The sequence below is a fragment of the Ranitomeya variabilis genome, chromosome 2 (genome assembly GCF_051348905.1).
Source record: "Ranitomeya variabilis isolate aRanVar5 chromosome 2, aRanVar5.hap1, whole genome shotgun sequence".
Classification (NCBI taxonomy): domain Eukaryota; kingdom Metazoa; phylum Chordata; class Amphibia; order Anura; family Dendrobatidae; genus Ranitomeya; species Ranitomeya variabilis.
The window spans coordinates 1,082,196,028-1,082,340,206 of record NC_135233.1 but is presented as its reverse complement, the minus strand read 5'-3'; the positions used below and the strand labels follow the sequence as shown (position 1 = coordinate 1,082,340,206).

The window sequence follows — 144,179 nt, the reverse complement described above, 5'->3', positions numbered from 1 at the left end:
TCTTCTCCCGGTTCCACTTTACTCTCAATTTTCTCTCTGTGAAGAAGGACGTACTGGTGGCCGCATATGGCCCGTGACGTCGGGACTATATTCGGGCGTGTGTCTCCTGCGCCCAGAATCGGTCTTCACAGCAACGGCCTGCTGGGTTACTTTACCCCATGCCGGTGGCAGACAGGCTCTGGGAGATGGTCGGGATGGACTTTGTGGTGGGTTTGCCCAAGACTCGCGGCTGTACCATCATTTGGGTCATCACCGTTCATTTCTCGAAAATGGTGCATTTGGTGCCGCTACCACGGTACCTTCTGCACGGGCCTTGGTGGCGTTGTTCATTAAATATATTTTCCGCTTACATGGGATGCCTGATAAAGTTGTCAGTGACCGGGGTCCCCAGTTTGCGTCTCGGTTTTGGAGAAAGCTCTGCTGTTTACTCAGCATAGAGCTGAATCTCTCCTCTGCATATCATCCCGAGACGAATAGGTTGGTAGAGAGAACCAATCAGACTTTGGTGACATACTTACGACATTTTGTCTCTGCTAGGCAGGATGACTGGGCATCTTTGCTACCTTGGGCGGAATTTGCCTTGAACAACGCCGTAGCCGATTCCAGTGGTCAGACTCCTTTTCTCCTTAATTACGGCCAGAATCCGCGTGTCCCTGTGCCCATGCCCGTGTCATTCACCATTTCTAGGGTGGCAGACTGGGCAGTGGAGGCACGTGACATCTGGGACCGCACACAGGATGCCATCTAGGCCTCCAAGGAGAGAATGAGGGTCTCGGCTAAAACACACCGGTGCCCCGCTCTGACCTTTGCTCCTGGCGACTTAGTGTGGCTCTCTGCCCGTAACATCAGGCTGCGAGTTGAGTCCACTAAGTTTGCACCTTGCTACATTGGCCCGTTCAAGGTTCTGGAACAGGAGAACCCTGTGGTCTACCGTTTGGCTATTCCTCCACGCCTTGGTATCACCGATACCTTTCACGTTTCCCTCTTAAAGCCCGTTCATTTGTCCCGGTTTTCTGAGTCATCTGCCGGGAAATCAGGTTCATCCACGGATGAGTTTGAGGTGAATGCTATCGTGGGGTGCAAGGTGGTATGTGGCAAGAAATTTTATCTGGTGGATTGGAAGGGTCACGGTCCAGAGGATAGAATCTGGGAGCCTGTGGAGCACATTTGGGCTCCACTGCTCATTGCAGCTTTTGAGCATAGCGAGGCTCAAGGGGGTGGGGGGGCCCTAGGAGGGGGGGGTAATGTAAGGAGTTGAGTTTCCTCTGCTGCACAGGGGGAATCTCGATCTGTGTCTGCTGCAGTCTCCCATTCTCCATCGGCCGTAGTGGAGCCTGCTCAGCAGGTCCCAGCATCTCACTGAGTCTAATTCTGTGCAAAGGGTTATTGCTGCCTCTCCAGGCTCTGCTATTGTACCCTGCACTGATCTACGGTGAACAGGCTTTTCTGGGACTAAGTCCTGCTTTGCACACACTGAGCATGCCCAGGGTAAGATCTCTCAGTGGAGATCAAGGATCACATGTTCAGGTACTGCAGCCAAATCTATTGGTCTTTCTAGGAAGGTCCTGTAGGTACGCAGGCTCTGTTGCAGTCTCTCATTGGTTCTCTTTAGGAAGGTCCTGTACATGCTGCAGCTATTTAAGGCTCGCATGGCCGCACGGCCATGCGCTAGTACCTTCTAAAGTTACATGCTTTGCACCACTGTGGTCATATGCGTGAATGTGTTCAGGGACCCGGCTGAAATAAGCCCCTAGAATGCTGGCACCTCCAGCGAGGAGATTGTGTATGACAGTATTCAGGGACCCGGCTGAAATAAGCCCCTAGAATGCTGGCACCTCCGGCGAGGAGTGTTGTGTGCATGCATGACCACTGACTGCTCTCTTCTGGGTAGTTAGCCTGTGTCTCTGTGAGAGTTAACAGGGCACAGAGCTTTGCTTTCTCGGCCACTCTGTGAAGCTAACAGAGCTGGTTAATACCGCCATATTGTCCCGCCATTCACTTAGCGGCAGGATATTTCCTGCACGGTGGATCCCGGGTTGCGAGCGCACCAATCACTTCAATAAATATATTCAGTGCATTCCGCAAACCCTAACACACACCAATGATAGAAACAGCCACCCACACACCTGTCAGAAAATGGAGGGGTTGGCTGCTTAGTAGAAAAAATGCATACTAATGTGAGGCTTGAGTAGAATGCCATTCTCACAGGTATGTGTGATGCAAAGTGTGTGGATAACAGCCTATTGATCATACCCATGGTATTAGCAGGCGGGCTGTCCAGCACTATTCATATGCAACACACAGAAACACTAAGCCAACTTAAAGGGGCCTAGCTGCATCCTGCAAAAAAGGATAAACAGTGTTAGGGCTAGCGGAACGCACCAAATAATTAGAAGGATGGTATAAGGTGCGTTCGCAGCCCGGGGTCCACCGTGCAGAGATGGAACCTGCTGCTGAGTAATGACGGACTATATGGCAGTATAATGAGGATACACACACGGGTTAGCTTCACCCTGTATGAAAGAAGCGAACCCTGTTGCGTCACAGGGCCGCGGTACCGCACCTAGAGCGCAAGCAAAGAGTCACAGAACTCTATCCCAAGACTCAAGGAAAGAGTTTGTCTAGACCTCTTGCCCTCGACACCGCTACTGGGGTTTCAGAGATTAATAGAAATAACAATTTAATGCACAAGAGTGCGTGCAGTGCCGCTCTGGCGGATGCCACTAACCACCCAGACTTGGGCCAGGAAAGTGCTCAATCAGCGCACGGCGCCGCACTGGCGGTCACTGCTATCAGACACTGTATCGTGTGCTAGCTGTGCGGAATAGCACTGTCAGGCGCTAGGTAGCTTCCACCATTTGCGAACAGTCAACAACACTAGGGATGGGAATGATTCGGAGCTTTCATGCATCGACAGGCATACATCCACACACACATGTTAATAAGTTCATACTAGCACATGGCCGTGTGGCCATGCAAACTTTTTATAGCGGAAGTTCTCCAGGACCTTCCTAGTGGTCTAATAGGAGCTGCTACAGGGCCTGAGCATGTGACTCCCGATCTCCAATGAGAGGTCATCCCTTGGGCATGCTCAGAAGAAGAAAAGCAGGACTTAGTCCCAGGGATGCCTGCTCGCTGCTGATCAGTACTGGTTACAATGGTTGAGGCTGGAAGGACAGCAGTAACCAGCCGCACAGTATCAGCTTGAGCCAGACGCTGGGACCGACGTCTCTGCTGAGCAGGCTCCACTGCGGCTGGAGGACAATGGGAGACCGCAGTGGAGATGGTTCGAGACTCCCCCTGTGCAGCGGCGGGAACTCGACACCTAGCAAACAGTGCAATAAAAAATGAAAAAATTAGTGCATGTAATAAATACATTAAATGAGGTGTTGGTTACTGTTTTGGCCAAAATGAATAAGCTCGCAACCCAATGTCAAGGGTACTCATTAACTTGCGAGTCCTATCACTAATTTAAAAACAGCTAACATAGAGAACCTCAAAAAAACACATCATAAAAAGCAGACTCACCAAAACCTTGTCAAATGACAAATACACTAGCAGCGTGCAGCAGGCCCCCACTGATAAAGGCTGGAGCAGCACAGGTGCAAGCTACTGATGAGAACAACCACCCACTCACCTATATAATGGAGGGGTTGGCTGCCTAGTAGGAAAAATGCACACAGATAGGGCTTGCATAGAAAACTGCTGCTCCAGCCTTTATAAGTGGGGGCCAGCTGCATCCTGCTAGTGCATTTGTTGTTTGACAGGGTTTTGGTGAGTCTGCTTTTTATGATGTGTTTTTATCAGTCCAAGGTTGCCTACATTTTTTATATATTGTCTGGTGATGCTTTCACTTGGGCAGCACCATTATGGGAATGGGACTACTCCATGTTGCATTCCCTACAATATTTCCTGTCTGCCTTCCTGAAAACATTGGCTGAACTGGATCATACCCACTCCACTGCTGATACCATTCTGCAGACAGCTCTGTGGGACATTATTCCATCCAGTTTAGTATTCTATCTGCTGAGTTGACGGCCTATCCAGTCATGTCAAGGATGAACTTGCAGGTTGCCACTTGGTCCTTCACTTGACAAGTTGATTTCCCTTTATACTCTTGTGGAAGTATGTTTTTACAAGTGGTATAAGGAGAGAATTCTGGATTCTTGTATCTCATTGTCATGCTGCTGCAATGCAGGTAGGTGCAGACTATACTAGATGGCAGTAGAGAGGATGCAGGTCTGCACCTAAACAGAATAAACCCTTAAAAAATTCCATCAGACCAAAAAATTATTTTAAAATTATGATTTTATTTATATTCAATTGCAACAACAATAGTAATATCACCAAGATATATGGAAATCTTTATTTGTTAAAAAAATAATAATTAAAACAGAATATAAAACCAATATAAAAATACATAAAATATATATGTAGATAAATTTCTCTCCTCAAATAGAGGTTTTTCACGTATTTTTAAATATTAAATAATTTGTATAAACCCACGTGTGTGCAGGACAGGGCAAGTCCCAATCGATCAGCACATAAAATAATTATGCAGCATTTAATTATATTAAATTAATTATATTAAAATAATAATATGTGATAAAAATCAACTAAAATAATATAATGTGAAAAGTACATATATATATATATATATATATACACACATATGCACACAAAAATATACACACATATATATATATAAAAAAGCAAACCACCTTGGTGTATAGTAACCAAATATACAATTTATATTAAGGTGCAATGGTGCAAACAATATACATACACATATATATAAAAAAGCAAACCACCTTGGTGTATGGTAACCAAATATACAATTTATAATAAGGTGCAATAGTGCAAACAATAAATAAATATTTGGAACCTAATATATACCAAATTTAATCAATCAATAAGTGAACTTTTAAAAAATATCCATCACCACAATGTGATTATATCTATACCACAATGCTGCCAAATACCGAGACTAGTGCCAAGAATAAGTGCTGTAGTACTAACCAGTCAGGACTGCCACTGCCCCGCACACACCACTCCAACGCGCGTTTCGCTCGCCGCTTCGTCAGGGAGTTATGTTTTTACAAGTGGTATAAGGAGAGAATTCTGGATTCTTGTATCTCATTGTCATGCTGCTGCAATGCAGGTAGGTGCAGACTATACTAGATGGCAGTAGAGAGGATGCAGGTCTGCACCTAAACAGAGCTGACCTGCAGTGCAGCAGTGAGGCTACCACAGCTGGCAGCAGAATAGTCAAACAAGGCGGGTCAAATCCTAGACTGTAGCGCAGTACCAAAGGAATAAGCAAACACGCAGTCAGAGACAAGACAGGGGGTCAATAACGGTCAGGGTCAGATAAGCCAAAAGACAAAGGACACAAACAGGTCAGGATACAAGCCAAGTCAAAACCAGGGAGTCTTCACACTAAAGTGAAATACTGAGCCAAGATGGGAACAGGGGAAAACAGAGTCACGGGTCACGGGATCAAACAGCAAACGCAGCAGCACCAATCAGAGCAATCAGAGTCAGCTACAGCAGCACTAGGCAAAAACTATAACTGACATCGCCTGCAGAAAGCAGCAGTGATAAATAGCCAACCTGAACCCAGACAGAGGCTGAGAAAGGTTAACTCTTGACATGACCCGAGCAGGTAAAAAAGGGAAAACAGGACTCAAAACTCGGTCTGTATCATGACACTCATCTCCCAATAGAATTTTTAACATCCACTTGCAGACCATTGACTTTCACAGGGACTCTGTTAGTATTGTGATGAATGGGATCATTATTGCTCCAGCTGTAACAAATTGAAGACATAAAAGGGAATTTTCAGCCCTAGATAAATATGAGGGTGTTGCTCTATGATTAACATTCCTTCACCAAAAGTAAATTACTCGTTACTATGACAGTTTCGTACAGTTCCTTTGTGTTCTTGGGACAAGCCCTTATTGATTCTGGAGCAATGAGAATTTTATGGAATTCATTGTGGCCAAATTGTTGAAAATCCCTTTAATTTCCCTGCAACACCCCAGAATTTAACCTCCTTGAAGGGCTCAACAATTCCAGATGGTCATATTTAATTACAGACAGTGAAGGTAACTCTCCAGATTGGTGCACTACATGTGGAGAACATTTCTTTTTTGGTTTTGGCCACTCTCTAATGCACCATTGCTTCTGGGACTTCATTGGCTATGACTGCATGCTCTGGTCATTGACTTGTCATCTGACCAAATCGCCTAGTGGGTTCTATCTTGTCATAACTGCGTTAAGGTTGTGTCTCACACAACTTCTTAGCATCTCTGCACTGCATCCTCTAATGTCAGTACTTTGTAGATGCCTTCTACAGGCATGGGGTCAAAGAGAACCAAAGAGAAGATGTATCTGAGCCTGGGTGTGTCGTTTGGTTCCAAACTCATTTGGGAGGGGCCCTAACAAGGGGATACTGGTAGACACATGTCCCAGATCCATGCTTTGCTTCCCTCACCTGGTCTGTTATACTCTGTGGTGCTCCTAGTCAGGTTTTGCAGATGGCCTAGCATGCTCCCATGTGATCATCTTCCTGGGCCTATATAAGGCTCACCAAGACACCCAACTGTGTCTTGGTATTAAAAATTCAGTGTTGGTATAATTTGGTTGCTCTATACATCTTAACCTGCTCTGCTTCTTGCCTGCGGTCTCGACACCTTCTGCCTGCCTGTGGTTCTGTGCACTCTGTCCCCCTGCCTGTGGTCTTCTGTTTTCTGCCTGCCTATGGTTTTCTGAGCTCCACCTACCTGCCTGCAGTCTTTTTAATCTCTCCATCCTACTTGCCTGCAGTCTCCTGACATCTTTCATCTGCCTGTGGTTTCTTGCACTCTGCTTGCACTCTTGCATTCTGCTTACCTGCCTGCGGTTCCCTGTCCCTTGGTTGTCCATGTCCCGCGTGCCCCACTTATTTGCTGCATCGATGCCAACGCGGACCTTAGGATCCATCTCATCTAATGAGCCTAACACGTTGTTTATTCCAAAATTGTTAAAAGCAGCTTCATGAGTGTATATTCCATAAAAAGATTAGGAAAGAGGTCTACAAGAACTGGTAGTTATTACGCGTTTCAAACCTTTGAACTCCCTGGTCCTTAGTCATAACTATTGGAATAATCATTGATTTTATCGTTTCACGTGTGCTGGATTCCCTGTCACTATGGAGGTTAGCCAATTATACAACAATGCCTTATAGATGGAGTAATGACGAGAAATTGCAGTTTAGGAAGACTGTGGACACAAAGAGTCTTCTTTATAAATTTGAGGACATACGTTAATTAGCAATGTAGGTTAGTAGGATGACGTACGGAGCACAAAGATGATGAAGATTAAAATATGGAGCTACAACTGCTCATCTTACAAATATATTTAGCAATTTTCACTTTGTATGCCCTATTCTACAAGAAAGTTTCTTGCAGCAACATTAGCAATAGTTAATAGTTTGTAGATTATTTTTGACTAAACATCCTATGTCCATGAAGGTTTTCTGACTTCCCAGCTGTTGGGTTTTACTTTCGGATCCTTCTCTTGGCACAATATAGGCCTCCTGCATGAGTATTCTATGACCAGGGGTTACCTTGTTAAGTAAGCAGGTTTATGGTGGAGTCAGGTTAAAATGCCTGTGTGATCAATAGAAATTATCAGTACGCCTTATCATTGGTTGGCCGCACCGGTATGTCGTGCCTTCCCCTTAATGTCACTACTACCTATACTATGCAGTATGAGGATTCTCCCCATTAACCAGGACACCATTATTATAGGTTTATCCAACACACCCTATACCATGGGAATGCCCACGCTCCCTCTATTATTATCACTCTTTCACAATTAATAAACCATGCCATTTGCCCCTTTACTTTTAAATGCGATGTGTTTTCCTGCAATCATACCATAGCCTGCCTGTTAAGGACACATGCGCAATACACTATATACACAGCCTCCTTGAGCATCTCAGCTCCCATGGCAATGACCGCACACTTGTGGATGACCCAGACCTGTGGGCCACGTCACCACGAGTGACATCACGTCCGGTGGCCGTTACCGTGGTGTCGCACTTCCGGTGCAGCTGTGCGCGCAGACCTTTAAACCAGCATCCAGCCTCACTTTGGCTACTGCCTGATGGCCAGAGAGGCACGAGAGTGCTGAGTCAAGCACCAGCAACGTAGGTAACCACACTGGTCCACCACTGTGTCTTTTTTGAAGCTGAATCTTTCTGCCATTTCTAACATGTTGTCCTTCCATTTCAGCACCGCATATGCCTTGCGCAATGTCCCACCATTAAAAAAAGTCCTTTTCTCTTGCTCCATCCTCCTAAAGGTAAGCCTCCTTGCATACATTGTCTTACATTGGAGAACTATGTCATCCCTACTTTTTACATTTTATATCTTGTTCTGATATGCTGCATTTAAACAGTTTTATAATGCTATAATGCACAGGCTCATCATATGGCAGCTGGAGATTGCCTTTATTCCTACCATCAGGCCGATGCCCTGATTATAACATTGACCTGTTTCATATTATCCCACTTACTAGTTACCCAGGTCCAGGTTCTATTTTTATTGTTACTTTTAATATTACTTTTTCATGTTTTGTAATCTCTTAATTCGTTCACTTATGTTTTCCCAATATGTCTTCATAATCTGTACAGCAAGTGTCCTAACTGTATATACCACTTGGGTTATGACAACATATTGCTACATCATGCTTCATGTATGCCTTTTGTATTTTGTCTGCCTCTACTTATTCTATGCTTCTCTATTTGCAGCGACTTAGTGAAAAAGGCCCTGGTGAGGTCGAAACATCTAAACTTTGTCACTCAAACCCAGAGCTGTAATGTTGTCTCTACCTGCTCCCACAAATAAACTTTTTTGCACTTATGAAATAAAGGGTGTTTGGTGAATTTCTCTCACTTCTCTCAAATTTTGGAGTCATGTACCCGGTTACACCTGCACCTTGACAACTGATCCTCTGAATATAAAATGCAAACCAAGACCAGTCTTGGATTTGTCTGTTAAGCTCCATGTGAAAGACAATTTGTCTTTCGATGGTTTGCAATATTTCAGACATGAATCTGCTCTTTTCATATAATGATTTCTACCATTCCTAAAGGGGATTTTCCCATGCTTTAATATTGATTCTAATTGAGTCCTTAGAATTAGGCCAACTTCAGATGGGCATATTCCTCAGTCTGTATAGACAGCAATGACTGAATTGACCACGAGTCAAAACAAAGGAAAGTCAAAACCGCACCCTTTTATATATAGATTGAAAGTCTCAATGGACACAAGGGCACACGTCCAAAACCAGGGAGCCCATCTCGGACAGTACCAAGACCACAAAAAACAAAGAGACAGCGCCACACGCTGGCTGGTGCTGTCTCTTTGTTTTTTGTGAATTGACCTCTAGTCTCCAGACCTAAACTTAAAGCCTCATAGACACATATAAAGTTCAGGTTGGGAGACTCGAATAAGTCCATGCATTCCTGTCCATTGAACATGAAAGACGCCATCTGAAACATGACCTAGTATTAGCTGCCACAGCTAACACAGCCACATCAAAAGTGTTTGGTGCAAGGGTGGGAACTTAGACCTTTGCCTGCTCTTGACCACAGTCCCCCTTAGTACTCATGACTACAGTCTCGATTGTTATTGCAGGCCAAGTTATTTTTCCTTAGGTGGTCTAGTGCATCACTCTTGTTCACCTTTACATTATGAGGCAGCACATTGTTTTTTTATAAATTTTTGTGGTCCCATGGACTGATTCCAAACACTGCACCTGCACTAGAGGTGTAGCTAGGGGTTCAGCTCGGGAAGGGGGAAAGGCAAAACATCAGAGTGACCCCCTAACCAGGTAACCCTAATTAAAATTCAGAGGCACTCCATAATTGTGGGTATAAGGGAACCCCAGCAGATGACCTTGATGAAACTGAAAATCTCTTCACAAAGACCAACATGATATTACCGCTATACGATATGACAATATAGTCTTAGATATCAGTCCTAGAGGACATGTAAGAAATTACAGTACAGTAATTGATGCATTGATGGTGACTTACAGGTGATGTTCTTTCTGATGAAGTCACTCACTTTTCCCATCTTTTCCATCTTCCCATGAATGACATGACAATTTCTCTAGCTACAACTCATCTGCAGAGATTACATGTCCCTATTACTGCCCCTGCTGGGTGCCACAAAAACAGCGCTTCTCTTACTGCCTCACATAATAATTAGTGATGAGCGAATATACTCGTTACCCGAGATTTCTCGAGCATGCTCGTGGGTCCTCCGAGTATTTTTTAGTGCTTGGAGTTTTAGTTTTTCTTGCCACAGCTGAATGATTTACATCTAATAGTCAGAATAAGCACATGTGGGGGTTGCCTGGTTGCTAGGGATTCCCCACATGTACTTACTTAGAAAAACGAAAACTCAGAGCACTAAAAAATACTCGGAGGACCCCTGAGCGTGCTCAAGAAATCTCGGGTAACGAGTATATTTGCTCATCACTAATAATAATGCCACCACTATACCCCTTACACAGTAATAATGCCTATTTTGTGCTCTCCAGAGGGTAAAACTGACCCTTAGAAAATAATAATGGCCTGTGCAAGTGCCCTAGAATACAGTGCCCACATTTTGCCTTTAGAAAGTAATAACTTTGTCTGCCTTTGACAGTCACAATACTCTGAGTGCCCCTATAACAATATTGCTGCCCACTTAACATTTAATAATGTCCCAACTCCCCTAATGTACAGCTCCTATTGTACACAGTATGATGGGCCCACAGCTCCCTTATTCATAGCATGATGAGCCAACAGCTCCCCTATACATAGAATGAAGCCCAAACTGTTCCCCAAAAACACAATATAATGAACCCACAAATCCCAACACTCTATAATGGTCCACACTTTAGCTTACATACTTAATGGACCCAACACTGTATGATGGGACCCTCAATGATTCCCGCATTGTATGATGACCCACAAAGAAGCCACCATACTGTATTGTAGGGGTTTCACACGCTCAAGTGCGACGGCTGACACTTAGGAGGCACGTTCCATCAAAAGTTCAAAGGTTTATTGCTCCATAAACCACATAGCAAAAACAGAAAACAAATAGCCTTTAGCTTAGGCGAAGGAAATACCAGTGTCCAGTCCTTCAGGCTCAGTCCTGGAGCCTTAACACACTCTGGAGGCTAGCACCTCCACACATATTCACCTGTGTTAAGCATTAGCCTTTCTTTTATAGATCTAACCACACCCAGGAACCGATCACATGATTAGACATGTGGTTATGACATCACCACAGGTCCTGAAACACATATAGATAGCTATGGTTACATCACAGCGGCAATCCATCTATGTGACACATATCTCCCATCGATTAGACACCCTTTAGCCACGCTACATACCTCCCCCCTCTGCCTAAAGCCATGGGGCTTGGCACTTTCCCCCACTAGACAAGGGATTCTTGACAGGGCATCAGCATTACCGTGCAGATTCCCGGCCCTATGTTCCACATGGAAACAGAAGTCCTGCAGGGCTAAGAACCAACGGGTGACCCTAGCATTTCTACCCTTCGTTTCCCTCATCCATCTAAGTGGGGCATGGTCAGATATCAGTCTAAATTTACGTCCCAGCAGATAGTACCGTAATCTGTCCACCGCCCGCTTTATGGCCAAACACTCCTTCTCTACAACTGAGTAGTTCTTTTCAGACGAGGACAGCTTCCTACTCAGATAGAGAACAGGATGCTCCTCCCCACGTAGTTCTTGGGAAAGGACTGCTCCTACCCCAACATCTCAGGCATCTGTCTGAAGAATAAACTCTTTCCTGAAGTTTGGGGCCATCAGAATGGGTTGCTTACACAGAGCCTCTTTCATTTCTTGGAAAGCTAACTCTGTTTCTTCAGACCATTTAACCATTACTGATTTTGTCCCTTTTAGCAGATCTGTCAGAGGCACAGCCATCGTGGCGAAGTTTGGGATGAACCTCCTGTAATATCCCACGATTCCCAGGAAGGCTTTAACTTGCTTTTTGGAAACTGGTTTTGGCCATGTTTGAATTGCCTCCACTTTACTGATTTGGGGTTTTATTTCTCCATGACCCACTATATATCCAAGGTGCTTAGCTTCTTCTTTACCGAAGGCACACTTCTTTGGGTTTATTGTAAACCCCGCCTCTCTTATAGCATCAAACACCGCTTGGACCTTTTCCAGATGACTCTCCCAGTCCGGGCTAAAGATGACGATATCATCCAGGTATGCAGCAGCGTATGCATTATGGGGTGCAAGGATTCTATCCATAGCCCTCTGGAAGGTCGCCGGAGCTCCCTGTAGGCCAAACGGCATCCGGACATACTGGAAGCATCCATCTGGTGTAGAAAACGCCATCTTCTCCTTGGCATCCTGTGCCATGGGAATCTGCCAATACCCCTTCGTCAAATCCAAGGTGGTTATATACCTGGCGGGCCCAAGCCTTTCAATGAGCTCATCAACATGGGGCATGGGATATGCGTCGAACTTGGAGACCTCATTCAACTTCCTATAGTCATTGCAAAATCTCCACTCCCCATCAGGTTTTAGGACCAGGACAATTGGGCTCCACCAACCGCTCTTGGATTCCTCAATGACTCCAAGCTTCAACATGCGCTCCATTTCCTTGGAGATTACTTCTCGACGGGCCTCAGGAATTCGATAGGGCTTCACATTCAACGGCACATGTGGCTCTGTCAGGACCTCATGCTCTATGACCTTCGTGTACCCTGGCAACTCTGAAAACAGGTCCCTGTTCTTCTGGAGTAACTCCCGGCACTGCTGTTTCTGGGCCTTCGATAGCGTCTACGCTATAGTAACCCCTCCAACCTTACCTTCTGGGTTGCTTAGCAAAGACGGAGTTACTGCCGGCTCTCTATCTTGCCATGGCTTGATGAGGTTGACATGGTAGACTTGGATTGGTTTCCGTCTACCTGGTTGGTGAATTTTATAGTTTACCTCACCAAGCTTCTCTACGACCTCATATGGCCCTTGCCATTTGGCCAAGAACTTGCTCTCCACCGTCGGAACTAACACAAGAACTCGATCTCCCGGATTGAACTGCCTAACTCTTGCAGACCAGTTGTAGACCCTGGCCCGAGCTTCTTGTGCCTGGAGGAGGTGTTCTTTCATGATAGGCATCACCTTTGCAATCCTCTGCTGCATCAGGGCCACATGCTCAATGACGCTTCTGTGGGGCGTAACTTCGGCTTCCCAAGTTTCCTTGGCTATATCCAGGAGACCTCTCGGATGTCGGCCATATAGAAGCTCAAACGGTGAGAACCCTGTGGAGGCCTGTGGAATTTCATGAATGGAAAACATCAGATATGGTAAGAGACAGTCCCAGTCTCTACCGTCTTTCTCTATAGCTTTTCTCAGCATGCTCTTCAGTGTCTTGTTAAATCTCTCAACAAGACCATCTGACTGGGGATGGTACACCGAGGTCCTCAACTGGGAGATTTGCAGGACTTTGCATAACTCCCTCATCACCTTGCTCATGAAAGATGTCCCCTGGTCAGTCAGAATCTCCTTCGGCAGACCTGTTCGGGAAAACACATGGACCAACTCGTGGGCTATACTCTTCGAGGAAGAATTTCTCAGTGGAATTGCCTCAGGATAGCGTGTGGCATAGTCCAGGATGACTAATATATACTGATGGCCCCAGGCTGATTTAACTAAGGGACCGACCAAGTCCATGGCAATTCTCTCAAATGGCACCTCAATAATGGGCAATGGCACAAGGGGGCTCCTGAAATGAGGCGTGGGGGGCAGTTAGCTGACATGTAGGGCAAGACCTGCAATAGTTCACTATTTCCCTGTGACACCCAGGCCAATAGAACCTCTGCACAACCCGTTCCTGTGTTTTTCCCACCCCTAGGTGTCCACCCAAGATGTGTGAATGGGCCATATCTAATACCTTCCGTCTATATGGACCCGGCACTACCAACTGCTCTATCAACTCCTCCCTTATTTTCGTGACTCGGTACAACAACTCCCCATTCATCAGAAAATGGGGAAGTCTTGTGTCTGCCCCCGGCTCCTGTACAACCCCATTAATAACTGTGACATTATTAAAGGCTTCCCTCAGAGTTGGGTCCCTATGTTAGGCAGTCCCAAAATTTTCACCGGTTACCTCTAACTCCAGAATGTCAGATGCAGGGGACACTTCCTCCTCATCCTCAACCAGGACACAAAAAGGAAACCTGTCTGTCTCTGGGTGTGGCGATACCATTTTAGGGTTCATTGGTTCCCTACTCTTGCTAGCGACCTCAGAACCCTTACCCCACAAATCCCAAAACAAACAGAAATCCCGACCAATAATTATAGGGTGCAACAAGTCCCGAACGATGCCGACTTCATGGGACTCAGTGCCACACGCCGTTTCAATATCCACCCTGGCTATAGGGTAGTCCTTTGCATCACCACGTATGCACCGCACACCGACCTTCTTTCCCGGGAGCAGGTGGAGAGGGAAAGTGGCCCTCACCAGGGTCACTAAGCTCCGCGAGTCTAACAGCGCCGTTACTGCTCGACCGTTCACCTTTACAGAACACGCTTGATGCCCCTTGTTGAGTGGAGAGTTCACACTGCAGGCTGGATATGCATAGTATGAACTATGGAGTCCCATGCTGCAGTCCATCTGCTCAGTGATCTGGGAACAACGGGCAGCTATATGTCCTGGCCCATGGCACCTCCAGCAAATAATATCACCCGTAGGGACCTTGGGCACCACCTCCCCCACCCTTTGTGGCCTTGGATGCCCCACCCTTTTTGGGACTCAGCACCTTTCTGGGACCCCCAATACGGCATGGGCTGCCTCCCGAAGGAGCCTTCCATCCCTTGGTATCTCTCGACCAGTCCGATCAGTTCATCGGCATTCTGGGAATCACCCTGGGCAACCCAAGTCTGTTTGGACCTCGGGAGGGAATGCACAAACCGATCCATCATCACCCGTTCTACCATCTGTGCAGGCGTAGAGGACTCTGGCTTCAGCCATTTCTGGATGAGGTGCAACAGGTCAAACATTTGAGAGCGAGGCGGTTTGTCCCAGTGATAGGCCCAGCAGTGAATTCGCTGTGCCCTAACAGTCATTGTCACCCCCAAACATGCGAGAATCTCAGCTTTCAATTTGTGATACTCTTTGGCATCCTGCAAAGTCTAATCATAGTACGCCTAATGAGGTTCCCCCGTCAGGTAAGGTGCCAATACCTCTGCCCACTGCTCTGGCGGAAGTTTTTCCCTCTCAGCAACCCTCTCAAACACCGTTAGGAAGGCCTCAACATCATCCCCGGCAGTCATTTTCTGCAATGCGTGTCTTACTGTCTTCCGGACGTGGTGTCATCAGCCAGACCTGGGGTTGGGGCGCTCGTCTTGCCCTGGATGCGGCTGCCAGAAGCTGCATCTTCTGCCGTTGCTCCTGCTGGTTCTGTTGCATCTGCTGCCGTTGCTCCTGCTGACTCTGCCGTTGCTCCTGCCGGCTCTGTTGTATCTGCTGCATCAACAGCTTGTTGGTCTCTTGCTGTATCTGCTGCCGTTGCTCCTGCTGTGATTGCAACTGGACCAAGTGTTTCAGCAGGTCCTCCATTTTCCCCGGCAATGCTTGCTGGCTTACAACAGAATTGACCCAGGACATTCAATAACAGACTTACATCTCCGCTGGGAACGCTGCCCGCATTCTCCACCAATTGTAGGGGTTTCACACGCTCAAGTGCGACAGCTGACACTTAGGAGGCACGTTCCATAAAAAGTTCAAAGGTTTATTGCTCCATAAACCACATAGCAAAAAACAGAAAACAAATAGCCTTTAGCTTAGGCAAAGGAAAAACAAGTGTCCAATCCTTCAGGCTCAGTCCTGGAGCCTTAACACACTCTGGAGGCTAGCACCTCCACACATACTCACCTGTGTTAAGCATTAGCCTTTAATTTATAGATCTAACCACACCCAGGAACCCATCACATGATTAGACATGTGGTTATGGCATCACCACAGGTCCTGAAACACATATAGATAGCTATGGTTACATCACAGCGGCAAGCCATCTATGTGACACATATCTCCAGTAGATTAGACACCCTTTAGCCACGCTACAGTATGATGACTGACACATTTGCTCTCACACTAGATATTGGCTCCGACACTGTATGATGGCCGCTGAAGTAGTCTTAAAACTGTTTAATGGCCCTCAAATTTTCTTCCACATTGCATAAAGGCATTCCCACTTTGAAGCCCCCCTAGTAGCTCTTACAATATATAAGGGCTCCCCTTCCCACTATTTGAGGGGCCTCCATACTATATGATGCTCCCACAGTCACACCAGAGGCCTTAATTAAAATATAAATCATCATATTCTCACCTATGACAGGATGCTTTTGAGTCCACAAGAGTGTTCAGGAGTACGAATAGGATGTCAGAGTCCCAATGTGACACAACGTCATCACACCGGGACTCTGATATCCTGTGCATGCACTGATGCCACAGCCACTGCTACCCCTCTGTAGACTACAGGCATAAAGTGACCGACAAAATGGAGAGCGAGGCACGCCGACACAGTTAAGGGTTGCAGTAGCTTCAGTGGGCCCCTCTCAGCACAAGGCCCAGGGCAACTGCCTCCTCTGCCCCCCTGGTAGTTGTGCTACTGACCTGCACCACTATCCCTATTATCTTGGATGTCCAGTTATAAACATTCTATTAGCTTTTCAGATGTTTTATATTTTGCTGATGCTTTGTTGCAAAACTATTTTTTTACCATTTTTCTTTTTAGATGTTCTTATTTATTGTGGTCAGCTTTTGCATCACATTTCTAGATAGGTGGCCTTTTGATGTAGATGTGGTAGTGCAGTTATATCATCCTTATCATTTATGGGTGGTCCAATTATATAGTTTTCACACTTGATTTTGATATTGGCCTGATATGTTTTTGACTGCTTCTAATTAAGAGGTCATGATCATCAGAGGTTGGCTATATTACTTAGCTAGATGATTTGAATGGTGTCCGAGTGTGAAATCAGTTCAGTTATTCCTATTTGATTGCTTGATTATGCCCTAGTATTTTTGAACTTGGCCTGGTGCCTAACACCATGGATTTCATACCAGAATAATAATAATAATAATAATAATAATAATTTTATTTATATAGCGCCAACATATTCCGCAGCGCTTTACAACTTATAGAGGGGACTTATACAGACAACAGACATTACAGCATAACAGAAATCACAGTTCAAAACAGATACCAGGAGGAATGAGGGCCCTGCTGCTCGCAAGCTTACAATCTATGAGGAAAAGGGGAGACACAAGAGGTGGATGGTAACAATTGCTTTAGTTATTTGGACCAGCCATAGTGTAAGGCTCGGGTGTTCATGTAAAGCTGCATGAACCAGTTATCAGCCTAAGTATGTAACAGTACAGACACAGAGGCTATTAACTGCATAAAGTGTATGAGAACATGATGGAGGAACGTGATTATGTTGTTGTTTTTTATTAATAGGCCACACAGGGATAATTAGGTTAATGGGTTGAGGCGGTAGGCAGAAGTTCTACATCCCCACATCCTAACCTTGACCTACTCCTGATCTTTGCTCTTGCCAGGCCCTTTGGATTTTATGCTTCAAACTTGCAGTTTTTCTCTTCACTTCTGTGTCCTGACATGACATTAGGGTTTGGCCGCGAGTCATTTACAACTACAAGGGTGCACACTCCAAACCATACACTATGTGAACAATCGGACACTGATGGCTTATACTATGGAAAAACTGTCAAAACTAGGTTTATGGAAAAAAAATCTGTAATTTATCACTTGCGTAATACTCACTTTGCCTTCCTTGATGCTATACTAAGACAATGGGCCATCCCACGTTTTTCCTTATACATTATTTTGAACTGCATTAAGCCTACTTAATTATTTGGGCCTACTAACTGTGTCTGCCCCTCATTACAGATGTCCTCCATTGAACAAAGCAATGCCACCTGTTTAGTCCTGTTACCAATTTTGAACTGCATTTAGCCTACTTAATTATTTGGGCCTATATCTGTGTTTCCTCCTCATCCTGCCCATTGCCCAGCTACTGCTAGATGAGTCTGCTGGTACATTGACCCAGACCACTACATTCCCCTTGAACTCTACACAGCTAGAATCTGACCCTGCTGAAAGTCAGGTTCCCCTTCCCGCATACTATACCATACAAATACATATTTGCATTGTGTATTACTTTGCTTCATGAGCTTATATGATACTTTTCATAATTCAGGATTTACATGTTCACTTTGTGAACTCCGGAGATCCTATTATTAGCAAGGCACTATAATTAATAGCTACAATGCTGACTTTCAATTTTTGTGGGTGGAGGGTTGTAAAATACAAGTCGTATCCATTCATCAAGATTAACAAGACAAGTGATTGCCACATGCTTGATTTCACTTTATAAACAGTTGGGATATGTAAATGTTAGATTTTGTTCTCACTACTGCAATCATGGAAGCATGAATGGAATAGAATGGCAATCTGAACAGCGACTTAATGGGGGTGTCCACTTTAAACAATATCTTTTTTGTGCTGCTTGGTTCCTACCCATCATGTATTATGCAGTACAAGAACATGGCAGTCAATTTTTAATTCACTGCACAGAGGAAGTTAACTATTAGACCACTTTTTTCAAATAGTGGACTTTCCTTTTAGTGTATGGACAAACTAAGTAAAAAATGATCTTGGTAGCTGCTCTCAACCAAAAAATAATAGTACTGTACAAAAGCCTCTCTCTAGTCGGTATTTTCTGTGTAAAAGTAGGTTTTATGAACGAGGCACAATTTTACAGAGGTCTCTGTAATAAAATGATGAACCAAATGTCCTAAAAAACTTTGTCCCAAGACATGTAGGGTTAAGTAAGAAATAAGGCGATATGTGCAGCTGTTCTTCATCCTGTCAAGAAGATGGTGGTCATGAAGTGAAGGGCTCTTATGGTGACAGGAGGGGGTTTGAGCATTTTTTACACACCTTCCATACCAGAAGGACTATGTCAATCCTATCGTATAGTAAATTAGTGGTCTGTCTTTGTATTTTGGTTAAAAGATGGGAGTGTCAAATCAAAGACACACCTTGGGTTTATGAAAATGGGTTTTCTAAACTGGACAACCCTTTAAAAATTCCATTTACCTTTTTATCTTTGAACTGATGTGGTTTATGTAGTTTGAGCTTCCTGAAATGTTTGACGAATAATGGTATCAGCGTAACCTCCTTGATGAATATTTTCTGTAGATGAGCTGAGAAGGCAAAAAATAATTTGCCTGTTTGCGTGGATTTTCTTGATTTGCAGAGAAGTTTTCATCCTTTAATATAATGACCTTTATTATGCTCTGGGAAATTTCCTGACCACTGAACATAATAAAAGTAAAATGTAAAAAATAGACAAAATACTTATACTCAACTTCACAGTTCACCTCTCGGGAACCCTCAGCTCCTAGCAATTCGATCCACATCACATCTTCTGATGACCACCGATTATAAATACCCAGGCCTTTTATACTAGGCAGAAACTTCTGGCTCTGGTGAGACCTAAGAGGGTCCTGTGCAAGCGCACAAAAGGTCACAATGCATAAACATGTTGGGCCTCGTCAGAGCTGGAGGTCCTGGAGAGGAGAGCGGTATGGTGAGTATAGTGATTTACTTTAAATATTTTAACCTTTTGATGAACCTTTCTGATTCAGAAAAATTGTGGAGTGTGACTGCCATTTTGTTAAATACAAAAGAAGCGAAATGCAAAAAAGCCACATTATGGCACTTTTTTGGTAAAATTCATATAGAATTCAATTCCACTTTAATATATTCCGTCATCTCTATTATTTACCTAACAATGGCTCCATTTATGGCTGGGAGACATTAGACATGTTTGCAGATCGTGGCAGATAAACACAGGTATGTAGAAACCAGTACTGGCAAAATACTAAAACACCTAAGGCATTAATAAACAAGTGGCTCATATAATGAATCACAGATAAGTCAGTTTAACATAATGGATGAATGATGCTCTGTCTTCTCTTCAACACAAGAATAAAGTGGCGGAATGTAAATAATAAAACAGCGAACCCAATGTCCTAAATAACTAAGTACGAAAACATGTAGTGTCCTCTGGAGTAAGACATATGATGATCTGTGTAGCTACTTTTCATCCTGACTATGTCATGATGATCATGAAGAAGAAAGTTCTTTTTGATATCATTGAGCATTTTTTACTTATCTTCCATATGGGAAGGTCTACAGCACTTTTGTCATACAGGAAGTTGATGGTCCATCACTTAGGAACCAGCCCTCAAATTCTGTATTATGAAACATTTAGTAATATAGGCATGTGAAATTGGATTATTCTTTTTTTCTCTGCCCTGTGATCAGAAATACTGTTGAATTTAGGGTTTACCAAAAAGAAAAGGCACAGTGGGGATAAAGAACTGGTAAACATAGACCTCAGGTGGGTTTACTTTTCCCTACAACATTTTATTGAACATGCTCTCGCGGCTGAAGAAATCAGGTTACACTAACAATGTTCTTGGTGATGAAATACTTTGGGAGGAGTAATCCATTAACGACTTCCATTGACACTACAAATAAATAAGCTCCAAGAAATTTAAATCTAAGCCACGGGGAGGTGAGAATTGACAGCAGGGTGGAATATATCAAAGTCTGTTCTACTTTATTCTACTAGGTACTTTTTTTCTGTTTCCAGAAATGTATTGTGTTATTTTATAATATCTTAATTGCACATAAACAAAATTCTGTAGGTGGAGGAAATGAAGAGTTAATCCTTTTAGCAACGAGCCAATGTTAGTATTTGGGATTAAAAAAAGTTTTGGTTTTTAAACATCTACATTTTCAAATTCATATTGTTTTTTTTCCTTTGTACATTCAACATTTCTAGGGAACAAATTAAACAAAATGGAAAATGTAAGAAATGAGAGAATCAATTGTAAACTATGTAAAATTGTTTACAGCTTCCCGATATTTACAAATTGCAGCAGATCAGATTTTTTTAAAAAATGTATTTATTTCGCCAATCTAAAAACATTTCGGCCAGCCACAATTTTGTCGTATTCATATAAAAAGGGTTAAATATGCATATTTACATTTTTCTACAGTACGTATAATTATATAGGCTTAACGTTTTGGCATCCTTGAAAGTATTCCAGAAAATGAAGCATTTATCCCAGAAAATTATTGCAATTACACGTTTTGTTATACACATGTTTGCTTTCTTTGTGAGCTGGAGCAACACATAAAACTCGGAGAATAAAAGGCAAATTGGACATAATTTTACACAAAACCTCAAAAATGAGCTGGCAAAATTGCTGGCAACTTTCCAAAATTGTGGGTAAACAACTTTGTTTCAAGCATGTGATGCTCATTCAAATTCACGTGTGGCAAGTAACAAGTGTGAGCAATATGAAAATCACACCTTAAATAAGATAAAAAGAGGAGAAGTTGACTCAATCTTTGCACTGTGTGTCCGTGTGTGCAACAGTAAGCATGGAGAACAGAAAGAGGAGAAGAGAACTGTTTGACGACTTGAGAACCAAAATTGTTGAACAATATCATTAATCTCAAGGTTACAAGTCCATTTTTAAAGATCTTGATGTTCCTTTTTCCACAGTGGACAACATAAGCAAGAAATTTACAACCCATGGCACTGTAGCTATTCTCCCTGGAAGTGGACAGCAGATAAAAATTGATAAAGGCAGCATTATGGCTAAGTGGTTAGCACTGCAGCCTTGCAGTCCTGAGTTCAAATCCCATCAAGGACAACATTTGCATCGAGTTTGTATGTTCTCCTCATTTTTGCGTGGGTTTTCTCTGGGTTCTCTGGTTTCCTTCCACACTTCAAAGGCATGCTGATAGGGAATCTAGATTGTAAGCTTCAAAGGGGATAGCAATGATGATGTCTATAAAGCACTATGAAATTAATGGCGCTATATAAGTAAGTAAAATAAATAAATGAAAGGTTGCAACATCGGATAGCCCGGATGATGGATAAGCAACCCTAATTGAGTTCCAAGGAAATTCAAGCTGTCCTGAAGGCTCAGGGTGCATCGGTGTCAGTTTGAACTATACATCAACATTTGAATGTTATGAAATGCTTTTGCAGGAGACCTATGGTGACACAAAGACTTTTAAAAGCTAGTTGGCAGTTTGCCAAAATGTGTGTAAGCAAGCCAAAATTCTCCTGGGAAAGCGTCTTGTGGACAGGTGAGACCCAGATAGGGCTTTTTGGTGAAGCACATCATTCTACTGTTAACCAAAAATGGAATGAAGCCTACAAAGAAAAGAACACAGTACCTACAGTCAAATATGCTGGATGTTCAAAGATGTTTTGGGGTTGTTTTGCTGCCTCTAGAACTGGTTGCCTTGAAGACTACCAAAAGATTTTTGGTCACTATGTGTTGTCTATTGCCAGAAAGCTAGGTTTGCGTCCTAGGTCATGGATCTTCTAGTAGGTCAATAACCCAAAATATACTTCAAGAAGCACCCAGAAACAGATGGAAACAAAGCATTGGATAGTTCAGAAGTGGTCAGCAATAAGTTCTAATCTAAATCCCATTGAACACCTGTGGAGAGATCTTAAAAATTGCTTTTGGGAGAAGGCACTCTTCAAATATGAGAAACCTGGAGCAGTTCACAAAAGAAAAGTGGTCCAAGGTTCCAGATGAGAGGTGTAAGAATCTTGTTGATGGTCATAGGAAGTGATTGATTGCAGTTATTTATTTCAATTGGTGTACAATCATCTGTTAAGTTGAGGGTGCAAACAATTTTTTTGTGTTGTTCACAAAACTGAAATAAACATGTGCACAACAATACATTTGTAATTGCAATAATTTTCTGAGAGAAATTATTCATTTCCTGGAAAAATGAAAAGAGTGCCAACACATATGACTGCATATATGTATATTATACTCACGTAGCCCCTCACCCTTCCCTTCTGCCATAGCTCCTACACCAGCTAAGGCTCGACATACATTCTGAAGTCATGTACATGGAGCAGTGCACATAATGACAGCGTGTCATCAGAAGTGGGTCAAGGCCTAGCCAATTCCAGAAGAAGCTGTAAAGAGTGATGGTGAGTGGAGAAGGTTTGGAATCCAGCAGAAAACTGGTAGGGAGCTGTGGTGAGTGGCTAGGTGAGTATGATCATTTTATTGGGCAACACGGTGGTTCAGTTTTTAGCATTGTAGCCTTGCAACTGATGTCCTGTCTTCAAATCCCACCAAGGACAACATCTGCAAGCAGTTTGTATGTTCTCCTTGTGTTTGAGTAGTTTTCCTCCAGGTTCTCCATGATCTTCCCATGCTCTAGAGATATTGTAGGGAATTTAGATTGAGAACCCCGATGTGGACAGTGAAGATAATGTATTGTAATGCACTGCAGAATATGATGATGCTTTATAACTGGTGAATAAAATAAATTGTTTTTTTTAACATCCTCCTTCCTGTCCATTTATTATGCTTTTTGGTTTGGAGATCTTGGAGTATAATAAATAGTATTTTAAAGTAGTAATCGGGAACTGATTCCATTAATATCCATTAAATTCGAAGACAACCAAAACCAAATTCAAAACTGATAAAAAATGATGGAATCAGCCAGAATTTGTGGGATAACCTGTCAGTAAGTTTACAACTTCCCTGAAGAGCCTCTACATGAGAAATAAAGCATTCCGCAGTGCTGATTTATGTCGGTTGGTTGCCTCTGTAATTCAGACAGGATAGGCGATCCAGAGTGAGAGAAACTTTTGGAGCCATTTTTCCGCTCTGGCCAAGAGATGAGGATTTTGATCTCAAATGCACCTCTCTGTTAACTCAGAATCACCTAGGATATATGAAAATGGGGTTTCTAAACTTGACAAAGCTTTGAATATTCACTTCTCTATCTTCAAATAGATTTAGATCATGTAATATGAGCTTCCCGAAATCTTTGATGAGTGATGGTGTCGTAATGTCACCCCCATGGTGGTATTTACCCAATGAAGGCTCCATAGAAGTTTCAGGGACATTAGATATGCTTGTTTGAAGCTTGCGGTTGGAAAACACAAATATGTAGGAACCAGTAGAGACACAATATTACTATAGAAAGAACTCGCCAATGACTCATAATTAATAAGAATAGGCTCATCTTACATAAGTGATGAATGATGTCCTAGCTCTCTCAAGCACAAGGATAAAGTGGTAGAATGTTAAATCAACAAGCAAATTGTAAAGATAGCACAATGTCCTAAACAACTAAAGTAATGTTATATAGAGCAGCCATGTCAATAGGTTGATATCTGACAGTTCAGCTGTTGCCTGGAGATATTGAGCACTGCAATTAGCAAAGATCGCTACTTTATAGGCTTTAGTTTACCCAATATCACGCTATCTTAGCAAGTGCTATAAAATAAGCCGACCAGGGGCCTGGTCTCTAAAGAAAATACTTACTGTGTTTTTTTTTTATTATAGGCAACATTTGCTATGTAGAGTACCAATTGGTTTGTGACAAAGCTGCGTGAGTTCCATACATTTCCACATAATTAGCATGAGGTCAACAAAAAAATTGGCCTAGTGGTAAGAAAGGATATATTACACATGTAGTGACTTGACTTCTAGATTGTCGGCCAACAAGCCACCAGAATTGGGTGAAAAAATAAATCACTTTATTTGGTAAAGGATAGTTTAATTATTTTTTTGTTAAACTTTTGCAGCTCTTCTTCTCCCAAAGCTTCACTCACCCAAGATTCGTCATTTCAAAAATTACCATTTGCTGAATTTAGTAACATGACAACTGAGCAAAGCTATTTTAATAAAACTGGAAGTTTGTAAAGGAACTACTTCATCTACCAGTGACCACTTTCCTTTAATCCCTTAACGACCACCAATTAGCGGGGGTTATTAAGGGGCCTTATTCTTCAGTGTCACTTTTTAATGACCGTGAGGAATAAAGGAATAGCGTCGCCTGGCAGTGGCAATTCCCGCTGGTGTCAGCTGGTCGGTTTTGGAGCAAATTGGGAAATTCGGTCATATTAACAGCTTAAATATTGCTGTCAATTATGACAGCAGTATTTAACTATTTGCAAGGGGGGTCAAAAGACTCCATTACAAACCATCGGTCCCACGCAATGAGAATCGCGGGTCCCAATGGTTACCATGGTACCCATGTAAGGGGGTGAAGAGGAAGACGAGTCTAAAGGAGGTTGCTTTCCTTGCTCCTTACCTGGAACCACTTAGTCAGACAGCTGGGTTTTTGGGGGGAGGACTTTCTGCCCTGGACAGAGGAGACCAAGTGACTGCTGGGGGCAGAGAGTGAGAGAGAGGAGTGTGGTGAGAAAAGAGTGGGAGAGCAGAGAGTGCGAGACAGAAGGGACAGCGTGCCAGAGAGAAAGCAGGCTGCAGCACTGCGCTCCCCATGAGAGAGAGCTCCCCGTGAGTGCACTGAGGCTGAGATATCCACCATAGTGAAGGATGTATGTGAGGGTGTGGACTCGGAAGCCTCCGTAATCAGAGAAGACTTTTCCCCTGAGAGTGCAGAGACAGTGACCCTAGCGCGCAGCCCTGGTGACCGCAGTGACAAGTCAAGACCCTTGAGTGTGATAAGTAAACTGCCCAGTGTGTGTATAGCATCGCTACTGCAGAAAGACTGCCAGCCAAACATACAGAGACTCGTGCAGCAGTATGGCTGTGCTACTTCCTGCTGCCAGTTTCACTCTGAGAAAAGACTGCAAAGATTTAACCCCAGAGTCTCCAGTTTCCCGGAAACAGAGGACAGACTTCAGAATCTTCAAGTGCTGCTGGTGACTGTACCCATGTTGGAATAAGGACACTCCAGTCAGGACCTCGCTGGACTGATAACTTACAAGAACACTCGTTAACCATTTCTATTCTGCTTAACTGTTTCATTGCTTCAGTTAGCTTGTTGTGTATTGTTATACTGTTTGCTTTATCTCTATTAACCCCCTGTTTTCTCCCTGCGAGGTGAATCTTACTCCTGTTAATAAATCCCCCTCAACAGTTGGTCTGTCTGTTCCATGGTGACATACTCTACCCTGCACTCTATTACACTCAGAGGTCATGTGATGACCCCAGGATATGGTGGGCTTTGAGATTTAGGTATAAGCTGGGTCTCACAGGCTGGGTCAATGGCTCATTGACTGCTCTCATACACTGCAGTACATGAGTAACGCAGTGTATGAGACTAGTGATCAAAGTAAAAAATATACATGTCCCACAGTGTGACTAAGTGAAAAAGTGGAATAAAATATGTAAAAAAGTAACGAAAAAGAAAAGCGCACACAAATCATGAAAAGCCGTTTCGCCACACAAAACGCAGTGTTTGTGATAAAAGAATAATAAACTAAAAAAATACACATAATTGCTATTTTCACATATCAGAGGTCTCTAAATTCGACATAGCATTCAGAATCTATTCCAGACAAATAGTGCATTTCTACCCCTGCTTTATGCCCAAACAGAAGTTTTTGACCACATATGGGGTATCTTCCTGTTCAAGAGAAATGGGTCAACAAATTATGGGGTCTGTTTTTCCTATTATCTATTGTGAAAATTAAAAATTTGTGGCTAACACAACATTCTTGTGAAAAACATGAAAATTTTCAATATAACGACCTAATGTTATCAAATTCTGCGTAGTACCTGTGGATACAAAATGCTCACTATACCACTAGATAAAATACTTGTCGGGTGTAATTTCCATAATAGAGTAAATTGTGAGGGGGTTTCACTGTTTAGGCAAATCAGGGGCTCTCTAAATATAACATGACGTCCGCATACCTTTCCATCAAGGTCTGCGCTCCAAAATGTCGCTCCTTCCTTTCGAGTCCTGCTGTGCGCCTAACCAGCAGTTTTTCTCCACATTTCGGGTATGGATATACTCAGAAGAAATTGCACAATACATTTTGGGGTCTATTTTCTCCTGTTATCCTTATGAGAATAAAACATCTGGAGCTAAAAGTACGTTTTTGTGGGTAAAATTAGATTTTTTTTATTTTCACAGCTCTACATTTTAAACTTCTTTGAAGCACCTTCAGATTCAAGGTGCTCACCACACATCTACATACATTTCTTGAGGGGTCTAGTTTCCAAATTGGGGTCAGTTTTGGGGGGGTTTACACTGTTTAAGCACTTAAGGGACTTTCCAAACATAAGATGGCGTCTGCTCTTGATACCAGACATTTTTGTGTTCAAAAAGTCAATTGCTGCTCCCACCTTTCCAAGACCTGCTGTGCTCCCAAGTAGTGAATTTGCCAAATATACAGTATATGGTGTATCAGGATACTCAGGAGAAATTACACAACAAATTTTGTGGTTTATTTTCTGCTGTTGCCCTGTAAAATAAAAAAATGGGACTAAAGCAAATTTTTTTAGAAAAAAGTTAAATGTTCATTTTTGCCTTCCACATTGCTTTATTTCCTGTGAAGCACCTAAAGGATTAATAAACTTCTTGAATGTGGTTTTGAGGAAGCTGATGGATGCAGTTTTTAAAATGGCGCCACGTTTGGGTATTTTCTGTCATATAAGCCCCCAAAGTCATTTCAAATGTGATGGGGTCCCTAAAAAATGGTTTTGTTAATTTTGTTGGAAAAAATGAGAAATTGCTTATCAACTTTTAACCATTCTAACTTCCTAAAATAAAGTTTAAGAGATGCTGAAGATGTAAAACAGACATGTGAGAAATGTTATTTATTACCTATTTTGTGTAATATAATCCTCTGGTTTAAGGGTGTAAGAATTAAAAGTCTGAAAATTGCACAATTTTCGCCATATTTCTCATATTTTCACAAATAAATTCAAGTCGTGTCAAACAAATTTTATCATTATTAAGAATTAGAATATGTCATGAAAAAACAGTCTCAGAAACAGTGTGATTCTTTGAAGTATTTCAGAGTTAATACCACATAAAGTGACAATAATCAAATTAAAAAAATTTGGCCTGGTCACTACGGTCAAAATTGGTTTGGTCACTTAGGGGTTAAAGAGGTAGCAGCAAAATCTAAAGTGTGTGCAACTTTTATCATTAGGGATGAGCGGACCCGTGGAAATTTGGATTCTGGTACACAACCCGAACTTCATTCCAAAGTGTGATTCTAGTACCAGAACTGTACCCAAACTTGAACCATTGCCCAAATCCCATTGAAACAAAATGGGGACCTGAACTTTTGAGCTAAAAAGTTCTCTCTCTCTGTCTTCTCCTGCATTTTCCTCTGAGCTACGGACACTGCAACGGATTTCCCGGAGAAGTCCTTGTTCAATGTTTAGCACTGGACACTAACTAAAACACTTAAATTAATTAAATATATATTTTCTTGTTATTTATTATTTCTTTATTATTTGATTATTTTATCTCTTCATTATCCAATCCTATTGTCATTACATTTGATGTGCTTTATTACACAATTATTTTTATCCTATTCATTTTTCTTGAATTGTTTGTATTTTTTTATTATTTACTTTTTTTCTTAATTTATTAGATATTTTATTGTATTACTTATTTTTTACTTTAAGCATCCTTTTATTTACCTTTTTTATTGTATTTTCATTATTTCTTTATTTTGCTATTAGTGCCATTTTTTTCTTTTATTATTTCTTTTTCTGTTCCTCTATTATTTTTTCTTTTGTTGTTGTTTTTAGGTATATATTTTATTACTCATATTATCATCTGCATTTCAATGACTAAATTGAAATTCCATTAATTCTGTTTTTTTCTGTAAGGCCAGTGTCCCACTTGCAACTACAATGCAAGAAATTTGCGAGAGTCTCTCGCCTCAATACCCGGCACTGCCACCGATGGTTCAGACCGGAGCGCTCAGCTGCATTGAAATATGTGCAGCCGCAAACTCCGGTCCCGAGTGCCGGCAGCAGTGCTGGGTATTGAGGCGCGAGTTTCTTGCATTGCAGTTGCAAGTGAGACACTGGCCTAAGGGTGATCGTTGATGACAAACATTCTGTAGTATTTTAGATTAAGTTGATTGATGACTGGGAGTTGCATCAAAAAGAAAACAAGATCTATGTGGTTTGTCGGTAAAGATAACTACAGGGATTAGGGATGTACAGTACGTTTGGAGAGAGACAATTTACTACTATTTTCTACATAAATAAATAAAAACAAGCAAGATTGCATGTCACATGGCAAACACTAAGGGAGACGTTTTGATTTTAGAGGCCAATGGTTACCAAAATAATATTTCACCGCCTAAGTAAATTAGCCTTGCAAAAGTTCCAGAAGTAAATAGTTCTGGTTTTAACTAAAAATCTCCTACTATTTTGTGTAAACAGCTTTGATGCAAACCTATGTGTCTCCATGGTTACAGACAACAAAGAAACTCTTTGTGTAGGGATGAGCAGGCCCGTGGATGTTCGTGTTCATTGGGTTTGATTCAGTTACCAGAACTGTACCCGAACTTAATCCCGAACCCCCTCTGTGTGACAGCATTGGAAAAAGCAGCTCTAACCGGTGGCAACTTTACTGATGTCACTGCCAATGATAGCCTTTGGGTATTGCGGTTCCAATGCTGTCACACAAAGGACAGAATGTGAGCCAATGACAAGTTTCCACAGCTCAGGCGCTGGATGATGACTACTATTGTCATCAGCATCTCCTGATGTTGCTGATAGCAGAAAGCACAGGTGACGCTGATGAGAGAAGTTATTAGCCAATGCCTATGCATAGATTTAGCTCTACTGCTACGAACAAGTTAAGGAGACAAAGAAGAAGATGAATGTGAATTACTTTATGGGATTATTTTATTAGTAAATAGGTGAATGAGAGCTAGTGTGGGGGAGTCTTTATTTATTTATTTATTTATTATATTTTACTCACTTACTCGCAAATGCTGTCATTAATTCCACATCACTTTACAGACATTATTTTCAAATCAAGTATTTTTTTCTGTTTGTGTTTATTAATTTTTACTACTGGGTTAGTTAAGGGGGTGTCTGACTAACATCACTCCATTACTAACCCCAGGAACAATTATTCTGATTGCCACCAGGGCAATTGGGAAAGCTGAGGCTAAGTGCCAGAATCGGTGTATCAAATATGTTGCACCACTTCTGGGGTGGCTGCAGCCTGATATTTGTAGGTTAATTAATATCAGACCACAACTATTAATATCAGACCACAGCTGTCTGCTTTTCCTTAGCTGGTTTGTTATGACCCCAATGGCAGAGGGTCTCAGAAGTTATTACCAAGTCTGCAAACACAAAAACCAGCTCATAGAGCAGTGGTAACTAGGCTGACCGTATACCTGATCCTAGCACCACAAATAGCAGCAGCCGGGGAACGTACCCACGTTGGTTCTAGACGTCTCGCGCCAGCCGGAGAACTAACTAACCCTAGAAGGGAAAAGATAGACCTTTCTTGCCTCCAGAGAAAAGACCCCAAAAGTTGGATACAAGCCCCCAACAAATAATAATGGTGAGGTAAGAAGAAAAGACAAACGTAAGAATGAACTAGGTTTTTAGCAAAGAGAGGCCCACTGACTAATAGCAGAATATAGGAAGATGACTTATAAGGTCAGCAAAAACCCTATCAAAATTTCCACGCTGAATATTCAAGAACCCCCGAACCGTCTAACGGCCCGGGGGGAGAATATCAGCCCCCTAGAGCTTCCAGCAAAATCAGGAATCACATTTAGTACAAGCTGGACAAAAAATAAGAGCAATGCAAATAACCAAAAAATAAGGAAGCAGGACTTAGCTTATTTTGCAAGAACCAGGACCAGCAGACACGAGCAAACAGAAAGGAACTGATTACAATGATGCCAGGCACCAGACTGAAAATCCAGGAAGCTTAAATAGCAACACCCCTGGACTAACGAGCCAGGTGGGAACCAAGCTGAGGAAAGAAACTCAAAGTGTCATGTCGCTAGTGACCACAAGAGGGAGCCAAGAAATCCAATTCACAACACTGGTTATTAAAATAGGGAATACCACACATATTTTATTTCACTCATAAAAACACTGCATGTTACAGTGCAGAGGCTGATCAGAATACCTACAGGCGTGTTGAAGCTGGTATTCAACAAATAGCCTCTGCTGCTCACAAACCTCTTGCAGCATGTACAGTGTGGAGTTCCAGAATGTGGTCATGTTGCACACTCATTAATGAGCTGGAACTTGCATGTGCTGCTGCTGCAACAGTGCCAAAGTGTCAGCAGCTGTAGCTGATTTTTGGAATTTGGCGCTCATGTGGCGTACCATGGCAAGAAGCGATGGCAAATCTAGTTATGTTTTTAGAAACCACTGAATTACTAAGTTTAGCACGTGGGCCAAGCCTGGTACAAGTGTGAGCTTACAGAGCTTCACAACCACCACTAGGTTAGAGCTAATATCACACACAACCATAACTAGTACCAGATTCAGCAGCAAGAATCACAGATCCGTCTGGTCTGTTATTCCTTTCAACAACTCTGTGGCTGGTTGCAGTTTGTCTTCTAGACAAATTAGCTTCAGCAGAGCCTGTTGCCACTTCACTGAGGCAGTGCTGCAGATCTTTCAATGTGATCTGAGATAAGAAATTGAACTGGATGATGAGGAGGAGCAGGATGAGATGCAAGAACTGGTGGTGGAGGTGGAGGAAACCCTGATAGAAGTATTATTATTATTTATTTATATAGCACCATTAATTCCATGGTGTTGTACAGGAGAAAGGGGTTACATACAAAATTATAGATATTGTTTACAGTAAATTAATTTACAATGACAGACTGGTGCAGAGGGGAGAGGACCCTGTCCTTGTGGACTTACATTCTATGGGATAATGGGGAAGAGACAGAAGGTCCGGGTGCGGCAGCTCAGGTGGTGGTGAGGCGGCAGCTCAGGTGGTGGTGAGGCGGCTGAATGGTTATTCCAGGCTGTAGGCTTTCCTGAAGAGATGGGTTTTCAGGTTCTGTCTGAAGGACCTGAGGGTGGTCGGCGGAATGGTTATTGCAGGCTGTAGGCTTTCCTGAAGAGATAGGTTTTCAGGTTCCATCTGAAGGATCCAAGGGTGATGGATAACCGCACGTGTTGAGGCGTGGAATTCCAGAGGATGGGGGATATTCGGTAGAAATCTTGGATGCGGTTGTGTGAGGAACGAATAAGTGTGGAGGAGAGTAGGAGGACTTGGGAGGATCTAAGATTATGTGAGGGAAGATATTGGGAGATTAGTTCAGAGATATAGGGAGGGGACAGGTTGTGAATGGCTTTGTGATCAGTATTAGCAGTTTGAACTGCATTTGTTGGGGAATTGGGAGCCAGGGGAGGGATTTTCAGAGGGGAGAAGCAGGGGAGTAGTGAGGAGAGAGGTGGATTAGATGGGCAGCAGAGTTGAGGTCAGACTGGAGCGGTGCAAGACAGTTAGCGGGGAGGCCACAGAGGAGGGTGTTGCAGTAATCGAGGCGGGAGATAATGAGGGCATGTACAAGAGTTTTGGTAGAGTGTGGGCTGAGGAAGGGACGGATTCTGGCAATATTTTTGAGTTGGAGGCGACATGAGGTGGCGAAAGTTTGGATGTGCAGTTTGAGGGACAGGGCAGAGTTGAGAGTTACCCCGAGGCAGCAGATTTAAGGCGCAGGAGAAAGCGTGATGCAGTTTACCATAATAGATAGATCAGGTAGGGGGATTCGCGAGATGGAGGAAAGATGATGAGTTCGGTTTTGTCTTCATTGAGTTTTAGGAAGCGAGAGGTGAAGGAGGAAATGGCTGACAGATACTCCAGAATTCTGGACAGCAGAGAGAGGTGACATCTGGTCCAGAGAGGTAGATGTGAGTGTTGTCCGCATACATGTGGTACTAGAAGCCATGGGACTTTATGAGTTGTCCTAGGCAAAGGGTGTAGATGAAAAAAGTAGGGGCCCTAGGACAGAGCCTTGAGGGACTCCAACAGAGAGAGGGCGGGATGAGGAGGTAGTTTGGGACTGGGAAACACTAAATGTGTGGTCGGAAATGTATGAGGCAATCCAGAACAGGACGAGGTCTTTGATGCCAAGGGAAGAAAGAATCTGTAGCAGTAGGCAGTGGTCGACTGTGTCAAAGGCAGAGGATAGGTCGAGAAGGATGGAGAACTGTCTGTTAGCTTTGGCTGTGAGTAAGTCATTAGTAATTTTAGTCAGGGCAGTTTCGTTGGAGTGGTGGGGGCAGAAGCCAGATTGGAGGTTGCAAATGAGAGAGTTAGATGAGAGGTGGGAGGAAAGTTGAGCATGGACATGCTACTCAAGAAGTTTTGAAGCAAACAGGATCAGTGATATGGAGCGATAACTGGGCATAACAGTTGGGTCAAGATTGTTTTTTTTTTGAGGATGGGTGTGATGGTGGCATGTTTGAAGGCAGAGGGGAAGGTACCAGATGATAGCGATAGGTTGAAGAGATGTAGTGCCAGCAACCCTCGGCATTGATAGTGTGTGCCATGCCAGGGTGTAACTCGGCCCCCGGCCTCTGTAAGGTTCAATCAGTGTACCGTAAGGGAAATGTAATGTTGCTGGCCACAAGTGCTTGTCCACATGTTGGTTGTTAAGAGGACAATCCCAGTAACTGCATTTGTAAGAGCACGGGTGGTGTTCCTTGAACGTGCTGGTAGAAGGAGGGGACGCCACATTGGGAGAAGTAGTAGGAAGCTGAGGACCGATGTCATGATTCCCAATGGCAGGGACATGGGCAAAAACGGACTAGCTCTAGGAAGATGGTATCTCAGGTAACCGCGATGCTGAACCTAACACGCAAATAAAAGCAGCCAGGGGGTGTGCCTACGTTGTATCCCTAGACACCTCGCGCCAGCCGGAGAGCTAACTACCCCTATAAGAGGAATACACAGACCTGGCTTGCCTCCAGCGAAACCCCAAAAGTTATAGTAGCCCCCCACATGTAATAACGGTTAGGTAAGAGGAAAACACAAACGCAGTATGAATATAGATTCAGCAAAGGGAGGCCCTCTGACTAGATAGATGAAAATACAAAAGAGGACTTCGCGGTTACCTCAAAATCCTAAGCAGCCATCCTGAAACCACCTTAACTCCGTTATCAACTCATGACACCGGAGTAGTAATTTCAGATCACTAGAGCTTCCAGCAGCACGAGAAATATAAATGCATGCTGGACAAAACAAACACAAAAAGCAAAAGATTTCAACTTAGCTGAATTGCAGACTTGGAGCAGGTAGCAAGCAACAGAGATGCTCTGGTAACATTGATTGCCGGCACTAGAGTGACTGAGAAGCCAGACTAAATAGGAAACTCCCAATTTCCTGATGAAAACAGGTGCACTGGAAACACAAGACCAAAGTCAACCAGTACCACCAGTAGCCACCAGAGGGAGCCAAAAACAGAATTCACAACAGTACCCCCCCCTTAACCCCTTCACCCCCAAGGGTGGTTTGCACGTTAATGACCGGGCCAATTTTTACAATTCTGACCACTGTCCCTTTATGAGGCTATAACTCTGGAACGCTTTGACGGATCTTGGCGATTCTGACATTGTTTTCTCGTGACATATTGTACTTCATGTTAGTGGTAAAATTTATTCGATATAACTTGCGTTTATTTGTGAAAAAAATGGAAATTTGGCGAAAATTTTGAAAATTTTGCAATTTTCCAACTTTGAATTTTTATGCCCTTAAATCACAGACATATGTCACGCAAAATACTTAATAAGTAACATTTCCCACATGTCTACTTTACATCAGTACAATTTTGGAACCAAAATTTTTTTTTGTGACGGAGTTATAAGGGTTAAAAGTTGACCAGCAATTTCTCATTTTTACAACACCATTTTTTTTTAGGGACCACATCTCATTTGAAGTCATTTTGAGGGGTCTATATGATAGAAAATACTCAAGTGTGACACCATTCTAAAAACTGCACCCCTCAAGGTGCTCAAAACCACATTCAAGAAGTTTATTAACCCTTCAGGTGTTTCACAGGAATTTTTGGAATGTTTAAATAAAAATGAGCATTTAACTTTTTTTCACACACAATTTATTTCAGCTCCAATTTGTTTTATTTTACCAAGGGTAACAGGAGAAAATGGACCCCCAAAGTTGTTGTACAATTTGTCCTGAGTACGCTGATACCCCATATGTGAGGGTAAACCACTGTTTGGGCGTATGGCAGAGCTCGGAAGGAAAGGAGCGCCATTTGACTTTTCAATGCAAAATTGACTGGAATTGAGATGGGACGCCATGTTGCGTTTGGAGAGCCCCTGATGTGCCTAAACACTGAAACCCCCTACAAGTGACACCATTTTGGAAAGTAGACCCCCTAAGGAACTTATCTTGATGTGTGGTGAGCACTTTGACCCACCAAGTGCTTCACAGAAGTTTATAATGCAGAGCCGTAAAAATAAAAAATCATATTTTTTCACAAAAATGATCTTTTCGCCCCCAATTTTTTATTTTCCCAATGGTAAGAGAAGAAATTGGACCCCAAAAAATGTTGTGCAATTTGTCCTGAGTACGCTGATACCCCATATGTGGGTGTAAACCATTGTTTGGGCGCATGGCAGAGCTTGGAAGGGAAGGAGCGCCATTTGACTTTTCAATGCAAAATTGACTGGAATTGAGATGGGACGCCATGTTGCGTTTGGAGAGCCCCTGATGTGCCTAAACATTGAAACTCCCTACAAGTGACACCATTTTGGAAAGTAGACCCCCTAAGGAACTTATCTAGATGTGTGGTGAGCACTTTGACCCACCAAGTGCTTCACAGAAGTTTATAATGCAGAGCCGTAAAAATAAAAAATCATATTTTTTCACAAAAATGATCTTTTTGCCCCCAATTTTTTATTTTCCCAAGGGTAAGAGAAGAAATTGGACCCCAAAAAATGTTGTGCAATTTGTCCTGAGTACGCTGATACCCCATATGTGGGTGTAAACCATTGTTTGGGCGCATGGCAGAGCTTGGAAGGGAAGGAGCGCCATTTGACTTTTCAATGCAAAATTGACTGGAATTGAGATGGGACGCCATGTTGCGTTTGGAGAGCCCCTGATGTGCCTAAACATTGAAACTCCCTACAAGTGACACCATTTTGGAAAGTAGACCCCCTAAGGAACTTATCTAGATGTGTGGTGAGCACTTTGACCCACCAAGTGCTTCACAGAAGTTTATAATGCAGAGCCGTAAAAATAAAAAATCATATTTTTTCACAAATATTATCTTTTTGCCCCCAATTTTTTATTTTCCCAAGGGTAAGAGAAGAAATTGGACCCCAAAAAATGTTGTGCAATTTGTCCTGAGTACGCTGATACCCCATATGTGGGTGTAAACCATTGTTTGGGCGCATGGCAGAGCTTGGAAGGGAAGGAGCGCCATTTGACTTTTCAATGCAAAATTGACTGGAATTGAGATGGGACGCCATGTTGCGTTTGGAGAGCCCCTGATGTGCCTAAACATTGAAACTCCCTACAAGTGACACCATTTTGGAAAGTAGACCCCCTAAGGAACTTATCTAGATGTGTGGTGAGCACTTTGACCCACCAAGTGCTTCACAGAAGTTTATAATGCAGAGCCGTAAAAATAAAAAATCATATTTTTTCACAAAAATTATCTTTTTGCCCCCAATTTTTTATTTTCCCAAGGGTAAGAGAAGAAATTGGACCCCAAAAAATGTTGTGCAATTTGTCCTGAGTACGCTGATACCCCATATGTGGGTGTAAACCATTGTTTGGGCGCATGGCAGAGCTTGGAAGGGAAGGAGCGCCATTTGACTTTTCAATGCAAAATTGACTGGAATTGAGATGGGACGCCATGTTGCGTTTGGAGAGCCCCTGATGTGCCTAAACATTGAAACTCCCTACAAGTGACACCATTTTGGAAAGTAGATCCCCTAAGGAACTTATCTAGATGTGTTTTGAGAGCTTTGAACCCCCAAGTGTTTCACTACAGATTATAACGCAGAGCCGTGAAAATAATTTTTTTTTTTTTCTCAAAAATGATTTTTTAGCACCCAGCTTTGTATTTTTACAAGGGTAACAGAATAAATTGGACCCCAAAATTTGTTTTCCAATTTGTCCTGAGTACGCTGATACCCCATATGTGGGGGGGAACCACTGTTTGGGCGCATGACAGAGCTCGGAAGGGAAGGAGCGCCATTTGGAATGCAGACTTAAATGGATTGGTCAGCAGCCGTCACGTTGCATTTGCAGAGCCCCTGATGTACCCAAACAGTACAAACCCCCCACAAGTGACCCCATATTGGAAACTAGACCTCCCAAGGAACTTATCTAGATGTGTTTTGAGAACTTTGAACCCCCAAGTGTTTCACTAAAGTTTATAGCGCAAAGCCGTGAAAATAAAATTTTTTTTTTTTTCACAAAAATGATTTTTTAGCCCCCAGTTTTGTATTTTCACAAGGGTAACAGGATAAATTAGACCCCAAAAGTTGTTGTCCAATTTGTCCTGAGTACGCTGATACCCCATATGTGGGGGGGAACCACTGTTTGGGTGCATGACAGAGCTCGGAAGGGAAGGAGCGCCATTTGGAATGCAGCCTTAAATGGATTGGTCTGCAGGCGTCACGTTGCATTTGCAGAGCCCCTGATGTACCCAAACAGTACAAACCCCCCACAAGTGACCCCATATTGGAAACTAGACCTCCCAAGGAACTTATCTAGATGTGTTGTGAGAACTTTGAACCCCCAAGTGTTTCACTACAGTTTATAACGCAGAGCCGTGAAAATAAAACATCTTTTTTTTCCCACAAAAATGATTTTTAGCCCCCCAAATTTTTATTTTCCTAAGGATAACAAGAGAACTTGGACCCCAGAAGTTGTTGTTCAATTTGTCCCGAGTACGCTGATAACACATATGTTGGGGTAAACCCCTTTTTGGGCGCACGGGAGAGCTCGGAAGGGAAGGAGCACTGTTTTACTTTTTCAACGCAGAATTGGCTGGAATTGAGATTGGACGCCATGTCGCGCTTGGAGAGCCCCTGATGTGCCTGGACAGTGGAAACTCCCCAATTCTACCTGAAACCCTAACCCAAACACACCCCTAACCCTAATCCCAACGGTAACCCTAACCACACCCCTAGCCCTGACACACCCATAATTCTAATCCCAACCCTAATCCAAACGTAAATGTAATCCAAACCCTAACCCTAACTTTAGCCCCAACCCTAACTTTAGCCCCAACCCTAACTTTACCTCCAACCCTAGCCCTAACCCTAACCCTAACCCTTAACGTGACTGAAATACGTGGCACTGAAATACGTGGCACTGAAATACGTGGCACTGAAATACGTGATACGTGGCACTTAAATATGTGGCACTGAAACACGTGGCACTGAAATACGTGATACGTGGCACTGAAATACGTGGCACTGAAATACGTGGCACTGAAATACGTGGCACTTAAATACGTGGCACTGAAATATGTGATATGTGGCACTGAAATACGTGGCACTGAAATACGTGGCACTGAAATACGTGGCACTGAAATACGTGGCACTGAAATACGTGGCACTGAAATATGTGATACGTGGCACTTAAATACATGGCACTGAAACACGTGGCACTGAAATACGTGATACGTGGCACTGAAATACGTGGCACTGAAATACGTGGCACTGAAATACGTGGCACTGAAATACGTGGCACTGAAATACGTGCAACTGAAATACGTGGTACTAAAATATGTGGCACTGAAATACGTGATACGTGGCACTGAAATACGTGATACGTGGCACTGAAATACGTGGCACTGAAATACGTGGCACTGAAACACGTGGCACTGAAACACGTGGCACTGAAATATGTGGCACTGAAATACGTGGCACTGAAATACGTGGCACTGAAATACGTGGCACTATGACTGTCAGAAAATGTTCATTAAACGGTTAGGGGTGAGGTTAGGGGTAGAGTTAGGGTTAGGGTTTGGATCCCTTTATCACCTTGATGGTGGTGGGTGGCTTTTCAGTGTGTTTTCTGTTTTTTTTCGAAAAAATGCATGCGTTTTTAACGCAAACAAACGCATGTGCTTAAAAACGCAAGAAAATACTGCAGGTTGTATTTCTGAAAATGAACGCATGCAGAAAAAAAACGCATGCGTTTGAAAACGCGACCAAACGCGTACAAAAAAACCGCATGCGTTTTCAATGTTAAATATAGGGAAAAAACGCATGCGTTTTTTTGTGCAAAAAACGCTGCAGACAAAAACGCAAGTGTGAAACCAGCGACGCTTTTTATAGCAAAAAAGTTTTTGCGTCTCCACATTTTGAGACCTATAATTTTTCCACATTTTGCTCCACAGAGTCATGTGAGGTCTTGTTTTTTGCGGGACGAGTTGACGTTTTTATTGGTAACATTTTCGGACACGTGACCGTTTTTGATCGCTTTTTATTCCGATTTTTGTGAGGCAGAATGACCAAAAACCAGCTATTCATGAATTTCTTTTGGGAGAGGCGTTTATACCGTTCCGCGTTTGGTAAAATTGATAAAGCAGTTTTATTCGTCGGGTCAGTACGATTACAGCGATATCTCATTTATATCATTTTTTTATGTTTTGGCGCTTTTATACGATAAAAACTAAAATATAGAAAAAATAATTATTTTGGTATCGCTTTATTCTCAGGACTATAACTTTTTTATTTTTTTGCTGATGATGCTGTATGGCGGCTTTTTTTTTGCGGGACAAGATGACGTTTTCAGCGGTACCATGGATATTTATATCAGTCTTTTTGATCGCGTGTTATTCCACTTTTTGTTCGGCGGTATGGTAATAAAGCGTTGTTTTTTGCCTCGTTTTTTTTTTTTTTTTCTTACGGTGTTTACTGAAGGGGTTAACTAGTGGGGCAGTTTTATAGGTTGGGTCGTTACGGACGCGGCGATACTAAATATGTGTACTTTTATTGTTTTGTTTTTTTTATTTAGATAAAGAAATGTATTTATGGGAATAATATATATTTTTTTTTTATTATTTATTTAGGAATTTTTTTTTTTTTCTTTTTACACATGTGGAAAATTTTTTTTTTTACTTTTTTACTTTGTCCCAGGGGGGGACATCACAGATCATTGATCTGGCAGTGTGCACAGCACTCTGCCAGATCGACGATCTGCTGTGCAGGGCTGCAGGCTTACCAAGTGTCTGCTCTGAGCAGACACTCGGTAAGCCACCTCCTTCCCTGCAGGACCCGGATGCCGCGGCCATCTTGGATCCGGGACCTGCAGCCAGGAAGGAGGTAAGAGACCCTCTGAGCAACGCGATCACATCGCGTTGCTCCGGGGGTCTCAGGGAAGCCCGCAGGGAGCCCCCTCCCTGCGCGATGCTTCCCTATACCGCCGGTACACTGCGATCATGTTTGATCGCGGTGTGCCGGGGGTTAATGTGCCGGGGGCGGTCCGTGACCGCTCCTGGCACATAGTGCCGGATGTCAGCTGCGATATGCAGCTGACACCCGGCCGCGATCGGCCGCGCTCCCCCCGTGAGCGCCGCTGATCGGTGATGACGTACTATCCCGTCGGCGGTCATACGGGCCCACCCCACCTCGACGGGATAGTACGTCTGATGTCAGGAAGGGGTTAAGGAGGGGGCACCGAACCCTCATGAGAACCACCAGGGCGATCTGGATGCGCCCTATGAAAGGCGCGAACCAAATCAGAGGCATGAACATCAGAGGCAGTCACCCAAGAATTATCCTCCTGACCGTATCCCTTCCATTTAACCAGATATTGAAGTCTCCGTCTGGAAATACGAGAGTCCAAAATCTTCTCCACAACATACTCCAATTCACCCTCCACCAGCACAGGAGCAGGAGGCTCAACAGAAGGAACAACCGGTTCCTCGTACCTCCGCAACAACGACCTATGGAAAACATTATGAATGGTGAAAGATGCTGGAAGGTCCAAACGAAAAGATACAGGATTAAGAATCTCCAAAATCCTATAACGACCTATGAACCGAGGTTTGAACTTAGGAGAAGAGACCTTCATAGGGACAAAACGAGAAGACAACCACACCAAGTCTCCAACACGGAGATGATGACCCACACGACGATGACGATTAGCAAACTGCTGAGTCTTCTCCTGAGACAACTTCAAATTGTCCACCACATGACTCCAAATCCGGTGCAGTCTATCCACCACAGAATCCACTCCAGGACAATCCGAAGACTCCACCTGACCAGACAAAAAACGAGGGTGAAACCCTGAATTGCAAAAGAAAGGAGAAACCAGAGTAGCAGAACTGGCCCGCTTATTGAGGGCAAACTCTGCCAACGGCAAAAAGGCGACCCAATCATCCTGATCAGCAGACACAAAACACCTCAAATACGTCTCCAAGGTCTGATTAGTTCGCTCCGTCTGGCCATTAGTCTGAGGATGGAACGCAGATGAAAAAGACAAATCAATGCCCATCCTGGCACAGAACGCTCGCCAGAACCTAGACACAAATTGAGATCCTCTGTCAGACACGATGTTTTCCGGGATACCATGTAAGCGAACCACATTCTGAAAAAATAAAGGAACCAACTCCGATGAAGAAGGCAATTTGGGCAAGGGTACCAAATGAACCATCTTAGAAAAACGGTCACACACCACCCAAATGACGGACATTTTCTGAGAAACCGGGAGATCCGAGATAAAGTCCATAGAGATGTGCATCCACGGCCTCTTCGGAATAGGCAAGGACAACAACAATCCACTAGCCCGAGAACAGCAAGGCTTGGCCCGAGCACAAACATCACAAGACTGTACAAAGGTACGCACATCCCGAGACAGGGAAGGCCACCAGAAGGACCTGGCCACCAAATCTCTGGTACCAAAAATTCCAGGGTGGCCCGCCAACACAGAAGAATGAACCTCTGAGATGACTCTACTGGTCCACTCATCTGGAACAAACAATCTCCCAGACGGACAACGATCAGGCCTATCAGTCTGAAACTCCTGCAAAGCACGTCGCAAGTCTGGGGAGACAGCAGACAAAATCACTCCATCCTTAAGGATACCCGTAGGCTCAGAATCACCAGAGGAGTCAGGCTCAAAACTCCTAGAAAGAGCATCTGCCTTCACATTTTTCGAGCCCGGCAAGTATGAAACCACAAAATTAAACCGAGAGAAAAACAATGACCAGCGCGCCTGTCTAGGATTCAGACGCCTGGCGGACTCAAGGTAAATCAGATTCTTGTGATCAGTCAAGACCACCACCTGATGTCTAGCACCCTCAAGCCAATGACGCCACTCCTCAAATGCCCACTTCATAGCCAAGAGCTCCCGATTACCGACATCATAATTTCGCTCGGCGGGCGAAAACTTTCGAGAGAAAAATGCACATGGTCTCATCACTGAGCAATCGGGACTTTTCTGCGACAAAACCGCCCCCGCTCCAATCTCGGAAGCATCAACCTCAACCTGAAAAGGGAGCGAAACATCAGGCTGGCGCAACACAGGGGCAGAAGAAAAGCGGCGCTTAAGCTCCCGAAAGGCCTCCACAGCTGCAGAGGACCAATTGGCAACATCAGCACCCTTCTTAGTCAAATCAGTCAGAGGTTTAGCAACACTTGAAAACCCAGTTATAAATCGACGATAGAAATTAGCAAAGCCCAAGAACTTCTGAAGACTCTTCAGGGAAGTAGGCTGCGTCCAATCACAAATAGCCCGAACCTTGACAGGATCCATCTCAACAGAAGAAGGGGAAAAAATATACCCCAAAAAGGAGATCTTCTGAACCCCAAAGATACACTTTGAACCCTTTACAAACAGAGAATTGGACCGCAAAACCTGAAAAACCTTCCTAACCTGTTGAACATGCGACTCCCAGTCATCCGAAAAAATCAAAATATCATCCAAATACACAATCATAAATTTATCCAGGTATTTACGGAAAATATCGTGCATAAAGGACTGAAAGACTGAAGGAGCATTAGAAAGACCAAAAGGCATTACCAAATACTCAAAATGGCACTCGGGCGTATTAAATGCAGTTTTCCACTCATCTCCCTGCTTGATCCGCACCAAATTATACGCACCCCGAAGATCAACCTTAGAGAACCACTTTGCCCCTTTAATACGAGCAAATAAATCAGTCAGTAGTGGCAAAGGATACTGGTATTTGACTGTAATCTTATTCAACAGGCGATAATCAATACAGGGCCTCAGGGAGCCATCTTTTTTACCCACGAAAAAAAAACCTGCTCCTAAAGGGGATGAGGATGGACGGATATGTCCCTTTTCCAAGGACTCCTTAATATACTCTCGCATAGCAGCATGCTCAGGCACAGATAGATTGAACAAACGACCCTTGGGAAACTTGCTGCCCGGAATCAAGTCTATAGCACAATCGCAATCCCGGTGAGGGGGGAGAGAACTAAGTTTAGGCTCCTCAAAAACATCACCATAATCAGACAAAAATGCTGGAATTTCAGAGGGAGTAGATGAAGCAATGGAAACCAAAGGTACTTCCCCATGAGCCCCCTGACATCCCCAGCTTAACACAGACATTGTTTTCCAGTCAAGGACTGGATTATGAGTTTGCAACCATGGCAATCCAAGCACTAAGACATCATGCAAGTTATGCAACACAAGGAAGCGAATCACCTCCCGATGGTCCGGAGTCATACACATAGTCACTTGTGTCCAGAACTGTGGTTTATTCCTAGCCAAAGGTGTGGAGTCGATACCCTTCAGAGGGATAGGAACTTCCAAAGGCTCTAGGCTAAACCCACAACGTCTGGCAAAGGACCAATCCATAAGACTCAATGAAGCGCCAGAATCCACATAGGCATCCACAGTAATAGTTGATAATGAACAGATCAAAGTTACAGACAAAATAAACTTATACTGTAAGGTGCCAAATGCAAAAGACTTATCAACCTTTTTTGTGCGTTTAGAGCATGCTGATATAACATGAGCAGAATCACCACAGTAGAAGCACAACCCATTTTTACGCCTATAATTCTGCCGTTCACTTCTGGACAGAATTCTATCACATTGCATAATCTCCGGTGCCTGCTCAGAAGACACCGCCAAATGGTGCACAGGTTTGCGCTCCCGCAAATGCCGATCAATCTGAATAGCCATAGTCATGGATTCATTCAGACCTGTGGGCGTAGGAAACCCCACCATGACATCTTTAACGGCGTCAGAGAGACCTTCTCTGAAATTCGCCGCCAGGGCGCACTCATTCCACTGAGTAAGCACAGACCATTTTCGAAATTTTTGACAATATACTTCAGCTTCATCATGCCCTTGAGAGAGGGCTAGCAAGGCCTTTTCAGCCTGAATCTCCAAATTAGGTTCCTCATAGAGCAACCCCAGTGCCAGAAAAACGCATCCACATTGAGCAGCGCAGTATCCCCTGGTGCCAATGCAAATGCCCAATTCTGGGGGTCACCCCGCAACAAGGCAATAACAATTTTAACCTGCTGAGCGGGGTCTCCAGCGGAACGAGATCTCAGAGAAAGATACAATTTACAATTGTGCTTAAAATTCAAAAAGCGAGATCTATCTCCAGAAAAGAACTCAGGTATAGGGATCTTGGGTTCAGACATAGGAGCATGTATCACATAGTCTTGGATATTTTGAACCTTAGAGGCAAGAGTATTAAGATTAGAAGCTAAACTCTGGATATCCATTTCTCAACAGCAGAGATCTGAGCCATTCAGGGGTTAAGAGGAGAGAAAAAAAAACAAACAAAAAAAAAAACAGCAGATTGCAATTATGGCTAAATAATATATTTGAAAAAACTGACCGTCACATCCATACATAGACTAAGTGTGAACAGGTGCTGAACCTAGAGTAACCAACTCATATATAGTCAAGTAAAAAAGGCAGCACACTGCAGCGCTAAGACATGCAAACCTGAAACATGAAAACTGAACTGCAATACTGCACTAGAAATATGAAAAATGAGAGCGTTTAGCGCATAAAAATGGCCAATTTTATGTGTACCTGATAGCCCCTTTACGGCATCTCTCGTATATCAGGTCCTACGCTTGCCTACCTCGCTGAGAATAAACGTCTCCATGTGAATGGGTACCTGTGAAAACCTCTTCCTAGACTCATATTCTCTCTCTTTGTGGAGGGGTACTGGACCCGCTGCGATTAAAACACCTGGGCTAAGAGGCGGAGTGCTCAGTCAGAAGGCTAAATAATATATTTGAAAAAACTGACCGTCACATCCATACATAGACTAAGTGTGAACAGGTGCTGAACCTAGAGTAACCAACTCATATACAGTCATATGAAAAAGTTTGGGCACCCCTATTAATCTTAAGCTTAATGTTTTATAAAAATTGTTTTTTTTTGCAACAGCTATTTCAGTTTCATATATCTAATAACTGTTGGACACAGTAATGTTTCAGCCTTGAAATGAGGTTTATTGTACTAACAGAAAATGTGCAATCTGCATTCAAACAAAATTTGACAGGTGCATAAGTATGGGCACCCTTATCGTTTTCTTGTTTTAAATACTCCTACCTACTTTTTACTGACTTACTAAAGCACTTTTTTTGGTTTTGTAACCTCATTGAGCTTTGAACTTCATAGCTAGGTGTATGCAATCATGAGAAAAGCTACTTAAAGTGGCCACTTGCAAGTTTTTCTCCTGTTTGAATCTCCTCTGAAGAGTGGCATCATGGGCTCCTCAAAACAACTGTCAAATGATCTGAAAACAAAGATTATTCAACATAGTTGTTCAGGGGAAGGATACAAAAAGCTGTCTCAGAGGTTTAACCTGTCAATTTCCACTGTGAGGAACATAGTAAGGAAATGGAAGAACACAGGTACAGTTCTTGTTAAGGCCAGAAGTGGCAGGCCAAGAAAAACATCAGAAAGGCAGAGAAGAAGAATGGTGAGTTCAGTCAAGGACAATCCTCAGACCATCTCCAGAGATCTGCAGCATCAACTTGCTGCAGATGGTGTCACTGTGCATCGGTCAACTATACAACGCACTGTGTTTTTTTGCCACCATGCATAATGCCTTTTTGTATTACCAAACAACTCAATCTTGGTTTCATGAGTCCACAGGACCTTCTTTCAAAAAGAAATTGGCTTCTCCAAATGCGCTTTTGCATACCTCAGCCGACTCTGTTTGTGGCGTGCTTGCAGAAAGGGCTTCTTTCGCATCACTCTCCCATACAGCTTCTCCTTGTGCAAAGTGCGTTGTATAGTTGACCGATGCCATCAGAAGCACGTATAAATCTAACATATCAATGTCTCTTCACGAATGTTACTTCAAAGTTTTGTCGAGATGGTATTATACTCCGGTTCGACTGTCGCATATTAATTCGGAGCATTCTTCTTTGTGTTGGAGAGATTGTGGTCAACAGGGGAACCTTCTTCATTTGTTTTGGAGCTGCCCGAAAATTAAGAGACTATGGTCTCAGGTGTCGCAACTAGGGTTGAGCGAAACGGGTCGATCATTTTCAAAAGTCGCCGACTTTTGGCTAAGTCGGCGTCTCATGAAACCCGATCCGACCCCTGTGCTTGTCGGCCATGCGGTACGCGACTTTCGCGCCAAAGTCGCGTTTCAATGACGCGAAAAGCGCCATTTCTCAGCCAATGAAGGTGAACGCAGAGTGTGGGCAGCGTGATGACATAGATCCTGGTCCCCACCATCTTAGAGAAGGGCATTGCAGTGATTGGCTTGCTGTCTGCGGCGTCACAGGGGCTATAAAGGGGCGTTCCCGCCGACCGCCATCTTACTGCTGCTGATCTGAGCTTAGGGAGAGGTTGCTGCCGCTTCGTCAGAAGCAGGGAGAGCGTTAGGCAGGGTCCACTAACCACCAAACCGCTTGTGCTGCAGCGATTTCCACTGTCCAACACCACCTTCGGTGTGCAGGGACTGTGGAAGCTATTTTTTTTTTTTTTCCCCTCAGCGCTGTAGCTCATTGGGCTGCCCTAGAAGGCTCCGTGATAGCTGTATTGCTGTGTGTACGCCACTGTGGAAACCAACTGCTTTTTTCAAAGCACATATCCTCTTGTTCCTTCCTTTCTGCACAGCTATCTTTTTTGTTTGTCCACACTTTTTATTTAATTTGTGCATCAGTCCACTCCTATTGCTGCCTGCCATACCTGGCTTACATTACTGCAGGGAGATAGTAATTGTAGGACAGTTTTTTTTTTTTTTTTTTTTTTTTTTTGTGGGAGATTAAGATTGGCATTTCTGCTACAGTGCCATCCCTGTGTGTGCCATCTCTCACTGAGTGGGCCATAGAAAGCCTATTTATTTTTTCCGTGATTTGTGTTCTAAAATCTACCTCAACACAAAAACACTACATCAATCAGTGGGAGAAAAATATTGGCCTCAGTCAGGGCTTGTGTGCCACTGCTGTGTGTGCTATCTCTCATTCAGTGGGCTATAGCAAGCCTATTTTTTTTTTTTTTTTTTAATATTATTTGGTTTCTAAAGTCTCCCTGAAAAAAAAAAAAAACCTAAAAAAACAGTGGGAGAGTAATATTGCCCTTTCAGCTTGTGTGCCAGTCTTGACTCCTGGGTGTGCCACCTCTCTCCCTCTCATTCAGTGGGCCATAGAAAGCCTATTTATTTTTTTTTTTAAATATTATTGGGTTTCTAAAGTCTCCCTGAAAAAACAAAAAATACATAAAAAAACAGTGGGAGAGTAATATTGCCCTTTCAGCTTGTGTGCCAGTCTTGACTCCTGGGTGTGCCACCTCTCTCCCTTTCATTCAGTGGGCCATAGAAAGCCTATTTATTTTTTCCGTGATTTGTGTTCTAAATTCTACCTCAACACAAAAACACTACATCAATCAGTGGGAGAAAAATATTGGCCTCAGTCAGGGCTTGTGTGCCACTGCTGTGTGTGCTATCTCTCATTCAGTGGGCTATAGCAAGCCTATTTTTTTTTTTTTTTTTATATTATTTGGTTTCTAAAGTCTCCCTGAAAAAAAAAAAAAAACCTAAAAAAACAGTGGGAGAGTAATATTGCCCTTTCAGCTTGTGTGCCAGTCTTGACTCCTGGGTGTGCCACCTCTCTCCCTCTCATTCAGTGGGCCATAGAAAGCCTATTTATTTTTTTTTTTAAATATTATTGGGTTTCTAAAGTCTCCCTGAAAAAACAAAAAATACATAAAAAAACAGTGGGAGAGTAATATTGCCCTTTCAGCTTGTGTGCCAGTCTTGACTCCTGGGTGTGCCACCTCTCTCCCTTTCATTCAGTGGGCCATAGAAAGCCTATTTATTTTTTCCGTGATTTGTGTTCTAAATTCTACCTCAACACAAAAACACTACATCAATCAGTGGGAGAAAAATATTGGCCTCAGTCAGGGCTTGTGTGCCACTGCTGTGTGTGCTATCTCTCATTCAGTGGGCTATAGCAAGCCTATTTTTTTTTTTTTTTTTATATTATTTGGTTTCTAAAGTCTCCCTGAAAAAAAAAAAAAAACCTAAAAAAACAGTGGGAGAGTAATATTGCCCTTTCAGCTTGTGTGCCAGTCTTGACTCCTGGGTGTGCCACCTCTCTCCCTCTCATTCAGTGGGCCATAGAAAGCCTATTTATTTTTTTTTTTAAATATTATTGGGTTTCTAAAGTCTCCCTGAAAAAACAAAAAATACATAAAAAAACAGTGGGAGAGTAATATTGCCCTTTCAGCTTGTGTGCCAGTCTTGACTCCTGGGTGTGCCACCTCTCTCCCTTTCATTCAGTGGGCCATAGAAAGCCTATTTATTTTTTTTTTAAAATATTATTGGGTTTCTAAAGTCTCCCTGAAAAAAAAAAAAAAACCTAAAAAAACAGTGGGAGAGTAATATTGCCCTTTCAGCTTGTGTGCCAGTCTTGACTCCTGGGTGTGCCACCTCTCTCCCTCTCATTCAGTGGGCCATAGAAAGCCTATTTATTTTTTTTTTAAAATATTATTGGGTTTCTAAAGTCTCCCTGAAAAAACAAAAAATACATAAAAAAACAGTGGGAGAGTAATATTGCCCTCTCAGCTTGTGTGCCAGTCTTGACTCCTGGGTGTGCCACCTCTCTCTCTCTAATTGTGGGCCATAGAAAGCCTTTTTTTTTTTTTTTTTTAATATTATTTGGTTTCTAAAGTCTCCCTGAGAAAAAAAAAAAAATAAATTAGGTGGGAGATTAATATTGACATTAGTGCTTGAGTGACAGTCCTGCGTGTGTGTCATCTCTGTGATTTTGTGCCACAGAAAACAGAGTGTGTAACATTGTGCCTGATTTTCCTTGTGGTCTCACCAACCTGTTAAGGGATATTGAAATCATACTGAAGTTATAGCTCACCGTGTAAGTTGTTTGACAGCAACAAATAAAGTTACTTTGGTTAAGATTTTAAAACAATGAGGAAGTCTGGTGCAAGAGGTCGTCGTGGGCGTTCATTGTCAGCTGGTAATGATGGTAGTGGTAGAGGAGCATCAGGTGGTCGTGGGGATAAAAATATTCCACCTAAGTCTGGAGCTGTGGAGCCAGTTTCGTCGTCAGGCTACACAAGGCCTCGAACGCTCTCTTTTCTGGGAGTAGGAAAACCGCTTTTAAAGGCGGAGCAGCAACAGCAAGTTTTGGCTTACATTGCAGACTCAGCCTCTAGCTCTTTTGCCTCCTCTTCCGAAACTGGTAAATGTAAAAGCAGCGCGTCGCTTGTGGATGTTCACGGTCAGGGACAAGTCGCTTCCTTGTCCTCCTCAGCAAAAACTACAACAAGAGAGAAGGATGCAGCAGGCGACACAACGGGTCACTCCATGGAGCTCTTTACACATACCGTCCCTGGCTTAGAAAGTGAAACATTTAACAGGCCATGCCCATTACAAGTATATTCTGACATGGAGTGCACTGATGCACAGCCACAGCCAGAGTACTATGCTGCTCCTTTGACTCAGACCACCACATTGCCCTCTCAGGGTACAGATCCACAATCAGACCCTGATGAGACTATGTTGCCCCGCCACGAACGCTATACCACCGACCGACACAGTGACACAGACGAAGTTGCACACGAGCTCGAAGAGGAGGTAATAGATGACCCAGTTATTGACCCCGATTGGCAGCCATTGGGGGAACAGGGTGCAGGCGGCAGTAGTTCAGAAGCGGAGGTGGAGGAGGGGCCGCAGCAGGCATCAACATCGCAACAGGTTACATCTGCCGGGCCCGTATCTGGCCCAAAACGCGTGTCAAAGCCAAAACCTGTTGGAGCACAGCGTTGCCATCCGGTTAAAGCTCAGTCTGCAATCCCTGAAAAGGGATCCGAGTCTAGGAAGAGTGCAGTCTGGCATTTTTTTAAACAACATCCAACTGATCAGCGCAAAGTCATCTGTCAAAAATGTTCAACTAGCTTAAGCAGAGGTCAGAATCTGAAAAGTCTAAATACTAGTTGCATGCATAGACACTTAACCACCATGCATTTTCAAGCCTGGACTAACTACCAAACGTCCCTCAAGGTTGTAGCACCCTCGGCCAATGAAGCTAGTCAGCAACGCAACATCCCTTCCGTCACTGTAAGGCCACCATTTTCCGCACCACAGGCAGTATCTGTGCAGGTTTCTTTGCCAGCCAAAAGCAGTCAGGGTCAGGGAATCACCAGTTTTGTAGGAGGAAATATTGCATCTAGGGCACCGGCGGAAACAATACCGTCTCCAACCGTCTCTCAGTCTGCCATGTACACCGGCACACCCGAAAGTTCCACGATCTCCAGCTCTCCAGTCCAGCTCACCCTACATGAGACTCTGGTTAGAAAAAGGAAGTACTTATCCTCGCATCCGCGTACACAGGGTTTTAACGCCCACATAGCTAGACTAATCTCGTTAGAGATGATGCCCTACCGGTTAGTTGAAAGCGAAGCTTTCAAAGCCCTGATGGAGTACGCTGAACCACGATACGAGCTACCCAGTCGACACTTTTTTTCCAGAAAAGCCATCCCAGCCCTGCACCAGCATGTTAAACAGCGCATCGTCCATGCACTCAGGCAATCTGTGAGTACAAAGGTGCACCTGACTACAGATGCATGGACCAGTAGGCATGGCCAGGGACGTTATGTGTCCATCACGGCACACTGGGTGAATGTGGTGGATGCAGGGTCCACAGGCGACATCAATTTAGGGACAGTTGTGCCTAGCCCACGGTCTAGGAAACAGTTGGCTGTAGGCGTTCGCACCCCCTCCTCCTCCTCCTCCTCGTCCTCCTGCAGAAGCTACAGCTCTTCCACAGAACGCAGTCTGCCAACCACTCCATCGGCAGATGACACTGTTGCACACCAGTTGTCCCATTATGGGCCAGCTACTGCCAAGCGTCAGCAGGCTGTATTGGCTATGAAGTGCTTGGGCGACAATAGACACACCGCGGAAGTTCTGTCCGAGTTCTTGCAACAAGAAACGCAGTCGTGGCTGGGCACAGTAGATCTTGAGGCAGGCAAGGTAGTGAGTGATAACGGAAGGAATTTCATGGCTGCCATCTCCCTTTCCCAACTGAAACACATTCCTTGCCTGGCTCACACCTTAAACCTGGTGGTGCAGTGCTTATTGAAAACTTATCCTGGGTTCTCCGACCTGCTCCTCAAAGTGCGTGCACTTTGCTCACATATCCGACGTTCGCCTGTACACGCCAGCCGTATGCAGACCTATCAGCGGTCTTTGAACCTTCCCCAGCATCGCCTAATCATAGACGTTGCAACAAGGTGGAACTCAACACTGCACATGCTTCAGAGACTGTGCGAACAGAGGCGTGCTGTTATTTATTTGTGGGAGGATACACGGGCAGGCAGTAGGATGGCAGACATGGAGTTGTCAGGTGTGCAGTGGTCTAAGATACAAGACATGTGTCAAGTCCTTCAGTGCTTTGAGGAATGCACACGGCTGGTTAGTGCAGACAACGCCGTAATAAGCATGAGCATCCCCCTAATGCGTCTGCTGATGCAAAGTTTGACGCACATAAAGGAGCAGGCGTCTGCACCAGAGGAAGAGGAAAGCCTTGATGACAGTCAGCCATTGTCTGGTCAGGGCAGTGTACAGGACGAGGTAGCGGGCGAAGAGGAGGTGGAGGACGAGGAGGATGATGGGGATGAGTATATTTTTAATGCCGAACCTTTCCCGGGGGCACAGGAATTTGGTTGCGTGTCACGGCCGGGTTCTGGTTTTTTGAGGGACACAAGTGACGTAGATTTGCCTGCAACTGCCCCTCAACCAATCACAACCGGAGATTTGACAACTGGAACTTTGGCCCACATGGCGGATTATGCCTTACGTATCCTAAAAAGGGACACACGCATTACGAAAATGATGAACGATGACGATTACTGGTTGGCCTGCCTCCTTGATCCACGCTATAAAGGCAAATTGCAAAATATTATGCCACATGAGAACTTGGAACTAATATTAGCAACCAAACAATCAACTCTTGTTGACCGTTTGCTTCAGGCATTCCCAGCACACAGCGCACGTGATCGTTCTCACACGAGCTCCAGGGGGCAGCAGACTAGGAGTGTTAGGGGTGCACACATCAGAAGTGGCATTGGACAGAGGGGTTTTCTGACCAGGTTGTGGAGTGATTTTGCTATGACCGCAGACAGGACAGGTACTGCTGCATCAATTGAAAGTGACAGGAGACAACATTTGTCCAGTATGGTTACTAACTATTTTTCATCCCTTATCGATGTTCTCCCTCAACCGTCATTCCCATTTGATTACTGGGCCTCCAAATTAGACACCTGGCCAGAATTGGCAGAATATGCATTGCAGGAGCTTGCTTGCCCGGCAGCAAGTGTCCTATCAGAAAGAGTATTCAGTGCTGCAGGTTCAATATTAACCGAAAAAAGGACTCGTCTGGCTACCCAAAATGTTGACGATCTAACATTCATTAAAATGAACCACAACTGGATTTCGAAATCTTTTGCCCCACCTTGCCCGGCCGACACCTAGCTTTCCTATGAAAAGCTCTTGCCTGTGAATTACTTTTCTAATGTCTAATTTGCTGCAGCTGATTGTACAGCATACGACATGTTTACACCTCCCTAAATGGCAAAACTCCCCACACGGGGCCGTGGTATCGCGACTTGGCGCAAGCACCCGTGAGACTGCTGTTTGTCTGAAGAGGTGGGTGTGCTCGCTTTTGGTTGACGGCATTGCTACTGGGTCCCTCATAGTACAATGTAGTGTCTCTGGCGGTGGTGGTGCGCACCCAACGTCAGACACACCGTTGTAACATGAGGGGCCCTGGGGCGGTCCCGCCGGCCTCAAGAGAGTTCCCCCCTACCCCAGCTCAAAATGTGCTCTACCACGTGCAAAATTATGTCGCACAGCTCCACCAATCTTTAGTCTATTCGCTGACATCATTCAATGTCTGGCACTGACAATACAAATTTGTAGACATCTATGATGCAACTTAAAGTAGTCTGTGTCTGTGTCCTATATTGGCACCATTAAATAGTTACTGCCAAATTACTATGTCAGAAACTCAGTAGATGAGCCCACCCCTGTACCTAAGTATGCCACCTTTTTTTTTTGTTTTGGTTGTTTTGCGAGACATTAACATCTATTTATATTTTGGGAGTACTGGGACAGACACTCCTTGCACTACTCCTCCACTCACCACCAAGCTGCCTGTGTATCCATGTAACCGCTGTAAAACTGCCATGAGCCTATTGTTTGTTATTTTAGGCCTTTGATAGCCTGTCTGCGGCCCCTACTTGCAATACTCCTCCACTGACCACCAAGCTGCCTGCCCGTGTATCCATGTAACCGCTGTGAAACTGCCATGAGCCTATTGTTTGTTATGTTAGGCCTTTGATAGCCTGTCTGCGGTCCCTACTTTAAATACTCCTCCACTGACCAGACCACTGCTGCCCGTGTACCCCTGGAACCAATTATAAAGTGCCTACAGCCAGCCCATTTTCTTATGTTAGGCCTTTGAAGCCTGTCTGCGGTCCCTACTTTAAATACTCCTCCACTGACCACCAAGCTGCCTGCCCGTGTATCCATGTAACCGCTGTAAAACTGCCATGAGCCTATTGTTTGTTATTTTAGGCCTTTGATAGCCTGTCTGCGGCCCCTACTTGCAATACTCCTCCACTGACCACAATGCTGCCTGGAGTGCCTGCCTGTGTATCCATGTAACCGATGTAAAACTGCCATGACTGCCTACTGTTTGTTATTTTAGGCCTTTGATAGCCTGTCTGCAGCCCCTACTTGCAATACTCCTCCACTGACCACCAAGCTGCCTGCCCGTGTATCCATGTAACCGCTGTGAAACTGCCATGAGCCTATTGTTTGTTATGTTAGGCCTTTGATAGCCTGTCTGCGGTCCCTACTTTAAATACTCCTCCACTGACCAGACCACTGCTGCCCGTGTACCCCTGGAACCAATTATAAAGTGCCTACAGCCAGCCCATTTTCTTATGTTAGGCCTTTGAAGCCTGTCTGCGGTCCCTACTTTAAATACTCCTCCACTGACCACCAAGCTGCCTGCCCGTGTATCCATGTAACCGCTGTAAAACTGCCATGAGCCTATTGTTTGTTATTTTAGGCCTTTGATAGCCTGTCTGCGGCCCCTACTTGCAATACTCCTCCACTGACCACAATGCTGCCTGGAGTGCCTGCCTGTGTATCCATGTAACCGATGTAAAACTGCCATGACTGCCTACTGTTTGTTATTTTAGGCCTTTGATAGCCTGTCTGCAGCCCCTACTTGCAATACTCCTCCACTGACCACACCAATGCTGCCCGTGTACCCCTGGAACCTATTTAAAAGTTCATAGAGCCTAGTTATATATTTTATTTACTATTAATAAGGCCATGATGGACTACGCTGTACCACGCTACAAGCTAACCAGTCGACACTTCTTTTGCGAGAAAAGCCATCCCAACCCTCCACCAGCATGTAGAAGACCGCATTGTCCATGCACTCTGGCAATCTGTGAGTACAAAGGTGCACCTGACAACAGACGCATGGACCTGTAGGCATGGCCACGGAAGATTACGTGTCCATTACGGCGCAATGGGTTAATGTGGTGGATGCATGGTCCACAGGGGACAGCCTACTAAGTCTGTCTGCAGTCCCTAATTCAAATTGTCCTCCACTGTCTAAATCGGAACTTCCACCTTCTGGCTTTCGGCCTATAGTATCAGAAATTAAACTGCATTTGGCCTTCAACTTTGGTTAGGGCCTACTAACGGCTTCTGCCCCTCCCTGGTGTTGCCCTCAACTAAATAAAGCTGAGCTTCAACCTTCCGGCTCTCATTATGTGGTTTAAAAAAAAAAAATGGTGGTTAGGGCCTACTAACGGCTTCTGCCCCTCCCTGGTGTTGCCCTCAACTAAATAAAGCTGAGCTTCAACCTTCTGCTCCAAATTACCATTTTAAAAAATGCAATAGGCTTTTCAGGCCTACTAAAGGTGTCTGTCTGTGTGCCCCTCCCTGGTGTTGTCCTCAACTAAATAAAGCTGAGCTTCAACCTTCCGGCTCTCATTATGTGGTTTTAAAAAAAAAAATGGTGGTTAGGGCCTACTAACGGCTTCTGCCCCTCCCTGGTGTTGTCCTCAACTAAATAAAGCTGAGCTTCAACCTTCCGGCTCTCATTATGTGGTTTTAAAAAAAAAAATGGTGGTTAGGGCCTACTAACGGCTTCTGCCCCTCCCTGGTGTTGTCCTCAACTAAATAAAGCTGAGCTTCAACCTTCCGGCTCTCATTATGTGGTTTTAAAAAAAAAATGGTGGTTAGGGCCTACTAACGGCTTCTGCCCCTCCCTGGTGTTGCCCTCAACTAAATAAAGCTGAGCTTCAACCTTCTGCTCCAAATTACCATTTTGAAAAATGCAATAGGCTTTTCAGGCCTACAAAAGGTGTCTGTCTGTGTGCCCCTCCCTGGTGTTGTCCTCAACTAAATAAAGCTGAGCTTCAACCTTCCGGCTCTCATTATGTGGTTTTAAAAAAAAAAATGGTGGTTAGGGCCTACTAACGGCTTCTGCCCCTCCCTGGTGTTGCCCTCAAGTAAATAAAGCTGAGCTTCAACCTTCTGCTCCAAATTACCATTTTAAAAAATGCAATAGGCTTTTCAGGCCTACTAAAGGTGTCTGTCTGTGTGCCCCTCCCTGGTGTTGTCCTCAACTAAATAAAGCTGAGCTTCAACCTTCCGGCTCTCATTATGTGGTTTAAAAAAAAAAAATGGTGGTTAGGGCCTACTAACGGCTTCTGCCCCTCCCTGGTGTTGCCCTCAACTAAATAAAGCTGAGCTTCAACCTTCTGCTCCAAATTACCATTTTAAAAAATGCAATAGGCTTTTCAGGCCTACTAAAGGTGTCTGTCTGTGTGCCCCTCCCTGGTGTTGTCCTCAACTAAATAAAGCTGAGCTTCAACCTTCCGGCTCTCATTATGTGGTTTTAAAAAAAAAAATGGTGGTTAGGGCCTACTAACGGCTTCTGCCCCTCCCTGGTGTTGTCCTCAACTAAATAAAGCTGAGCTTCAACCTTCCGGCTCTCATTATGTGGTTTTAAAAAAAAAAATGGTGGTTAGGGCCTACTAACGGCTTCTGCCCCTCCCTGGTGTTGTCCTCAACTAAATAAAGCTGAGCTTCAACCTTCCGGCTCTCATTATGTGGTTTTAAAAAAAAAATGGTGGTTAGGGCCTACTAACGGCTTCTGCCCCTCCCTGGTGTTGCCCTCAACTAAATAAAGCTGAGCTTCAACCTTCTGCTCCAAATTACCATTTTAAAAAATGCAATAGGCTTTTCCGGCCTACTAAAGGTGTCTGCCCCTCCCTGGTGTTGTCCTCAACTGAACAAAGCTGAGCTTCAACCTTCCGGCTCTCATTATGTGGTTTTAAAAAAAAAATGGTGGTTAGGGCCTACTAACGGCTTCTGCCCCTCCCTGGTGTTGCCCTCAACTAAATAAAGCTGAGCTTCAACCTTCTGCTCCAAATTACCATTTTGAAAAATGCAATAGGCTTTTCAGGCCTACTAAAGGTGTCTGTCTGTGTGCCCCTCCCTGGTGTTGTCCTCAACTAAATAAAGCTGAGCTTCAACCTTCCGGCTCTCATTATGTGGTTTAAAAAAAAAAAATGGTGGTTAGGGCCTACTAACGGCTTCTGCCCCTCCCTGGTGTTGCCCTCAAGTAAATAAAGCTGAGCTTCAACCTTCTGCTCCAAATTACCATTTTAAAAAATGCAATAGGCTTTTCAGGCCTACTAAAGGTGTCTGTCTGTGTGCCCCTCCCTGGTGTTGTCCTCAACTAAATAAAGCTGAGCTTCAACCTTCCGGCTCTCATTATGTGGTTTTAAAAAAAAAAATGGTGGTTAGGGCCTACTAACGGCTTCTGCCCCTCCCTGGTGTTGCCCTCAACTAAATAAAGCTGAGCTTCAACCTTCTGCTCCAAATTACCATTTTAAAAAATGCAATAGGCTTTTCAGGCCTACTAAAGGTGTCTGTCTGTGTGCCCCTCCCTGGTGTTGTCCTCAACTAAATAAAGCTGAGCTTCAACCTTCCGGCTCTCATTATGTGGTTTAAAAAAAAAAAATGGTGGTTAGGGCCTACTAACGGCTTCTGCCCCTCCCTGGTGTTGCCCTCAACTAAATAAAGCTGAGCTTCAACCTTCTGCTCCAAATTACCATTTTAAAAAATGCAATAGGCTTTTCCGGCCTACTAAAGGTGTCTGCCCCTCCCTGGTGTTGTCCTCAACTGAACAAAGCTGAGCTTCAACCTTCCGGCTCTCATTATGTGGTTTTAAAAAAAAAATGGTGGTTAGGGCCTACTAACGGCTTCTGCCCCTCCCTGGTGTTGCCCTCAACTAAATAAAGCTGAGCTTCAACCTTCTGCTCCAAATTACCATTTTGAAAAATGCAATAGGCTTTTCAGGCCTACTAAAGGTGTCTGTCTGTGTGCCCCTCCCTGGTGTTGTCCTCAACTAAATAAAGCTGAGCTTCAACCTTCCGGCTCTCATTATGTGGTTTAAAAAAAAAAAATGGTGGTTAGGGCCTACTAACGGCTTCTGCCCCTCCCTGGTGTTGCCCTCAAGTAAATAAAGCTGAGCTTCAACCTTCTGCTCCAAATTACCATTTTAAAAAATGCAATAGGCTTTTCCGGCCTACTAAAGGTGTCTGCCCCTCCCTGGTGTTGTCCTCAACTGAACAAAGCTGAGCTTCCACATTCTGGCTTTCGCCCTATACTATCAGATATTAAACTGCATTTGGCCTACTAGTGTGGTTAGGCCCTTGAAACAGTGTCTGCTGCTCTTGGGTTTGCTACTCCACTGAACAAAGCAATGCCGCCTGTTTAGTCCTGTTACCAATTTTGAACTGCATGTAGCCTACTTTATTCTTTGGCCCTATATCTGTTTCCTCCTCATCCTGCCCATTGCCCAGCCACTGCTAAATGAGTCTGCTGGTACATTGACCTAGACCACTACATTCCCCTTGTACTCTACACAGCCAGAATCTGTCCCTGCTGAAAGTAAGGTTCCCCTTCCCGCATGTTATACCACCTTACACAGGGACAAAGAGGAAGGTGCAGATGAAAGTGCAGGTTCCTTCATCAGGTGGGGGGGCATACTCGTTGGCGACGTCACTGGCACAGGGCCCCTCAGAGTACGCAAAAGTGTCGCTGCTGGTGGGAGGCGCCCCCGCCATGCAAACACACCGCCGTACTTTGAGGGGCCCTGTGCCAGTGGCAATGCGAACGAGTGGGCCCCCCCCCTGCTTGCTCAGGATCACAGCACTTGCAACTTTTAAATACTTACCTTTCCCTGCAACACCGCCGTGACGTAGTCCGCATTTCCTGGGCCCACGAAAAACTTGAGCCAGCCCTACTCCCCCCACAACTTTCCCCCAATTCCCTATGCCCAACTATTATTATACAGTTAATTAAGATTGGCAAGCTTCAGAAACAAGAATGGATGTTTTTGGCATTAAAATGGGCACTGTAGGTGTTTTCCTGGCCTCCACTCACTGCCGACTATGCTTCCCCATTGACTTGCATTGGGTTTCGTGTTTCGGTCGATCCCCGACTTTTAGCGATAATCGGCCGACTGCACTCGACTCGACTCTGGACAAAATCGGGTTTCCCAAAACCCTACTCGATCTTAAAAAAATGAAAGTCGCTCAACCCTAGTCGCAACATATTAATCATTTATCTAGTGATTTTCGGATCACTCCAGGGATAGCACTCTTATCACTGGACATGGAAACACTCGATAGTTCAGTTAGGTATGTCATTATACATGTCCTCCTGGTGGTTAAGGTGACTCTAGCTTATTGGTGGAAAAAAACTGATGTTCCCAAATTCTCGGATATCCTTGATAGGATAAGACAGCATAGTGACTTAGAGTGGAGATTCGCGGTGGCTAACAACAATATTCATAAATATACCAAAAAGTGGAAAATTTGGAATAATAAGTTTCACATTGAGCGGGTGTGTTGAGGTGCGTTGTGTTCGGTATCTCTCCATTGAGCTCCTTGCAATAGGTATGGCAAGTCTTTGCTGTGTACCTAAATTTTATGTTGAATTTTATTGTATTTTATTTATTTTTTTCCTCTTTATGTATTAAGTTTATTATCATTTTTCAGAAATTGTACAAGGGTTCTCTATTTTTACTGTTTCCCTTGTGTATCCCATACCTTCCCTTTCCTCCTTTCCTATGACCATTCCTATCCCTGTTTAAATGTAAAATTCAATAAAAACACTTAAAACACATAAAAAAAAAAAAAAAAAAAAAAAAAAAAATATCCCTATAAAGAGAAAAATCAGACAAACTGAACATTTTACAGTGGTCTCTTAATTTTTGGCAGAGCTGTATATATACAGTATATAGACCCTTTACTATACACAGACATTCTTTGGTTTTCTAATCCAGATGTAGCATTCCCTAACCTAACCACAAGTGTATCAATGCAGTATCTGTGTACTTAGCTTGTATCTCCGACTTTCTTGCTTAGTGCTAATAATTGTAAAACAACGGTGAAGCTCAATGCCCTTGAGCCAATGCAAAATCTGTAACCGTACCCTCCACCTTCCAGGTGCCATTTATGTTACTGATGTCTTAAGTGGCTAATAAGTGTTTTCACTCCCAGGGAATGACTGCCTCTGCTCAGATAGGACTACATATATGTAAAACGTTGTATTATATTTGTCATTTAAATGGTTTTTCCTTATTAACCCTTACTAATCCTCTAAAGTTACCTTTTCTATGTTTACCTTTTCCTTTCTTCTTAGTCTTGTCCTTGACATACCGGTGGCATCTAGGACTCCACTTATTCAATCACTGGTCACACCGGTGACCCAACTTGGCCAGACTACTACTTGCTGAGTTGGGTCAATGAAATGGTTAGTGAACTACTGAGTGAATTCCTAGGAAATTTGGGTGCTATAAGTTAAATATTGAGACCAATATAGTTCCTTGCATAATTTTTTCAAAATGTGTAATTTCCCTTTAAGTTTTTTTTAGCATCCTATAATCCTCTTTAATCTTGTCAACCAAACCTATCTATCTCTTCTCTATCCCTACAAGTGGGCATTGTTTTATTCTTGGACACTGCTATTAGAAGATTCATGAGATGTTCCCTTCAGATAATCCTGTGCTCTGCACGGTTCTGCGCTTCACATTTTGTGCGGCTCCTGAATGTTTGCTCTAATAAGTCTCACTTGTTTAGTTTGGCTTACTAGTGTTATATTGTGTCAGACACATCAATTGTAAGAAAACGAAGTCTGCAGACGAAGAAAAATCCAAGAATAGAAAACACCTTGAGAAAATAGTGTTTCGTCTACGGTAACTCCTAAGGATTAGGGCTGCATGGGTATTAATATTTTGATATTTGCAAATTATCTTCAAAGGCTTGTATGAGGCGGCGATATTCCAGTGTATGGACTACATCTGATATTACGTCTAAACCCTGTTCAAAGGAAAAAAGCTAAACTGCAAAACTATACGTTCTCTGATACTGAATACCGGAATCTGCCAGACTTTTGTTACCGACAGCTGGGCTTTTGACTATTCATCTGAAACCTCATCTATTTCAGGTATGTATTTGTGTCATTTTTATGATATTGCCTATAACAATAGCATGTCCAATCATTGCCAAATGGTCTAAATCTCCTCTTGCTAAATATTTATTATAGAACCACGTGACCATATGGGGCTACCTAGGTCTACCTAGGTCATTTTCTTTAAAAATGTGTAAGAAAGGGCCTACTTGAGATTAATTTTTGCTATTTTCTTTCTTTTTGGGGGTATCAAAGTAGAGTGACAAATGGGGTCAATGCCTTTATCATTGCAAGTCTCGGAGGATAATGTCTCCTTTGGTTGAGACCATTAGTCGACATAAGGGAAAGATGTAGCTGAGGATTCCTCTGGGGAAAAAAAAAGTTTGGAAATTAGAGGAAAGAAAAATAGTAGTGCCAAAAGTTAATGTTCAATCATTCTTTAGCAATGGAATGGAACTGAAAGGGAGAAGATACAGATTAGATATTAGAAAAAAAACTTTTTTTTACAGTGAAGGTGATCAATGAGTGGAACAGGCTGCCAGGAGAGGTGGTGAGTGCTCCTTCAATGGGAGTCTTCAAATAGAGACTGGACAGACATCTGTCTGAGATGGTTTAGGGAATTCTGCATTGAGTAGGGGTTTGGACACGATGTCCCTTGAAGTCCATCCCAACTCTAACATTCTTTGATTCCAAAAAAATACCCTCAGCTGTATGATTCTAGCTCCCTTTCAGTACAGAGCATGGTATTGGTGAGTTGCGTAAAAAGTCTTTGATGTGAGCTAAAAGGGGCAATATTTTACCTTTTAGAGATACCCATCAATCTCTGATAGGTGACAATTTGCATAACCGTTTGTCCACGGATCATTACGCAGCCTATCAGATGGTTCGTCTTCACAAGGAGAATCATTACTTCCCAAGACTCACATCAAAGGCTTGTTATTCATTCATTCAACTGGTAGTTTGCATTGACAAAGAGGCTCACATGACCTCAGATACACACAGGCGGGTTTCCCCATAATGACTCACATCGCATGGTACAGCACAATCAATGAGGAGGGGCTATCACAGCCTATTTAAAAGCCATAATACAGCCATTTTATGGTGAATCTGGATACTGAAGAAACATCACACCTCACAATATAGCTATAGAGATAGGGAGAGAAAGCCATGAAACACTAAATAAACTGTACAGGTAGAGCCTGATTGCATAGCATTGAAGGTAAGATAAGGTAATTTTGATTTTACTAGAGTTATGTATTACATAGCTTGAACATAGTTGGATACAGTCCTTGGAATCCTCAGAGGGCTATACACATCTTTTCAGGACATTTTGAGTACTTACAGTGGGTACGAAAAGTAATCAGACCCCTTTAAATTGTTCACTCTTTGCTTCATTGCAGCCATTTGGTAAATTCAAAAAAGTTCACTTTTACCCTTCGCCACGACAGCACCCCACATGAGAGAGAGGGATCCGCCCCATAGGAACAGGAAACCTACAGAATAAAAGGAGGCGGTCCCCTCTCCTCCTCAGTTTAGGTTTCCTGTTCCTACAGGGACCCGGCTTACCTACAGATGAAGAGGATCCCTGGGCCATGCACCCGCCTGCGCCGGTGTCTGAGGGAACGGCAGGGGCTGCGGTTCCAGAAGCAGCGGAGGGGGAGCCCCTGCTTGCAGCCTCCCCCCTCGTCTGACCAAGCATCCACGGTCCGGGTCCAGTCACCGTGGGTCCGCCTGGCACCGTGAGGACGTGCGCGCTGCAGCGGCCGGCTAAATATTCCTGGCCGCCGCATGGTGAGTGAGAGCGGCGCGTCTAACCCGGAAGTCGCTGGAGCACTTCCGGGTCGGTCCGGGGAGGCAGGAGAATGGGCGGCAGATTTAAAAATGCAGCGCTAGCGTCGGGCCGGTGTGTGTAAGATGGCTTCACCGGCCGACGAAGCGCACCTGGCCGCAGTGCAACAGCGTTCTCCCAGTAAGGAGAGAAGTGCTAGGAGCAGCACAAAGAGTGGTGGTCGACCTCCAGAGAAGGGTTCTACCACCAATCGAAATCCGCCTCCAGAACCGGTACCTGTCAGCTTCACTGGGTGAGTTTTTGAAAGAGTCTCTTCCTATATGCTGATATATGTTCCTACTGTATCCTTCCTCTAGACTAAGAAAAGGACACACAAGTCCAAGCACAAGGAATCTGCTTTATGTACGCAGCCCCTCCCGGATGATTGCGCTAAAAAACTATGTTCAGAGTGTATCATGCAGACCTTACGGCAGGAAAATATAATGACACCATTAGATGTCAGAGCCATAATCTGAGAAGAAATGCAGGGTTTGGTGCAGACAAGTAGCACCAGTACCCGTCAGCTTAGCAGGTCCAGATCTCCAGTCAGTTCAGAGCCAGAGGATGTACGTATATCCTCAGGCGAAGCGGAATCCCAGCCGAGTTCATCCGAGACCGAAGGGGGACTTTGTCTTCCCAACAGCAGTGTGGACAACTTAATAAAATCTGTCAGGAGCACGATGGGGTGCTCAGATGAGAAGGAAAAGAAATCGGCTCAGGACATCATGTTCGCGGGGTTAGGACAGAGGAAACGTAGGTCCTTCCCCGTCATAAAAACTATTAAAGAAACCGTTAAAAAGGAGTGGGATAAGCAAAACAGAGGTTTCCTACCATCATCCTCTAAAAGACGCTATCCCTTCAGCGACGAGGAGCTAAATTCCTGGTCAAAGGTGCCGAAGGTTGATGCCGCTGTAGCCTCCACAACCAAGCAGTCGGTCTTACTGGTGGAGGATTCAGGAGTCCTGACAGACCCACTGGACCGTAAAGCAGAAGCTTTACTAAAAAGGTCGTGGGAAGCCAACACGGGGGCGTTCAGGCCCGCCATATCTAGTACCTGCACTGCAAGGTCACTACTAGTATGGATGTAGCAAGTGGAGGAACAGATTAGAGGTAGAACTTCGAGAGAGTCAATCCTGCCGAAATTCCCTCTAATTAAAGAAGCAGTAGCATTCCTGGCTGATGCCTCCGTGGATTCGCTACGCCTAGCAGCCAGATCAGCCGGCCTAGTGAACACAGCCCGGCGAGCACTCTGGCTAAAGAACTGGAAAGGGGACGCATAGGCCAAAGCAAAACTTTGTGCGATCCCCTGCCAGGGTGAGTTCCTTTTTGGAAAAACACTGGATGAACTCCTGAATAAAGCAGGAGAAAGGAAGAAAGGCTTCCCTAACCAGTATCTTCCATCTTACAGGAGAGCCTTCAGAAGACGCCCCTTTACCAGGAACAAGCCATTCGAACAAAGGGAGCGATGGGAGTCGAAGGACCCAAAGCAAAAAGGTGCCTTTTTTAGCGGGTCTCATAATCTGAAACGCAAATACCGCTAACCAGGAAGTGGGCGGCCGATTAAAATTCTTCTTTCCCAAATGGGAACAAATATCATCCAGGCAGTGGATTCTGGACATTGTGCAATACGGCCTAAAACTGGAATTTGACCGAATCCCTTGGGATTCCTTTATAGTAACATCACCAAAAGGTCAAGACCAACAAAGGGCTCTGGAATCAGAAATCCTATCTCTTCTATCTAAAAAAGTCCTGATAGAAGTTCCCCAGGATCAAGAAGGGAAAGGGTTCTATTCCCCTTTATTCTTGATCAATAAGCCAGATGGTTCATTTAGAACCATGAGATACCTTGATAATACCCTACCTAGATGACTTTCTAGTAGTAGGAAATTCTATACTTCAGTGTAAAACTCGTTTATCTAATACGATCTCGTCCCTACAGGAGTTAGGTTGGATCGTCAACTTCGAAAAATCCCGGCTGAATCCAGAAACCGTTCAGACATTTCTAGGAATCCAGCTAGACTCCGTAAGTCAGAGATGTTTCCTTCCCCAGTCAAAAAGACTGACTATACAATCAAGGGTATCAGACGCAATACGCAACCCCTACATGACACTAAGGAAGGCCGTGTCTTTACTGGGGTCATTATCATCATGTATCCCTGCTGTACCATGGGCACAATTTCATACTCGTCAATTACAGTATGAGGTATTGTCAGCTCAGGGAAAAGACGGACATCTAGAAAGTAGAATAACTCTTTCCAAAGATGTCTTAGAATCGCTATCCTGGTGGCTAGACATGGACCACCTCTCAGGGGGTGTACCATGGATGATAGACCCGTCTAAAATAATTACCACCGACGCCAGCCCTTTGGGAGGGGAGCACATATGGAAGACAGTCTGGCCCAAGATACTTGGGACCAGGCAGAATTGACGTGTTCCTCCAATTGGAAGGAGTTAAAAGCGGTAGAATATGCCTTAAATCACTTTCTTCCGCAGATTCAAGGAGAAATTTAAGAATTTACTCGGACAATTCCACCACAGTGGCATATGTGAACCGTCAGGGTGGTACAAGGTCAGGAAGTCTAATGACCATAGCTGCAGACATCTTCCAGCTGGCAGAGACTCATCTAACATCCCTAACAGCCCTGCACATCAGAGGTGTAGAGAACATCAGGGCAGACTACCTCAGCCGAAACGAGTTACGTCAAGGGGAATGGACCTTAAACAGATCCATATTCAGTATGATAACAGAATCATGGGGGATACCACAAATCGACCTATTTGCCACAAGAGACAACCGGCAAGTAAAAAGGTTCGCTTCCCTGAACGCCATGGATCACCCAGATATGTTGGACTCTCTCCACCATCCTTGGAGGTTCCAGCTGGCATACGCCTTTCCTCCGATGTCTCTGATTCCTCTAGTGATCAGAAAAATCAGGAGGGAACAAGCAAGAGTGATCCTCATTGCACCATTCTGGCCGAAAAGACCATGGTTCTCTTGTCTCCAGACCATGTGCCTATGCGATCCATGGATTCTCCCATCAGACAAGAAGCTGCTGTCCCAAGGCCCCTTTTTCCACCCGCAAGTGAAAGGTCTTCACTTGACGGCGTGGAATTTGAGAGGCAATTATTAAGATCAAGAGGGTTCTCAGCAGAACTAGTAAACACCCTCTTATTGAGCAGAAAAAGATCTACCACCCTGATATATAGTAGGGTATGGAATAAATTTTTAGACTTTTACACGGTACCGTTCACTAAGCAAGTTCCAGTCACACCTATTCTAGAGTTCTTGCAAAAAGGCCGAGAGTTGGGGTTATCTGTAAATACCTTAAGAGTTCAGGTCTCGGCATTAGGAGCCCTATATTGATGCAATAGAGCAGCTAATAGGTGGATCTCCAGATTCGTAAAATCTTGTGAATGTAGTAAACCGGTCCATATTCCCTGTCTACCTCCGTGGGATTTAAATCTAGTGCTAGAGGCTTTAACCAGCTCCCCACTTGAGCCACTAGATTCAGTACCTTTAAAAGTCCTGACATATAAAGTAGCCCTCTTGGTAGCCCTAACCTCAGCTAGACGGGTTAGCGACATCCAGGCCCTATCAGTAGACCCACCCTTCTTACTGGTATTCCATGATCGGATAGTCCTAAAACCAGACCCCTCATACCTCCCTAAGGTAGCGTCCACCTACCACAGGTCACAAGAGATATTTCTCCCTTCCTTTTTTGATTCACCTGTAACTCCAGAACAGCATAAGTTCCACACCTTAGATGTCAGAAGAGCCATCCTGACTTATATAGAAAGGTGTCAGACATGGAGGGAGAGTAGGGCTCTGTTTATCTCCTTTCAGGGCCACAAGAAAGGACATGGGGTCACGAGAGCTACCATATCTCGATGGATCAGAGATGCTATCTGCTTGGCCTATACGTCAAAAGGCGAGATTCCTCCAGCGGGTATTAAAGCGCACTCAACACGAGCCATGGCTTCCTCCTGGGCGGAACAAGCAGATGTACCGATCCATTTAATATGTAAGGCCGCAACTTGGTCTACACCTTCTACCTTTTACAACCATTATAGACTTGATCTATCTACATCTTCTGATCTGGCCTTTGGTAGAGCTGTTCTTAATACAGTAATCCCACCCAAATAATGACTCTCTGAAAATCTCTCATGTGGGGTGCTGTCATGGCGAAGTTAAAAAGCCGGATTACTCACCGGTAATGCTCTTTTAATGAGTCCACGACAGCACCCATTTACTACCCTCCCTAAGTTATGCACAGCTCTTCCTTTTAAATTCACAAATAATGGTTGTATAGAGTTTAAGATATTTATGTTGCTGGATAAGAATTAATACTAAAGCTTTTGCGGTTCCCTTTTTGTACTCTGTAAACTAAACTGAGGAGGAGAGGGGACCGCCTCCTTTTATTCTGTAGGTTTCCTGTTCCTATGGGGCGGATCCCTCTCTCTCATGTGGGGTGCTGTCGTGGACTCATTAAAAGAGCATTACCGGTGAGTAATCCGGCTTTTTTTCTCATTAATGTACACTCTGCACCCCATCTTGTCTGAAAAAAAGAGAAATGTAGAAATTTTTGCATTATTATTAAAAGAGAAAAACTGAAATATCACAAGGTCATAAGTATTCAGACCTTTTGCTCAGACATGCTGTCCATTTCCTTGTGATCCTCCTTGAGGTGGTTCTACTCCTTCATTCGAGGCCAGCTGTGCTTAACTAAACTGATAGGACTTGATTTGGAAAGGCGCACACCTGTCTATAAAAGACCTCACAGCTCACAGTGCATGTCAGACCAAATGAGAATCATGAGGTCAAAGGAACTGGCCAAGGAGCTCAGAGACAGAATTGTGGCAAGGTACAGATCTGGCCACAGTTACAAAATAATTTCTGCAGCACTCAAGGTTCCTAAGAGCACAGTGTCCTCCATAATCCTTAAATGGAATAAGTTTAGGACCACCAGAAGTCTTCCTAGAACTGGCCGTCCAGCCAAACTGAGCAATTGTGGGAGAAGAGCCTTGGTAAGAGAGGTAAAGAAGAACCCCATGAACACTGTGGTTGAGTTCCAGAGATGCATGAGGGAGATAGGAGAAAGTTCCACAAAGTCAACTATCGCTGCAGCCCTCCACCAGTTGGGCCTTTAGGGCAGAGTAGCCCAACAGAAGCCTCTCCTCAGTGCAAGATATATGAAAGCCCGCATAGAGTTTGCTTAACCCTCCGTCAGGGGCAATATGTTTCATAACGAGTTTAGGGGCATTGCGCCTGTCCAGCACAGGCTAGAAAATTGGCTATATTTTCCTTTTTTAACAATTTCAATGCTCTAAAAGTGATCAGTTACCTTAATAGGAATGGAATAAATGAGAAAACATATAATCAGGTGTAAAAAAAAATGTTTAATAACCAGAAAAGTAATATGTTTGTATGTCTTGAGCATCCTCCTCACTCTCTCCATCTTGACCTGTATCAGACACATCTGGACATTCTTCCACATCATCTTCTGAAGCAATGTCACTTTCTTCCCCTAAATCTTCTAGCTGTAAGGGGTCTGTCTCATCATCAATCAGTATGCGGCGCGCCCCCACACCGCCGCAGGGCCGAGGGGTACCCGGAGCCGGGCCTCTAGGTCTCAGTCCTGGGGTTGTCACGGTGGCTAGACCCGGTCCGTGGCCCTGTCCGTCAGTGGGGGACGTCCGGTGAAATAAGTGGTGCTAATGGTGGTGTAGCGGTGCAGTTGTGGGGTGCAGGTCGCGGTAAATAACGAGGACACCAGGTTGCAGTCTCTTTACCTCTTTACTGGAGATCTCTGAGTCCTCAGTCCAGAACACGGTTCACCAGGCTACGCAAGTCCAGCCGGTCCAATGGCACCTCCAGAGTCCTCCTCTCAGGTGGAGATCTGTGCCTTCCTTCTAGCGCTATGTGTTGTAGTCCTTCCCTGCTGTGCTCACGGAAAGTGACCCCACAACGGTTGTGTCTGTTTCTTAAGTTCCCTCACAACTCGATTTGATGTTCCTCTGTAATCCACCCCTTCCCTGTATTCAGGTTGGAATGGCACCCGTTTGTCAGGTAGGCCTGGAGTTCTTCCGGGACCCTAGAGACGCCCCTCTCCCGCAATTGCCCCCCAAGACTTCATAGGTGATATGTGGTAGACAGCCCGCCTGAGACCGACTGTCCTGCCGCTGTTTGGAGTATGGCTTGAAGCTGTATTCTAATCCACTCCCTCGGCGTTCCGGCCACCGGTATTGCGCCTCAGCAGGGTGCTGCCTCTTTCAACAAAACCCCTGCTGGTATTCTCCTTCTGCTTGATCTCGTTTCTCACTCAGCACAATCTGCCTCGCTTCTAGTCCTTTCTTGGGCACCGCCGCTAAGCTGAGCAGGCACGGTCCCGTTACGTTCTCTCAATGCCAAGCCTCTGCCAGGATCCCACCCCTTACAGAGACCCTACAGTCTCTCCCTTCACAACACCCTCTGCCACAGGGTGTTGCTCTGTTCAATCCCGTCAGCGTTCTCTTCTAACTTCCTGCCTGACCCCCAGTTTACCCACTATGGTGGGGAGTGGCCTAATGAATAGCACCCTTAGCTCCCCCCGGAGGCCCTGCTGTGAAACATATTGGTGTCTGTGATACCTGATTGGAGGAACTCCTTCAGTGACATCGAACGTACCATGGCTCCCCTTAGTGGCAGAGCCACAGTACTGCAACGACCAGAACTCTGGGGCGCTGCAAGTATATTTTGCACTTGCTCAACATGAAGGGCATTGGCCAAGTCAAATATTCTCCTCGCCATTTCAGAAGAAAAGCTGAAGCAAGAGAGAGAATATGTGTTAGGGCGCAATGTGCCTGAGAAGCACAATCTTATTTCTAACAAAACCTTTTATGACAAATCCACAAATTTAGCACTAGCTATTCATAAAACAAGCTAAAAAACAATTGGGATGAATAAAAACAGCAAATTCTAACCGTCAAAGGTGTGACGCATTCAGGGGCAATGAGCCTGAGAAGCCAAAACACTGATATCTGATCTCCTGCAGCTCTGCAGCACAAGAGGCTTCTCAGGTTTCACACAGCCTTTAAAGTTAGGAAGGTACTGGGAGGATGGTGTTTCCCAGACAAACCACTGAAAATAGAGAAATGAAACTAAGTGAGCTGCGCCTGTCAGATCAGTTGCCCCTGACGGAGGGTTAAAAAACACATGAAGGACTTCCAGACTATGAGAAATAAGATTCTCTGGTCTGATAAGATGAAGATAGACCTTTTTGGTGATAATTCTAAGCTGTATGTGTGGAAAAAAACAGGTGCTGCTCATCACCTGTCCAATACAATCCCAACAGTGAAACATGGTGGTGACAGCATCATGCTTTGAAAGTGTATTTTTCAGCTGCATGGACAGGATGACTGGTTGCCATTGAAGAAAACATGAATGTGGCCCAGTACAGAGATATACTTGATGAAAACCTCTTCAAGAGTGCTTTGAACCTCAGACTTGGCCGAAGGTTCACCTTCCAACAAGACAATGACCCTAAGCACACAGCTAAAATAACAAAGGGATGGCTTCAGAACCACTCTGTGACCATTCTTGACTGGCCCAGCCAGAGCCCTGACCTAAACCCAATTGAGCATCTCTGGAGAGACCTGAAAATGGCTGTCCACCAACGTTCACCATCCAACCTGACGGAACTGGAGAAAATCTGCAAGGAAGAATGGCAGAGGATCGCCAAATCCAGGGGTGAAAAACTTGTTGCATCATTCCCAAGAAGACTCATGGCTGTACTAGCTCAAAAGGTGCTTCTACTTAACACTGAGCAAAGGGTCTGAATACTTATGACCATGTGATATTTCAGTTTTTCTTTTTTATCAAATTTGCAAAAATCTCTACATTTCTGTTTATTTTTAAGTCAAAATGGAGTGCAGAGTGTACATTAATGAGAAAAAAAGGAACTTTTTTGAATGTACCATATGGCTGCAATGAAACAAAGGGTGCAAAAATGTAAAGATGTCTGAATTTTTTCCGTACCCACTGTACTGCTAATCGATTAGTGAAGAATCTTTTTTTATAAATTTTGCAAATCTGGTTAATTCAAATTTGAATTGATTTGCTCAACTCTCACTAATACCTGATTAGAGGCAAAACCGTAAACCAACCGTCTCTTTCTCTTGGAAAACAGTCTAATTTGGTGTATATGTCATGAGTAGTGTTGAGCATTCCGATGCTGCAAGTATCGGGTATCGGCCGATACTTGCTGTATCGGAATTCCGATACCGGGATTCCGATACTCTTGTGGTATCGGGTATCGGGTATCGCAACAACATTAATGTTAAAATGTGTAAAAGAGAGAATTAAAATAAAAAATATCGCTATACTCACCTCTCCGACGCAGCCGGGACTTCAGCGAGGGAACCGGCAGCGTTGTTTGTTTAAAATTCGCGCTATTACTTGGTTACGTGAATTCCCGGCTTGTGATTGGTCAGGTCGGCCATGTTGCCGGGACGCGGACCAATCACAGCAAGCCGTGACGAAATTACGTCACGGCTTGCTGTGATTGGTCCGCGTCCCGGCAATATGGCCGCCCTGACCAATCACAAGCCGTGACGTCACGGGAGGCTGGACACGCGCCCATTTTAAAATGAGCGCGTCCAGCCTCCCGGCTTGTGATTGGTTGACCGCGGCGCAACCAATCACAAGCCGTGACGTCACGGGAGGCTGGACACGCGCCCATTTTAAAATGAGCGCGTCCAGCCTCCCGGCTTGTGATTGGTTGACCGCGGCGCAACCAATCACAAGCCGTGACGTCACGGGAGGCTGGACACGCGCCCATTTTAAAATGAGCGCGTCCAGCCTCCCGGCTTGTGATTGGTTGACCGCGGCGCAACCAATCACAAGCCGTGACGTCACGGGAGGCTGGACACGCGCCCATTTTAAAATGAGCGCGTGTCCAGCCTCCCGTGACGTCACGGCTTGTGATTGGTCAGGGCGGCCATATTGCCGGGACGCGGACCAATCACAGCAAGCCGTGACGTAATTTCGTCACGGCTTGCTGTGATTGGTCCGCGTCCCGGCAACATGGCCGACCTGACCAATCACAAGCCGGGAATTCACGTAACCAAGTAATAGCGCGAATTTTAAACAAACAACGCTGCCGGTTCCCTCGCTGAGGTCCCGGCTGCGTCGGACAGGTGAGTATAGCGATATTTTTTATTTTAATTCTTTCTTTTACACATTTATATGGTTCCCAGGGCCTGAAGGAGAGTTTCCTCTCCTTCAGACCCTGGGAACCATCAGGAATACCGTCCGATACCTGAGTCCCATTGACTTGTATTGGTATCGGGTATCGGTATCGGATTGGATCCGATACTTTGCCGGTATCGGCCGATACTTTCCGATACCGATACTTTCAAGTATCGGACGGTATCGCTCAACACTAGTCATGAGTAGTGTTGAGCATTCCGATACTGCAAGTATCGGGTATCGGCCGATACTTGCTGTATCGGAATTTCCGATACCGAGATCCGATATTTTTGTGATATCGGGTATCGGGTATCGCAACAACATTAATGTAATAATGTGTAAAAAAGAGAATTAAAATAAAAAATATCGCTATACTCACCTGTCCGACGCAGCCGGGACCTCAGCGAGGAAACCGGCAGCGTTGTTTGTTTAAATTTCGCGCTTTTACTTGGTTACGTGAAGTCCCGGCTTGTGATTGGTCAGGGCGGCCATGTTGCCGGGACGCGGACCAATCACAGCAAGCCGTGACGAAATTACGTCACGGCTTGCTGTGATTGGTCCGCGTCCCGGCAACATGGCCGCCATTAACCAATCACAAGCCGTGACGTCACGGGAGGCTGGACATGCGCGTATTTTGAAAAGCGCGCGTGTCCAGCCTCCAGTGACGTCCCGGCAACATGGCCGCCATTAACCAATCACAAGCCGGGACGTCACGGGAGGCTGGACATGCGCGTATTTTGAAAAGCGCGCGTGTCCAGCCTCCAGTGACGTCCCGGCAACATGGCCGCCATTAACCAATCACAAGCCGTGACGTCACGGGAGGCTGGACATGCGCGTATTTTGAAAAGCGCGCGTGTCCAGCCTCCAGTGACGTCCCGGCAACATGGCCGCCATTAACCAATCACAAGCCGGGACGTCACGGGAGGCTGGACATACGCGTATTTTGAAAAGCGCGCGTGTCCAGCCTCCCGTGACGTCACGGCTTGCTGTGATTGGTCCGCGTCCCGGCAACATGGCCGCCATTAACCAATCACAGCAAGCCGTGACGTAATTTCGTCACGGCTTGCTGTGATTGGTCCGCGTCCCGGCAACATGGCCGCCCTGACCAATCACAAGCCGGGACCTCACGTAACCAAGTAAAAGCGCGAATTTTAAACAAACAACGCTGCCGGTTCCCTCGCTGAGGTCCCGGCTGCGTCGGACAGGTGAGTATAGCGATATTTTTTATTTTAATTCTTTCTTTTACACATTAATATGGTTCCCAGGGCCTGAAGGCGAGTTTCCTCTCCTTCAGACCCTGGGAACCATCAGGAATACCGTCCGATACCTGAGTCCCATTGACTTGTATTGGTATCGGGTATCGGTATCGGATTGGATCCGATACTTTGCCGGTATCGGCCGATACTTTCCGATACCGATACTTTCAAGTATCGGACGGTATCGCTCAACACTAGTCATGAGATATAAAGTTAAAAAGAACCCGACAGCTGATATATGCCACCCGATACTTGGGCAGCATGTATCTGGCACTGGCTTTATGTGCATTGCATAGTTTCAGAGAAAAACATACTTTACAAGCTGCTGGGGACCAAACCACATGGGTGACTACTCAGAAAGGCGGCTCACTGGTGGAATCTCCCTCCTCTCTGACAAATACTGGCAGATATCTCCATATACACACACAGGCACTTTCACAGTAGTCTCTTGTGCGATTGGCCCCGTCGGCTAGTAAAGTATGTTATTCTCTGAAGTGTAGCAGGGTTTCTGTTATATCTGTCAGAGGCACCAGACTGAAAATGGCCACCTCAGATAGGCTTGATACAAGACACTCCATCTGGCAGATTCCAAAGGAACCCTGGCCTCCATCCTTTAACCACTGAACAGGGATCTGGTCTTAAAACGGTCATTTAACAGAAAAACAAAACCCTGTAAAATTACTTTTTATTTGAACATCAAACACACTTATAAATATCACAATACAAAAATAGATTGACCTGTAAATGGGACCACTTCCTCAGATATCAATGTCAGTAACTATGGAAGTAGTCCCACACTGTTGTTGTAAATCTGTATCCAAGAAAATATCTAAAAACACTAGAAAGAGGGGTAAGGGGATGTAGATGGTGTCTAGGGGAGGGTGGGGAGAAACTCTTTCCTGTACTTTAACCCTGCCTATGCCATGGAGGTTGGCACTCTACAAGTCGACAGTGGTGCCCCCGTTTCTCGTCGACTCTCCCTACTGCCTCTTAACCTTTCTAAACATAGTAAAAAACAATAATAATGCTACATAGGGTGGTCAAAATCTAGGTGATGGTGGTATCAATAATATAAGAATAAACTATGATCATTTAGGCCCAAATTGACACCATTAGATGAGTTGACATAGAATATCAGCATTACAGTGTCATATACATTAACAAGTCTATTCCATAAAGACTCATGTATACCAGGACCCTAAATCAGCAAGTTAGCCCCATCCAAATTACACAGTAGTTAACTCTATATCTCCCAGTCTGGATGGAACTACACGATCCAGAGGACACAAAACTAGAACTGCTTCCTTGAGTCACCTGCAACCAGAGCACGGGAACCCCTGGCGACAGATGCCGAGGAAAGAAGAGCAGGCACCAATATAAATGTCACAAGTTTAGAGTAAAAAACATATGGTTGACATCCCAAGCAGCAGGTATCAGCTGTCTCAGGTTCTCTTTATCGGTTTGTGCTTTGACTTATGGGGTTGCTAGTGAAGCCTATACAAGCGGCCATTAAATACACCATTTTCTTTCTTCTGGAGGAGAGCTTTTGCAAATCCATGTAAGTAATACACCAAAAATTTTCAGACAAAAAATGGATTTTATAATATGGACAATCCCTTTCTGTAAGATGGCTTCCTAATTAAACTTTTAAGGGGGCAGAAAACCCTTAAAATAATAAAATAATGGCATTTGGCGGAGCACAATTTGTTCTAATTTCAAGATCCCTAATGATTGGAAGTGAAGATCCCAGCAATAAGTGTTCAGTTTTCCCACGGCACCACCACAGAGTAAATAAAACATTACATAGTTTTAATCAATTAAAGTAAGCAATGTTCTTTATGCTGGCTGATATGCAACAGATACAAACTTATTTGTGTGCAGGAGGAGTTTACACTTTTCTGACAATAGATGGCGATGTTGTTACTGTTATATGCTTAGTTGAATGTAATGCATATACTTGTTGGACTTTGGTTTCACATTCTCTCTCCAGTAAAAGGTCCTTCAGACTTCCTGTTATGCTGTATTAAGAAGCTGATGAATGTACCTCATGTTTAAGATAAAAGTTGAATTACCCCATATAATCTACTCTCACAAGTTTCTTCTGTGACCAAACTATGAAACACTTTATAGCCATTATCTGCTCTGGCTAAGGGTAGGGTAAGGTCACACAACCATTTTCTCCACAATCAAGAAAAGTGGTCTAAGTTCTCTGGTCAGACTTTGATCAGAGTCTGATCAAACTGGCATTAAATATCATCCTAGTGCAATCCGATTTTTTTCACTTAGAACAAAATTGGACATTTCTCCAATTTTTTCTGCAGAACACTCAGACATGTGCACAGCCCTAAAGAATATCATAGATAGAGATGGGTGAACCCAAACAGTAAAGTGGTCACTGATGTGACTGCTCTCCAAATCATCCGCCTCGTCGTGGGACACCATGGATTATCTTCATGTCAGATAGGTGAGGGATATAGTTGTTTACTATTTTTCTTCTTTTCCAGGGGAAACGGGCATTGTTGAATTAGGTGTAAAGGTGAGTATTATGGTTGTTTATTATTTTATGTTTTTTAAAGGTGACATTGGCTTCAATGGATTAAGCGTAAATTTCAAATAAAGGAAATGTGTAATTATTTCAATTAAAAGACTTTGTTCTGGCTGTGTCTTTTTTACAATATAACTATTGGGTCAGTAAAGGGGGCATTTTATAGATTCCTCTCCATTACTAACCCCCGGCTTGATGCCAGCTGCCAAAACAAAGCTGACATCAACCCCACAACTATGACCTCACTTGCTACCGCACCAGGGCAAGTGAGGAGAGTGAGGCCAAGCACCAGAATTGTGAAATCTCTTTGTTGCGCCATTTCTGGGGCAGCTGAGAGCTGATATTTTTAGCCTGGGAGGAGGGTCAATTTCCCTTCTTCTGCGGCTATTAATATCAGTCTACAGCTGTCTGTTTAGCCTTTGCTGGCTTAAAATTATGGCAGGATCCTAAGACATTTCTTTTCTGGGATCCCCCCATGAAATAACCATTAAAGGCAAACCACAAAGCTGTGAGATGATATTAATAGACTGGGAACCTTTAGGGATATTGCCCTTATTTGCAGAATAATAACATAGGCCCTCAACAGCTTGCTTTCCCTCTGTTGCTTAAGAAAATTACGGAGAACCCATATGTGGTTTTTTTCAATTCTTTAAAAATGGATTAACAAGAACAGTAAGGTCACATCATAACAATTGTTTCTCTTGCTTTGCAAGTGCCAGTGCTTTACTGATGAACACCTTAAAGTCTGGCATTCAACAATTCAGCACTGGAGCTATCGTGAGACCCGGTGGCTGGAACTCAGGTAACACCTCTCCATTACTAAACTGTAGGCTTGATGTCAGCGGCCATTAAACAGTTGACATCAACCCCACTGTCATTATTCCACTTGCCACCGCACCAGGGCAAGTGGGAAGAGCCAGGCAGACAAAGTTACAGAATCGGCACATCTATGAGATGTGCCTTTTCATTGGTGACTGTGGGCTGCAATTTCTAGGCTGTGGGCACCAATGTTCCTGGTCCCTTACCAGTCTGGGAATACCAGACTACTGCAATCTACTCTAACTTGGCTGGTTGTCAAAAATGAGGAGGATGTCATGCCGTTTTTTCAAATTATTTTTTAAATTATTTAAAAAAATGTTGCGGGACCCCTCTAGTCTTGATAACCAGCCATGATAAAGCTGACGGTTGAGGGTTGCGGCCCGCAGCTGTCAGTTTTGCCTGTGCTGGATAGCAAAAGTAGAAGAGATCAGCGCTGGCTGATGAACTCTGCCAAAAGTGATGCCTGTTCTCACTGTTATCAGTGACAGCCGGCATAGGCTGATGGGAGTAGTACTCTCTCATCAGCCAACGTGTGTGACCGCAAGTAACCTTATTACTGTCAGTCATAGCTGCTGGCTCATGCTGTCATCTGACAGCATGGGAGCCGTGGTTCTCTGACCAGCGATAATAATCTTATTGTCGATAAGAGCCCATATGTGCTGCGCTGTCATGCAGACGACAACACAGCAAACAACTGTTGTTTGGGCCCCCTACTCCTCTGAATGGTGTCCGGGTTCAGGTACCATTCTGGTACCCAAACTGAACTTTTTTAAATTGTTCTGCGGAACTCACTGGATCCGAACATCCATGGGTTCACCCCTGACTAATCATAGGCAGGAGTGCTAACTGTGAAAACCACTGATAGCTGCCGTGTGCAAGAGCCCAGGAGAGGACCCTCCTCAATTGAACCAGAATAACGTGCAATATTTAATACATTTTTTTTTACTCTAACAGGTCCTTTTTAAAGAGAACATATTTAATTTAATCTTTTACCCCAGGCTAACTTGAGGATTGTCATTTACCAACTTAAGTCTCAGAGTATTACTTCCCATAATCAGATTATATAGCATTGTTTATTTTTTGGCCCAGTACATGGCTTGATGCCCAGATGCGGCCGGGCTGTTTGTACAAGAACATCCTTTTTTTTTCTCTTCCTTTATTTCTATTATTGTTACCATAAACAAAGTGTCTCAGAACGTTGTAAGAGTTTCTTTTATGGACAATCAACAATAGGGAAGTTTTAATGTCATTCTCGTGCGATCTTATTGGCATATTTGCAGAACACTTGTGTAACCTCTGTCATTATTGTCCCGTGGCTTTTTAATATGTAAATTGCTTCATCCGTTTGTGACAAATCACAGGAAGTATTTAGTACATCAGCCTTATAAATAAAGCATCAGAGCCAGTGACCTCACATTTCACTCATCACCAAAATCAAGGACACGAGGTGCGTAGATTCTCCTTCTAGAATCAGGTGAGAGGTGGGGGAGCACCGAATGCTGAGGATTCAGTGCTACTGTCTTATATTAGCTCACATTTATTATGTTTTTATATTGTAATTACACAATTTTTTACTTTATTTATTTTTCTTTAAATATGTATTTTGTGGTTATGTTACATTTTTCAGTGTTCAACAGAGAAAATATATATTTTTTTTGTCCAAGCATGGATGTTTTCAAAATAACAAATACAGGTATTCTCCCTGGTCCATCATCTCCATGGATCTTAAGGAGCAAAGTCTGTGCAGTCCGGATGTCAGCAAGATTGCTAAAGCCTGATATTGGCTGCAGCAGGCAAGTGACTAGAAATGCATCATCTGCTGACATGATCCTCTAGAATCCTTTAGCCGTCCAGTTGAACATTATTTCAACAGGTGGCGCAGACCTCTATAATAACCTACATTGGATCTATGGAGATTACGAAGTTGAATTTGTTATTTTGCAAACATTCATGCCTAGAAAATATTTTTTTATTGTGTTGGACAACCCTTTATACGGACTTATAAATAATGTAAAAATTGTAAGCTTGTAATAACTTTTAAAAAGGTATTGCCCACTTTCAGAGATTCCTTTAAACTAGAACGGTCTACTGAAATTAATCTGATTATAGGATATAATGATTCTAAGAGCAAGTGTTTAATTCTCCTGCAGCTCCTCTGCAGGTGGAGTATGGTACTACACTGTACACATAAAATCAATTATTGTGTTTAGGTCTTCCCGAGCAAGACATGGCCTTCATAGCTGTTCTTCACTCGGACTAGTATTATCTGGAAATTACATATCTGTAGGTAGAATTTATGTTTAAGGTGCATTTACAACTGTCATCCTGAGTTCTTTTCTACTTTTATGCAACAGTAATATCAATGGTTTTCAAGCTGCTGCTTTTCAGCAAATTTACATGGTGAACGTAATTACATTTTTTGGGGAATAGTTAACATTTTGGGTTTTAAAAAGCAATAAATAAATTGTAATACTATGACAGAAATCCCATTTTCTTGTACGATACGAGGGAATTCTGAGACAACAGAGGGGTCCTGTGTTCAGGGTCTAATAGGGGAGTAAAGACCGGAAACAAGAAGTGTCTCTCTCTGGAAGATGTGTCATGTTATGCATCATACACACATTGTCTGTCTCTGGAGGACCTGTTCTGTCCTGAATCATACATACATTGTCTCTCTCTGGAGGACCTGTCCTGTACTACATCCTAAATACATTGTCTATGTCTGGAGGACCTGTCCTGTACTACATCCTAAATACGGTTACATTGTCTATCTCTGGAGGACCTGTCCTGTACTACATCCTAAATACGGTACATTGTCTATCTCTGGAGGACCTGTCCTGTACTACATCCTAAATGTATTGTCTATCTCTGGCAGACATATCCTGTCCTGCATCATACATTGTCTCCCTCTGGAGGACCTGTCCTGTCCTGCATCATATATACATTGTCTCTCTCTGGATTACCTCTCCTTTCCTGTATCATACATACTTTGTCTCTCTCTGGAGAACCTGACCTGCTGCATACATACATTGTCTCTCTCTGGAGGATCTGGTCTGTCCTATATCATACATACATTGTCTCTCTCTGGAAGAGTGGACCTGTCCTGCATCATACATACATTGTCTCCCTCTAGAGGACCTGTCATGTCTTGTATCATAAATACATTTTCTCTCTCTGGAGGACCTGTCCTGTCCTGCATCATACATACATCATCTCTCTTTGGGGGACCTGTCCTGTCCTGCTTCATACATACATCGCCTCTCTCTGGAGGACCTGTCCTGTCCTGCATCATTCATACATCGTCTCTCACTGGAGGACCTGTCCTGTCCTGCATCATACATACATCGTCTCTCTCTGGAGGACCTGTCCTGTCCTGCATCATTCATACATCGTCTCTCACTGGAGGACCTGTCCTGTCCTGCATCATTCATACATCGTCTCTCTCTGGAGGACCTGTCCTGTCCTGCATCATTCATACATCGTCTCTCACTGGAGGACCTGTCCTGTCTCATACATACATCGTCTCTCTCTGGAGGACATGTCATCCATCACACATACATCACACTGATTTAAATTGGCACAGTGTAATACTTTATTTCACCTGTTGATGGAGTTGCATCACCTCATGCAAAAAAATGATATGTAACAACATAAAATGTCTGTTTCAGGAAGAAAAATGGGGATTTTTACCCTTTGCTTCTCAACCCTGCTCGGGGCCCTCGTGGTCCAGATTCAGGTATGTGCACCTTACTAAACATATTTGTATGAATATGTTTACCTATATTTGATTTTAAGAGAAAAACTTCATCCTGCAATCTGGATTAGCAGTAAATAGCCCTCTGATGAGGCTGAAGTATTTACTTAAAAAATTTATATAATTCATGTTACTGCTGATTTCGAAAATTTTCTGCAATATGTGTATTATATTTGACAGCATTTTCTTTGACATATATACTGTTGCATATTCTGTTAATGATAATTAATTAAAGTAGACAAAAATATACACAGATGACCACAACAAAATGAAGAGTTGAGATGCAGCTCTCGACAAATGGGGGCGTAGGGTGGATTTGCTTTTCCGCCCCGGATACTACAGAACCTCCATTCTGAAAAGCAGCACATCTGAAAACCGCTAATTGGTGCAAAGTGTCTGACTTCCCTCCATCCCCCAATGACCTGTCATGAAATATCAACGTAGTGGACAACCCCGTCACAAGGGAAGCAGCTGATTAGGTGCTACTTATAAGAAAAAAGAGAGCTGTTAAAATTTTCCCTAGAGCCTTGTACCTTTGGGCAACTGATTGCCAAAATTGTTCACTCTTGGTGTCATCAAGGACAAATGAAGTAAGAAGAATAAGTGAACATTTACACACTGCTTTTTTGCAACGTTTTCTCAACACCAAAATCTAGAGTGGTGGCAGAAAAAAAAATGCTGGGTATAATACACATAATTTTGTTGAGTTTTTGCAGCATTTTTACTTGCATTCTTTTCCTATTAATCCGAATGGATAAGAAAAGCAGTAAAAATGCTGAAGAATTGTCATTGACTGCGAATTAAAAAAAAACTCAGCTCGTAAATGAAATTTTTTTATGGTACTGGTACTGTGAAATGCATCATTTTTGCTGCTGATGTTTTTTTCTGCTGCAAAAATGTTACATTTCACAGTTTATACACATTTTACACACACCAAAAAATGACGCAAAAAAGCCAGGTGTGAACATACCCTAAAGAAGCAAGGTTATAAGGATGTCATTTTAAATAGCATCATCAATATTATGGCCATAACAGAGATAGTATCTCTCTGCGAAGTTAGTTCTTTGGCCAACTGCCAAAAGAACCAGGAATCGTTTTTGTTCTTGTTTTCACTCTTCTTTGATGCAGAGTTTATAGAGTTTGTAAGAAGATGATGCCTAATGACATGTTAGTTCAATCCTCGTCATTTTAAAATCCAGCCCTGTAATGTGGCTTTCCTAGAAGAGAGAAGATTATAGGATGAGAAAGTCAAGACCTAGAAGATCTCAAACAAGAATCATGCCGAGAACTTCTCTTGGTCGGATTCTCAATGTTGGGACTTCGTCGTCTTATATTCTTGACTTATTCTTATAGCTAAACTTTGGAAATATCTTTTCTGTCGGCTGTTCTTCTTTCAGGCTTCTGATCCATTGGCTCGCCTATCAACAAAGAAACCTGAAGTCCAGAAAGAGATTGTTGACCTAATGAATAAACTCAGAAGAGAGGTCGTGCCATCCGCAAAAAACATGTTAGAAGTGGTGAGTCGTGTCATCCTCATTGCATTATCGTTTAGAATGTTACCACCTGGTTCATCCTCATCTCGATGGAGCATCCTTCAAGTTTTTACTTTACTATAACTTTGTACAAGATTTTAACATTTAATACATTTTCCAGTTTTATTATGTAAAAGTTAATCTGTTCTAAGCTAACTTAAAATGAACTTAACAATGTGATGCCAGACTCCTTTTTTCCTTTTCTCTCTATGCCAAATTGGTCCTAATGTGCAGTGAAGGTCTATCAGCCAGGTCTGTAATCTGTAACAGCTGGACAGGAGTCCTACAAATCTACTGACTTCTCGACAGTCCCCGATCTTCTTTTTGATTTGATTTTTAATTATCTTGGGATATATCAATTCAATGGGAAATGTAAGGAAGGACAAAGGGCCGATCTGTAATAGTTGGTCACTACTATTTTAATCCACGAGGTCTCTTAGTAGGTGCTGGCTTAGTTTACAGACACTTTTCTTTTTTAGAAGATTTAGTGCTGTAGGGAAACTTGCCAAAGAGATGTCCTGTCGACACATGTTGGGAAAACAAGGTTTGATGTGCCCAATAAGTTAGTTCTTAGCTGCCAAAACATTAGATAGCTGTCAGCCAACAGCTATTTCCCCAGACTCCCAAACACAGGAAAAGTTGGCTGACCGAGTCTCCTGTGTTCTGTATGAGAACTCCTCTGTCAGAGGCTTATTAGATGCTTATTATGCAGAGAAAAAAAAGATTAGCAATTGGAAAACCAATAGATTGGATCTTTCACGACTCCATTGTCTTCTTTCTAGGAGATTGGGGCCCCATGCACGTTGTACTTTAAGCTGGTCCTGCCAATGTCAGGATTATGAGACCAGGATTCTTCAGTCTATTGGGAAATAACCTTACATTGCTTTTTCCCAATTCTGAACTCATGCATTCTCACCTGAAATGAGTGTGCATGTATATATATAGTATTATATTAATATAATGGGTCCAAATTAAAAATTTTCTTTAATAGTTTCCAATTCAGGTATTTTAACTAGTGTCAAGATAGAAGTAACAATGGGGCATATAATATACATATAGTGATTTTTAGCCACTGTAATGGAACAGGACAATGTCCCAAACACTCCTGAAAACAATGTAAACAGAACTCCCAAATACATATTATGAGCAGACGGGGTCTGGCGGACAGCAAAACGCCAAAGAGAGACCCCCGACTCACCAAATCAGCTCTAAACAGACCATATTCAAAGGAGAAACATCAGAGCAAAGATTTTTGTACACAAAACTTTAATTCCATAAATAGTACATAAGTGTATAAATCGCAAATTACAGTAGTAATGACTGAGACACAGGATGAGTGCCCGAAAATGCTGGAATAGCCCCCATCCCCACACTCCCCCAGATGTAACTGCTAAAATGTGGGCATGCCAATAGTTCAATGCATCCACCCCCTATCCCATACACATAGAAGACAGAGAGAATGCAATGGAACGCATAATGAGAACAAGGCAGAAGCCACAATATGACACGTCTAGTGCAGCAAACACCTAGTACCTCCAACCAAATAGCCCAAGTGGGACCCTATAATAAACCCATAAAGTATGGAAGTTGGAGAGGGAGCTTGCACTTACCAATAAAGGGAGGCAGACTGGGGAGGCTGTCAGGAGATGAACCCCAACGCGCGTTTCGTGGCCACACGGTGCCACTTCCTCAGGGGGATGGTTGCATACTGCCTAAAAGGACCTTAAAATAGCCCCTGGCCCTGATCACAAAGTACCCAGCAGCCAATGGCAGTAGCGCTGTCGGCGCATGCGCACTGCGTCCGGCAGGTCCTGGCAGTGGAACTCGGCGTCAGGTGAAGTGCTCACAAAGCCAGGAGACGCAGATCCACACCAGGACAGGACGGACCGCAGCGCGACGCGCACGGCCACCCATGTAAGAAGGCTGTAAATATAAAGGGTACAAATACTTCTTGCCGCAGCCCATAAATACCCACCACATAGGCAAGTTCAGGACCCCCCAGACATACGATCCACAAGCATGAGGCCTGATGCACAGACAAATACATATATCAAGAATGAAAATAGTCCACTTTCTGTGCGTCGGATCCATCAGGTAGTAGGAAAGGGGCCCCACTTCGTTAAACCCGTATCCATATCAGGGCGATTTTCCCATCTTATCTCATGCGGATGTCTTGGGTCCACTTTGCCCCAACTGGGGTGGTGTCCATAGTGATTATTTCAATGAGGCAAGGAACATATTCATAAGGCAGACCTTAAGGTACCGGGTCAATAAGTATCACTGATATAAACAACAAAACAAAAAGTTAAAATCACATAGAAAGTCATAAAAACAAAATGTTAAAACCAAAATCCTGACCAATGCGGAGGATGAGGGCACCTAAGGCAGGAAGGATCATATTAAGGTGCTCCAAAACGCAAGGAAACGACAGGTAAAGAGCCATCCTAAGCACATAAAAGAACTAATGGGGCATGGAGGATATATGCAATACTCATAAATAAGGAGCAAAACTCAGAGCCTCATTTAGGCCCGCTGGTGACATAGTGCCAAGTCGCACTATCCACCTAGTTTCTTTTTGTGCTAGCAGCTTCTTATTGTCCCCACCACAAATCCCCAAATGTAAGGCATCGATTCCCCTCACCTTAAGTAAATTTGCATTACATCTATGATGCAGCCAAAAATGGCGTGGGATTGGTTTAAGTTCCGAAATGTCGGTCGCTGTCTTGGCCGCACCAATGTCCCGCACATGTTCACGTACTCGGACTCTCAACTCCCGTGTCGTAAGTCCAATATAAACCATAGGACACGGGCACATGGCATAATGAATCACTTTGGTCGTATTGCACGAGATCCGTTCTCTAATTTCAAATTATTTTGTCCCATCAGTGGAGGTAAAACTGGAACATCGCAGGACATTGGTGCAGGCAAGACAGCGCCCGCACGGGAAACACCCCAAATTGGGGCCCCTCGTGCCAAATGGATTCCTCGGGGTGGGGACATAATGGCTGTGCACCAACAGGTCATTTAGGTTTTTACACCTCCTAGAGGTCATCTGAGGATATGGGCCAAGAGAGGCCGCCAGGCAGGGTTCAGTTCCAAGGACTGACCAGTGTCTGGTGAGGATGGAGCGCATACCACTCCACTCATGATTGTAAGTAGAAATGAAACGAATAGTACCAGCACCATCCCCACCAGTGCGCCGGCCACGTGGATGTAAAAGAGTCTCACGTGGGATTTTTCTGGCACGATCGTAGCCGTGTTTGATGGAACGCCGGCTATACCCCTGGGCCAGAAAACGCTCTTTCAGATCAGAGGCTTGTGCCTCAATCCTAGACTCAGAGAAAACAGATTTGCCGCATCCTCAGGAACTGTCCGATCGGGACGGCCCTAACCGTGGACGGATCATGTGCCGATGAAGCATGTAACAGTGAATTAACCGAAGTCAACTTTCTGAAGACATCCACCTGGATCCGCCGATGATTATCGACCTCAAGGCGAACGTCCAGAAAATCGACAGCAGCGTCGCTATACGCATACGTAAGTCTAATGTTACGAGTGTTGTTGTTCAATGCCCCCATGAAATCCCCGAGCTGCTGGACAGTCCCATCCCACAAAAAAAAGAATATCATCAATGAAGCGGTACCAGCACAGGGAAGCGGCCGGTGGGCCCTCATCGCCAAACAGGAATCTCTCCCAGTGTCCCAAGAAGAGATTAGCGTACGAGGGTGCAAAGGCCACACCCATGGCTGTGCCCCGCTTCTGTAAATAAAAAACGTCTTTAAAGACGAAAAAATTGTGTGTGAGGATAAAGTCCAGCAGCTCGAGGATCAATCCACGTAAAGGGCCGCCCAGATTGGAGGTCCCGATTAAGAAGCGAACCACCTCAATGCCACATGAGTGTTCAATACAAGTGTATAACCCCTCCACGTCAGCAGTAACGAGGAGAGTTGCTTTGTCCACAAGGATGCCATCAACCCGTGCCAGGATATCCGTAGTGTCACGAATGTGAGAAGGTAATATTTGGACCAGGGGTTTCAAGTAAAAAATCAATAAATTGACATACACGATCACATAAACCCCCAATCCCAGACACAATCGGACGTCCCGGGGGGTTAAGGGCATCCTTGTGGACTTTGGGTAACAAATAAAACGTAGGAGTCCTGGGGGATCGGACCATCAAACCATCAAAGACCTTTTTGGGGATGATGCCCCCCTCAAAAGCACCATAAAGAACCTGCTCCAGCTCCCGCAAATATGTGGCCATTGGATTGAAGGACAGCCTCGTATAGGTGTCAGAGTTCCGAAGCTGGCGAAATGCCTCTCGCTCATATTTATCACTTGGCCAGACCACAATATTCCCCCCCTTGTCCGCGGGCCTAAATACAGCATCCCGTAATGATTGAAGTTGTCCAATAGCCCGGCGTTGCTTAGCGGTTAGATTGTCATATGTCCGCCTAGTGGATAGTTTTTTTAAATCCTCACTCACTAATCTAGTGAATATTTCAACTGCCGGGCTTAAGGACAAGGGGGGGGGAAACTTGTGGACCTGGGCAAGATAGAGGACGGAAAGTTATTTACATTAGGGCACTCCTGTTCCTCCAATAGGTCCTCCAAATCACGGAGTACCTGTGCTTCAACTGCACTCATGGATTGTGATGTAGACTCCTTTCCATGCAACTTTTTCAGAATCAATTTGCGGGAGAAGAGATGCAGGTCCTTTAGGGCTGTAAAATAGTCGAATGAATTTGTTGGAGAGAAAGTCAAACCCCTACTCAGGACATCCAACTGAGATTCAGTAAATACATGTGATGACAAATTTAGTACCTGGATACCTCCCTGACGGCCACCACGAGCCGCGGTTCCCCCAGCTCCCTTGTTCCTGGTGTGTTGACTAGTAGTCATCCTCTTATTATTGGACTCAAAGGTTGGAACCTGTTCAGATTGGGAAGTGCCGGGCCTTGTGTCTTCATCGTAGTTAGATCTGCCTGAGAGTGCTGAAGTGGATCTAGACCGAGAGTATGACACATTTCTAGACCTTGGACGAGAACGACCCCATGGGTTCCGCCATCTATAAACTCTGGACTGCTGTTTGTCCTGAATATCTCGATTAAATTTTTTGGCTTTTGTTGTTTGGATGTCATGAGCCCTCTTCTGTAGGTCCAGGTGGATGTCTTCAGAAAGTCGACTTCGGTTAACCCCTTCACCCCCAAGGGTGGTTTGCACGTTAAAGACCGGGCCAATTTTTACAATTCTGACCACTGTCACTTTATGAGGTTATAACTCTGGAACGCTTCAATGGATATTGGCGATTCTGACACTGTTTTCTCGTGACATATTGTACTTCATGATAGTCATAAAATTACTTCGATATAACTTGCGTTTATTTGTGAAAAAAATGAATATTTGGCGAAAATTTTGAAAATTTCGCAATTTTCCAACTTTGAATTTTTATGCCCTTAAATCACAGACATATGTCACGCAAAATACTTAATAAGGAACATTTCCCACATGTCTACTTTACATCAGCACAATTTTGGAACCAAAATTTTTTTGTGACGGAGTTATAAGGGTTAAAGTTGACCAGCAATTTCTCATTTTTACAACACCATTTTTTTTTAGGGACCACATCTCATTTGAAGTCATTTTGAGGGGTCTATATGATAGAAAATACCCAAGTGTGACATCATTCTAAAAACTGTACCCCTCAAGGTACTCAAAACCACTTTCAAGAAGTTTATTAACCCTTCAGGTGTTTCACAGGAATTTTTGGAATGTTTAAATAAAAATGAACATTTAACTTTTTTTCACACAAAATTTAATTAAGCTCTAAATTGTTTTATTTTACCAAGAGTAACAGGAGAAAATAGACCCAAAAATTTGTTGTACAATTTGTCCTGAGTATGCTGATACCCCATATGTGGGGGTAAACCACTGTTTGGGTGCATGACAGAGCTCGGAAGCGAAGGAGCGCCATTTGACATTTCAATGCAAAATTGACTGGAGTTGAGATGGGACGCCATGTTGCGTTTGGAGAGCCCCTGATGTACCTAAACATTGAAACCCCCCAGAAGTGACACCATTTTGGAAAGTAGACCCCCTAAGGAACTTATCTAGAGGTGTGGTGAGCACTTTGACCCACCAAGTGCTTCACAGAAGTTTATAATGCCGAACCGTAAAAATAAAAAATCATATTTTTTCACAAAAATTATCTTTTCGCCCCCAATTTTTTATTTTCCCAAGGGTAAGAGAAGAAATTGGACCCCAAAAGTTGTTGTACAATTTGTTCTAAGTACGCTGATACCCCATATGTGGGGGTAAACCACTGTTTGGGCACATGGGAGAGCTCGGAAGGGAAGGAATGCCGTTTGACTTTTCACTGCAAAATTGACAGGAATTGAGATGGGACGCCATGTTGCGTTTGGAGAGCCACTGATGTGCCTAAACATTGAAACCCCCCACAAGTGACACCATTTTGGAAAGTAGACCCCCTAAGGAACTTATCTAGAGGTGTGGGGAGCACTTTGACCCACCAAGTGCTTCACAGAAGTTTATAATGCAGAGCCGTAAAAATAAAACAAAACTTTTTTCCCACAAAAATTATTTTTTAGACCCCAGTTTTGTATTTTCCCGAAGGTAACTGGAGAAATTGGACCCCAAAAGTTGTTGTCCAATTTGTCCTGAGTACGCTGCTACCCTATATGTGGGGGGGAACCACCGTTTGGGCGCATGGGAGGGCTCGGAAGGGATGGAGCGCCATTTGGAATGCAGACTTAGATGGAATGGTCTGCAGGCATCACATAGTAACATAGTAACATAGTTAGTAAGGCCGAAAAAAGACATTTGTCCATCCAGTTCAGCCTATATTCCATCATAATAAATCCCCAGATCTACGTCATTCTACAGAACCTAATAATTGTATGATACAATATTGTTCTGCTCCAGGAAGACATCCAGGCCTCTCTTGAACCCCTCGACTGAGTTCGCCATCACCACCTCCTCAGGCAAGCAATTCCAGATTCTCACTGCCCTAACAGTAAAGAATCCTCTTCTATGTTGGTGGAAAAACCTTCTCTCGTCCAGATGCAAAGAATGCCCCCTTGTGCCTGTCACCTTCCTTGGTATAAACAGATCCTCAGCGAGATATTTGTATTGTCCCCTTATATACTTATACATGGTTATTAGATCGCCCCTCAGTCGTCTTTTTTCTAGACTAAATAATCCTAATTTCGCTAATCTATCTGGGTATTGTAGTTCTCCCATCCCCTTTATTAATTTTGTTGCCCTCCTTTGTACTCTCTCTAGTTCCATTATATCCTTCCTGAGCACCGGTGCCCAAAACTGGACACAGTACTCCATGTGCGGTCTAACTAGGGATTTGTACAGAGGCAGTATAATGCTCTCATCATGTGTATCCAGACCTCTTTTAATGCACCCCATGATCCTGTTTGCCTTGGCAGCTGCTGCCTGGCACTGGCTGCTCCAGGTAAGTTTATCATTAACTAGGATCCCCAAGTCCTTCTCCATGTGAGATTTACCCAGTGGTTTCCCGTTCAGTGTGTAATGGTGATATTGATTCCTTCTTACCATGTGTATAACCTTACATTTATCATTGTTAAACCTCATCTGCCACCTTTCAGCCCAAGTTTCCAACTTATCCAGATCCATCTGTAGCATAATACTATCTTCTCTTGTATTAACTGCTTTACATAGTTTTGTATCATCTGCAAATATCAATATTTTACTGTGTAAACCTTCTAACAGATCATTAATGAATATGTTGAAGAGAACAGGTCCCAATACCGACCCCTGCGGTACCCCACTGGTCACAGCGACCCAGTTAGAGACTATACCATTTATAACCACCCTCTGCTTTCTATCACTAAGCCAGTTACTAACCCATTTACACACATTTTCCCCCAGACCAAGCATTCTCATTTTGTGTACCAACCTCTTGTGCGGTACGGTATCAAACGCTTTGGAAAAATCGAGATATACCACGTCCAATGACTCACCGTGGTCCAGCCTATAGCTTACCTCTTCATAAAAACTGATTAGATTGGTTTGACAGGAGCGATTTCTCATAAACCCATGCTGATATGGAGTTAAACAGTTATTCTCATTGAGATAATCCAGAATAACATCCTTCAGAAACCCTTCAAATATTTTACCAACAGTAGAGGTTAGACTTACTGGCCTATAATTTCCAGGTTCACTTTTAGAGCCCTTTTTGAATATTGGCACCACATTTGCACATTGCATTTGCAGAGCCCCTAATGTACCTAAACAGTAAAAAAAAAACACAAGTGACACCATTTTGGAAAGTAGACCCCCTAAGGAAATCATCTAGATGTGTTGTGAGAGCTTTGAACCCCCAAGTGTTTCACTACAGTTTATAACGCAGAGACGTGCAAATAAAAAATAATTTTTTTTCCACAAAAATTATTTTTTAGCCCCCAGTTTTGTATTTTTCCAAGGGTAAAAGGAGAAATTGGACCCTAAATATTGTTTTCCAATTTGTCCTGAGTACGCTGGTACCTGATATGTGGGGGGAACCACCGTTTGAGCGCATGGCAGAGCTCAGAAGGGAAGGAGCATCATTTGGAATGCAGACATAGATGGATTGGTCTGCAGGCGTCACATTGCGTTTGCAGAGCCCCTAATGTTCCTAAACAGTAGAAACCCCCACAAGTGACCTAATATTGGTAACTAGACCCCCCAAGGAACTTATCTAGTTGTGTTGTAAGAACTTTGAACCCCCAAGTGTTTCACTACAGTTTATAACGCAGAGCCGTGAAAATAATAAAAAAAAACTTTCCCCCAAAAATTATTTTTTAGACCCCAGTTTTGTATTTTCCCAAGGGTCACAGGCGAAATTGGACTTTGAAAGTTGTTGACCAATTTGTTCTGAGTACGCTGATACCCCATATGTGGGGGGGAACCACCGTTTGGGCGCATGGGAGGGCTCGGAAGGGAAGGAGCGCCATTTGGAATGCAGACTTAGAAGGAATGGTCTGCAGGCGTCACATTGCGTTTGCAGAGCCCCTAATGTACCTAAACAGTAGAAACCCCCCACAAGTGACACCATTTTGGAAAGTAGACCCCCTAAGGAACTCATCTAGATGTGTTGTGAGAGCTTTGAACCCCCAAGTGTTTCACTACAGTTTATAACGCAGAGCCATGCAAATAAAAAAAAAATTTTTTTCCACAAAAATTATTTTTTAGCCCCCAGTTTTGTATTTTCCCAAGGGTAACAGGAGAAATTGGACCCCAAAAGTTGTTCTCCAATGTGTTCCGAGTACGCTGATACCCCAAATGTTGGGGTAAACCCCTGTTTGGGTGCACGGGAGAGCTCGGAAGGGAATGAGCACTGTTTTACTTTTTCAACTCAGTATTGGCTGGAATTGAGATCGGAAGCCATGTCGCGTTTGGAGAGCCCCTGATGTGCCTAAACAGTGGAAACCCCCCAATTATAACTGAAACCCTAATCCAAACACACCCCTAACCCTAATCCCAACGGTAACCCTAACCACACCTCTAACCCAGAAACACCCCTAACCCTAATCCCAACCCTATTCCCAACCGTAAATGTAATCCAAACCCTAACCCTAACTTTAGCCTCAACCCTAACCCTAACTTTAGCCCCAACCCTAACTGTAGCCTTAACCCTAGCCCCAACCCTAGCCCCAACCCTAACCCTAGCCCTAACCCTAACCCTAGCCCTAACCCTAACCCTAACCCTAACCCTAGCCCTAGCCCTAACCCTAGCCCTAACCCTAGCCCTAACCCTAGCCCTAACCCTAACCCTAGCCCTAATGGGAAAATGGAAATAAAAACATTTTTTAATTTTTTTTATTTTTCGCTCACTAAGGGGGTGATGAAGGGGGGGTTGATTTACTTTTATAGTGGGTTTTTTAGCGGATTTTTATGATTGGCAGCCGTCACACACTCAAAGACGCTTTTTATTGCTAAAAGTATTTTTTGCGTTACCACATTTTGAGAGCTATAATTTTTCCATATTTGAGTCAACAGAGTCATGTGAGATCTTGTTTTTTGCGGGACGAGTTGACGTTTTTATTGGTAACATGTTCGGGCACAGGAGATTTTTTTGATTGCTTTTTATTCCGATTTTTGTGAGGCAGAATGACCAAAAACCAGCTATTCATGAATTTCTTTTGGGGGAGGCGTTTATACCGTTCCGCGTTTGGTAAAATTGATAAAGCAGTTTTATTCTTCGGGTCAGTACGATTACAGCGATACCTCATTTATATCATTTTTTATGTTTTGGCGCTTTTATACGATATACACTATTTTATAGAAAAAATAATTATTTTGGCATCGCTTTATTCTGAGGAGTCGGACTATAACTTTTTTATTTTTTCGCTGATCATGCTGTATGGCAGCTCATTTTTTGCGGGAAAAGATGATGTTTTCAGCGGTACCATGGATATTTATATCTGTCTTTTTGATCGCGTGTTATTCCACTTTTTGTTTGGCGGTATGAAAATAAAGCGTTGTTTTTTGCCTCATTTTTTTTTTTTACGGTGTTCACTGAAGGGGTTAACTAGTGATATAGTTTTATAGGTGGGGTCGTTACGGACACGGCGATACTAAATATGTGTACTTTTATTGTTTGATTTTTTTTATTTAGATAAAGAAATGTATTTATGGGAATAATATATATATTTTTTTCTTTAATTAGGAATTTTTTTTTCTTTTTTTTTTACACATATGGAAATTTTTTTTTTTACTTTTTTACTTTGTCCCAGGGGGGAACATCACAGATCGCCGATTTGACAGCTTGCACAGCACTCTGTCAAATCGGCGATCTTACTTCCAGCAGTGCAGGCTGCAGCTTTCATCTGCAGCCTGCTCTGCACCCGGAAGTACTCCCTGCAGGACCCGGATGCAGCCATTTTGGATCCGGATCCTGCAGGGATACGAGGTAAGAGACCCTCGCAGCAATGCGATCACATCGCGTTGCTCCGGGGGTCTCAGGGAAGCCCGCAGGGAGCCGCCTCCCTGCGCGATGCTTCCCTGTACCGCCGGCACACTGCGATCATGTTTGATCGCGGTGTGCCAGGGGCTGTCCGTGACCGTTCCTGGCACATAATGCCGGATGTCAGCTGCGATAGTCAGCTGACACCCGGCCGCAATCGGCTATGACGTACTATCCTGTCGAGGGTCAGATAGGCCCAGGTCACCTCGACGGGATAGTACGTCTAAGGTCACAGAGGGGTTAACTGTTACATGCTTCATCGGCACATGATCCGTCCACGGTTAGAGCCGTTCCAATCGGACAGTTCCTGAGGATGCGGCGAATCTGTTCCTCTGAGTCTAGGTTTGAGGCACAAGCCTCTGATCTGAAAGAGCGTTTTCTGGCCCGGGGGTATAGCCGGCGTTCCATCAAACACGGCAACGATCGTGCCAGAAAAACCCCACGTGAGACTCTTTTACATCCACGTGGCCGGTGCACTGGTGGGGATGGTGCTGGTACTATTCATTTCATTTCTACTTACAATCATGAGTGGAGTGGTATGCGCTCCATCCTCAACAAACACTGGTCAGTCCTTGGAACTGAACCCTCCCTGGCAGCCTCCCTTGGCCCATATCCTCAGATGACCTCTAGGAGGTGTAAAAACCTAAATGACCTGTTGGTGCACAGCCATTATGTCCCCACCCCGAGGAATCCATTTGGCACAAGGGACCCCAATTTGGGGTGTTTCCCGTGTGGGCGCTGTCTTGCCTGCACCAATGTCCTGCGATGTTCCAGTTTTACCTCCACTGATGGGACAAAAGAATTTGAAATTAGAGAACGAATCTCGTGCAATACGACCAACGTGATTTATTATGCCACGTGCCCGTGTTCTATGGTTTATATTGGACTTACGACACGGGAGTTGAGAGTCCGAGTATGTGAACACGTGCGGGACATTGGTGCGGCCAAGACAGCGACCGACATTTCGGAACTTAAACCATTCCCACGCCATTTTTGGCTGCATCATAGATGTAATGCAAATTTACTTAAGGTGAGGGGAATCGATGCCTTACATTTAGGGATTCGTGGTGGGGACAATAAGAAGCTGCTAGCACAAAAAGAAACTAGGTGGATAGTGCGACTTGGCACTATGTCACCAGCGGGCCTAAATGAGGCTCTGAGTTTTGCTCCTTATTTATGAGTATTGCATATATCCTCCATGCACCATTAGTTCTTGTATGTGCTTAGGATGGCTCTTTACCTGTCGTTTCCTTGCGTTTTGGAGCACTTTAATATGATCCTTCCTGCCTTAGGTGCCCTCATCCTCCGCATTGGTCAGGATTTTGGTTTTAACATTTTGTTTTTATGACTTTCTATGTGATTTTAACTTTTTGTTTTGTTGTTTATATCAGTGATACGTATTGACCCGGTACCTTAAGGTCTGCCTTATGAATATGTTCCTTGCCTCATTGAAATAATCACTATGGACACCACCCCAGTTGGGGCAAAGTGGACCCAAGACATCCGCATGAGATAAGATGAGAAAATCGCCCTGATATGGATACGAGTTTAACGAAGTGGGGCCCCTTTCCTACTACCTGATGGATCCGACGCACAGAAAGTGGACTATTTTCATTCTTGATATATGTATTTGTCTGTGCATTGGGCCTCATGCTTGTGGATCGTATGTCTGGGGGGTCCTGAACTTGCCTATGTGGTGGGTATTTATGGGCTGTGGCAAGAAGTATTTGTACCCTTTATATTTACAGCCTTCTTACATGGGTGGCCGTGCGCGTCGCGCTGCGGTCCGTCCTGTCCTGGTGTGGATCGGCATCTCCTGGCTTTGTGCGCACTTCGCCTGACGCCGAGTTCCACTGCCAGGACCTGCCGGACGCAGTGCGCATGCGCCGACAGCGCTACTGCCATTGGCTGCTGGGTACCTTGTGATCAGGGCCAGGGGCTATTTTAAGGTCCTTTTAGGCAGTATGCAACCATCCCCCTGAGGAAGTGGCACCGTGTGGCCACGAAACGCGCGTTGGGGTTCATCTCCTGACAGCCTCCCCACTCTGCCTCCTTTTATTGGTAAGTGCAAGCTCCCTCTCCAACTTCCATACTTTATGGGTTTATTATAGAGTCCCACTTGGGCTATTTGTGTTGGAGGTACTAGGTGTTTGCTGCACTAGACGTGTCATATTGTGGCTTCTGCCTTGTTCTCATTATGCGTTCCATTGCATTCTCTCTGTCTTCTATGTGTATGGGATAGGGGGTGGATGCATTGAACTATTGGCATGCCCACATTTTAGCAGTTACATCTGGGGGAGTGTGGGGATGGGGGCTATTCCAGCATTTTCGGGCACTCATCCTGTGTCTCAGTCATTCCTACTGTAATTTGTGATTTATACACTTATGTACTATTTATGGAATTAAATTTTTGTGTACAAAAATCTTAACTCCTGAAAACAAGTAGTATCTGAATAATGGAACAGGACAATGTCCCAAACACTCCTGAAAACAATTGAAGACTTGATTGTCGCGCATTTTTTGCGTGCACTAATCAATTATTTTATTATATAAAAATTGAGCAAAAACGTAATGTTTAATCTTGATGATCTTCTTGTCTTTTTTTTGTTAAGGTTTGGAATGAAGAAGCTGCACAGAATTCTGAGAGGTGGGCTAAAAAGTGTTCCTTCAAACACAGCGCAGAAGAAGAAAGAAAGACCAAAAGTGGGTGACACTGTCAAGCTGAACCACATACAAATGGGTATGGAAAGTATTCAGACCCCTTTAAATTGTTCACTCTTTGTTTAATTGCAGCCATTTGGTAAATTAAAAAAAAATCATTTTATTCTCACTAATGTACACTCTACATTTTGACTGGAAAAAAACAGAAAAGTAGAGACTTTTGCAAATGTATTAAAAAAGAAAATCTGAAATATCCCAAGGTCATAAGTCTTCAGCCCCTTTGCTCAGTATTGAGTAGAAGCACCTTTTGACCTAGTATAGCCATGAGTCTTCTTGGGAATGATGCAACAAATTTTTCACCCCTGGATTTGGGGATCCTCTGCTATTCTTCCTTGCAGATCCTCTCCAGTTCCATCAGGTTGGATGGTGAACGTTGGTGCACAGCCATTTTTTGGTCTCTCCAGAGATGCTCAGTTAGGTTTAGGTCAGGGCTCTGGCTGGGCCAGTCACTCCTTTGTTATTTTAGCTGTGTGCTTAGGGTCATTGTCTTCTTGGAAGGAGAACCTTCGGCCAAGTCTGAGATCCAGAGCACTCTGGAAGGGGTTTTCACCAGGATATCTCTGTACTTGGCCGCATTCATGTTTCTTCAACGACAACAAGTCGTCCTGTCCCTGCAGCTGAAAAACAACCCCATAGCATGATGCTGCCACCACCATGTTTCACTGTTGGGATTGTATTGGGCAGGTGATGAGCAGTGTCTCCTTTTCTCCATATATACCGCTTAGAAATATCACCAAAAAGGTCTATCTTCATCTCATCAGACCAGATAATCTTATTTCTCATAGTCTGGGAGTCCTTCTTGTATTTTTTAGCAAACTCTATTCAGGCTTTCATATGTCTTGCACTGAGGAAAGGCTTCCGTCGGGCCACTCTGCCATAAAGGCCTGACTGGTGGAGGGCTGCAGTGATAGCTGACTTTGTGGAACTTTCTCCCATCTTCCTCATGCATCTCTGGAGCTCAGCCACAGTGATTTTGGGGTTCTTCTTTACCTCTCTCACCAAGGCTCTTCTCCCACGATTGCTCAGATTGGCTGGACGGACAGGTCTAGGAAGACTTCTGGTGGTCCCAAACTTCTTTCAATTAAGGATTATGGAGGCCATTGTGCTCTTAGGAACCTTGAGTACTGCAGCAATTCTGTTGTAACCTTGTCCAGATCTGTGCCTTGCCACAATTCTGTCTCTGAGCTCCTTGGCCAGTTCCTTTGGCCTCAGGATTCTCATTTGGTCTGACATGCACTGTGAGCTGTGAGGTCTTATATAGACAGGGTTGTGCCTTTCCAAATCAAGTCCTATCAGTTTAATTACACACAGCTGGACTCCAATGAAGAAGAACCATCTCAAGGAGGATCACAAGGAAATGGACAGCATGTGACTTAAATATGAGTGTCTGAGCAAAGGGTCTGAATACTTATGACCATGTGATATTTCAGTGTTTCTTTTTTGTTAAATTTGCAAAAATGTCTACATTTCTGGTTTTTTTTGTCAGTCAAGATGGGGTGCAGAGTGTACATTAATGAGAAAAAAAATGAACTTTTTTGAATTTACAAAATGGCTACAATGAAACAAAGAGTGAAAAATGTAAAAGGGTCTGAATATTTTCAATACCCACTGTACATTACTATTGCACTATAGGGCTTCCATTTCCCCAATAATAAAGATCGGGGAAAGGGGTAATGTGCAATCCCCTAATTTACAATATTAGGGAAAGGGGTAATGTGCAATCCCCCAATTTACAATATTAGGGAAAGGGGTAATGTGCAATCCCCTAACATACAAGATTAGGGAACGGGGTAATGTGCAATCCTCTAATTTACAATATTAGGGAAAGGGGTAATGTGCAATCCCCCAATTTACAATATTAGGGAAAGGGGTAATGTGCAATCCCCTAACATACAAGATTAGGGAACGGGGTAATGTGCAATCCCCTAATTTACAATATTAGGGAAAGGGGTAATGTGCAGTCCCCTAATTTACAAGATTAGAGAAAGGGGTAATGTGCAGTCCCCTAATTTACAAGATTAGGGAGAGGGGTAATGTGCAATCCCCTAATATACAAGATTAGGGAAAGGGGTAATGTGCAGTCCCCTAATTTGCAATATTAGGGAAAGGGGTAATGTGCAATCCCCTAATTTACAATATTAGGGGAAGGGGTAATGTGCAGTCCCCTAATTTGCAATATTAGGGAAAGGGGTAATGTGCAGTCCCTTAATTTACAAGATTAGGGAGAGGGGTAATGTGCAATCCCTTAATTAACAAGATTAGGGGAAGGGGTAATGTGCAGTCCCATAATTTACAAGATTAGGGAAAGGGGTAATGTGCAGTCCCCTAACATACAAGATTAGGGAACGGGGTAATGTGCAATCCTCTAATTTACAATATTAGGGAAAGGGGTAATGTGCAGTCCCCTAATTTACAAGATTAGGGAAAGGGGTAATGTGCAATCCCCTAATATACAAGATTAGGGAAAGGGGTAATGTGCAGTCCCCTAATTTGCAATATTAGGGGAAGGGGTAATGTGCAATCCCCTAATTTACAATATTAGGGGAAGGGTTAATGTGCAGTCCCCTAATTTGCAATATTAGGGAAAGGGGTAATGTGCAGTCCCCTAATTTACAAGATTAGGGAACGGGGTAATGTGCAATCCTCTAATTTACAATATTAGGGAAAGGGGTAATGTGCAGTCCCCTAATTTACAAGATTAGGATTAGGGAAAGGGGTAATGTGCAATCCCCTAATTTACAAGATTAGAGAAAGGGGTAATGTGCAATCCCCTAATTTACAATATTAGGGGAAGGGGTATTGTGCAGTCCCCTAATTTACAAGATTAGGGAAAGGGGTAATGTGCAATCCCCTAATTTACAAGATTAGGGGAACGGGTAATGTGCAGTCCCATAATTTACAAGATTAGGGAAAGGGGTAATGTGCAATCCCATAATTTACAATATTAGGGGAAGGGTAATGTGCAGTCCCCTAATTTGCAATATTAGGGAAAGGGGTAATGTGCAATCCCCTAATTTACAAGATTAGGGAGAGGGGTAATGTGCAATCCCATAATTTACAAGATTAGGGAACAGGGTAATGTGCAGTCCCCTAACATACAAGATTAGGGAACGGGGTAATGTGCAATCCTCTAATTTACAATATTAGGGAAAGGGGTAATGTGCAGTCCCCTAATTTACAAGATTAGGGAAAGGGGTAATGTGCAATCCCCTAATTTACAATATTAGGGGAAGGGGTATTGTGCAGTCCCCTAATTTACAAGATTAGGGAAAGGGGTAATGTGCAGTCCCATAATTTACAAGATTAGGGAAAGGGGTAATGTGCAGTCCTCTAATTTACAAGATTAGGGAAAGGGGTAATGTGCAATCCCCTAATTTACAATATTAGGGAAAGGGGTAATGTGCAATCCCCTAACATACAAGATTAGAGAACGGGGTAATGTGCAATCCTCTAATTTACAATATTAGGGAAAGGGGTAATGTGCAGTCCCCTAATTTACAAGATTAGGGAAAGGGGTAATGTGCAATCCCCTAATTTACAAGATTAGAGAAAGGGGTAATGTGCAATCCCCTAATTTACAATATTATGGGAAGGGGTATTGTGCAGTACCCTAATTTACAAGATTAGGGAAAGGGGTAATGTGCAATCCCCTAATTTACAATATTAGGGAAAGGGGTAATGTGCAGTCCCCTAATTTGCAATATTAGGGAAAGGGGTAATGTGCAGTCCCCTAATTTACAAGATTAGGGAAAGGGGTAATGTGCAGTCCCATAATTTACAAGATTAGGGAACGGGGTAATGTGCAGTCCCCTAACATACAAGATTAGGGAACGGGGTAATGTGCAATCCTCTAATTTACAATATTAGGGAAAGGGGTAATGTGCAGTCCCCTAATTTACAAGATTAGAGAAAGGGGTAATGTGCAATCCCCTAATTTACAATATTAGGGGAAGGGGTATTGTGCAGTACCCTAATTTACAAGATTAGGGAAAGGGTTAATGTGCAATCCCCTAATTTACAAGATTAGAGAAAGGGGTAATGTGCAATCCCCTAATTTACAATATTAGGGGAAGGGGTATTGTGCAGTACACTAATTTACAAGATTAGGGAAAGGGGTAATGTGCAATCCCCTAATTTACAATATTAGGGAAAGGGGTAATGTGCAGTCCCCTAATTTACAAGATTAGGGAACGGGGTAATGTGCAGTCCCCTAACATACAAGATTAGGGAACGGGGTAATGTGCAATCCTCTAATTTACAAGATTAGGGAAAGGGGTAATGTGCAATCCCCTAATATACAAGATTAGGGGAAGGGGTATTGTGCAGTCCCCTAATTTACAAGATTAGGGAAAGGGGTAATGTGCAATCCTCTAATTTAGAAGATTAGGGGAAGGGGTATTGTGCAGTCCCCTAATTTACAAGATTAGGGAAAGGGGTAATGTGCAATCCCCTAATTTACAAGATTAGGGGAAGGGGTAATGTGCAATCCCATAATTTACAAGATGAGGGAAAGGGGTAATGTGCAATCCCCTAATTTACAAGATTAGGGGAAGGGGTATTGTGCAGTCCCCTAATTTACAAGATTAGGGAAAGGGGTAATGTGCAATCCCCTAATTTACAATATTAGGGGAAGGGGTAATGTGCAATCCTCTAATTTACAAGATTAGGGAAAGGGGTAATGTGCAATCCCCTAATTTACAAGATTAGGGGAAGGGGTAATGTGCAATCCCATAATTTACAAGATTAGGGAAAGGGGTAATGTGCAATCCCCTAATTTACAAGATTAGGGGAAGGGGTATTGTGCAGTCCCCTAATTTACAAGATTAGGGAAAGGGGTAATGTGCAATCCCCTAATTTACAAGATTAGGGGAAGGGGTATTGTGCAGTCCCCTAATTTACAAGATTAGGGAAAGGGGTAATGTGCAATCCCCTAATTTACAAGATTAGGGGAAGGGGTAATGTGCAGTCCCATAATTTACAAGATTAGGGAAAGGGGTAATGTGCAATCCCCTAATTTAGAAGATTAGGGGAAGGGGTATTGTGCAGTCCCCTAATTTACAAGATTAGGGAAAGGGGTAATGTGCAATCCCCTAATTTACAAGATTAGAGAAAGGGGTAATGTGCAATCCCCTAATTTACAATATTATGGGAAGGGGTATTGTGCAGTACCCTAATTTACAAGATTAGGGAAAGGGGTAATGTGCAATCCCCTAATTTACAATATTAGGGAAAGGGGTAATGTGCAGTCCCCTAATTTGCAATATTAGGGAAAGGGGTAATGTGCAGTCCCCTAATTTACAAGATTAGGGAAAGGGGTAATGTGCAGTCCCATAATTTACAAGATTAGGGAACGGGGTAATGTGCAGTCCCCTAACATACAAGATTAGGGAACGGGGTAATGTGCAATCCTCTAATTTACAATATTAGGGAAAGGGGTAATGTGCAGTCCCCTAATTTACAAGATTAGAGAAAGGGGTAATGTGCAATCCCCTAATTTACAATATTAGGGGAAGGGGTATTGTGCAGTACCCTAATTTACAAGATTAGGGAAAGGGGTAATGTGCAATCCCCTAATTTACAAGATTAGAGAAAGGGGTAATGTGCAATCCCCTAATTTACAATATTAGGGGAAGGGGTATTGTGCAGTACACTAATTTACAAGATTAGGGAAAGGGGTAATGTGCAATCCCCTAATTTACAATATTAGGGAAAGGGGTAATGTGCAGTCCCCTAATTTACAAGATTAGGGGAAGGGGTAATGTGCAGTCCCATAATTTACAAGATTAGGGAAAGGGGTAATGTGCAATCCCCTAATTTACAAGATTAGGGGAAGGGGTAATGTGCAGTCCCATAATTTACAAGATTAGGGAAAGGGGTAATGTGCAATCCCCTAATATACAAGATTAGGGGAAGGGGTATTGTGCAGTCCCCTAATTTACAAGATTAGGGAAAGGGGTAATGTGCAATCCTCTAATTTAGAAGATTAGGGGAAGGGGTATTGTGCAGTCCCCTAATTTACAAGATTAGGGAAAGGGGTAATGTGCAATCCCCTAATTTACAAGATTAGGGGAAGGGGTAATGTGCAATCCCATAATTTACAAGATTAGGGAAAGGGGTAATGTGCAATCCCCTAATTTACAAGATTAGGGGAAGGGGTATTGTGCAGTCCCCTAATTTACAAGATTAGGGAAAGGGGTAATGTGCAATCCCCTAATTTACAATATTAGGGGAAGGGGTAATGTGCAATCCTCTAATTTACAAGATTAGGGAAAGGGGTAATGTGCAATCCCCTAATTTACAAGATTAGGGGAAGGGGTAATGTGCAATCCCATAATTTACAAGATTAGGGAAAGGGGTAATGTGCAATCCCCTAATTTACAAGATTAGGGGAAGGGGTATTGTGCAGTCCCCTAATTTACAAGATTAGGGAAAGGGGTAATGTGCAATCCCCTAATTTACAAGATTAGGGGAAGGGGTATTGTGCAGTCCCCTAATTTACAAGATTAGGGAAAGGGGTAATGTGCAATCCCCTAATTTACAAGATTAGGGGAAGGGGTAATGTGCAGTCCCATAATTTACAAGATTAGGGAAAGGGGTAATGTGCAATCCCCTAATTTAGAAGATTAGGGGAAGGGGTATTGTGCAGTCCCCTAATTTACAAGATTAGGGAAAGGGGTAATGTGCAATCCCCTAATTTACAAGATTAGGGGAAGAGGTAATGTGCAATCCTCTAATTTACAAGATTAGGGAAAGGGGTAATGTGCAATCCCCTAATTTACAAGATTAGGGGAAGGGGTAATGTGCAATCCCATAATTTACAAGATTAGGGAAAGGGGTAATGTGCAATCCCCTAATTTACAAGATTAGGGGAAGGGGTATTGTGCAGTCCCCTAATTTACAAGATTAGGGAAAGGGGTAATGTGCAATCCCCTAATTTACAAGATTAGGGGAAGGGGTAATGTGCAGTCCCATAATTTACAAGATTAGGGAAAGGGGTAATGTGCAATCCCCTAATTTACAAGATTAGGGGAAGGGGTAATGTGCAGTCCCATAATTTACAAGATTAGGGAAAGGGGTAATGTGCAATCCCCTAATTTAGAAGATTAGGGGAAGGGGTATTGTGCAGTCCCCTAATTTACAAGATTAGGGAAAGGGGTAATGTGCAATCCCCTAATTTACAAGATTAGGGGAAGAGGTAATGTGCAATCCTCTAATTTACAAGATTAGGGAAAGGGGTAATGTGCAATCCCCTAATTTACAAGATTAGGGGAAGGGGTAATGTGCAATCCCATAATTTACAAGATTAGGGAAAGGGGTAATGTGCAATCCCCTAATTTACAAGATTAGGGGAAGGGGTATTGTGCAGTCCCCTAATTTACAAGATTAGGGAAAGGGGTAATGTGCAATCCCCTAATTTACAAGATTAGGGGAAGGGGTAATGTGCAATCCCATAATTTACAAGATTAGGGAAAGGGGTAATGTGCAATCCCCTAATTTAGAAGATTAGGGGAAGGGGTATTGTGCAGTCCCCTAATTTACAAGATTAGGGAAAGGGGTAATGTGCAATCCCCTAATTTACAAGATTAGGGGAAGAGGTAATGTGCAATCCTCTAATTTACAAGATTAGGGAAAGGGGTAATGTGCAATCCCCTAATTTACAAGATTAGGGGAAGGGGTAATGTGCAATCCTCTAATTTACAAGATTAGGGGAAGAGGTAATATGCAGTCCCATAATTTACAAGATTAGGGAAAGGGGTAATGTGCAGTCCCATAATTTACAATATTAGGGGAAGGGTAATGTGCAGTCCCCTAATATACAAGATAAAGGATTTAAATAAAGTAAAATTACGGAATATAAAAAAAATAGGGAAAGGGGTACAGTACAATCCCCTAATCCAAAGGATTAGGGAAATAAGTACTGTCCTATGATATAGTAAAAGATTAGATATAACTGTAATGTATAATCCACTAATATAAAATGTTAGAGGAAGTTATGTATGGTGTTTCCCCTAATTTCCTAGATTACGGGAAGGAGAGTTAATGACCCCATTACACAATTGTCGGCTCCGTTACTCATCGAGACTAGGCTGATTGCTTTGGCGACTTGGAGCAGAGTAGTTTCCCAAATAACAGAATGTCAGGGATAAACCCCTTTTGCCAATAATTTAATCCAACTCCTTTGTTCTCGCTGAGTGGACGGCTGTCAGATTATCTAGGTGTGGATTACAGCAGAGACTGACTGCACTGGGGGGCAATGCTGAACGAGCCCCCTATCATTACACAGAACGTTATATTCTCTGCCTCTAGGATTCCCGTGCGGGGAGAACCTGTACATGGCCTCATATAACGCCACCTGGGAACAAGCAATTATGACATTATATAATGAAAGTCTCAATTTTGTGTACGGAGAAGGACCAAAGCCGAAAACATCGGTCGTCGGCCATTACACCCAGGTATCGTCTATTCTTCTACACCTGATAACAGCATTGCTTTTTACCAGCTTTTTTTCAGTGGTTCTTCACCAGAAATGGCTGAAAATGAACTTGATCCCTCTCTACTTTGTGGTCATCACAGGCATGGCTTAGGGTTCCAGCACACTAGGTGTGAAAGCTTGGCAGTCTACATCTAAGGCCACGGTCACACTGTCAGTATTGGGTCAGTATTTTACCCCAGTATTTGTAAGCCAAAATCAGGAGAGGAACAACCAGAGGAAAAGTCTAATAGAAACATATGCACCACTTCTGTATTTATCACCCCCGCTTCCTGGTTTTGGCTTACAGATACTGAGGTAAAATACTGAGCAAACACTGAGAGTGTGAACGTGGCCTTATGCAAAGGAAGGTCTCCAAAAACAGGCATTTTAGAGTTCCATTAAACTAATAATACCCAAACACTGACTCTATGCAAAAGTCTCAGAGATGAGGAAAATCAAGTTGTTGCAAATCGAACTTGTGTCAAATGTTTGAGAATTTCCTCAATCTGATGAATTTGAATAATTTGTGATTCGCTTAGAAAATATTGCTTAAAGTGGTCATTGCCACTTACCCCTAATGCCTTGCAGTTATCATATCACATGGTATAGCAAACCTAATCAAAAGGAACCAGTATGAAAGGAAAAGCAGGGAATGCAGCAGCCATTTTCTAGAAGGATGGGCTTCTATTACATCTGAGTGGTCAGTAAGTAAAATCCAGGCTTCCTCCAGCAAAAACAAATGTTTGCCAAAGTGTTGAGGATATGTGAATGAAGGAAGGAAGGCAATGGTGGACACAGACAGAAGAAGGCCCTTTACAATAACAGTATATGAGCTCTGTGTAGTTCAATAGTGCTTCATAGTGCACAGTTCCACCTGCTATTTGAGGTGTAAGTTCACCCCTTTTACCTCTTAGGCCCCTGTGATGCTGCACCAATGATAAATCCGCCCCTGAGGGGGAGTTGTGATTTGCTGCTTTATGTATAAGCTACTTATGAATATTAATTATTTTCTAGCTGGCCTGGGCCACCTCATGGGAGCTAGGATGTGCAGTATCCAGATGTCCTGGCAAAGCGTATGAATACTACTATGTGTGCCAGCAATGCCCAGCGTAAGTGAGAAATAACAATAATAACTATAGACTCGTCTCTTTAGTGATGTCCGATATAAGCAGACAGGTATTAGTGTTACCAGAAACTGTAGTGAATATCTACAGGAGAAAAAAATTATAAAAATGCATAATATCTATCTATCATCTATCTATCTATCTATCTATCTATCTATCTATTATCTATCTATCTATCTATCTATCTATCTATAATCTGTCTATCTATTATCTAACTATCTCTCTATCATATATCTATCTATCTATCATCCATCTACTTATCTATCTATCTATCTATCATCTATCTATCTATCTATCTATCTATCTATATATCTATTATCTATCTATTATCTATCTACCTATCTATCTATTATCTATCTACCTATCTATCTATTATCTATCTATCTATTATCTATCTACCTATCTATCTATTATCTATCTATCTATTATCTATCTATCTATCTATCTATTATCTAACTATCTATTTATCTATCTATCTATTATCTATCTATTATCTATCTATCTATTATCTATCTACCTATCTATTATCTATCTATCTATTATCTATCTATCTATTATCTAACTATCTATCTATCTATCTATCTATCTATCTATCTATCTATCTATCTATCATCTATCTATCTATTATCTATCAACTATCTATCTATTATCTAACTATCTCTCTATCATCTATCTATCTATCTATCTATCTATCTATCTATCTATCTATCTATCATCTATCTATCTATTATCTATCTACCTATCTATTATCAATCTATCTATTATCTATCTATCTATCTATTATTTATCTATCTATTATCTATCTACCTATCTATTTATTATGTATCTATCTATTATCTATCTATCTATCTATCTATCTATCTATCTATCTATCTATTATCTAACTATCTATCTATCTATCTATCTATCTATTATCTATCTATCTATCTATCTATCTATCTATCTATCTATTATCTATCTATCTATCTATCTATCTATCTATTATCTATCTAACTATCTCTCTGTCATCTATCTATCTATCTATCTATCTATCTATCTATCTATCTATCTATCTATCTATTATCTATCTACCTATCTATCTATTATCTATCTATCTATTATCTATCTATCTATTATCTAACTATCTATCATCTATCTATCTATCTATTATCTATCTATCTATTATCTATCTATCTATTATCTATCTATCTATTATCTATCTATCTATTATCTAACTATCTATCATCTATCTATCTATCTATCTATTATCTATCTATCTATTATCTATCTATCTATTATCTATCTATCTATTATCTATCTATCTATCATCTATCTATCTATCTATCTATCTATTATCTATCTATCTATTATCTATCATCTATCTATCTATTATCTAACTATCTCTCTATCATCTATCTATCTATCTATCTATCGATCTATCATCTATCTATCTATCTATCTATTTATTATCTATCTAGCTATCATCTATCTATCTATCTATCTATCTATTTATTATCTATCTATCTATTATCTATCTATCTATCTATCTATCTATCTATCTATCTATTATCTATTTATTATCTATCTATCTATCTATCTATCTATTATTTATCTATCTATTATCTATCTATCTATCTATTATCTAACTATCTATCTATCTATCATCTATCTATCTATCTCTCTATCTATTATCTATCTATCTATATATCTATCTATTATCTATCATCTATCTATCTATTATCTAACTATCTCTCTATCATCTCTCTATCTATCTATCGATCTATCATCTATCGATCTATTTATTATCTATCTATCTATCTATCTATCTATCTATTATCTATTTATTATCTATCTATCTAGCTATCTATCTATCTATCTATCTATCTATCTATTTATCTATTATCTATTTATTATCTATCTATCTATCTATCTATCTATCTATCTATCTATCTATCTATTTATCTATTATCTATTTATTATCTATCTATCATCTATCTCTCTATCTATCTATCTATCTATCTATCTATCTATCTATCTATCTATCATCTATCTATCTATCTAGCTATCTATTATCTATCTATCTATCTATCTATTATCTATCTACCTATCTATCTATTATCTATCTATCTATCTATCTATCATCTATCTATCTATATATCTATCTATTATCTATCTATCTATCTATCTATCTATCTATCTATCTATCTAATATCTATCTATCTACCTATATGTCAAAGTTACCTATTTCGGACAGCTGATGTGAGAGGTTTTCTATGGTCCCACAGAATTTATGATATTGAAAATTGTTATAAAAATAACAAACTGAAATTAAACACCTAAATAAGAACATTTTGCTCAGTAATATGCAGATAAGTCAATTTTTACCTGTCTTGAATTGTGCTATTGGGCCCAATTTTTCACGACTGTCAACAGTCAATTCCTATCACAACCACTAGGTGGCCACATAGACACACACATCACAAACGTCTCCAGACAGAGCATCTGGAAATTATGTTTTTATTAAAAAAGGTCTCATGTTGGCGATATATTAAAGGATCCATCGAGCCAGGGAGAAAGGTAAGGAAGAACACATCTCTTCTAATGCATCACAGTATTTTAATGGTTAGTGTCAATGGCTCTCCCTTTTTCCATCCTCTGTGAAGCGTGTGTATTCACTTATGTATTTCTTTTTACCATATTTCAGAGGGAATGATAGAAGCTTTGCTCATTTCCCGTACAAATTTGGAGAAAAATGTGGAGACTGCCCTAATAATTGTAAAAACGGCTTGTGCAGTAAGTATGAACATAAATGGAGGAATGTCTAATATATCGAGGGCCATCAGTGTAATACACATATTAAGGCCAGTTTTTAACCCCTACATGGCTTAAGATGTAACAGTACATCCTTCATAAGGTGAAGTGTGTAACGAGGGATCAGCAGCTTTGCCTGTGCCAAGAACAACTGGTGCCAGCAGTGTTATACACATCCCCGCGACATTGATGGCCTGCTATGGTGGGCAGTGGCCTGCTAAAGACCCCATCAACGGTATCTTTGCCCTTCTGTGAATCTCAGTCACAGGTTGGACTTCTTAGGAGACCGTTATTTTCCCTAAATGCTTCAATTCTGAAACAGTGAAGAATATAGAACACGCAATCTAATCAGGTTCACAAAATAAGGTGAAAAATGTAAAAAAAATATATATATATTTTTTTTAACTTTTATCATAATATTACATTATTTAACCAGTATGGTAAAGAAAAAAAAAAGAAAAAGAAGAAAAAAATTGAAAGAGAAAAATTGCAGTTTTTTTGGTTGCTGTACTTTTTCCCCCAAAACATCCAATACAAATAAATCAAAGTGCCCTACATACCAATAAAAAACGCCGACACGGTGCACAAAATACGAGCGCTCACAAAGCCCCACTGAGGATAAACCAAGGTCTCAGGAAACTAGTAACACAACCACCCATTTTTCTTTCATTTTTCATCACTCATGGATGGATTTCCGGAAACAAAGCACATTTTAATCAAGCTCTTGGGCTGGTGAGGAAACCAAAGAAAGTATATAGACAGGACAGGATTGAAGCTGATATTTTCTGCGAGGTAAACCATTTCCCTGCCTGTTTAAAACAGTTCACCTCACAGAAAAAAATCAGTTGTGATCCCATGCTGTCCTGTCTGTATATTCTTTTGCTTCCTCCCCTACACAGGAGCTGTGGTGTGATTGGACCATGTTCCTGCATGGTCAGACATGACCATAACACAATAAATAGCAGGGGCACATTTATAAGATTATCTCAGCACGGGATTTTATTTTCACACATCCCGTTGTAGAACTTATTTTTATTCAGTTCTTTAATACAAAAAGTGAAACTCATATATTATATAGAGTCATTAGAAGCAGAGTGATCTATTTCACGTGTTTATTTCTGTTAATGTTGATGATTATGGTTTACAACCAGTGAAAACCCAAAAGTTATTATCTCAGTAAATCAGAATAATTAACCAAAAAACACCTGCAAAGGCTTCATAAGCACTTAAATAGGTCCCTTAGTCTGTTTCAGTAGCTCCACAATCATGGGGAAGACTTCTGAATTGACAGACTTTGTCCGTTCCTTATTTAGAAACAGACAAATAGAATGATTGTGAAACATGGATCCATTGCATAACTGATGCAAACAGAAGAAAATGGTCACCAATGATTATTATTAGTGTTGAGCGATACCTTCCGATATTCAAAAGTATCGGTATCGGATTGGATCGGCCGATATCCAAAAAATATCGGATATCGCCGATACCGATACCCGATACCAATACAAGTCAATGGGACACAAGTATCGGAAGCTATCCTGGATGGTTCCCAGGGTCTGAAGGAGAGGAAACTCTCCTTCAGGCCCTGGGATCCATATTCATGTAAAAAATAAAGAATAAAAATAAAAAATATGTATATACTCACCCCTCCGACGGACCCTGGACCTTAGCGGTGCAACCGGCAGCCTCCGTTCCTAAGAATGCAGTGAGTGAAGGACCTTCGATGACATCGCAGTCACGTGAGCGGTCACATGAGAGGTCACTCGACCAATCACAAGACCGCGACGTCATCGCAGGTCCTGTACACTCACTGCATTCTTAGGAACGGAGGCTGCCGGTTGCACCGCTAAGGTCCAGGGTCCGCCGGAGGGGTGAGTATATCCATATTTTTTATTTTTATTCTTTATTTTTTACATGAATATGGATCCCAGGGCCTGAAGGAGAGTCTCCTCTCCTCCAGACCCTGGGAACCATACACTGGGAACTTCCGATTCCGATTTCCGATATCACAAAAATATTGGAAGTCGGTATCGGAATTCCAATACAGCGAATATCGGCTGATACCCGATATTTGCAGTTTCGGAATGCTCAACACTAATTATTATCCATTTGGGTTGTGTTGTGGGTCAGTTTTAGAAGAAGCAAAAATGTTCTCCTTGATGAAACCAAAACAAAGGCCTCATAATAGAGAACGGACCCCTCTGCTTCACTTTGGATCAGTTGGAATGGATCTGTTTTTTACTTTAACCCCTTTCTAACATCAGACGTACTAACCCGTCGAGGTGACCTTGGCCCGTATGACCATCGACGGGATAGTATGTCATAAGCAATCAGCTGCGCTCACGGGGCCAATCATGGCCGGGTGTCAGCTGATTATCACAGCACCCAGTACTAAGTGCCAGGAGCGGTTACGGACCGCTCCCGGCACTTTAGCCCCCGGGACACTGCAATCACACAAGATCGCAGTGCTCCAGTGGCATAGGGAAGCATCGTGCAGGGAGGGGGCTCCCTGCGTGCTTCCCTGAGACCCTCAGAACAACGCGATGTGATCACGCAGCTCTGAGGGTCTCCTCCCTGCTAAGAGCAGGTGCTGAGAAGCCTCCTACACTGCCTGTTAGATCGCTGATCTGACACATTGCTGTGCAAAGTGTCAGATCAGCGATCTGACTTTACACAGTGATGTACCACCCTGGGACAATGTAAAAAAGTTTTAAAAAATATACTGTGTAAAAATATTTTTTTAAAAATTCCTAAATAAAGAAAAAAAATTTTGTTCCACTAAATACATTTCTTTATGTAAATAAAAAAAACAATAAAGGTACACATATTTGTTATCGCCGCGTCCATAACGACCCAACCTATAAAACTCTCCCACTAGTTAACCCCATCAGTGAACACCGTAAAAAAAAAAAAAAACGAGGAGAAAAACAATGCTGTATCATCATACTGCCAAACAAAAAGTGGAATAGAACGCTATCAAAAAGATGGATATAAATAAACATAGTACCGTTGAAAACATCATCTTGTCCTGCAAAAAACGAGATGCATACAGCATCATCAGTGAAAAAATAGAAAAGTTATGTCCCTCAGAATAAAGCGATGAAAAAATAATTATTTTTTATATAAAATAGTTTTTAATGTATAAAAGCATCAACACATAAAAAAATGATATAAATGAGATATCGCTGTAATCGCAGTGACTCGAAGAATAAAACTGCTTTATCAATATTACCACACGCAGAATGGTGTAAACGCCCCACCCTAAAGAAATTCATGAATTGTTTGCTGTTCATTCTGCCTCCCAAAAATCATAATAAAAGGCAATCAAAAAACGTTATGTTCCTGAAAATAGTACCAATAAAAACATCAACTTGTCCCGCAAAAAACAAGACCTCACATGACTCTTTGGGCCAAAATATGGAAAAATTATAGCTCTCAAAATGTGGTGAATAAAAAACTATTTTTTGCATTAAAAAACATCTTTTAGTGTGTTACAGATGCCAAACATGAAAACATACTATAAAAACGAGCTATAAATAGTAAATCAAACCCCCCTTTATCACCCCCTTAGTTAAGGAAAAGTAATAAAATTAAAAAAAAGTATTTATTCCCATTTTCCCATTAGGGTTAGGGTTAGGGCTAAAGTTAGGGTTAGGGTTGGGGCTAAGGTTAGGGTTAAGGTTAGGGCTAAAGTTAGGGTTAGGGTTGGGGCTAAAGTTAGGGTTAGGGTTGGGGCTAGTGTTGGGGTTAGGGTTTGGATTATGTTTACGGTTGGGGATAGGGTTGGGATTAGGATTGGGAATAGGGTTAGGGGTGTGTCGGGGTTAGGGGAGTGGTTAGGGTTATGGTGAGGGTTGGGATTAGGGTTAGGTTTGTGTTGGGATTAGGGGTCTGGATAGGGTTGGGATTAGGGTTAGGGGTACGTTTGGGTTAGGGTTGGTTAGAATTGGGGGGCCTCCACTGTTTAGGCACATCAGGGGCTCTCCAAACGCGACATGGCGTCCGATCTCAATTCCAACCAATTCTGCGTTGAAAAAGTAAAACGGTGCTCCTACCCTTTCGAGCTCTGCCATGCGCCCAAACAGTGGTTTACCCGCAAATAGTGTGCATCAGCGTACTCAGGACAAATTGGACAACAACTTTTGCAGTCCAATTTCTCATGTTACCCTTGGGAAATTATAAATGTGGGGGCTAAAAAATCATTTTTATGGGAATAAATAATAATTTTCACAGCTCTGCGTTATAAACTTTAGTGAAACAATTGAGGGTTCAAAGTTCTCACAAGACATGTAGATAAGTTCCTTGGGGGTCTCGTTTCTAAAATGGGGTCACTTGTGGGGGGTTTCTACTGTTTAGGTACATCAGTGGCTCTGAAAATGCAACATGACCCCCTTAGACCATTCCATCAAAGTCTGCATTCCAAAACACCACTACTTCCCTTCTGAGCTCCGACGTATGCCCAAACAGTAGTTTTCTCCTACATATGGGGTATCAGCATACTCATGACAAATTACACAACAACTTTCTGGGTCCAATTTCTCCTGTTACTCTTGAGAAAATACAAAACTGGGGGCTAAAATATCATTCTTGTGGAAAAACTATTTTTAATTTTCATGGCTCTGCATTATAAACTTTAGTGAAACACTTGGGGGATCAAAGTTCTCACAACACATCTTGATAAGTTCCTTGGGGGGTCTAGTTTCTAAAATGGGGTCATTGTGAGGGGTTTCTACTGTTTAGGTACATCAGGGGCTCTGCAAACATAACATGACTCCCGCAGACCAATCCATCAAAGTCTGCATTCCAAAATGGCGCTCCTTCCCTTCCGAGCTCTGCCATGCACCCAATCGATGGTTCCCCCACACATATGGGGTATCAGCATACTAAGGACAAATTGCACAACAACTTTTGTAGTACAATTTCTTCTGTTACCCTTGAAAAAATAAAAAATTGGGAGCAAAAAAATAATTTTTGTGGAAAAAATATGATTTTTGTATTTTTACTGCTCTACATTAAAAACTTCTGTGAAGCACTTGGGGGTTCAAAGTGCTCACCACACATCTAGATAAGTTCCTTAGGGGGTTTACTTTCCCAAATGATGTCACTTGTGGGGGGTTTCCACTGTTTAGGCACACCAGGGGCTCTCCAGATGCGACATGGCGTCCCATCTCAATTCCAGCCAATTTTGCATTGAAAAGTCAAACGGCGTTCCTTCCCTTCTGAGCTCTGCCATTCGTCCAAACAGTGGTTTACACCCACATATGGGGTATCAGCGTACTTAGGACATATTGCACAACAACTTTTGCATTCCAATTTCTCCTGTTAACCTTGGAAAATAAAAAATTGGGGGCTAAAAATCATTTTTGTGGAAAAAATATGATTTTTTTATGTTTACGGCTTTACATTATAAAATTCTGTGAAGCACTTGGAGCTTCAAAGTGCTCACCACACATCTAGATAAGTTCCTTAGGGGGTCTCCTTTCCCAAATGGTGTAAATTGTTGGGGGTTTCCACTGTTTAAGCATATCAGGGACTCTCCAGACGTGACATGGTGTCCGTTCTCAATTCCAGCCAATTTTGCATTGAAAAGTCAAACGGCGCTCCTTCCCTACCAAGCTCTGCCATGTGCCCAAACAGTGGTTTACCCCCACATATGGTGTATATGCGTAGTCAAGACAAATTGTGCAACAACTTTTGGGGTCCAATTTTTCATTGTTACCCTTGGTAAAATAAAACAAACTGGATCTGAATTAAATTTTTTGTTAAACAAAGTTAAATGTTCATCTTTTTTAAATATTCCAAAAATTCCTGTGAAGCACCTGAAGGGTTAATGAACTATTTGAATGTGGTTTTGAGTACCTTGAGGGGTGCGGTTTTTAGAATGGTGTCACTTTTGGGTATTTTCTATCATATAGACCGCTCAAAGTGACTTCAAATGTAATGTGGTCACTAAAAAAATGGTGTAAAAATGAGAAATCGCTGGTCAACTTTTAACCCTTATAACTCTCCCTAACAAAAAACAATTTTGGTTCTAAAATTGTGCTGATGTAAAGTAGACATGTGGGAAATGTTACTTATTAAGTATTTTCTGTGACATATCTGTGTGATTTAAAGGCATGAGAATTCAAAGTTGCAAAATTGCAAAATTTTAAAAATTTTCGAAAGATTTCCATTTTTTCACAAAGAAATGCAAGTCATATCAAAGAAATTTTACCACTTTCATGAAGTACAATATGTCATGAGAAAAGATTGTCAGAATCACCAGGATCCATAGAAGCATTCCAGAGTTATTACCTCATAAAGGGACAGTGGTCAGAATTGTAAAAATTGGCCCGATCATTAACGTGCAAACCACCCTTGGGGGTAAAGAGGTTAAAGGAGTTCTCCAGGTATATAAGAACGAAGACTAATCCATTAGGTCATTAAGATTACATTGGAAGAGTAGCGATTGTGTGACTTTGTACAATGGCGGTATACCCAGCCATCGCCAGAGCTGATAACAGCTATTAGGTGATGTTGATGAATGTTGGACCCCACCAATACGATATTGATGATCTATTCTAGGAATGGATAATCAATATAATTTGCAGGGGTAAAAGCCCTTAAAGGGAACAAGTAATTAAGTCGTTACCAGTTCTTGCTCTTTTTTAATTCCCTCTGATCCGATGAGTTTTCCATTTTTTTTCTTTCAAATCCGCTATACGGGTCAAGGTCTATTTATTTAGTGATAATTTTTATGGGCTTTACTGCAGGGGCGTGGCTCACAAAGTAATTATGTACAGCAGACTAAATACAGCCCCCAGAGAACCCTTGCTTTTGATAAAAAGGCTCATATCTCCAGAACCGCATGGCAGATTATAAAGGAAAAAACACTAAATAATCAGAAAACCAGAGTTAATAAAATAAAAGCAAAAAGTAGACACTTCTAACCTGGTGATAGATCTTGTTAAGGTTCAGTTTACCTTTTTCCTTAAAAAAATAGCGACACAAATGCAATGTCAAAATGCAAGTGAAAGTAGCTATACCTGCAGTCCTATGTAAAACCACAGACAGTGCACTCTGAGCCCCATTCATTACAGCATTTGCACGTCTGTTTTGTGTAGTTACCCTTCCTTTAAAATGAATCAGTCAGCAGACTTTTGCTACCTAATCTTAGAACAAATTGATGTAGGGAAAGAAAAGCTGAATCCAACGATGTTTTACTTAGATTAATGGGAGAAAAAATTCTGACAAAATCAGAGCATTTAGATTTAGAATGGAACAGAGCTTCTCCCGCCCACACCAGGATCTCTGTGTACAATGTCCATAGACAGTGAGCTGCCTATTACAGGAGGGGATAGTCCCGCAATGTTAATCTCTTGCTGATAAATCCTTCACAATTAGTAAACAACAGCACATACTTTGACAAGTGACATATCCATGAATTCTGTCTTTCAGTCTCTTTCTCCTGCTGTCTCCAGATTATATAGCAAAAACCTGATGAAAAATTCCCTCTAAGTCATTTTTCTGGTTTGTGCAAAATTCTTTTAACTTTCACCTTTTTTGAAGTTTATTTTTCTAGTTGTTTTTTTTCCCTGTACGCATATTTTTATCATACAGATTTGCAGCCAAGTTTTTGCAAAGTTTTTGACCAAATGTGTCAAAGGACAGCTTATTTGGGGAAATTGTTTTCACAAATGCTAGAGTTGCACATGACATTTAACATTTGATGTGACCTTTTCCCCTATAAAGGCACAAAAAATATTAAAGATAAAAATAAAGAACTTTGCAAAATTCAGGAAACCACACTATGTTGAAGAATTTGGCACAAAGAAGAGCAACAAATGCCAAAAGACAGGGAAAGTGACATTAAAAATATGCAAGTGATTAATCGGGCCCTTTAAGTACAGCATATGAAATACATATAATACTAGAGTGAGTTACGTGGATTGTAAAAATGCACAAGTCCATCAAATTCAACCATCTAGGTCATAATCATTTTATATAATCAGTAGTAATAAGAGCCGCACTCATAAGTGAATGCAAAAAGTGAAAACTGTAATTTACAATAGTCACCACACTTGTAATGAAACAAAAATGGATGATTCAGAAGATAGCAGTAAGCAAGCAACGTTTCGACCCAATCCAGAGTCTTTTTCAAGCATTGCTACAAGAAAAGTACACAATCATTAGTATGTTATAAAAAAAAGTAGACAATGATACATATAAAAACATCAAATGATATGTAGAAATTACTGTTCATGTGTGAGGGCTGGCTAAAGGACAACGAGGTGAGTACAGCAGAACAACCTGTGCTGGATGACCAGAATTATTTAGGTAGAGATGCAAGAGCAATTTCTTGTAATCTGGGACCTGATGATAGTTAAGTACATTGGTGAGATAAGGTGTTAGGCTAAAAGCCATAAATCTACTATATATTTAAGTTTCCCATCATATAATCAAGGCGCAGAATGAAAAATGTTGGTGGTAGTACCAACCTATATGGTAGGCATCCAGGGGTAGATTGCTGGGGAAATTCCTTTTAAATTCCTTTAAGGGCTAAGGATCTGTTGGGGTAAAAAATAATAAAAATAATGAGATTCTGGGTAAGGGGTATGTTTAGGTAGGTGGACGAGGAATACTGAGGGCCTGGGTAGAGGTTCCCCGTAGCGTGGTGTGAGAACATAGGTGACAGTGGGCTATATATGTGCGTAGCCGGCACAACTTCCGGTATCGTGAAACTGGAAGTGACGCGTCAGTGGAGTCAGACAGAGGCTTGAATATGTGTAATGCATCCGTTACACTACACTGCACGCAGAATTATTAGACAAGTTGCATTTTAGAGGATTATTTTTATTATTGATCAACAACTATGTTCTCAATCAACCCAAAAGACTCATAAATATCAAAGCTTAATATATTTGGAAGTTGGAGTGGTTTTTTTTTTTAGATTTGGCTATCTTAGGAGGATATCTGCTTGTGCAGGTAACTATTACTGTGCGGAATTATTAGGCAACTTAATAAAAACCAAATATATTAACATCTCACTTGTTTATTTTCACCAGGTAAACCAATATAACTGCACAAAATATAGAAATAAACATTTCTGACATGCAAAAGCATAATCCAAAAAAAATTAGTGACCAATATAGCCCCCTTTCTTTATGATGACACTCAGCAGCCTCCATCCATAGATTCTGTCAGTTGCTTGATCTGTTTATGACCAACATTGCGTGCAGCAGCCACCACAGCCTCCAGACACTGTTCCGAGAGGTGGACTGTTCTCCCTCCCTGTAGATCTCACATTTTATGAGGGACCACAGGTTCTCTATGGGGTTCAGATCAGGTGAACAAGGGGGCCATGTTATTTTTTTTCTTCTTTAAGACCTTTACTGGCCAGCCACGCTGTGGAGCAGTTGGAGGCATGTGATGGAGCATTGTCCTGCATGAAAATTATGTTTTTCTTGAACGATACCGACTTCTACCTGTACCACGGCTTGAAGAAGTTGTCTTCCAGAAACTGGCAGTAGGTCTGAGAGTTGATCTTCACTCCATCCTCAACCCGAAAAGGTCCCACAAGTTCATCTTTGATGATACCAGGCCATACCAGTACCCCACCTCCACCTTGCAGGCATCTGAGTCGAAGTGGAGCTCTCTGCCCTTTACTGATCCAGCCTCTGGCCCATCCATCTGGCCCATCAAGAGTCACTCTCACTTCATCAGTCCATAAAACCTTTGAAAAGTCAGTCTTAAGGTATTTCTTGGCCCAGTCTTGACGCTTTATCTTATGTTTCTTGTTCAAAGGTGGTCGTTTTTCAGCCTTCCTTACCTTGGCCATGTCCCTTAGTATCGCACACCTTGTGCTTTTTGATACTCCAGTAACGTTGCAGCTCTGAAATATGGCAAAACTGGTGGCAAATGGTATCTTGGCAGCTTCATGCTTGATTTTCCTCAATTCATGGGCAGTTATTTTGCGCCTTTTTTGCCCCACAGGCTTCTTGTGACCCTGTTGGCTATTTGCCATGAAACGCTTGATTGTTCGGTGATCAAGCTTCAAAAGTTTTGCAATTTCAAGACTGCTGCATCCCTCTGCAAGACATCTCACAATTTTGGACTTTTCAGAGCCCGTCAAATCGCTCTTCTGACCCATTTTTCCAAAGGAAAGGAAGTTGCCCAATAATTAAGCACACCTTATATAGGGTTTTGATGTCATTAGACAACACCTCTCCTCATTACAGTTATGCAAATCACCTGATTTACTTAATTGGTAGTTGGCTCTCAAGCCTGAACAGCTTGGAGTAGGACAGGTATAAAAAGTATCATGTGATCAAAATACAACTTGCCTAATAATTCTGCACGCAGTGTATAATTCACTGTGGTAATAGGTGACAAACAGAACATAATAAGCACCATTTGAAACAATTTTTGAGTTACAATAAAAAAATTTTTGTTTACTTGCACATACAAAACCCAAGAAATAATTTAAAACATCTAGTGACCTCCGATGTGAGAGACACAAATGGCAAAGAACGCTATTAAACACCTTAAACCAGGAATATATATTATTAATATGTTAGTATATAGTACTATGTTCTAGGAATGATAAATATCTCAACTTGTATAATAATGTTATGTGTAACTTCATGCCATATTAAAACATACGAGCAAATTGAAAAAGAGGGATTATCGCTATACTTATCATAGACCACTAACAAACCTATTCGGCCAGTGTTAGTCCTGAATATGAGAACAATGAACCCTGTGTAGGCCAATTACTGCTAATGGTGCCGTAAAGATTACAAGCATGAAGTCTCTAGATAGTACTTACAAATAGTGGGGTAGTGGGGAGTCAATGCCGTGTCCCTCCAGCCCGACACGCGTTTCGTCCACACTTCTTCAGGAGGCTTGAATATGGTGGAAAGCATTTCCAGTATAGCGATCCAGAAATGACACTGGGGGGAATCTCAGAGTGAGGATTAGTAATCTAAAATGGATGTGCGGTGGTATAGTGCACGGATGTGACGCATCCATGCGGCTAGGGCTGCAGGAAGGGGGCATGAACATTGTATTGGAAGAAGGGGGGAATAGGTGAATGGAGAGAGTTGAGAAAATTGGCTGTTATTCCTACTGTCAAGTTGGACTAAGTCCTGTTCAGCCAGCACCAACCTACCCTGCTGACCTGGCCAAATTTTACAATTCTGACCAGTGTCACTTTGTGAGGTAATAACTCTGGAAAAATTAAACATATCCAAGTAAATCTGTCCTCATCTTTTCGTGTACTTCATGTTAGTGGTAAATTTTGGTCAAAATATTATGCATTAATTTAAAAATATTGAAAATTTGACAATGAAATTTGAAAATGTTGCTACTTTTTTTTTTTTATACCCATAAACCAGATAGTTTCATCACACAAAATAGTTAATAAATAACTTTTACCATATGTCTTCTTTTCATCAGCTTAATTTATGAAACATACCTTTTTTTTTGTTAGGAAGTTTCAAGGGTTGAAAGTTAACAACAATATTTCCAAAACCAATCTTTGTAAGGACCACAACAACACAATTGAAATGACTATAATGAAACTATATGACAGAAAATACCCAAAATTGAAACCATTATAAAAACTGCACACCTTAAAGTGCTCAAAACCACATTCAAGAAGTTTATTAACCCTTTGGGTGTTTTGTAGCAGTCAAAGCAACGTGAAAGGAATAATGAAAAATTAAAATCTTCCCTCAAAAATGTTGCTTTAGCGTAAAATTTTTCATTTTTACAAGGGTAAAAGGTGAAAATGGACCATGAAATTTGTTTTGCAATTTCTCCTGAGTACACCGATACCCCATATGTGGTGAAAAAATCCTACTGTTTGGGCACACAGCAGGGGTCAGGAGAGACAGAGCACCATTTGTCTTTTGGAGTGCAAAAATGGCTGTAATAGATAGCAGATGACATGTTGTGTTTGCAGAGGCCCTGATGTGTCTAAACAGAGAAAAACACCCACAAGTGATTCCATTTTGAAAATATGACCCCTCAAGGAACTGATCTAGAGGTGAGGTGACCACCTTGAACTTGAACTTGAAATGAAAAACATGTGGAAGCTAAATGTGGTTTAGAAACACTGGGGCTCGGAAGGAAAGGGACATTTAGATTTGGGAGTGCAGAATTTGCAGGACTTTTTATGGGAGGAAAAGTGACATAGCATTTTTCCAAAGCATTTGAGCTACCAGAAATGTGGAATCCTCTTATATTTCCATTGACAGATGGCAGACTTGAGTGGGGACTTGCTTCTTTTGTGTATTGAGTTGAAAATTTTACTGGAAACATTTTACATAACATTTTGTATCATATTTATCCTGTGCTCTACCCTGAGCACTTACATCGGGTTTTATATCGAAATCTCTGAATTACGTGATTCAGTTGAAACTCCTGAGGGACCCATTCATTATGATGAGGCAGCAGAGTTACTATGGACTTTGTCTGGCTTCTGTTCAGTTGTGTCCTTTTTTCAGAAGTGCACAAAACTGTGATTAACCACTCTTTTTTGCAAGGTTAAAAAGACAGGCACCACCAGATCATAGGTCAGATGGCATCCACAATGTCTCCATCTGCCTCATTATAGGAAATAGTCCTTCAGGAGTTCCTACTGTATCATTTATTTACACATAAACCCCAATGTACATGCTCAGTGTAGTGCACAGGATAAATGTGTGCTGAGCCTTACTGAAATATTTGTGAGACAGAATTAAAAAAATCTAATTGATTTTATTTATTTTTCATGGAATTTCTTTGGAGTAAAAGTGAATAGACAAGTTTATTCTTCGGGTTGATGTGATTACATCAATTTGGGGATTTGCTCATCTCTAATTTCAAACCTAAATATCATTCTTTACCAGATGTGCCTCCAGCTCCTTTTTATATCCAGAAATATATATGCAATTACAAATTCTCGGTGCATTACATTCCAAAATTTCCTCTAACTGTAAAGAATACTTTTCTACGTAGATGTGTAAATCACTGTTTATCCACATGTAAAGAATGACAATGTCCATGGGAGATATGATTTTTCCCACATTATATGCTTAGCTTTGTTAGATCTGTAAGAGTGATGCCATGTTTTCATTTTCGCTTTTATTTTTTTCTCTTCTTAGCTAATCCTTGTCTAGTAGTGGATAGGTTTAGCAACTGCAAAGATCTGAAAGATTACTGCGAGATGTCAAAAGATATAGCGAATGCTTGCAAAGCAACATGCACCTGCAAAAATAAAGTGTTCTAAAAATCCATCTTGTTTTTTTCACATCTTGAGAAGTGATTACATCTTAGTTTGTCCGATTAACATTTTGTTTTCATTTTGAGTAAATAAAAGCAAATCTATATGAAACTGATGGAGTCATTATTGATATTGTGAAGAATCTGCAGTGGCTGCAATTACACAATCCTTGTGTATTCGTGGAAGGCATTTGTCCTTTATTGCATCAGAAATGGTGAAGAACTTGACCCAAAGAGGGCGATTTGTGGGTATTGATTTGCAAACCAGGAGTTTGGCCTAAAATGTCTACTAAATAAAGGTTTAGATGTTAAGAACTATGCTAATCGATTATTCGTTTAACTTAGTGTTCCCCATTCAGTGCCATGGGCAGCACGCTGCTCAATGGACAATCTCAGGTACTGCCTCTCAGTTCCTATTAAAGTGAATGTGATCTGAGCTGCGTGAATCGAGGAACAGCTTCACTAAATAACAGCTGATCGATGGGCGTGATGATCGGACATGAAATCTACTTTAAGTATCAATATATTTTTCCTCGATAATATATACAGTAGCTTTAAAGGTTTGTTCCCATCTCTTACATTAGGACACTTCCACTGGTTATGCAATAAATGTGTCATAGATCATGAATCAATCTCAAGAACGAGGTCTATTCGTTTGTATTGGAGTTCCAAAGATTGCCAATTGCGCCAGTGGCAAACATACATCTATCACACATCTGTGCTGCATGAGATGAGGATGTGTTATTAGTAGTGTTGAGCATTCCGATACCGCAAGTATCGGGTATCGGCCGATATTTGCGGTATCGGAATTCCGATACCAAGTTCCGATATTTTTGTGATATCGGAAATCGGAATCGGAAGTTCCCAGTGTATGGTTCCCAGGGTCTGGAGGAGAGGAGACTCTCCTTCAGGCCCTGGGATCCATATTCATGTAAAAAATAAAGAATAAAAATAAAAAATATGGATATACTCACCCCTCTGACGGAGCCTGGACCTCAGACGTGCAACCGGCAGCCTCCGTTCCTAAGAATGAGCGAGTGAAGGACCTGCGATGACGTCGCGGCTTGTGATTGGTCGCGTGAGCAGTCACATGAGCGGTCATGCGACCAATCACAAGCCGCGACGTCATCACAGGTCTTTCACTCGCTCATTCTTAGGAACGGAGGCTGCCGGTGACAGCGGTTACTACCAGGGCACGTCAGAGGGTGAGTATATCCCTATTTTTTATTTTTATTCTTTATTTTACACATGAATATGGATCCCAGGGCCTGAAGGAGAGTTTCCTCTCCTTCAGACCCTGGGAACCATCCAGGATACCTTCCGATACTTGTGTCCCATTGACTTGTATTGGTATCGGCGATATCCGATATTTTTCGGATATCGGCCGATACCATCTGATACCGATACTTTCAAATATCGGAAGGTATTGCAGCGCCCCAGAGTCCTGGTCGTTGCAGTACTGTTGCTCCGCCGCTAAGGGGGGCTATGGTACGTCTGATGGCACTGGAGGAGTTCACCTGACCAGGTATCACAGACACCAATGCACTTCACAGTCTGGTCTCCAGGGGGAGCTAAGGGCGCTATGTATTAGGCCACTCCTCACAGTCTGGTAAAACTGGGGGTTAGATAGGAAGTTAGAAAAGAAGCTGACTGGGAATCGAACAGGCAACATCCTGTGGCAGAGGGTGTTGCGGGGAGAGACTCAGGGGGGTCCTTGTCAGGAGTGGGATCCTGGCAGAGACCTAGCGAACTAGAACAGAACGTAACAGGAGCCACGCCTGCACCCGTTGCGGTTGCATCCTAGGAAGGGATAAGAAGCGAGGTGGATTGAGGAGAGTGAGAAATGAGATCAACGCATCAAGGAGAAACACCAGTAGGAGTCGTGCTGTAAGTCGAGGCAACATCCTACTGAGGCGCGCAGCCGGTGGCCGGAACGCCGAGGAAGTATAGAGCTCTAGGCCTAGCTTCAAACCAACGGCAGGACAGTCAGTTATAGGCGGGCTGTCTCACCCAAAATCACATAAGAAGACATAGGGGGCAACATTTGGAGAGGGGCAACTCTAGGGTCCCGGAAGAACTCCGAGCCTACCCGTCATACGGGTGCGTCCTAGCCATAGCATCTGGGGGACGAAGAAGAACATCATAATCGAGTTGTGAGGGAACTTAAGAAACAGACACAACAGTTGTGGGGACTATCCCGTAAGCACAGCAGGGGAGGACCACAACACACAAGTGCTAGAAGGTAGGCACCGATTTCCACCTGCAAAGGGAACTCTGGAGGTGCCATCGGACCGGCCAGGCTTGCGCAGCTCGGTTAACCGTATTCCGGACTGAGGATCCTGGAACCTTCAGTAAAGAGGTAAAGAGACTGCATCCCTGTGTCCTTGTTATTGACTGCGTCTTGCACCACACATCAAACTGTTGTTCCTTTATTGGACGCCCCTCAGCAGGGTCACGGACCGGGTCTAGCCACCGTGACAACCCCAGAGCAGAGATTCAGAGGCCCGGTACCGGGTACCCCTCGGCCCTGCGATAGTGGGGGCACTTCAGTATCGCTCAACACTAGTTATTAGTACTAATGCATTGGGATGAGTGAACATGCTCGGTGATGCTCAGATATCACTCGCGTATCTTTGTGCTTGGATGTGCTCGGCACTCAAAGAGCATTGGCTGGTGCTCGATTTAAAACTAAATTCCCCACCTCGCATGTTTGTAGCCTGTTACACAGCCAATAATCATGTGGAGAGTGCCTGCCAGTCACTACAATGGGGTATTACTGTAATTGGCTGGCCACAATACCTCACCAGAGCATCAAAGCAAAGAAAGGGCAGGCACCGCAACAAATTTATTGAACAGGGATCAGCCACGTGCATATAAAGAGCACAAAAAACAAAAAAGAAGAAAGATATGCACACTAGTGGGAACAACCAGACATAATACTCTTTATTTTATATGACAATACAAAAACAGGAGCAAAGAAAAGGAAACACAATTTAAAACCATTTAAAAAGGCCAAAAAGGGCCAAATGAACCAACTAAGATCCCCCAGGAAAAAATAGGTGTATACAGATAATAACGCATTTGTATAGGTACAAGCAAACCTGGCAGTGAATACAATGATTTATACAGACACATAAAAATGTGTACAATTAGACATGAAGCAGGCTAACACACATCAAAATAAATAAGTTGCATTATACATACTAATGTCCTGTGCTGCCAGCTGACCTCAAACACATGCCACCAGCTCATACACAAATAGATAACCCCTTGGTAACGTGCATGGATAACCAAAGTAACAAAATGTCAATTGTCAGAGTAGTGCACATTAACCTAGGTCCTGCCACAGCCAATAAGCATATAATATAAAGTGGTCGACCAAATAGTCTGGGCCTAGGAAGCGCTGTAATGTATTTGGTCAGATAAAGGAAAAGATATCAGCAATTCCCTAGATCGTCCCTTGGCCAGCAGTTACATAGTTCTGCACTGAAAGTGCTAAGTGCATAAAGGGTTACCAAAAACCGTGGGGGGATCAAGGCCCCACGCGTATCGACGCTGCTAGAGCGTCTTCATCAGGGGAAGTGTGAAGAATCCATCCAAACAAAGCCCCTTTATATACAAAAATATTGAATGCAATAGTAGTCACCTGCGAGGGTGCTGCAGCGTGTGAGATCATCTCCTCATGTGTTCAGCCGATTGAATATCCGGTTAGACGTAAGGGTTAGATGTGCGCCTGCGCACACTGATATCCAGCGTCAGCCGGATCCCACTACACAAGCGCCTAAATGGTCACAGTACTAAGTCTAAAGGATCGCAGTATGCGCATGCGCTAGGATATGACAGGACCCATCGCTGTTCAAACAGCTTCTGAGCCCACACAAGGTTACGATGCGGCGCGCTGGTGGTACGGCGTAGATACAGATGGTGAATAGGTTCGTGCGCACAGGAACGTCCAGCAGACCACTTGGACCCCATTATACGGTCGCAAAAAAACACACACAAACTGTGCAAGTCTCTGTTGCTTAGTTCACCACTATTAAAACCAGCAACGAATAAGTCAAATATATACGGTTCTTTTGGGTTTTAAATGCCAACAGGCCTGATGTTAGAAAAGGAGGGCACCGACACATAGTTTTTACGTATGCGCCTATAGTTACCCACCTGAATGGGTTATACTGCTCAATACATTACGGTATATGCGCGCATGTGTCGTGACAAAAGCCATCCTCAATGCTGCACCCAGATAGAGCAAGTGTGCAACTCCTATGTGCGATGGTATACCCACCACATTGGAGAGGAACACACTAAATGCCTAATATAGAATGGTGCAGGAGGCACAACACATCATATAAGATAAGACAAAGTTGAGGGTGACACGCATGCCACAAGAGGCAAGCCACATAAATACGGCATTGTACATCTATGCACCCCAACCCTGTTTGGTGATATTCCCTAATCGAGCCATAAGGTGTACATCAAATGTAACAGAGATACAAGAGGTATACATCATGCCACTAATGGCAGGAAAGAGTAGGTCTAAAGGCCATAGTTGGCCATTTAAACAAAAAGTCCTTGAGCGGGAGCAAGGAAAGCAGCCCCAACCCAAAGGTCATACAGTGCTGAGGCTGAGGCCCAATACCCCAATCAATAGCAGGAAGGAGGAGGCCAGCTGGATCAGGGGATACTCATATATTTAATACAGTGTACACATCGTAGACGCAATATCAGGAAAAAGATAAGAATATAATACATTCCATTTCAGAGGAGGAGATATATTACATCAATACGGAAACTATCATGGCACAAGGGCGGATCAAATCCAATAGAGTAGAATATGGTAGGTCTACCAAATACTAATCCCCTCATATATGGATATTAAAGAAGCCCCAGTCCCATATGGGACACCCCCAATTGGTCTATAGATGGTACATAAAATGTAAAAGCCCAAGAGGGCATATGTTGCCTCAATGTTAGGGCAAATATGAGGAAAAGACCTAATAACCGAAGTATACCAGTGTTTCTCATATGGGGAAGGGGACTCGCAATTCAGGTCAGGTATCACAAAGTCATTTTGTCCAGAAGGATACACCAAGGTGCACCAAAGTAGAGTATAAAAAATACGGTCATAAACCAACCTAGGCACTATATAATAATCCTATAGCTCGACAAACAGGCAAAAAAAGCGGCAAACATTATACAGTTTGTACACAAGGTTGGGTACAGCTGGCAGCAAAGGGTCAATGTACAGAGTTTGTTCACTCTTGGTCCAAAGAATCCAGGAGGCTATCCATTTGTTCACATAGTACTTCTATGGAGAAGACAATGATACAATCATGTCTGGTATACCTGAAAGGACAAAATAACATAGATATAAATTAAACAAATCCTCACTAAGTCTGTTTGTAAAAGCCCGTGTAGAGGAGCTCCTCATTAATCCCCACCAGGGCCCGACTATTCAGATTATAGATCCACTTTGATTCCCTTCTTAATAAGTCCAAAGTGATGTTACCACCCCTGATGTTGGGCTTAACCCCTTCCAGGCCCATAACCCTAAGCCCCCTCACCGAACCCCCATGCGCCTGTAGAAAGTGTGCTGCCACTGACAAGATCTTCTTACCCTTCTCCAAGTCCTTATGGGCTGTGTTGATATTGGACACGTGCTGTTGCACCCGGCGCCGCAGCTCCTGTGTGGTACATCCTACATACAGTTTCGGGAAGTTGCATACCAAGGCATACACAAGGTTCCTGGTGCAACAATTAAAGTATGCAGTTGGTTGGATCTTCCTTGGTAGGTGTGGAAGAGAGATTCCCTGTTCCGAAATCATGAAGCCACAAATGTTACACCCTCCACAAGGGTAGGATCCATGAATGCGGCTACCGGTTCCACTCCCTGTGGCAGCACGTTTGAAGTGGCTGGATACCAGTTCATCTTTTAAATTACGGGATCTTCTGGCTATCATCTTAGGCGTGGTAGAAAGCCATGGCAAAAGTTTAGGTTCTGTCAGTAGAATATCCCAATTTTTCTTTAGAACATCATAGACATCCCCCCACTGGTTATGGTATGTAGTAATTAAATCAATTGATCTTGTAGAGTTCTTCCGTCTTGGTCTTAGTATATCCTCCCGTGCACACTGCTGAGAATGTTGGAATGCTTGTGATATGATTTTACGTGGATACCTCCTGATCTGGAACCTATCCGTAAGTTTCCTAGATTCCACCTGGAAATCCTCATAGGCCGAGCAATTCCTCCTTACTCTTAAGAATTGTCCTTTTGGTATGCTGTTACGCAAATGGGCCGGATGTGCACTGTCATAATGCAGTAGGCTGTTCGTAGCTGTCTCTTTCCTGTAGAGGTTCGTGACAATGTAGCCCTCTCTCAATGTGATCTTTAAATCCAAAAAGTCCACCATCACAGTTGATATCTTAGAGGTTAATCTGATGTTCCAGGGATTCCTATTGAGGGAATCAATGAAAGCATTACACTCTTCTAAGGTCCCAGTCCAGAAAAACAGAATATCGTCTATAAACCTGTACCACTTCAGTACATGCTTGTTAAATACAGGGAGATTATATACGTGGGCCTCCTCCCACTATCCCATAAACAAGTTTGCATATGACGGCACACATCTCGCGCCCATGGCGGTGCCAGACGCCTGTCTGTAAAAGGTACAATCAAAGATGAAATAGTTTTTTTCAAGGACCACTTTGAGCAGATCCAAAATCCAGAGGTTATAAAACGACAGGCGCCGCTACACTCTTCACTCTGATGCCCCTGCGTGAGGCAATATAACCTGTTTTTCTTACCTTTCAGGATACATCGGCGGCTTATCTACAGCATTACAGAATGCTGTAGATAAGCCCATGAAGCCGGTGGCCTTAGTTTATAGGCCAATTTTGGGGTGACAGATTCACTTTAAGACTTTACAGTCCATTGCTAAATATATAGATGCTGCATGTGGCCACATTCTTTTTTGGGGGTGAAAAAATTGAGTAACATGTCATCCATTGAGTATTACATGATGTGTGATACATTATGGTGGTATATAACACTCCGAAAAAAGCGTTCAAAATCTTCCATTTTGAATTTATTATCCATAGGAGTATTATGTGCTATGTGTTACATTTCGGTGGAATATAACACTCCAAAAAAAGTAAAAAAATTAAATAAAGCCTTGAAATTTTTCTCCTGGATTGAATTTGTCATAAATAGAGTATTACATGCTTTGTGTTACATTTTGATGGTATCTAACACTCCAAAAAAGAGTTCAAAAAATGTTCTAGATTAAATTTTAAATGCGTAGAATATTAAGTACTTTGTGTTACATTTCAATGGTATACATCAGAAAAAAAAAGTTTAAAAATGTTTCTGGATTTAATTAGATATCCATAGTGTATTCAGTGCTTTTTGTTACATTTGGTGGCCTATATCACGCCAAGAAAGCTTTTAATTTTTTTTTTTTCTGGATTGAACTTGTTGTCTATAGGGCATTATGTGCTTTGTGCTACATTTCAATGGTATATAACACTCCAAAAAGCATTCAAAAATGTTTCCGAATTGAATTTGTCATCCATAGAATATTACGTGCTTTGTGTTACATTTTGGTGGTATATAACACTCCAAAAAACAATTGTACATTTTTTTCTGGAATGAATTAGTAGTCCATACAGTGTAAAGTGCTTATTGGAAAACAAAGAAACAAAGATGGCAGAAGCTCACAAGGCTCCAGAGGGAGCGTGGGTTCCCCTGTATTTTTGATAACCAGCCAGGCAAAACTCGCAGCTGAGGGCGCAACCCTCAGCTGTCAGCTTCAGCAATGCTGATTATCAAGAATAGAGGGGTCGCCACACCATATTTTTTAATTAGTTAATTAAATAATTTTAAAAAAACAGCATGAGGTCTCCCCATTTTTGACAACCACCCTTGCCAAATGCTCACTGCTGGGGGTTGGTATTCTCGGGCTGGGAAGGGGTCATGGATATTGCCCCCCCCAGCCTAAACATAGCAGCCCACAGCTGCCCAAAAAAGGCACATCTATTAGATGTGCCAATTCTGGTGCTTTGCCCAGCTCTCCCTACTTGCCCTGTAGCAGTGGCAAGTGGGGTTCATATTTGTGGGGTTGATGTCACCTTTGCATTGTCAGTTGAATTCAAGCCTACAGCTTAGTAATGGAGAATTGTCTATAAGACACCTATCCATTGCTAATCCTATAGTTACATGGTAAATAAAGACAAAGCCAGAATATAGTCCGTTAATAGAAATAAGACTAAGCACACTGTTCCATTTTATTTAAAAATAACAAACAGGTATACTCACCTAAAGCCTAATTCCACAGAATCCCCCCGTTCTCCTGTAGTAAAACTAAAATAAAAAAACAACAATATCCCTCACCTGTCGATCATTCTATCCCATGCCATAATCCATGTCTGGGGGATTAATAGTTTTCAGCCTGGATGGTGCCAAGATGGGACCATCTAGGCTAAGAAGCACTGGTGAATGGGCTGCTGCGAGCACAGTGTCAGTGACCAGTGGTGATGTCATCGAGGTTTCCTCCGGTCACTGAGGCTGCATTCCCAGCAGAGGCTGAACTGCCGTGACCTCAGCACCATGGGAAAAAGTCAGTGATGAGGTCATCACAGTTCAAGCTCAGTGACTTCACAGCAGATTACAGTGAGCAGTGCAGTCAGACGGGTCCTGTGAGTTCACAGCCAATGAACTCATTTCACCTATGTGATGTCAGCGTTAGCGCCATGGCAATTTTTCCCACAGCACTCGCATTAATGTCAGAAAGGTGAAGTGAGTTCATTGGCTGTGAACTCGCAGGACCTGTCAGATGGTACCACAAGCAGTAGAACTTTCTCACGCTCACAGTGCCCTCATACAAGGAATAGCAGTTCAAAGGCAGACACTGAGCACACAGTGCTCAGTGACTACTGGATGACAGGCTGCATGGTAGCATCATGCAACCATGCAGCCTGCCATCTATCTGTAGCAGAGCTAGATCCGTCGTGGGACAAATAGATTAAAAGCATCTCTGCGGAAAGGTGAGAAATATTGTTGTTTTTTTACCTCTTTTGCAGATGACAAGGGCATTGGGGGGAATGGGCGAGGTCATAAGTATGGTTTAATTAAGATTACTAAAGGAGTCTGTGTCATTCTTTCAATTAAAGGACTTTTTTCTAGGTGTCTGTGTTTTCATACATTGTGACTATGGGGTTAGTAATGGGGGCGTATTATTGAGGCCTCTCCATTACTAACCACGGAGCATGATGTCACCTGACAATGGAAAGGTGACATCAACCCCCCAACTATCACTTGCCACCACTACAGGGCAAGTAGGAAAAGCGAGGCTAAGTGCCGGAATTGGTACATCTTTTATGGGACAGCTGAAATCTGATGTTTTTAGCCTGGGGCAGTATCCATTCCCCTTTCCTAGCTTATTAATATCAGCCCGCAGCTGTCTGCATAGCCTTTGCTGGTTATTAATTATTGGGTAACCCTATGTCTTTTTTTTAGGGTCCCCCATATTAATAGCAAGTAAAGGCTTAGTATACAGTTGTGAGCTGATATTAATAGCCTGGGAAGCTCCATTAGTATTACCCCTTCCCAGGTTATAAACATCGGCCCCCAGCCATTGGCTTTCCCTCTGCTAGCTACAAATATTACACGAGAGCCCACACCATTTTTTTTCAGAAAAATATTTTTGTATTAATTTCATGTGCTGTAAGCTGCACACACACTGTACTAATTGTATTTGTCAGAGACATCTGTATATCTTCCTATTTTATTTGTATTTACTGTATGTAATTCATCTCTTCTATCCTGTCAGCTCCTGCTGTGACTTTACACTACATGGCTGCTGAATTGCAGTCTTTTCTTCCCTCTATATATCAAATATATATCTGTGTGTCACTGATGTCTATATTTCTATGTATTTTATATGTATATATATATATATATATATATATATATATATATATATATATATATATATATTTATATTCTATCTATTCTTCTCTAACCTGTCAAACTGTGATTTTACTGAATGTGGCACAAGAATTGCCGACTTTTATTCTACTGTATCTTTTACCGAATGTTACTGACTTTTTCCGATTTTAATTAAGAAAAATGCTCGTGTTAGCGATCACAAATCTGAATGTACTATATTCATGCTGAATTTATGTTTGGTGATCGTTTTCCAAAAAAAATTGCTCATCTCTACTGTTTTATCCTCATCCTGTTTTGTCTGAGTGGTATTCTGCCCATGGGGAAGGAGTACATGTGTTCAGTGGAATGAGCCCTGGTCCATGTGATCTTTCTAAAGACAGCTGGGCAAGCGGATGAGAGCAACCACTAACCCTCGTGTCTCCACACCCTCCTTGTAATTTCTTTCTGGATTTGCATTGTGTGCAGAGCCTTTATGAGTGCAGGAGTACCACAACTACACTTTGTTCACAATATTTGAAAGAGGTACTACAGTTGGTGTCTTCAATGGTGTACAGATGACCCTGCTTGTAATTTTTTTGCAGGCTTTGCACTGTGTTCAGAGCTTTTATGAGTGTAGGAGCACAAAAACTAGAGATAAGCGAATATTACAATTTTCGGTTCGGCTTGCGATCGCCGATTTTGAATTATTCGCCAATTAATTTGTCGAATATTTGTCGAAAATAGCCAAACACCATTGGAGTCAATGGGAGCCAAAAACAAAGGAAAACAGAACACCTTTGCCCAAAAGTTGCCAAAACGCATCAAGTTTGGGGCAGACACCAGGAAGGTGGCCTCAATTAATCCACACTACTAATTATAGAATGGCGCCACAGCAATCATCCAGGTATCAGGGTCTGGGCCAGCATTTAAAGTTTTGAACTGAACATCAAATTAAGATGAGGTGGGTGAGGCATAGTTGTAGGCCTATTGTGCTTGGAGCCCTGATACCACATGCAACAGCTCATACTGCTTTGATGCTCAGCCACACTCAGGTGACACAAATATCTGTATCATAAACTACTATTCTCAGAAAAACTGACATCAATTGCAATAGAGTAGAACTAATATAATGGTGACAGACACCTCACCAACTACAGCCAACCCAACAGATGGATTGGAGACCCAATCAGGAGTCTTCAAATTTAATAAAAAACAATAGGGCCTGACACCACTAAACTGGCATCAATTTTACCAGAGTATAAATAGCACAATGGAAACCAACATCTTTTCCACTACAGGCCACCCAGCAGATGGAGACTCAATAAGAAATCTCCATATTTCAAAAAAATTAGACGCAGATACCATCAAAGTGGCATTAATTTCATCATAGTAGAAATAGTAAAATGGGGAGTGACATCTCTTCCACTACAGCCAACCCAGCAGATGAAGAGACCCAATCAGGAGTATCCACATTTCCAAAAATTAGTGGCAGACAAAAGCAAAGTTGCATCAATTTCACCAGAGAAAAAACAGTATAATAGGAATGGACACCTCTTCCACTATCGCCAACTCAGCAGATGGAGAACCATTCAGTTGTCTTCAAATTTAAAATAATTAGGGCAGACACCATCAAACTGGCATCATTTTCACAAGAGTAGAAATAGTATTATAGGGACCAACACCCCTTCCACTACACTCATCCCAGCAGATGGAGACCCAATCGGGAGTCTTCAAATTTAAAATAATTAGGGCAGACACCACCAAACTGGCATCAATTTCACCAGAGTAGAAATAGTATAATAGGGACCGACACCTCTTCCACTACACCCAACCCAGCAGATGGAGATTCAACCAGGAGAGTTCACATTTCCATAGGCAGACTCTGTAGTATTAAGCAGACCCCCCACAGGCAGATTCAGTACTATAAGGCAGACCCCCCATAGGCAGACCCTGTAGTATTAGGAAGGATCCCATACAAAAATGAATACTCACCTCCCTTCTTTCTGGTTTCTCCTCTGCTCTGAGTGCCCGCTCATCTCCTGACAGCGGGCACCGGGCAGTGACGTCATTGCTTCTGCTGTCAGCGTCGCCAATGTCAGACGCTGACAGGGGGATGATGGGGGAAGGAGCGCAGCGCTCCTTCCCTCATCATTGCGGTCAGATGTATCTGCCAAATGCCGGTACAGCTGACCTTGCAATGACAGGCGAGGGGCCCACTGCTGGCACCGGCACCCCCGCCTGCTCAGGAGCCATAGCGGCCGGCGGCAGAGCATGGAGACCGATTCTCCCTACTCTGCCGCAGAAGTTAACTGTATACAGATACAGTTACAGTAGCGTAGCTCCAGGTGGGCCCCTTATGAACACCGGGCCCGGGGCGCCAGCACCCTCTGCCCCCCGGTAGCTATGCTACTGGGACAGCTGATTGCACTTATCCATCAGGACACCACCAGGAGTTCTGAAGACACATTCTGAGGGAATGCTGGCTGCCGGGTATGATACAACTTTCAAGGCATGACAGGCTAGCTCAGGCCACTCATCCATTTTTGAAGACCAAAAGGTAAAAGGGCCCAAGCCCTCACTGAAATTGCTTCTGCCACTTACACTACTGCTGCTGCTGGAAATGTTTTAGCTTTTACGAATTGACGTGCCAGAGGATGGAAATCTAGAGCTGCAGTGCACACTGTGTGCCACACTGCTGTCTTGTGGATAACCTCTCTTAAGGTTTTATAAAAGTGTGCTTTGGTACTCCAGCATTTGCTTGTCCCTTTCCAGGGCGGGAAGCATCTGTCAAAAGTTACTCTTTCAGGTGGTTGTAACAGAGTGGCAACCTAGTAATAAGCACTGTTTTGAATCATAACTATACGGGGATCATGCTGCAGATAGTGCAGCAAGAAGGCAGTCATATGTCAGACCCTTCCATGAGGTCCAAGCCCATGCTGTGTTGATGGCTGGGAAATACTGATGCTTGTTTCCTCTGCCCCCTCCAGTCAACCATGAACAACAGAGAGGGGATGATTATCTTCATCTCCTGACATTTGGTTGCCCATCACCTCTTCCATCTCCATTTGTTCCTCGGCTCTTGCATCTTCACTAACAGTTTGTCTGTTGTCACTAGCCCCCCTAGATCACAGTGATCCACCCTCTGTTGGCAACTGCCTGTGTGATGACAGCCTGGAACTTTGAGACAGTTTTATCCCTTCCATGTCCTCATCTGCTTCCTCCGCTTCCTCTGGGACCACCACCTCCTCTGCAGATTATTTAAAGTCTGCTCCAGTATCTAGATGACCAGAATGCTGATGACGACATTGTCGGCCCTCTCCATCTTAGTAGCCATTTGAAACTGCAGAAGGGTGCAGAGGTCCTTAATCTGTGCAAACTGTGTAAATGTGATATTCGCCACATCTGTACTGCATTGGCCCAGGCTCTAAGACATGACATACTGTGCTAGGGCTCGTAACTGCTGCCACAGTTGCTGCAACATGTGCAGAGTGGAATTCCTCTGAATTGGAACATCGCATAGCAACCAACCTGTTAACTGAAATGGATAAAGACCTCTCTATCAATGTAAGTCAAAGACCTGAGGGGTGCAAACGGTGGAAGTGAGCACACAGATGCCGTGCTTTCTGCAGGAGCTCACCCAGGCCATGATAGTGGTGATGAAATCGCAGTACCACTAGGTTTAGGACTTAAGCCATGCAAGGCATGTGTGTGGGCTTGCCACGTCACAGGACCATCATCAGGTTCACATCTTTACCGGATACAGCCTTCCATGAATCCAGGTTCAGCAGAGACAGCAATTGATCAAACGCGCCCTGGAGAGCTGTCCACAACTCTTCAGCTGTATGACTGCGATCTTCAAGACATATCAATTTTAACACTGCCTGATTGCGGTGTGCCCTGGCTGCACAGTGCAGAGGCGATGGGGATTCATTCTGCACTGTTAGAACGCGTGTCTCATTTAGGGTGCGTTCACACTTGCATCCAGGGGCTTTGCGGACGGCTGCATACTTCCTCCCTGAAGCTCAGCCGACTTCTGCACTTCTTCCGTTTAGGTCCGCCTACTTCTGCATGCGTCATGCATACTTATCTTTAACATTGAGTATGCAGGACATGCGGATGTATGCAGATGCATCGTTTTGATGTGCCCGCTCACCGCAAGGGAACGCAACTTGTTGCATCCCCGTGCGGTCAGCGGGCACATCAAAACAACGCATCTGCATACATCCGCATACATCCACATGTCCTGCATACCCAATGTCAAAGACAGGTATGCAGGACACATGCAGAAGTAGGTGAACCTAAACAGAAGAAGTGAGGAAGTGCGCGGAGCTTCTGGGAGGAAGTACGCACCCGTCAGCAAAGCCCCGTTACTTTTGCAAAGTTGTAAGGGCACAGATGATTGGCCTCGGGGAGACCAAAACATCCAACACCGCAGAGACACCATCACGTGTTTCTCAACGCAGTGATCCAGAACACTACCCCCATCCCTTATGGGAAATATGCAAATGCATGAAGGATAGCTGCGGAGACACCATCACGTGTTTCTCAACGCAAGCAGTGAATAGCCAGGCCTTTCCCCGGGAAGGAACAACCACGGGAAGGGCAGCATCCAATAAAGGAAATCATCCAATACAGGAAAACCACCTATGCCAAGCATGGTATCCATCCACAGACAGTTTTTTTTTTTTTTTTTTTTCCCCTCAGATGGGAAGTTCCACAGTCAGGTAACCAAAACTATAAGGAACTCATCTCCCAAAACAGCGTGCCACACACTTAGTGCCACCGCCATTCCCATCATCATTGGAAAACACACAAAAAATGTTTTAATTAACAACCAAAAACCACTTCAAGATACATTAACAAAATGTTTCCACTTTTTAGTCTTCCAAATTCCCTCTGCATCCACCTCCCCTCTCCTCCTCTGATCACACACAAAGCAAAAATACAATTTTCCCAAAATAATTTTTATACAGTTTTTAACCTCAATATCCTTCCTTTTAACCCCTTCCCGACATGTGACGGTATAGTACGTCACATGTCGGGACCCCCGCTTTGATGTGCGCTCCGGCGGTGAGCGCACATCAAAGTCGCGACATGTCAGCTGTTTTTTACAGCTGACATGTGCGCGCAATAGCGGCGGGTGAAATCGCGATCACCCGCCGCTATTAACTAGTTAAATGCCGCTGTCAAGCGCAGACAGCGGCATTTAACTACCGCATCCGGCCGTGCGGCCGGATATGAGCGCATCGCCGACCCCTGTCACATGATCGGGGGTCGGCGATGCTCCTCCATTGTAACCATAGAGGTCCTTGAGACCTCTATGGTTACTGATTGCCGGTGGCTGTGAGCGCCCCCCTGTGGTCGGCGCTCACAGCACACCTGCATTTTAGCTACATAACAGCGATCTGATGATCGCTGTTATGTAGCAGAGCCGATCGGGCTGTGCCTGCTTCTAGCCTCCCATGGAGGCTATAGAAGCATGGCAAAAGTAAAAAAAAAAAGTTTTTAAAAATGTGAAAAAAATAATAAAAACATAAAAGTTTAAATCACCCCCCTTTCGCCCCAATCAAAATAAATCAATAAAAAAAACCAAAAACCTACACATATTTGGTATCGCCGCGTTCAGAATCGCCCGATCTATCAATTAAAAAAAAGCATTAACCTGATCGCTAAATGGCGTAATGAGAAAAAAATTCGAAACGCCATATTTACGTTTTTTTGGTCGCCACGACATTGCATTAAAATGCAATAACGGGCGATCAAAAGAACGTATCTACACCAAAATGCTATCATTAAAAACGCCAGCTCGGCACGCAAAAAATAAGCCCTCACCTGACCCCAGATCACGAAAAATGGAGACGCTACGAGTATCGGAAAATGGCGCAATTTTGTTTTGTTTTGTTTTTTGCAAAGTTTGGAATTTTTTTTCACCACTTAGGTGAAAAATAACCTAGTCATGTTAGGTGTCTATGAACTCGTAGTGACCTGGAGAATCATAATGGCAGGTCAGTTTTAGCATTTAGTGAACCTAGCAAAATAGGCAAGCAAAAAACAAGTGTGGGATTGCACTTTTTTTGCAATTTCACTGCACTTGGAATTTTTTTCCCGTTTTCTAGTACACGACATGCTAAAACCAATGATGTCGTTCAAAAGTACAACTCGTCCCGCAAAAAATAAGCCCTCACATGGCCAAATTGACGGAAAAATAAAAAAGTTATGGCTCTGGGAAGGAGGGGAGCGAAAAACGAAAACGGAAAAACGGAAAAAGCTCCGGGGGTGAAGGGGTTAAACACATACACATTCCTCACATCCCACAAAACCTCTTTTATACATGCCATCATCAACCACAATACTCTCTCCTTCTCCCCACACATACCCAATCCAAACATAAAGAGCTCAAAAGACAACAGATTCACCTCACACAGCTCCTTACACAAACGACCCAGACCTGCAATCACACTTCTAGCATACTGACAATTCCAAAACAAATGCACCACACTCTCACTCCCACCACATCCACTCCTCGGACACCTCTCACTCCTCACTAAACCCCGATTTTTCAGAAACTCCCTCACTGGCAACACCCCATGCAATGACTGCCATACAATCTCACTCTGCCTATTTGTCATACCATTCACACGTACCTTCTTCCATACTTTCTGCACATCATCCCCTCTTACCATTTTAAAATCTGGCAAGAACAGCCTATGGGCTCGTCCTACAATAATGTCACATTCCATTTCTCTACACTCAATCATCTTATATACAGCTTTCTTCTTTTCTAACAATCTCACATCCACATCACAAAGTTCATACTTCACTAGAAATTTGTAAACCCACACATACCACACAGGAACCTCAAAAGCCACTGGGCTCCTAAGATCTCTTTCACGCCATTTCAAACGAAACAAGAAATTTCCAAACAAAAACCTGCACATACATGCATACTTCCCATCCATCCTAATCACACCTAGTACAAACACCATAATATTCACGCCGAAAAAAACATTCAAATTTGGGAAACCCAGTCCCCCCTTATCCAAACTCTTCATAACAATCTCTCTCCTTGCACGCTCCATACATGAACCCCAAAAAAAGACAAACAAAACCCTATTTAATCTTCTAATACACATGTGGCTTGGTGGAAACACCATCGCAACATACAAAAAAATAGGTAACACAACACTCTTAATAACTAAAATTTTACCAAAAAACGTAAGATCCCTCAAACTCCAAAAATTTAACTTACGCTCCACTCTCTCTTTCACATCCACCCAGCTTTCCTCTCCATCCAATTTCTCTGAAAATTTCACACCCAAAACCTTTATCGATCCACTCACCACATTCACTCCAACATCATCGCTCAGACTCCTTCCCCCAAAATTCTTACACTCACTCTTCTCCCAATTCACTTTAAAAGCAGATGCTCCACAAAAAATAGAAACCAACAACTTCACACGCCGTACCGAACACTCTGAATCACACAGCACACACACATCATCCATATAGCCACTCATCTTCCATTCTCTCCCCCCACCCCCGGGTACTTGCACACCCCGAATCACCTTATCTTTTCTTAACAAACATAACAAAGGCTCAATTGCGCAAATGAAAACGATAGGGGACAAAGGACACCCCTGCCGAACACCCGAAAATACATTTACTCTCCTCCCCACATTTCCATTCAACAACACACAACTGTAAATATTCTTATACAAACTTCTCACTCTCTCAACAAACTCAGAAGGAAAACCCATCTTCACCAACACACTAAACAAAAAACCATGCGCCAATCTATCATACGCCTTCTCAAAATCCAAACTCAACACATACACCCCTTTCTTACGATTCATGCAGTCCCACAAACAATCTCTCAACATACACAAACTTCCATGTATTCGTCTTCCAGGTACCGCACAACATTGCTCCTCACCCACCACACTCCCAACCACACCACGCATCCTGTTAGCCAAAAGTTTCGCATAAATCTTATAATCACAATTCAGCAATGTGATCGGCCTCCAATTTTTTAGATTTTTCAAATCACCTTTTTTTGGCAATAACACAACCACCCCTGCACGCATACCATTTGCCACCTCTGCATTCGCCCACATATACTTACATACATCCACAAAATCCTTCCCAATCACATCCCACATCACACGATAAAATTCCACCGGTAGACCATCCTCCCCCGGCGTTTTATTCAGCGCCATACTGCACACTACCTTCCATACTTCTTCACCCGTCACCTCACCCATCAAACTTTCCCTTTCTATCCTATTCAAACTATTTTCCAAAACACTCAGCACCTCACCCTCCAAACCTTCATCCCTCCATTTCACAGCATACAAATCATCATAAAACTTTGCCACTTCCTCACACAAGTCCGCGCCACTCACTTCATTTCCATCCATCCCATTCAAAACACTCATACTCTGTCTCTTCCCAAAAACTTTCTTAAAGAAAAACCGCGAACACTTCTCATTCTGCTCCAAATTCTCTAATTTGGCCCTATACACAATACTCCTCCCTCTTTCTAACAAAAAATCATTCACTTCTTTTTTCACTTTCACTAAATCTTCACTCACATCCATCCCTCCCGCCCTCAACTTATACAACAAACTCAATCTTGCATTTAAAAAAACAAACCTTTCTCTCTTTGCAGCCGCACACTTGTACCCGAGTTTTTTAAAAAAACTCTTGGTTTTCCATTTAACCCAATCCCACCATTCACACACATTTCTGAAATCACTCCTGCACCCACACCACTCTGCATAATGTCTTTCATACTCCTCTCTCACCCCCCCCTCCTTCCAGCAAACTCACATTCAACTTCCACACTCCTTTCCCAGCCACCTCATTAACATGCAAATCCAATTCACACTTCATACACACATGATCCGAAAAAAACACCCTCTCCTGTGCATAACTAACAGGAATCAGATTTTTTGAAACAAAACAATAGTCCAATCTAGACTCCACCCTCCCACTGTCAGAAAAAAACGTATTTAACAACGGAGTTATCTTACATGCCCGCTGCATATCTTTTAAACCAAAATCACTCACCATATCCATTAACACTTTCCCTGACGCATCGACATTCACACTTCCCACATCACAGTTCATATCACCCACTATCACAACAGGCACTCTTCCTGGAATAAAAAACTTAATTTTTTCAAATAAAACTCTACGCTCCTGTTTATCCACAGGCGCATATACATTAATAACGCAAAAACGAACATTTCTAAACTCAAAATTAGCCAACACACACCTTCCAACCTCAATCACCATATAGTCACACAAACTCACATAATTTCCCTTCACCAAAAAACCCACACCATCATTTTTATTACAGGCACTCCCTGACCACACAGACACACCATGAGGCCATTCACTCCCCTTCACACTATCCACAATCCCACACTCCTGCAGACAAAAAATTCCTGCATTCTGGGTTGCAAAAAAATCCAAAATGGCTGCCCGCCGCCACCTGCTTTTAAAGACCCTCACATTTTGTGATATGAGTACAAAACCCATCACATACACAAAAAAATACTAAAAAAAACAACCTACGAACATGAGATTACTCAACTTACATGAAAAACAAAAAAAATTTTTTAAAGGCAAATGCTATACACAAAATCACCTAGCTACTGAAATAATAGCACATATCTACACAGCACCGCCACTGTCCTCCTCCACCATCTGCGCTGAGCAGCTTTCAGAGCCGCTGACCTCCATACACTCCTCCACACGCGCCTTCTTCTGCCCAGCCTTCCTCTGGGGCCCTCCACCTTCATCACAGATTTCCCCACCACCCTCCCTGGGACACTTTCGACCTCCAGGCTCCTCTTCTGAGGAAAAACCGCCAATGCTTTCTGGATCAGAATCAAGAATCAACGACGCAGCCATCTCCTCCGCCCCAGAAGTGTCAAAATCCATCAAACCACCCAAATCCTCATCTTTGGTAACTGGGGCCTCCTTTTTTTTCTTTTTATTTTTAACCATAGCACGCTCTTCTTGCTTTGCGGCTCTCCAGAATAACTTGTCTTCCAGCTCCTCCTTCCTCCTTTCAGCCTCCTTGTCCTCCTGCCGTCTATCCCGCCGCCTCTCAACCATGGAGGACGGAATTACCTCAGCGCTTTGCTGCGCAGATGCCTCGCTTTCCTCCCGCTTCCTCTCCTCCCGTTTCTTAACCTCCTCCTCTCTCTTTTTTTCCTCCTGCCTCCGCTCCTCCTTACGTTTTTTTTCTTCCTCCTCCCGCCTCTCCTCCTCTCTAGTTGGCCTCCTTGGCACACCATATGGACAGTCCTTATACAGGTGCCCTGTATTACCACACTGGTCACATTCACGTGGCATCGGACACTGAGCCGCTGCATGGCCTTCTTGCTTGCAGTTACGACAAACCATGCCTTTCTCACACGTATTCTGTAAGTGCCCAAATTGGAAACACTTCCTGCAGTATAGAGGCTGCCCTGCATACGACAGAAAGCCCCTATGACCCGCCACTGAAAAGTTCGCCGGGGGATGGGTGAAACCTCCCAAACAGCTTGGGTCTTTCCTCAGTTTCACACGAAACACATATTTACAATTAAAAATGCCCAAACAATTTCTCTGTTTCTCTCCACTTTTCACATATTCACAGTACCGAGCCAGGAACTGCTCCAGCAGCCTTACTTCTGTGTAAGGATTATACACGGTAACAGTCACAATTTTCTCCATGAGCCCAAACAGAGGCTCCACCCGCACTCCCCCCAGGCAGGGATCACCATCATGGCTTCTTAACCACTCGAAGACAGTTAGACAGCAAGGCTCACTCACAAAGGTAACGTCATATATACCTTGGTTGTGAAATTCATTCACACTGAAAATGTCAGTCCGATGAGCTCCAGCCTTTCCCTCCAGCAGGTCACGAACCACATACACCACGTTGTTTTTGGCACCATCCTCCACGACCACACGAATCGTATTCTTGATAAACATCTTCAGTCTTCACTGCCGATAAGAATATCGCAGACGAAAATTAGCAGCACGCTGCAAAGAAATACTCGCACCCTCTGACTGCGACACAAGATCGCAGCCAAAAGGCCGAGAGACACTCCTACCCACAGACAGCTGATTCGGGGTGTTTGCCCCTCATCAGTGTGGAGTAGGAATCTGGCTATTAGGAGCAGTGCCTAGTAAAAGGCTGTAAGGGCACAGATGATTGGCCTCGGGGAGACCAAAACATCCAACACCGCGGAAACACCATCACGTGTTTCTCAACGCAGTGATCCAGAACACTGCCCCCATCCCTTATGGGAAATATGCAAATGCATGAAGGATAGCTGCGGGGACACCATCACGTGTTTCTCAACGCAAGCAGTGAATAGCCAGGCCTTTCCCCGGGAAGGAACAACCACGGGAAGGGCAGCATCCAATAAAGGAAATCATCCAATACAGGAAAACCACCTATGCCAAGCATGGTATCCATCCACAGACAGCTGTTTCGGGGTGTTTGCCCCTCATCAGTGTGGAGTAGGAATCTGGCTATTAGGAGCAGTGCCTAGTAAAAGGCTGTAAGGGCACAGATGATTGGCCTCGGGGAGACCAAAACATCCAACAACGCGGAGACACCATCACGTGTTTCTCAACGCAGTGATCCAGAACACTGCCCCCATCCCTTATGGGAAATATGCAAATGCATGAAGGATAGCTGCGGAGACACCATCACGTGTTTCTCAACGCAAGCAGTGAATAGCCAGGCCTTTCCCCGGGAAGGAACAACCACGGGAAGGGCAGCATCCAATAAAGGAAATCATCCAATACAGGAAAACCACCTATGCCAAGCATGGTATCCATCCACAGACAGCTGTTTCGGGGTGTTTGCCCCTCATCAGTGTGGAGTAGGAATCTGGCTATTAGGAGCAGTGCCTAGTAAAAGGCTGTAAGGGCACAGATGATTGGCCTCGGGGAGACCAAAACATCCAACACCGCAGAGACACCATCACGTGTTTCTCAACGCAGTGATCCAGAACACTGCCCCCATCCCTTATGGGAAATATGCAAATGCATGAAGGATAGCTGCGGAGACACCATCACGTGTTTCTCAACGCAAGCAGTGAATAGCCAGGCCTTTCCCCGGGAAGGAACAACCACGGGAAGGGCAGCATCCAATAAAGGAAATCATCCAATACAGGAAAACCACCTATGCCAAGCATGGTATCCATCCACAGACAGCTGTTTCGGGGTGTTTGCCCCTCATCAGTGTGGAGTAGGAATCTGGCTATTAGGAGCAGTGCCTAGTAAAAGGCTGTAAGGGCACAGATGATTGGCCTCGGGGAGACCAAAACATCCAACACCGCGGAGACACCATCATGTGTTTCTCAACGCAGTGATCCAGAACACTGTCCCCATCCCTTATGGGAAATATGCAAATGCATGAAGGATAGCCGTGGAGACACCATCACGTGTTTCTCAACGCAAGCAGTGAATAGCCAGGCCTTTCCCCGGGAAGGAACAACCACGGGAAGGGCAGCATCCAATAAAGGAAATCATCCAATACAGGAAAACCACCTATGCCAAGCATGGTATCCATCCACAGACAGCTGTTTCGGGGTGTTTGCCCCTCATCAGTGTGGAGTAGAAATCTGGCTATTAGGAGCAGTGCCTAGTAAAAGGCTGTAAGGGCACAGATGATTGGCCTCGGGGAGACCAAAACATCCAACACCGCAGAGACACCATCACGTGTTTCTCAACGCAGTGATCCAGAACACTGCCCCCATCCCTTATGGGAAATATGCAAATGCATGAAGGATAGCTGCGGAGACACCATCACGTGTTTCTCAACGCAAGCAGTGAATAGCCAGGCCTTTCCCCGGGAAGGAACAACCACGGGAAGGGCAGCATCCAATAAAGGAAATCATCCAATACAGGAAAACCACCTATGCCAAGCATGGTATCCATTCACAGACAGCTGTTTCGGGGTGTTTGCCCCTCATCAGTGTGGAGTAGGAATCTGGTTATTAGGAGCAGTGCCTAGTAAAAGGCTGTAAGG

General features: G+C 43.1%; 1 protein-coding gene across 3 annotated transcripts; it reads left to right on the top strand.

The window, feature by feature from the left end:
• Positions 1–60,809: 60,809 nt before the first annotated feature.
• LOC143808735 (serotriflin-like) lies at positions 60,810–121,341 on the top strand. 3 transcript variants are annotated; one of them, XM_077291682.1, is made up of 8 exons: positions 60,810–60,939; positions 80,246–80,313; positions 81,729–81,848; positions 95,472–95,562; positions 103,888–104,033; positions 105,068–105,162; positions 107,861–107,949; positions 121,095–121,341. In XM_077291682.1, exons 2-8 carry the CDS (start codon positions 80,254–80,256, stop codon positions 121,217–121,219), a joined length of 726 nt encoding a protein of 241 aa, XP_077147797.1. In that variant the 5' UTR covers positions 60,810–60,939; positions 80,246–80,253; the 3' UTR covers positions 121,220–121,341. The 3 variants fall into 3 exon arrangements, with proteins under 3 accessions (XP_077147797.1, XP_077147795.1, XP_077147796.1); XM_077291680.1 differs by lacking the exon at positions 60,810–60,939 and adding an exon at positions 77,958–78,051 and having other exon boundaries at positions 121,095–121,340; XM_077291681.1 differs by lacking the exon at positions 60,810–60,939 and adding an exon at positions 78,012–78,024 and having other exon boundaries at positions 121,095–121,340.
• Positions 121,342–144,179: the final 22,838 nt, after the last annotated feature.

Bases quoted from the DNA above. Each gene is read 5' to 3' on its own strand.
- LOC143808735 (XM_077291682.1), top strand. From the start codon at position 80,254: ATGGGGATTTTTACCCTTTGCTTCTCAACCCTGCTCGGGGCCCTCGTG. The intron at 81,849-95,471 runs GTGAGTCGTGTC...TTTTTTGTTAAG, and splicing joins CAAAAAACATGTTAGAAGTG to GTTTGGAATGAAGAAGCTGC. The intron at 104,034-105,067 runs GTATCGTCTATT...ATTATTTTCTAG, and splicing joins TCGTCGGCCATTACACCCAG to CTGGCCTGGGCCACCTCATG.